At 42.0% G+C, this 111065-nt stretch overlaps 1 protein-coding gene across 1 annotated transcript; it reads right to left on the bottom strand.

Moving 5' to 3' along the window:
• Positions 1–29727: 29727 nt before the first annotated feature.
• lhx4 (LIM homeobox 4) lies at positions 29728–109677 on the bottom strand. Its single transcript, XM_063064876.1, has 6 exons — positions 109602–109677; positions 107369–107540; positions 43234–43436; positions 36350–36507; positions 34793–34964; positions 29728–30113 (listed from the first exon to the last, which is right to left on the bottom strand). Exons 1-6 carry the CDS (start codon positions 109675–109677, stop codon positions 29728–29730), a joined length of 1167 nt encoding a protein of 388 aa, XP_062920946.1.
• Positions 109678–111065: the final 1388 nt, after the last annotated feature.

Raw genomic sequence — 111065 nt, 5'->3', positions numbered from 1 at the left:
TCCACTAATAGTCATTGAAAACTACAACACAGCCCATCTAGTATCTGCCGAATCACGTAAACTGCCTAGTTCCATCAGTCTGCACCCAGCCATAGCCCTCCATACCCCTCCCATCCATGTACCTATCCAAACTTCTCTTAAGTGTAGAAATAGGAATCACGTCCCCCTCATGTTCCCCTTAAACTTTTCACCTTTCACCCTTAACACGACCTCTAGTTGTAGTCTCACCCAACCCTATTTTTAAAATGCTCCCTTGCATTTACCCTATCTATACACCTCATAATTTTGTATACCTCTTATCAAATCTCTCCTACATCTTCTACATTCTAGGGAATTAAGTTCTAACCTATTCAATCTTTCCTTGACACTCAGGTCCTCCAGTACCAGCAACATCCTTGTAAATTTTCTCCATACTCTTTCAATCTTATTTACATCTTTCCTGTAGGTAAGTGACCAAACCTGCACACAACACGTTTTTAAACTCCAAATTAGGCCTCACCAACATTTTGTACAACTTTAACATAATGACTCAACTCCTTTGATCTTTGAAAGCCAATTTGCCAAAAACTTTCTCTACGATCCTGTCTACCTGTGATGCCATGTTCAGTGAATGGACCTGTATTCCCAGATCCCTCTGGTCTACCATACTCCTCAGTGCCTCACTACTCCCTGTGTAAGACCTACCCTGGTTGGTCCTCCCAAAGTGCAACACATCACACTTGTCTGCATTAAATTTCATCTGCCATTTTTCAAACCATTTTTTCAGTGGTCCCAGATCCCTCTACAAGCTTTAATAGTCTTCCGCACTGTCCACTACACTCCCAATCTCAGTGTCATCTGCAAATTTTCTGATCCAGTTGACCACATTATCTTCCACATCATTGATATAGATGACAAATGAAACAGACCCAGCACCAATCACTGTCACTAGTCACAGGCTTCCGATCAGAGAGGCAGCCATTTACTACCACTCTGGCTTCTCCCTCAAAGACAGTGTCTAATCCAATTTACTGCTTCATCTTGAATGCCATGTCAATGAACCTTCTTGATGAACCTCCCTAGTGGGACCTTGTAAAAGGTCTTGCTGAAGTACATGATCAATATACACTGTCTTGCCTTCATCAATTTTCCTGGTAAATTTCTCAAAAAACTCTATAAGGTTGGTTAGACACTACCTACCACACACAAAAGCGTGTTGACTGTACCTCTTCCTAGAGATGCTGCCTGGCCTGCTGCGTTCACCAGCAACTTTGATGTGTGTTGCTTGAATTTCCAGCATCTGCAGAATTACTGTTGTTTGCGTGATACCATTTCCCTCACTATGTTGTACACTGGGTACTACGGGTTGGAATCATTCATTCATTCTGTGCTGTCTCGTATGATGTGGGCGATGATCAAGTTTCTATGACCATGATTGTTCTTGGCAAATTTTTCTGTAGAAGTAGTTTGCCATTTCCTTCTTCGGGGCAATGTCTTGAAAAGATGAGTAATATCAACCAATATCAATACTCTTCAGAGGTTGTCTGCCTGGTGTCAGTGGTCGCATAACCAGGACGTGATATGCACCAGCTACTCATATGACCATCCAGCACTTGCTCCCATGGTTTCACGTGGCCCTGATCAGGGGGCTAAGCAGGTGCTACACCTTGCCCAAGGGTGACCTGCAGGCTAGCGGAGGGAAGGAGCACCTTCCACCTCCTTTGGTAGAGAAGTATCTCCACTCCACCCACCCAAATGACTTCGGAATGGGAATACAATATAATTATAAATTATCACATACTATTAATATCCTCCAGTTAGCAATTTGTTCCCAATAAAACCAATATTAGCATCTTTGGGATGGGAGAGCCCCTTAATACAAGCTGCAAAGCATAAACAGCTTTCAATGTCCTCTGGATTTAAGTATAGCTGAACTGAGCAATTTTAGATTAATTTTAAATTGCTATAAATTTTAGCTCGGATGGGAAATTATAACCAGAAATTTGGAATTTAAATTGCCACTTAAAATGTACAATCTGTTATTGCTTTTCCATTTAACTAGGTAATTTACAAATCACTTAACTCTCATCTAAGAAAATTTTAGCTGTCCAAATAATGACTCTAAAAGTAATAAATGAAGATGAGTTCTCTTGGAGAAATTGTAATTCAAGAAAAAGTATTTCAGAGCACCACATGTTATCAAAGTTCTTTCTTGGTCTCCAACATACCTTCAGAATTACATGTAATATATATTAAAATAATTGTTGATATATTGCAGGGAGATAAGAATCCTTTCAACAGAGCCATATACCAGAGAAAGAGTTCACTTGGCATTTTATGCCTGTGCTAGCAGGCTAAAAAGTTCTTCCTTTACTCCACACTTTTCTCATAGTTGTACAAATTTGCTCAATGCATATTTAGAAGTTGCTAATAATTCTACTTGTACAGTAAAATCTTATTAGGCAAAGCGTTTCCAACAGTAACAATTTGCTTAACTGAAAAGAAACATTATCTTCCCAAGCAACACACACAAAATGCTGGTGGAACACAGCAGGTCAGGCAGCATCTATAGGAAGAGGTACAGTCGATGTTTCGCCCCTCCCACTTTCAAATCTCTTACTAGCTCTTCTTTCAGTTAGTCCTGCCGAAGGGTCTCAGCCCGAAACGTCGACTGTACCTCTTCCTAGAGATGCTGCTTGGCCTGCTGCGTTCTCCAGCAACTTTGATGTGGGTTGATTAAGGGATTGGAGCTATTTTGAAGCAAGAGGAAACCACACCAGGAAGAAGTCAGCGGAAACATGATGCAACTGAGGATGTTGTAATCTGGAGCAGAAAAACAGCTGGACGATCCTAATGGGTATAACAACATCTGTGGAGGACTTTTCCACCTCAGACATAGTTCGACCTGCTGCATTCTTCTTGCAGTTTATTTTTGGCAAGAAGACGTCCTTGTAGAGTAGATTAATACAGGAGTGGCAAGTGGTTTAAAATACAGACACCCCACCTCTCCCGGAAGTTCTGGGAGTCTCCCGCATATGAATAGTGGCTCCCTGATGCTCGCAAATTTATACAATATCACAGAAATCAATTTTTTTGAGAGCGAGCGAGCGATAGAAAGCAAGAGAGAGCGCTTGAGAGAAAGCAAGCGAGAGTGCAAGAGAGCGAGAGAGAGAAAGCGGGCGAGAGCGCGAGAGAGAAAGCAAGCGAGAGTGTGAGAGAGAGAGAATGCGAGAGAGAAAGCAAGCGAGAGTGGGAGAGCGACCATGAGAGAGAGAGAGAGAGCGCGAGCGAGAGAGAGAGAGAGCACCGTGGCAGAGTGTTCCCAAAAAAAGAAAATATAAAACATATGTCACCCCAGACTACACTGCAGTGTACCCCTGCCTAATAGTGGTCAAAAATAATGACAGTGTTGCTCGCTGCACTGTTTGCAACAGTGACTTTTCTATTGCCCATGGTGGGTTAGGACTGTAAAAGACATGTTGAGGTGAGTTTAACAGGTGTAATTTGTTCATTAGCATAGCTAACATTATTTAAACTAGCTGGCTGGCTGCTAAGGAGCTACTCTATTGCAGACATCCCACCTCTCCCGGAAGTTCCGGGAGTCTCCCACAAATTGATCGTGCTACCTCCCTGAAATGAGTTTTTGCAGGGTGGGATGTCTGAAAATACTAGGAAAAGTGGTGAGAAACAACAGTGTTTAGAATATCAATGACAATAAGATTAAGATTACATATTGAAATAAAATTGGAGAGCAATAGAAAGCTGAAGCAGATGCTTCAAACCAAAGTGATCTTTTTAAAAAATATCTGTTTAGATATTCTTTTTAATATCAATAAAATAAGCGAAATCTGGCAATTGGATTGAATGAATGAGTATGTAATTATTTAAGACAAAACTAGTGGTTTGCTTATTAGCAGATGTTTAATAATAGCAATAACAAAGCAGCTGAGAATCATAGTTTAATTGAGTAGAGTGTACTGGGTGCAAATGGAGTGAGCTGAGTAACATTATTAGCAAATAATTTTGTCAGACTAAAGCATAATAACATTCCAATGAACTGACTTTAAACACCATTTTTACCTAAAGATTTAACAAATGGGAAAAGAAGTGGTTAAGAGCTCTTGGTGTATATTGCATGGCAGAAGCTATTGGAATGGAGATGGAGATGGAAAATGTCTCCATGTGTAATTAAAATGTGTTTTTGGAGATCATTTTCCTATGATATGAGTATGATCTTTCAATTTTGTTTCACACATATCTTCGTGTCATTCCTGAATGGGATCATAGAGGCAATGAGAATCGGTGATGGATCATAGTCAGCTGAGTGCTTGTAGCCTCAAAGGTCAGAAGTCTTATGAAGGCCTTGTTGGGGCAGGGTAGAGTGAGTTCTATCCTGCATTTAACCTGCGATGCATTTGACCTGGGAGTGCTTCGGGCTGACACTGGATACTAAAAGAAGAAGGGTGAAAAAATCAATCTAAAATGCCATCCTTCACATTGATTTATATAAAATAAGATGGAAACTATATTATGTTTTGTTTTCAAATTAAATGAATTGATATATAGGAAATGGAATGCACATTTGGCCTGGGCCATTGTGTGATAAAGGATTTTTATCAGGATTGCTGATGCACTTAACTATCAAGTGATCTTCATTAAGTGACAAAAGAGACTAAACGCACTGGGCAATGGTCAAATGTTCTGAGGTATTACTATTCTAAATTATGTCCCAATGCAGTATGACAATAAATGGGTCCCAATATATTGATGACTAATACAATAAATCTACCTACTATGCAATCAAAAGACTAGATTTTGCAATTCATTCATTTTTTTTATTTAGCCAATTATTTATTGCACTGTTAATACATTGCCCTGACTGAATTGATTGGCAAGGTAGCAGGTGTAAAGCATTTTATGGCACCATTAGCAGACAGGAAATAGATTTTAAAAATGAAAAATTCCCCCATCAATCTGAAGTAAATGTACAGATTGACTCTAATTTAAAATTTGGAAACAACATGTTTACTGCACCTTGTAATAAACAGTGCTATTTTTGGCTGAAAAGGCACAGGGAAAGTGATTTCATTCAGAACCAAATTCAAATTCTGGGAAATAAAATAATTCTGATATATCAAAGTTTGTTTAAATTGAGTAGATACAAAGAATGCTCCCATTTATGAGAAAAACAAAATTGGAGCAGTCAATATCAGATAGTACGCAATCAAGAAACCAATTCATCCACGGAGCAGCTAGAATGCAGAACATGCCGTTGTTGAGGGGAATTTCATTGTCCTTTAGAAGAAGCTCAATAAGCAACTGAAATAGAAGGGAATTCATGATTGTACTAATACAGTAATTAGCAGAGACCTGGAATAAAGCACACTGCCAGTATAGGTTGCTTCAGCCATAATGACTTCTATCCTGACAAAGTCTCAGCATTCATATTCTCATTCTTATACTCAGTTGAATCCCCCAACTGCATTCCTTCACACAAGATCTCTTTAATCATCTAAATTTAACACCTTGTGCTTCCTCTAATTTCTTTAGTGCACTGTTGGCAGTTTGATGTTCAGTCAGATAAAAGCCCCAAGATCTGGAGTTGTCATCGCCCCCCCCCTCTACCCACAATCCCTTTGGTTTTCTTTCTTTAAGATATTCTTTATAACAAAACACTTCACTGTTCTTCAAAGGTGTTTATCACTTCTTTGGATCTGTTAGCCAATTATCTTACAATGAAGTTTTGATAGTTCCACAAGTTAAAAGTGCTTGGTAAAGGATATTTCTGATATATAAAAAAATAATTCTATCACCAAGGCATCCAATGCTCTCTGATTTATAAAATAATCAGCTACATTAAAAATATTGAGCTGGAAGAAATAAATGTTAATAAATATGAATCCCTACATTTTATAATCCTGAAAGAAAGATTGGTTTTGAACTCCTGAGTATTTGGTATTATATTTTGAACAAAAGATGATCCTGAAAAAGGGAGTTTCACTGACCTCCTGAGGCAGGGAAAAGGTAGCAAGGTGAAGGAACTAAGGTTGACATGAGATTTGGAACATTTTGTGAAAAGGAAGAAGGAAGAATACTTAAGGTTTAGGAAGCAAAAATCAGAGAGGGCTCTTAAGAGTTTTAAGATAGTCAGGAAGGAACTTAATAAGAGACTTTGGAGAGCTGGAAGGGAACATCAGAAGGTCTTAGTGATTAGGATTAAGGAAAACCCCAAAGCATTCCATATGTATGTGAAGAACAGGGGGATGATGAAAGGATCAATCAGGAATAGAAGAGGAAACATATACCTGGAGTCAAAGGAAGTTGGGAAGATCCTGAATGAGGGACCTAATACAGCAATAAGCTATCCTAGTGTTTATCAAAGTCAAAGTGAAAGTCAAAGTAAATTTACTAAGTACATATATATCACCATATACAATCATATCAAAAGTTCCAGTACATCCTCTTTCTTAACCTTGACATTTTCCAGCATATTAGTCTGTACTACGCTGACCTCACATTCATTAAGGCCCCGGTTACTATGAGAAGCACCAGAAGATATTGCTGCCCTTTTGGCAAAGACGTTTACAGGAGTAGTACCAGAAGACTGGAGGATGGCAAATGTTATTCCTTTCTTCAAGAAAGGTAATAGGGATAATGCTGGGAATTATACATTGATAAGTCTTATATTCGCGGTGGTGGGAAAGCTGCTGGAGAGGATTTTTAAAGACAGGGTTTATAAGAATTTGGAGAGGCATGGTCCGAATAGGGATAGCCAGCATGGCTTTCTGAGGAGCAGGTCATGCCTCATGAGCCTGACTGAGTTTTTGAGGAAGCGACAAAACAAATTGATGAAGGCAGAGCAGTGGATGTGGTGCATATGGATTTTAGAAGATGCTTGACAAAGTTCCCGTGGTTGGTTGGCTCAATCAGAATGTCAGGAGGAAATGGAAGAGTGTGTTAGTAAGTCTGCAGATGACACATAGATTGGTGGTGGTGTGGATAGTGTGGAATGTTTTTCATGTTACAATGGGACATTGACAGGATGCAGAATGCACTGAGAAGTGGCAGATGGATTTCATTCTGGGAAAGTGTGAAGTGATACAAACATGAAGGTAGAGCTAATCTTGAAGACAAAGTCAATGGCAAAATTCTTAGCTATGTGGAGGAACAGAGGTGTCTACATCCATAGATCCCTCAAAGTTGCTGCACAAGTTGATAGGATGGTTAGGAAGGCAAATGGTACGTTGGCTTTCATTAGTTGGGGGATTGAGTTCAAAGACTGCGAGGTAATTTTGCAGCTCTATAAAACTCTGGCTAGACCATACTTGGAATATTGTGTTCAGTTCTGGTCACCTCATTATAGGAAAGGCGTGGAAGCTTTAGAAATGGCGCAGAGGTAATTTACCAAGATGCGGCCTGGAATAGAGACCATAACTTATGTGGAAAAGTTGAACAAGCCAGAGCTCTTTTTTTGGATTGAAGGAGGATGAGAGGCAACTTGATAGAGGTGTATAAGAGGCATAGATTGAGTAGGTGGCCAGTGTGGCAGTAGCTAATTCCAGCGAACATACTTTTAAGGTGATTGGAGGAAAGTTCAGGAGGGATGTCAGGGGTAGGATTTTTTGCACACTGCTGTTGTATGTTCATGGAACAGACTGCTAGAGGTGGTAATAGAGACAGATACATTAGGGATTTTTAAGAGACTCTTTGGCACATGGATAAAAAAAAGTAGGATTATGTAGGAAGGAAGGATTAGATTGATCTTGGAATAGGTTAAAAAGTTGGCACGAAGCAATGTGCTGTGTTCTTCTATGTTTTATATCCTAATGAGAATATTTTTGGTGAATAACCCAATATGTAGTAAGATCATGAATGAGCAAGGGATTTTGTTATGTAGTAACTAACAGATACAGTGTTGTAGCTTCCTCTACTCAATAAAGGTAGCTTTTCTGGAATTCAACTACTTGACCTCTTTCAATATGAAATTATACTTTATTAGCAACAGTTAATAAATGAATAGCAATAGATATCTTTGCAGCTTACATCCGAGTTATCCTCTCTCTACCTCATAGCTGACGTTGCACAGAAATGAGAATGATACAGAAGAGCAATCTTGACCTGGAATTTCCATAACACTGTGTTGTAACTTTTAAGAAAGTACACTTGTTTCCTTGTGGCCAACAGAAGGAGTTGATCACAGTTCCATGAAGGATTCGGAATGCTCCTGATAATGGAAACAAAAAGAATGTAAGTGAAAGAAGAGCTAGTAAGGGATTTGAAAGTGGGAGGGGGAGGGGGAGATCCAAAATGATAGGAGAAGACAGGAGGGGGAGGGATGGAGCCAAGAGCTGGACAGTTGATTGGCAAAAGGGATATGAGAGGATCATGGGACAGGAAGCCTAGGGAAAAAGAAAGAGGGAGGGGTGAAGCCCAGAGGATGGGCAAGGAGTATAGAGAGAGGGATAGAGAGGGACAGAGGAGAAAAAGGAGAGAGAGAAAAAGAATATATATATATATATATATAAAATAAATAATGGATGGGGTACGAGGGGGAGGTGGGGCATTAGCGGAAGTTTGACAAGTCAATGTTCATGCCATCAGGTTGGAGGCTACCCAGATGGAATATAAGATGTTGTTCCTCCAACCTGAGTGTGGCTTCATCTTTATAGTAGAGGAGGCCGTGCATAGACATATCAGAATGGGAATGGGATGTGGAATTAAAATGTGTGGCCACTGGGAGATCCTGCTTTCTCTGGTGGACAGAGCGTAGGTGTTCAGCGAAACAATCTCCCAGTCTGCGTCGGGTCTCGTCAATATATAGAAGGCCGCATCGGGAGCACCGGACACAGTATATCACCCCAGCTGACTCACAGGTGAAGTGTCGCCTCACCTGGAAGGACTGACTGGGGCCCTGAATGGTGGTAAGGGAGGAAGTGTAAGGGCATGTGTAGCACTTGTTCCGCTTACAAGGGTAAGTGCCAGGAGGGAGATCGATGGGGAGGGCTGGGGGGGACGAATGGACAAGGGAGTTGTGTAGGGAGCGATCCCTGCAGAAAGCAGGGAGAGGGGGGGAGGGAAAGATGTGTTTAGTAGCGAGATCCCCCCCCCTCCCACTTTCAAATCTCTTACTAGCTCTTCTTTCAGTTAGTCCTGACGAAACGTCTCAGCCTGAAACGTCGACTGTACCTCTTCCTAGAGATGCTGCCTGGCCTGCAGCGTTTACCAGCAACTTTTATGTGTGTTTATTGAAATTCCAGCATCTGCAGATTTCCTCGTGTTTGCGGTTCCAATCCCTTAATTGTCTCTTTCATTCATACATATAATCTTCCTGCTTCATCCTAGGTGTTGCAAACTGTCCAGAGGTTACCATTCCTTGGAAGTCATTTAAAAATGACCTCAACATTTTAAACTGATCTGCAAGTCATTATTTCTATAATATACATTTTGCCAATCTTCTTTCTTGATACTGATGCCTTTCATTCTTCTACTATGGAGGAAGCATAACATTTAGTATTAAAATGACAAAGCCCATCATAAACACACAAGATTCTGTAAATTCTGGAATTCCACACACAAAATGCTGGAGACACAGCAGGTCAGGCAGCATCTATAAAAATGAACATTTCATGCTGGGACCCTTCATCAGGACTGGAAACAAGGGGGGAGCATGCCAGAATAAAAATGTGGGAAGACAAGCTATAAGGTGATAGGTGAAGCCAGGTGTGTGGGAAAGGTAAAGGGATGGAGAAGAAGGAATCTGATAGGAGAGTAGAGTGGACCATAGGAGAAAGGGAAGGAGGAGGGGACCCGGGTGCGGGGGGGGGCAGCAAATGGCAGGTGCGGAGAAGAGATAAGAGGCCAGAGTGGGGAATAGAAGGAGAGATAAGGGTCAAGGGAAAAGACAAAAAAAAAGAAAACAAACATATCAACGTTCATGCCATCAGGTTGGAGGCTATCTAGATGAAATATGAGGTGTCTCTCCTCCAACCTGAGGGTTGCTTCATTGTGGCAAAAGAGGAAGTCATGGATTGACATTTTGGAACAGGAATGAGGATAGAAATTAAAATGTTTAGCCACCGGGAAATTCTGTTTTTGGCAGATGGAGTTGAGGTGCTCTCCAAAATGGACCAATTTATGTCAGGTCTCACATTGTAGAGGAAGCCACATCAAATGAACCGGATACAGTAGGCAACCCCAAAAGATTTGCAGGTGAAGTGTTCCTTCACCTGGAAGGACTGTTTGGTGCCCTGAATGGAGTTGAGGGAGGAGATGAATAGGCAGGTGTAGCATTTCTCTTACTTGCAGGGATATATGCTAGGAGGGAGAGTATTGTGGAGGGATGACAGGACATGTGAACTACATAGGAAATTATCCTGACAGAGAACTGGGGGGAGGTAAAGATGTGTTTGGTGGTAGGATTCTGAGGAAGATGGCAGAAGTTGTGGAGAATGATGAGCTGGGTGTGAAGGCTCAAGGGATAATAGGTGAGTACGAGAGGAACTCTATCCCTGGTAAGGTGGTGGGAAGAGGGGTTGAGTGTGGATATCTGGGCAACGGAGGTGACATGGGTGAGAGCAGCATCAATGGTGGAGGAAGAGAACCTATTCTTTGAAGGAGGAGGATATTTCTGATATCTTGGTAAAGAAAGCCTCATCCTGGGAACAGATGTGGCAGAGATAAAGGGACTGAGAAAAGGGAAAAGCATTTTTACAGAGAAATAGGATGGGACATAGTCAAGATAGTTGTGGTAATCAGTAGGTTTATAAAAATCTGCCATCTGCAAATTTACTAATCAACCTATTTACATTTCAACAAACAGAATGCTGGAGGAACTCAGCAGGTCAGGGAGCATCAATAAATAGAATAATTGATGTTTCAGGCTGAGTCCCTTCATTAGGACTGGAACGGAAGGGGGCAGACACCAGAATATAAGGGAGGCTGGGTGAGGAGCACAAGCTACCTGGTGATAGTTGGGTCCTGGTAAGGGGAAAGGTGCGTGAACGGAGGAGGGGGGTTGAAAGGCAATGATATAAGAAGAAAGGAGATGAAAGGTGGAAATGGTAAAGGGCTGAAGAAGTTAGGAGATTATCTACATTCTTCTCCTAGTTACAAGCCCCTGGAGCTACAAGGTCTCATTTTTATTTTACATTCCCCAATTTCTCAGTTTCAGCAACAAACCTAGTAATCAGAAGACCATTAAAGGTGAGCCATGGATCAACCAAAGATATGATGAGCAGGAGACAGGCTCAAATTGAGAACGATGGAAGAAATGCATTTGATAACCAGCAGTCATGGGAGGAATTGAATTGTCGGCTTTGAGACAGTTATCTACTTTATACAAGGCAGGGTCTAAAAAGAGGACACTGGGAGTTCCAAGTTGTGGTGTATAATATCTTCATAAATTCTTTAGGACATGCTATACAATCAAAGAAGGGAACTGGTGGATATTGTGTTCTTGGATTTCCAGAAGGCATCAATAAAGTACCACATAAAAGACCTTATCCATACTGGGGATCTCCCATCCACTGCTACCAACCTTATAGTTCCCACACCCCTGCACTTCCTGTTTCTACCTCCTACCCAAGATCCACAAACCTGCCTGTCCAGGTAGACCCATTGCCTCAGCTTGCCCCTGCCCCACCGAACTTATTTCTGCATACCTTGACACTGTTTTATCCCCCCCCCCCGCTTGTTCAATCCCCTCTTACCTATATTCGTGACACTTCTCACGCTCTGAATCTTTTTAATGATTTTAAGTTCCCTGGCCCCCACTGCTTTAATTTCACCATGGATGTTCAGTCCCTATATACTTTCATCTCCCATCAGGAAGGTCTCAAAGCTCTCCATTTCTTTTTGGATTCCAGACCTAACCTGTTCCCCTCTACCACCATTCTCCTCCATCTAGTGGAATTAGTCCTTACTCTTAACAATTTCTCCTTTGGCTCCTCCCACTTCCTCCAAACTAAAGATGTAGCCATGGGCACCCGTATGGGTCCCAGCTATGTCTGCCTTTTCGTTGGCTTTGTGGCTTTTCAAGCCTATACTGGTATCTGTCCCTCTCTTTTCCTTTGCTACATTGACGACTGCACACATGCTGAGCTTGCTGACTTCATTAACTTTCCCTCCAACTTTCACCCTGCCCTCAAGTTTACCTGGTCCATTTCCGACACCTCCCTCCCCTTTCTTGATTTTTTTGTCTCGATCTCTGGAGGCAGCTTACCTACAGATGTCTACTATATACCTATGGACTCTCACAGCTACCTGTACTATTCCTCTTCCCACCCCACCTCTTGCAAAAATGCCATCCCCTTCTCGCAATTCCTCCGTCTCCGCCGCATCTGCTCTCAGGATGAGGCTTTTCATTCTAGGACAAAGGAGATGTCCTCCTTTTTTAAAGAAAGTGGCTTTCCTTCCTCCACCATCAACTCTGCTCTCAAATGCATCTCTCCCATTTCACACATATCTGCTCTCACTCCATCCTCCCACCACCCCACTAGGAATAGGGTTCCCCTTGTCCTAACCTACCACCCCACCAGTCTCTGGGTCCAACATATAATTCTCCATAACTTCCGCCACATCCAACGGGATCCCACCACTAAGCACATCTTTCCCTCCCTCCCCTCTCTGCTTTCTGCAGGGATCGCTCCCTACACGACTCCCTTGTCCATTTGTTCCCACCTCACCTCTCTTCCCACCGGTCTCCCTCCCAGCACTTATCCTTGTAAGCGGAACAAGTGCTACACATGCCCTCACACTTCCTCCCTTACCACCATTCAGGGCCCCAGACAGTCCTTCCAGGTGAGGCGACACTTCACCTGTGAGTTGACTGGTGTGATATACTGCATCCGGTTCTCCTGGTGCGGCCTTCTATATATTCACGAGACCTGACGCAGGCTGTGAGACCTTTTCGCTGAACACCCACGCTCTGTCCACCAGATCTCCCAGTGGCCACACATTTTAATTCCACGTCCCATTCCCATTTTGATGTGTCTATCCACGGCCTCCTCTACTGTAAAGATGAAGCCACACTCAGGTTTGAAGGAACAACACCTTGTATGCCGTCTGGGTAGCCTCCAACCTGATGGCATGAATATTGACTTCTCTAACTTCCGTTAATGCCCCTCCTCCCCTTCACATCCCATCCCTTATTTATTTATTTAATATATTTTTTAATATGATTTTTATTTTTTTCTGCCTTTCTTTTCTCTCTCTCTTTTTTTCTCCCTCTGTCCCTCTCACTTACTCCTTGCCCGTTCTCCACCCTCCGAGGTCCACTCCCCGCTTCTCTTTCTCCGCAGGCTTCCTGTCCCATGATCCTCTCCCTTCTCCAGCCTCGTATCCCTTTTGTCAATCAACTTTCCAGCTCTTAGATTCATCCTCCCCTCCTGATTTCTCCTATAATTTCGGATCTCCCCCTCCCCCTCCCACTTTCAAATCTCTTTCTAGCTCTTCTTTCAGTTAGTCCTGACGAAGGGTCCCGGCCCGAAACGTCGACTGTACCTCTTCCTAGAGATGCTGCCTGGCCTGCTGCGTTCACCAGCATTTTGTGTGTGTTGCTTGAATTTCCAGCATCTGCGGATTTCCTCGTGTCTGCGACAGAAAAGACTTATTCATAGAGAACAATACATGGCATGGGCTAATGTTTTAGCATGGATTTAGCATATTTTAGCATGATTTATTGATGAATAGATAGCAGAGAGTTGGCATAAATATTTGACAGTCAGGGGTCGGTGGGCCCGCAACTGTTCACCACTCACATTACCAATTTAGAAGTGTGTGCTGAGAGCACCATATCTAAGTTTGCTGATGAGACTAAATTGAGTGGAAAAACAAATTGTGCACAGGATGTGGAGAACCTGCAGAGAGATCTAGATAAATAAAATGAATGACCAAGGGTTCTGGTAAATGCGAGGTCAACCACTTTGTAAGGGAGAATAGAAGATAGAATTATTATTCAAATAGTGAAAGATTGCAGCATGCTGTTGTGCAGAAGGACTTGAAAGTGCTAGTGCATGAATTGCAAAAAGATGGTTTGCAGGTGCAACAAGTTGTCAAGACGGCAAATGGAAAGTTGCCATTCATTGCTAGAGGGATTGAATTTTGGGAGGTAAATGCTGCAACTGAGCTTGTGAGGTCACAGTGGAGTACTATCTTTCTACCTGAAGAAAGGTACACTGACTTTGGAGGCACTACAGAGGAGGCTCACGAGGTTTGATTCTGGAGATAAGGGAGTTAGCCTGTGAGGAGAGATTGAGCCACCTACAACGATACATGCTGGGATCCTGATGAATGAGAAGGGATCTTATAGAATTATATAAAATTATGAAAAGGATAGACAAGATAGAGGCAAGAAAGTTGTTTCCACTGATAGGTGAGACTAGAGCAAGCGGTCATAGCCACAAGATGTGGGGGAATGGATTTAGGACTGAGGTGGGGAGAAGCTGCTTTTCCCAGAAACTGGTGAATCTGTGGAATCCTCTGCCCAGGGAAGGAGTAGAGGCTATCTCATTAAATATATTTAAGAATTTTGAATAGCAGAGGAATTAAGGGTTATGGGGAAAAGACCGGTAAGTGGATTTGAATCTATGGCCAGATCAGCCATGACCTTATTGAACTCAATGCCTCACCTGTTAAAAACAAGCATGCCATATACCTTCTTAACCAGCCTACCAACCTGTATAACTATTTTCAGGGAGTCATACAATCATAGAACACTATAGCACAGAAAATGGCCCTTCGGCCAATCTAGTTTGTGCCGAACTATTAATTAGAGCAATGAACTTGGACTCTAAGATCCCTCTCCATGCCAACACTTTTAAAGGTCTTGTCCTTAACAGTGTACTGCCTCTTTACATTTGACCTACCAAGGTGCAACATGTCACATTTGTTCAGGTTAAACTCTATCTGCCACTTCTCTGCCCATATCTGTAACTGATCTATATCCCACTGTGTTCATTGACAGTCTTCTACACTATCTATAACTCTAACGATCTTGGTATCATCCCCTCATCTACATTTTCATCACGGTCAGCAGACATCCCAGTACAGATCACTGTTAAACACCACTAACCTTAACCCTTCAGCTAGAATAAGTCCCTTTGAACACTACCTGTTATGTTTGTTCTGAATAAAGATGGGTAAAACTAGGAACTGTAGCTCTTTATTATGTACACAAATAAACACACTACCCTCTGTCTTCTATGGGCAAACCAGTTCTGAATCCAAACTGCCAATTCACTATGGATCCTCTGCATCTTAATCTTCTGTTGGAGCCTCCCGTGGGAGACCTTGTCAAATGCCTCACTAAGACCCATGTAGACAACATCCATAGCTCTACCTTCATCAATCATCCTCGTCACCATTGATGACCTCGCCATCAATGTTGAGTAACACATTGATTGTGTTATTCAATCAAATTAGTAACACATGACTTGCACTGCACAAAGCTATGCTAGCATTCCCTAATTAGGCCATGGTTTTCCAAATGCTCATAAATCCTATATCTAAGAATTCTCTTCAGTAACTTCCCTACCACTGATGTGAGAATCTCTCATCTGTGGTTTCCAGGATTATCCGAGTTCCATTCTTGAATAATAGAACAACGTTAGCCACTTGTCAGTTCCCTAGGACCACACCTGAGGCCAAAGAGGGCATGAAGAAATTGGTAAAGTCTCTAGCAATCTCCTATTTCTTATGTTCTTTATGTACGCTTGAGATTATAGTTTATTTGCAACACAGAATATTGAATCTATTCACATTGAGTCTTCAAAATACTGATATTACATTGCGACAAATTAGACTTTCTACTTGATTCTTTTATCCAATGCATATCACAGTATGAATATGCATAGGCACACAAATAAAAGCAGGTCCGTGCTTAAAAATATACATCAGTGCACAAGCAGAAGACAGTGAACATCATTCAAGATTGTACCTGGGTCCAAGTGTACAGTATGATATGGTGACTTCATGCCAAGTCTGTTCCCTAAATAGCATGTTGACCAACTGAAATTAAAGTGCTTCTCCTCCTCTCCCCAACTTGTACTAGTGTTTCAGTACAATGATCTGTGCTGATAAAAGTTGGTTGAGCTAGAACGTAATTCTTTTCCTCCCTCAATCGAAGCTGCGTGACCTGAGGCGTATCTCCACACAAAGATCACATGCCCTTGGAGTCTGTTTTTATTTCTGATTTTCAGCCACTGCAGGATTTTGCTTTGCAATTTACTCAATGAACAGAATATGCAAAGAGCTGAAAAACAAACGATAGCAACTTCACCTAGTAAAAGCCGGGTCATTTTTCCAGACACAAATGCATTTGTGAATGATTTTTGTGGCCATTTGGAGGGGCTGGCTCTTAGCCAAAAACACTTGTAAATCTTTTAATCTGCTTTATTTTCCAAAAACCTGTCGAAACATCCCAGTAAATAATGTTTAAACATTGCTTTGATCCTTAACTAGAGATGGGTAAAGTGCTTGATGCATATTTGTTAAATATAGCAAAGCAAAAGCTGACACAATCCACTCATTGAAATCTCTTAATGCTGATGTATTAAATACTTTAAAATCTAGAAAATGAAATGATACTGCCTGTGGCAGCGCTATTTCTGTGCAAGTTCATGTGCCAAAGCTCTGCTAATTTTAAATGTGATTTATCTAAAATGTTCATTTTAAGCAAGAATATTTTGTATGCTGCATTTATTCCTTGATTTTCACATCTTCCAATGACCACCGTTTGGCATTAGTTATTGTAAAAGGTCAGCATTTCTGGCAAATATGTGTTTCTCTAATGCTGCCTTGCATCCACACTGGTTATGAGGGTCAAGTAACTAACAGACTCTTTAGCATAATGACCACATGCCTGTAGTTTCCCTTAGAATGGAACACAGCTTTCAAGCGTCAACACTCAATGATTATAATGCTAAGCCAATCGCTCAAGGACAGATCTGATTAAAATGTTTTTTTATATATGTACTTCAGTTTGCAGCTCACTTCAGCATAGGGTAACAAATGACAAAATATTTATTCCTTCAATTAATGCCAAGTAATGAGCAACCGCACTAATGAGAAACCCCAATTATCTCCTCATCGCCTCGAAGGCAATACTTTGGGCAGATCTTCCCCCACCAAGATCAGGAATTTCAACGCATCACTGCTGTGTCTACAACAGCAGGACATGTTCCTTATAGTCTGCAGTAACTGATCTACCACTAACCTCAACCACCAAGAGAGTCGACAGTAGCAATATCATCGGTGTAACACTCCACCAAAGTTTCAGGTCACCTGATACTGTCATGGCTCAGAACGTTTCTGCCACTGGTAAGACCAGGAGTTAGTGCCCATCCCAGCTGTTCTCAAGAAGACCAGAGATTCCTGCAATACCTGCGGCGCAGATACTCAGGAATTCAGGTATTTTGATTCAGTCAGTGATTGTGATGCATTCACAAGTCAGGTGGGTGGTGTGCGACATGCAGGGCCCACTATAAGTGATGGTGTACCTATAGGTGAGAACTGAAGTGCATCTTATGAATGGCACTGACGGGCAGTTTGGCTGTGCAGCAGTCAGTACTGCTGGCTGATGGTCCCAGAGTCCCAAATTTGATCCTGTTCTCTGTTGCTGTCTGTGTGAAGTTGGCATGGTCTCCATGTAACTGCATGGTTTTCCACCGGTACTTTGCCTCTCCTACACATCCCAAAGATTAGCTGGGAAATTAACTGGTGTCCGTAAAACCCCCATCAGTGTAGGTTGATGCCAAAAAGAGTTAAAGGGAAGTTGATGTGCAAGTGTGAGAGCAAAAAAAAAATTGCAGAGTGAGAGGAAAATTAGAGAGAATAGAGCAGCTGCAATTACTCCATGAGGAGCCAGTAGAGAAGTGATAGACTGAATGGACTGCTTCTGAGTTGCAGTGAGAATGACACACACAGTACACTAGTGGGGAAGGGAATGAAGCTTATGGTGGTGAATGGGGAGACAATCAAAGGAGGACCTGATTGACCTGGGTGGTGTTTTAGCTTTATTGAGATATATTGGAACTACATTCGCATGTCGTGCTGAACATGTGCCTTGAATATGGTGGAGAATTTTACAATGTCAACTGGTGAGTTCCACAGGATATCCAATCTCTGAGAAGGTCTTGTATCCAGAGTAATTGTGTGACTGATCTGTTTGGGCTCCCAGTCATCCAGCATTCCCTTGTTAGTGCATAGTCACATTCCTGGAATTCCCTCGCACCATCACAGAACTATAGAGCACACAGAAGAGAAACCAGTCATTTTGTAACTTTTGTGATGACCATGATGACCATCAATGCCAATTCCTTTTGCCTTCTTTGGGCCTATATCCTTCTATGCCCTTCCAATTCAGGTACATGCCCAGTACTTTTTAAAAAATTGAAATCATCATTCTATCACCTCCTTGGGCAGTTCATTCCAGAGAATTGCCACATGATGAAGGGTCTCGGCCCAGAATGCCGAATGCTTACTTATTTCCAGAGATGATGCCTGACCAGCTGAGTTCCTCCACAATGTTGCAGCAGAGTATTTTATTTAGTAACTTATCAGTCTGATCTAGGTTCTCATGATATCAATGCATTTGGGTGTGCTTAACAATTGCAAATTGCTTTTGTTGATTCCAAGATAAGGACCAGAACTTGCTGCCTACACTAACTGTGATTCTATGTAGCATGATCAGACTTAAAGATGTCCTCTTGGCTGCCCAAGCTGTCTGGATTCTAAATATTGATCCAAAACCCCCCATTAGCCAAGCCATGCCTACCAGCTATGTTACTGAGACTTGTGACGTAGAATCTTGGGGACCCTTGTTCACTTTTTCTGCTACAACTTATAACAAACAACTATTAACACAGAATGTATCAATCATAAGTGCATTTATATTATTTGCTGAAACCAGTGTAGTCACTCCCTTATACACAAATGTTATCTACCTGCACCAGTTCAGGAACAGGGTGCATTCTGTTAGTCTGTTTATTTAGTATATTTGGCATTTTTCCAGTAACCAAATCCACTTGTCTTTCTGCAGTTTGTCGTATTTTCAGGGTCCTTCTATATAACGTTGCACGAACACCATTAGTAAAGCACTCTGGTACAATACAGGTTCCATTTTGTTATATACAAAAATACCATTTTGATTCTACCAGTAAAATACATCTCCACACCCTATCAAGACCACATCAACCACTTTCTGACATTTTACATTAATCCTATAAAATTCTTCCCACATTCCCATCAACTTTTCCCACTCTCTACAACTCACAAACATACGAGATTGCTTTATTGTGGCCAATTAACTCGGCAACTTGCATGTCCTTGGGATGTGGAAGAAACTAAAACACCTGGAGGAAACCCGTACAGTCACAGGTAGAACATGCAAACTCCATACAGATAGCACCTGGTATCAGGATTGAACTGAGGTCTCTGGAGCTGGGAGGCAGTGATTTCATTACTTGTACCATTTGCCTGAAGCTAACTTGATATTCAGAAAAAAAATATTCGAAGCATTTAAAAAATCTCAAACACAAACATTCTTAATCATTTCAAAGTGGTTACAAATACAATTTGTTTTCAAAAGACGTATTGCTTTTTACAGCTGCCTTTATACATAAATGGGCTGACATTTTCCTGCACAGGTCTGACTAGGTTCAATAGGCAGATACCTGATGTAACTCTTAGGGAACTGCAGCAAACCTGGGCTCCACAATAACTCTAACACTGGACCACAAAACCACCAGCGAAAGGGTGGCCAGCAATTTTAGGACTATCATGTTGGAGGTCTACAATTTTATGAGAAAGTAAGGAACTTTGTCCCATGAAGTGGTGTCCAAGGTCAGAGGCCTTAGGTTTAGGATGAGGAAGAGATTTAGATGGGATCTGAGAATAAATCATTTCACCCAAAGTGTGGTTGAAATCTGAAACACAGTGCCTAGAGGATAGTGGAGGCAGGTACTCTCAGAATGTTTAAGAAGCATTTGGACATGGACTTGAATCTCCAAAACAGAGAAGGCTATTGAACAAGTTCCGGTGAAAGGTAATAGTATAGAGAGGCAGCTGGTGGTCAGTGGATGAGCTGAAGGGATTGTTTTTTGTGCAGCATAGTTCTCTGATTATATCTTTGGAAACATATAAGGGAAGATGTTAGCAGTTTGGTGCAATCCTACTAGCACTCCCTAGTAAATTCCAATCTGAGGAGCTGATCATTGCAGGATGCCTCCATAGCGCCAGAACCAAAGGGGTGACATCATGGTGGTATTGACACTCAAAGGTAACTAGAAACTCAAAATGAGTTTGTGAATGATGTCAAAGAGTTTGAACCAACAACATCAAAGCATCAGAGCAACAACTTAGAAACTTTTCAGTGGTCTGAAGCTAAATGAATCCCTCTTTTGAGAGCTTACCGTTATCAGGACAGGGTGAAACAAACAGAGCCGTCACTTTGGGAAAGTTTGTTGACGGTATTTAAAATACTTAAGGGAATTGGCTGGGATGGAGAATGTGGAGTTAGATAGCAACACTGTGTTATACTACAGTATTGAACAGGCAGGCACAGTAGGCTAGTCAGCATCCTTATGTCCTTTCCAGGAGTTCACATACTACGAGAAGCCTTGTCCTTCACTCCTTGAGCAGAAACCAAGTCCTCAGGCATCATCTCATATTTTTCAAGTCTGTTGATGCCCAGAAAGGTGCTAACTAGTGGTGTACCCTCTCACTGTGTGTGATGGCATGGTAGTCAGCACAATGCTTCACAGTACCAGCGATACAGGTTCAGTCCCTGCTGCTGCCTGTAAACAGATTGTACATTCTCCCCTGACCATGTGGGTTTCCTCTGGGTGCTCGGGTTTCCTCCCACAGTCCTAAGACGTACTGGTTGGTAGGTTAATTGGTTCATGTAACTTGTCCCAGGATTAGGCTAGGATTAATATCGGGAGTGGAGGGCAAGGTTGCTGGGCAGTTCGGCTTGAAGGGCCAGAAGGGCCTATTCCATTCTGTATGTCAATAAATAAAAACCACAATGTTGTGGGGTAGCATAGAGTGTTACTATCTTGACTCCCCTTACTCCCCTAACTTCATATTCTCCGTCTCAACCTAATAAATAAATCTGCTTACTAACGTTTCCTTCAAGCAAAACAAATGGATCAGCATTTCTGATGCAAACCATCAACTCTTGCCTAAGGGACCCATGGAAAGCAGTCACCTTTATATGATCTTCACATTACCAAGACACTTGGCCAGCTGTATTCACTCTGTACTTAGAACAATAATGCTGAAAGTAACTTTGTCACTTTAGAAATATAGTTCAACTCTTGCATGTGCTCACTCCGCTTTCCCAGCACCCTGCAAACCACAACCACCTCCCCCCTCCCCGCGCCCCCATGTTGATGAGTGACATGTTTAATGAAATGAGCTGTAGAGAACAAACAGTACTATAGGGAATAGTCTCTTAGATTACCTACTTTCGAAGAGCTGAACTTCAGATGTTTAGTATGACTTTTAGTCTGGCAGAGACTATTTATATGCTGCCAGTTCGCATTTAACTGCAATCTATCACTGCAGTGGTTTAAGAATAACACCTTAAATGCTCTCCCTGTTTAGTAATACCCGCTGAATCTAGAAGAATGTAGAATATAAGGATAAGTTAGAAAAATAATGTCGATTTTTAGTACATTGGGTGTTCCATCACACTTCGGGGGTGCAAGAGGGGGTGGATATGGAGTGAAGCTGGAATTTATATGCAGAGCAGAGAAACCTTTTTAAAATGGCCTACTGTTCTTACTTGATATTTGCCCATTAATGGCTGGAGCCTAGGGCCTCTTAGCTTTGTCAGCAGCAAAGGTTTTAAGAACATGATTGAGAAATAAAGTTTTTACTAAAATAGTATAAATACAACAGAAAAGTTTATGACTTGCACAATATTAAAAGATAAATCAATTCAAGATGATAGAAATTCTGTCGATATAATTATCGACAGTAAACACTTGGGTGTTCTTATCTGTGTTAAAATCAGCTTATTTAATGACTGTTTAACAATTTCATACTATCATTAAGCAGGAACTTCAATTCAACAGTACATTCTGATTTCCTGTGGATAATCAAAGAATGCACAAAGACAAAGATAAGGTAATGTGAAATGTTATTGACAACCCTCAGACTTAGAAAACACATTAAAAGTGGCATGTTTATCCAGCAGGCTGTTCAAAATGATGCAAGGACTCAAGTTGGGAACTGATAGTAGTTCATGACATAATAAGAAGAATCCCACAACCTATCTACATGTATCTATACGAAAAATCCCATTGTATTTGTTGCTGACTGAAGGAAATATCTAGCTGCTGGAACCAACTACAAACCATTACAATTGCACCCATAGAGCAGAGAATAATTGTCAAAATCATGCCTCAATGGCTATCTGTTTTAATACCAACTGGTAACGTGATCTGAAGGAAATATAAAAATTGACACGCCAACATATAAACCTTATTGAAGTTTATTTTATTAGATTTCTTCACAGATTTCATGCCAAGTTCATTGGAGGCATATACAAATTAAATCACCACTTTATTTTTGCAAAGACACATGGCAATAAATAGTTACAGAAAAACAAAATACGCAAACATTACTGCACTGTTAAGCTGTACAAAATTTACAAATGGTAATAATTTGAAACAATGACTACAAGACAGGTGACATGGTGCAGATTCAGGTACGCTAGAACCATCAAGATGGGCAGCTGTAGATATTTTCCAGTGCAGCCACGTGTCTGCAGGCAAAGACTCGAACCTCTATGTTTATCCTCACACTTAATTGTGAAAAAGTGCGAACAAGTCAACTAACAGATAATCAGAGTTATTGTGATTTATTTTCTTCAAAAGTGCACAAGATCAAAAAGTACCAGCGATCAAACTCTATCTGGTAGGAGTCCTGTTACTGTGGCAAGTACAATTTCCTTGGTGGTTTGATGTTGCATCAGTCATGTGATGAAAATGACAGAAGGAATAACATTGATATCACATCTTACACATCTCTCCAAAAGATAGCAAAACACCACAGTAAAATGCAGTGATTCTGGCAGGGTAATGAGTTGACCTATCTCAATTAATTGGTAAATCACTTAATAGAACTCTGCCCATGGGATATAGTTCTCCTTCAAAGGTCAAACACACATAAAAAAGTTAAGTAACCATTCCTAAATTTTCTTTCCAATTTAAGCATTTACTTTAGATTTGGTTGTTAGAATTTTATTTCAGGAAGTGCAGAGATATTCTTTATTCTAATAATGCTACTAGCTAATTGTCGGCCTAGATTCTTCAGGCTTTGCTATCTCATAATTTTTACCTGTGCCATAATAAGGCCAAATGGCCGGAGACAGAAGCTAAGGGAAAGCAATGCCTTTCATTTGCCTCCTCTTCTGTGTTAAATTATCTAGGATCACTTCAGCATCCACACATGTCTTTCCTCCAGTAACAGTGCATCAGCACATGTGATAAAACTATCTAGGTTATTTGGTGTACCAACTGAATCAGAGATTAATAAAGGTTTTCAATGATTACCAAGTTCCATTTTTCTCAACTACCAAACCCCTGCCATTTATAACAACCTATCTTATTATTCCCTATTTGACTGCAAAACTACTCAGTTACTGGTTGCAGATATTTTCTTAACCTTTGTCTGCATCCTTCAGGTCAGATGTTCCTCCACATGCAAATTTACAGAGCCATTGGTCAGTATATCAACCAGGAACCTACTAGAGAAAGTTTACTGTATTGGGGTGGAGGAAGGGGAGCATAATGATAGGTCCCAATCCTTGACTTGATGCATAGTTAGATTTATTCTCAGTTTAATGTGAATAAAACAGTAATAACATAGATAATGGTAGGAAAAACAAACACCCAGTGTTGTGATTTTTTTGCTGCTTCTGCTAAATAGGAGGTTGGCAGAAGCTCATCTGATTCATCAGTGCAATTCAAGGAAAGAAATGAGTCAACTTTAATCAATCCAGCCTATGTAAGATTTCAGAGGCACAAAAAATTGCAATTGTTGGCTCTTGAATATCTTTTAAAAATAGCCATGCAAGCCACTCACTCAATGGAAGGTTAACTAGAGATAAGCAGTAAAACCGTGCCTTTGCCAGCAGTCAATGAATAAGGTCTGCATTTTAAGCAGTTAGGAAGTAAGTAATTCAAGCAACCCAGATAGTTTTGATTGGAGTGCTTGTAATTTTTTTCACTTTGAGGTGATTATATGATTAAGCTTAGTTCTATTTAGATCTGATATCAGCCAGCTGTATGGCAAGAGGTCAAAGCAAAATTGTGCAGGTCCATTTTGATCAGGAGCACTGTGTTAAGCACCTTATTTTGCTTGGTCAAACTGTATACAGGACTGTGATAATGAGATGGGGACTCTCAGGGCCATTCACTGGTCTTCAGTATCAAGTAGGGTTTAATAGATGGAGATTCACAGTGCAAATCTAGAAAGTTAGAAATGAAAAAATGTACATATACTTCATATTTTAAGGTGGCCTTTAAAACACATGTCCATATCTTAAAAAAAGCTTTCAAATTATATAAAAAAACACTGAACGAATATCTCTGTTTCACAGCATTTCAGTAAATCAATTCATTAACAATTTGGTCCTGAACAATCCAAACAGTTTTTCAAGTAAATTTTGTTTGAAGAAATGGCTGCTGCTGACTTCGAGGGGTATTTTCTTTTCTGAATCTCTCTCTTAACCATTCTACATGATTCACACTCAACCACAAATGCTGAGCCCGACAGGGTAACCTAGATCTGCACTTTGTCAATTCTAAACATGACTATGTGCTTATCCATTGTCTTACAATTTCTTGACATATTTTCATTCTTTTAAAACTGGTAAGACTGTTTGAGCTGGTGTCCTACTTATTAATCCACCGCGTTGACCTTATATTTCCATTAAGTCTTTGCATGTTAAACCAAGGATTGGGGAATTAAATTCAGATGTAGGTGATGTAGATGTCCCCCACTAATCATTACCACCCACCCCCCATACAAGCTAAAACACTTTTGAGGGCAAAGCCACTCACCCCATCTAATACAGATGTTGAGTTCTTCAACTATTGAGAGGCTTCTAGCCTGTTTTAAGGCATGTCCAGTTTTTAGTGTTAATCAATACAAGCAGGGTATAATAACATATCTCCATTGTAGGTTGGGTCTCAGATTCTGCACTTGATCTTAACAGTCTGTGGAATCACCGAACATTTTGAACAAAACGACTAACTACGTATGATCAAATTCCTCATTTCTGTTCGAATTGTTTACTACATATTCAAATGGGAAATAAATGAAAGGGTATTTTGGACGGGAGTCCTCGAGCAGAATTTCAAAAGATTAACTTGCAGGTTGAGTCTGTGGTAAGGATGGGAAATGCAATGTTGGCATTCATTTCAAGAGGACTAGGATATAAAGGTAACAATGTAATGCTGAGGATTTATAAGACCTTGGTCGGACCACACTTGGAGTATTATGAACAGTTTTGGGCTCTTTATCTAAGAAAATATGTGCTGGTATTGGAGGATACTCACGAGAATGATTCCGGGAATGAAAGGCTTAACGTGTGTAGAACGTTTGGTGGCTCTGGGCCTGTACTCACTGGAGTTTAGAGGAATGAAGGGCGCTCTCATTGAAACCTGTTGAATATTGTAAGGCACTGGAAGTGCCTTAACAGATTTAGGACTGATGTAGGTCGTTCAAAGGTGTCACTAAGCAAATGGGAATATACAACCAGCCCGACAACTTGTGAATATGGAACTGAGTCACAAACTATGCAACGTCTCCTGCAATGCCCATCGCTAGAGGAACCCTATACTGTTGCAGATCATGCCGAATTCAACAACAAGGCACAAAAACGTGTCCAGTTCTGGCTGGGCCATGTATAGACTGTCCGTGGACACGATAAGAAGAAGATTGTAAGGCCTAGATAGAGTGAATATGGAGAGGACATTTCCTATAGTGGGGCAGTCTAGGACCAAAAGGGCAGAGACTCAGAACAGAGTGACATCCCTTTGGAACAGAAATGAGGTGGAATTTTTTTCGCTAACTGGTGGTGAATCTGTCGAACTCATTGCCACAGATGGTTGTGGAGGCAAAGTCATTGGTAGTATTTAAAGCAACACGCACAAAGTGCTGGAGGAACTCAGCAGGCCAGGCAGCATCTTTGGAAAAGAGTACAGTCGATGTTTCAGGCTGTTTCAGGTTTGTGGGTATATTTTCAGCAGAGATTGGTAAGTTCCTAATTAGTAAGCGCATCAAAGGTTCCAGGGAGAAGGCAGGAGAATGGGGTTGAGAGGGATAATAAATCAGCCACGATGGAATGGCAGAACAGACTCGATGGGCCGAACGTCATAATTCTGCTCCTTTGTCTTGTGGTCTTATGATCTTCATTTTCAATAACCACTATTTCCACATGAATGTTTATGATGTGACTGCTTCAACATACTATATTTGTGTTGAAATAAACAAAAAATCCCCCTGAGGGACTAGAAAGTGTGGAACAAAAGATCTAATGCTTAATATTGCTCTTCTGCTTAATGTGCTATTTCAATTTCCAGTTTAGCTCCAGTTACAGAGCAGTTACAATGACATAAGATTAAATGATGGCTATCAGTTTTCACATTCATTTTGCAAGACACATTGACCATGCCCTGCCCACACTAAGGCTTTCAGTAAACGATTATAAATCTTGAAGTACTTTTCCAAAACTCACCGGCATTAACGTCAGAGAAACCAGTGAAGAAAAAGTTCATTGACTAGATGCGAAGTCAAAGTGCATGAGTGCAGAGAGTGAACAGAAGTAAATAAAAGAAGCAAACTTCAAAGCGCGTGGACAACAACAAACGCAAATTCATTTCAGATCCAACGAGTATGGCTTTGAAGTGTCTGTCTGGGTGGTATCAATCCTGCTTTGATTACTGATTACTATTTATCTATTGATATTGCTAAAAGGTCATGATTCCCTCATTGTTACCATTACACATGGGCATTTATAAATCAGTATTGGGGCAGCAACAGAATTGCTGCCTGCAGATCTAGCCACCCAGGTTCAATCCTGACCTCCAAAATTGTCTTCATGGACTTCTGCCTGTGACTGTCTAGGTTTGCCCTGGGTGCTCCAGTATCTCCTTCATTCCAAGGACATGCAGTTTGGTAGGTTAATTAGCCATTGTAATCAGCTCTAGTGTGTACGTAAATGGTAGAATCTGGGGGTGGAGGGTGAGTTGCTGGGATTGTGGGAAGAATAAAATATGCTTAGTATAGGATTAGATTAATAGATCACTGTGTGTGGGTGTAAGGTAGTGGATTGACGACCGTCTCCAAGTTGCATTACTCCATTGTAACATGAGAAAGCAGATTGGCTGCCAATTGGCTTTAGATTTTATCTTTGTGATTCATCCTCAAATCAGTATTAGCAAAAACCTGTGAATCACCGAAACAAACCACATGTTCAAAAGCATCCTGGACGAGCAGCGTCTTCCTGCAGTCAGCTCTGTGTCATTTGTGCCTTTTGTGCTGGACAAAAATCAAATTTTTGACAAATTTCAATCTTAATTGCAGATGTTAATTCAGCTTCAGAAAAGCGAGCAGAGCATAAAAATTCCCTTCACTCATATTAAATCAAGGTAGAATGGGCCAGAATAACATTGTTTATTGCCATCATTTTAAGTTCCAATAAAACACTTCAAGAGGCCAAACCATTTGTCATAGTGCACCATCATGTAGAATTTCAGAGGACCAGATTGCTGTGTTAGGCTGGGGATCAAATATCTCATCATTTGTGTAGAATTTATAATGGGCTCCTGTGCACCAAATTACTACCTCTTGCCTCAGTACAACGCTTTCAAATGCAAAATCACTAAAATGTTCATCAATTGCCAGTCTTTTTCTGCTGAATACAGGATTAATTTCACATGTTGCTAACACAACTGAGAAATTACTTTGCAATATGTTTTGCTTAAACTGCTTTATGCTTCCAGTGAATTGTTGGATTATTGATTAAAAGGGATGTGGGTAGGATTTCCAAACTGGATTAAAAAAAATAATGGAACGCAGTGCAATTCCTGAAATAAGACATAGCTTTACAAAGCAAACTGGTTCATACCCGTCAGGATTTAACCAAAGTAAATGGGCAACTGACCTTTCACATTCATTCCACATCTTCTATACTTGTGAGGTTGCGTGTACCTTCATTACGAGTCGTATCAAAGCCAGTAGAAGATTGTCTTGGTATCACAATACATTTTTATATATCAGGGAAAAATTAAAAAACTGTTTCACAAAAAAAATAGACTTAGAAAGAAGTTCTGGAGTGCATTTGCCATCCTTTTCCCTAAAATAGCACATACGCAAAGGGAAAATTCTTCCAACAGCCCCACCTAGAATCAAGTTGCGTAAAATACAGTGTTTAATAAAGCTCTCGTTGTACCTGGAAAAAAATATATATGTATGCCACAGGACAAAAATGTGTGGCAAACTTGAACAGGGCTGACTCTTTCCACAAGTTTCAGACTTGACTGGCAAGGCTGAAGGGTATTGTATGGATTTAAGTAGGTGATTTTTCTGGAGCTGAGAGGCAACATGGAGACAGTTACTCAGTAGCAGGTTAAGAACTCAGTCTCCAGCCTGCTGTTTTATTTGAGGCTTATTTCTACAGTTGCTAATTATATGGGACTTGTTCAATTACCAGGACACCTATGCACAGTCATTTGAATTTGCCTGTGTTCACAATTAGAAGTTTACAAATCTCGAAATGTTCGTGGGAGAGTTCTAGATTCTGCTAGATGCTGAACATAGTATGTTTCAGCTATGACTCACAGGCTTAAATGTGCATCACTGGCTCTGTGTTTCTCTCACAGTTTCAACCTGGAGTAGAACCCATATCTAGTTAGCCTAATGTATTGGGCATGTGGAACCAAAGTTGACTCACTGGGCTGAATTGACCAGCTGCTGTTCCTACAACAATTGAAAGAGATCCTAAGGAGGTGTGAACTTGGCAAGAGTGGGAAGGTTAGAGTTCTTCTTACCTCCTTGTCAAGCCCTGCCCCTGCCACCCTTCTCCCCTCCACCCTCCACCCCAACCACAGTCGCAACGCCATCTGCATCTGGGCCACACACATTCAATGTCAATCCAATAACATTGGGATAGGAAAGAGAGGTTAGCCTCTGTATCACCACTTATGTCTTCAGTAACATAAATACCATGTTGAAGTCAGATATGTGTGGCAGAGCTTTTGTGTCTACTGCTTATTTTACAGTGGCGTTTATGGCCAACTCTACAGTTTGTCCCTTTGCTTGTAGGTTTGTAGATTTGAAGTTTAGCTATAGTGAAATGCACCCTCCAGTAAGCCCATCTCAAGTTTCATTGTCCCCTTTATGACTAGACCATTGCACAAGTGCCTCCTCCCTCACACACCTGCATGCTTCTATCACTTTGACATTTCAGCCAATGACACATCACCAAGTGGTCCTGTTGTCAATCGCAAGCACTGGCGTAGCAGGAAGGCCCATCAAGAAGGGTGCTTGTCTCAGACCCAATGGTTTTGGTCCATGAAACTCTGTGCTAAATTTGAGTTGAATTCACTGCCACAGGGTGAGGAAACCAAAGCTGTAAACACATACATCGCTTGCCTGCAGAAGTCCTGCAGTGTTTGAGGCTGCTCGCCCTCTTTCGGACATCTCCATTGCATCTCAGGCTAACCTCACGGCGCATTAAAACCGGTCCATGTCATCAAGCCAGGAGGCAGGACTTGTTGGAAAGTCTGGGTAACCAGCACTGCTACCTGTGGAGATATCAGACGTGGGACCTCCTGTCATCATTCTCAGGGCGTGGCCCATTCCCTGTCCTCCTTGTGCTATAAGTCCCAAGTTATTGTCAATATAACCGAGGTTGTTCATAAGTGGGGTGTGTGCGGGGGCAGAGGCTATGGACGATGGAGACTGGGGTATTCCATAGGGGCTGCTTGCTCTCAGGTCATGGTACTGCTGTCCTGTGACATCCACGGTGAAGGCCCCATTCAGTAACTGCCGGCCAGTCACGTCACTCACACCGCTATATATCCCATTGGCATGTCCTAGCTCAGAGAGTATCTGATCATCTGGAACAATGACAAGCAGAAAAATTAGAGTTGTTGTCAACAACATACCTGGGAAAAATAGTCTACCATGGAAGGCAATCAAATAATCTCTTTAATTTGTATCCCAGGGAATACAACCCGAATCTGCATAATCTTGCTTTTTTAAGATAACTCTTGCAATTAAGGTTTTATATTAAGGTATAATCACATCATATTTCTCTTAGGCCAATATGACTAAACTCTGCTGTCTAATATTGCTCGATGTAAACAGACTCGGATTCTTATTAGATTCAGATAAGTTTATTCTCATATACATCAGGGTGAAATAAAATTCCTTGCTTGCATGAAGCTTACAGAGTAAACAGTATACAGTACTGTGCAAAAATCTTAGGCACCCCCTAGTTATATATATGTACCTAAGACTTGTGCACAGTATTGTATTTAGTATAAAAAGGTGAAGGGGTGTAGCAAGAGCTGACAGATGATAGATGAATCCAGCTGAGTGATCTCCTCTCTCCCTCATCTGCTATCACTCCCTGGACCCAGCTATCACCTGTCAGCTCTTGCTCCAGCCCTTCCCTCTACCTTTTCCTCCCCTCTATCTATCCTCTCCTGCTTGACTGGGCTCAACAAAATGTCAACTCTCATTTCCCTCCACCGATGCTTCCTGATGAGTTCCTCTGGTGCCTTGGTGTCATGCGTATTTGTTCCTACAGATTTGTTTTCTGTCTGTTAACAAACTAACATTCCACATGAGTATAATACCCGGCAGAAAAAGCGCTCTAATTCTGTTTAGCAGTATCTCCTGTGGCACCTTACTAACAACACTACATTAAAGTGACTTGCATGATCAAATCTGCTAATTCAATTTCTGAATGGACATTGAAACTATGAACGCTACACTACTTCTTTATTTTTACTTTTGCACTGTTTATTTAGCTTAACTATTATATATATATATATACTTACAGTAATTTGTAGCTTTTTCCCTATTATGTATTACATTGTACTGCTGCTACAAAGACAACAAATGTCATGTGATTCTGATCATTACAAGTTCAAAGTATACCGATAAATTTGCAAAAACATTTCATAAATCCCAGATGACTCTGCCTAATCCTCTTATTATTTTCTGTGCCCTGGGACTGCGACCATAATTGTGGATTCCAGGAGGTTCCATAGTACTAATATCAAGCCAGTGGGTGGTGGGGTGGAGATACGTCTCTACCAAGGAGGTGTAAGGCGCTCTGCAGTCTCTCTGCTAGACTGCAGGTCACCCTTGGGCAAGGTATGTCACCAGCTTATCCTCTTGATCAGGGCCACATGAAAATATGGCAGCATGGTCTATAAACAGCTGGTGCATATCACAAGTCTTGGTAATGCAACCTCTGGTGGCAGGCAGACAACCTTTGAAGAGTATTAACAATGGCTGGAGTCAACCATCTTGTAAAGACACTACCCAGAAGAAGGCATTGACAAACCATTTCTGTAGAAAAATTTGCCAAGAGCAATCATGGTCATAAAACCATGATCATCTACATCATATGACATGGCACATGATGATGATGATGATGGTCTATGGTTCTATTTATTCTCTCTTAAACAATGGTGTTCTACTTCTGTCCCTGTCCTGGTACTTAACCAGTTTCTTAGCTAGGTCAATTCTGGATGTTTCTGTTAGAATAAAAGGCAAGACTAACAGGTTTAGGGAACCCTGGTTATCGTGGGATTTTGAGGCCCTGGTAAAGAAAAATTGGTTGGTATACATCAGGTATAGGGAGCTAGGATCAAATGAGGCACTTGAGGAGTAAGAAAAGTGCAAGAGAACACTTGAAGAGAGAAATCAAGAGTGCTAAAAGAGGTCATGTGGTTGCTCTGGCAGACAAGGTGAAAGAGATCCCAAGGGCTTTTATAACTATATTAAGAGCAAAAGGTTAGCAAGGAACAACATTGGTCCTTTTGAAGATTAGAGAGGATATTTGTGCATGGAGCTGAAAGACATAGGGGAGATTGTAAATTATTTTTTTCACATCTGCACTTACTTGGGAGATAACATGGACAGTGTAGAATTGAGGAAAAAAAGAGTAGTGAGGTCATGGATCATATCCAGTTGATGGAAGAGGAGACTGTCTTAAGGCAAATTAGAGTCGATAAATACCTAGGGCCTGACAAGGTGTTCTATCGGACATTGTGGGAAGCCAGTACAGAAATTGTAGGGGTCCTGGCAGAGATACTGAAAATGTCCTTAGCCATTGGTGAGGTGCTGGAGGACAGGAGTTTAAGAAAGGCTCTAAAAATAAGTCAGGACATTATAGTCCTGTGATCCTACATCAGTTGTGATACTGTATTATTGGAAGCTATTCTAATGGACAGGATACATAAATATTTGGATAGACAGGGCTTGATTAGGGATAGTCAACATAGTTTTGTACATGGAGGATCATGTCTAAAGAGATTTTTGGGGAGATTACTAAAGTTTATGAAGGCAGTGGACCTTGTCTACATGGACTATAGCAAGGCATTGACAAAGTCCCGCATGGGAGGCTGGCCTAAAAGGATATATCTCTTGGTAATTAGGATGAAGTAGCCATTTAGACCCAATATTGGCTTAGTGGGAGAAGCCAGAATTTGGTAGCAAATGGTTGTCTCTCTGAATGGAGGCCTGTGGCTCTTGGTGTGGTGCAGGGATCGGTGCTGAGTCCATCGTTGTCTATCATCTGTTAATGATTATATGGTAAACTGGATCAGCAAATTTGTGGATGACACCAAGATTGGGAGTATAGGGGTCAGCAAGGAAGCTTGCAGTGTGATCTTGACCAGCTGGGGAAAAGGGCTGAAATATGGCAGATGGAATTCAACACAGACAGTACAAGGTTTGCACTTTGGGAGGACAAGTGAGGCTAAGACTTAGTGAACTGTAGGACACTGAGGTGTGCAGAGAGATCTAGGAATAGAGATCAACAATTCCTTGAAATTAGCACCACAGGTAGATAGGGTCATAAGGAGAGCTTTTGGCACACTGACTTTTATAACTCAGGTCACCAAGTGCAGGAGTTGGGATGTTATGTTGAAGATGTACATGATGTTCATGAGGCTGAATTTACATTATTATGTGCAGCTATGGTCACCTACCTTCAAGAAAGATTTGAAAAAAAAGGAAAAAGTGCAGAGAAAATTCATAAGGATGGTGCCAGAACTTGAGGACCTGAGTTATAGGGAAAGATTTGAATTGGTTACGACCTTATTCCTTGGAGCACAGGAGATGAGGGGAGATATTATACTTTATACTTTACACTTTATTGTCACCAAACAATTGATACTAGAGTGTACAATCATCACAGCGATATTTGATTCTGCGCTTCGCACTCCCTGGAGTACAAATCGATGGTAAATATTAAAAACTTAAATTATAAATGATAAATAGAAAATAGAAAAGGGAAAGTAAGGTATGCAAAAAAACCGAGAGGCAGGTGCGGATATTTGGAGGGTACGGCCCAGATCCCAGTCAGGATCTGTTCAGCAGTCTTATCACAGTTGGAAAGAAGCTGTTCCCAAATCTGGCCATACGAGTCTTCAAGCTCCTGAGCCTTCTCCCGGAGGAAAGAGGGACGAAAAGTGTGTTGGCTGGATGGGTCGTGTCCTTGATTATCCTGGCAGCACTGCTCCGACAGCGTGCAGTGCAAAGTGAGTCCAAGGACGGAAGATTGATTTTGTGTGATGTGCTGCACTGTGTTCACAATCTTCTGCAGCTTCTTCCGGTCTTGGACAGGACAACTTCCATACCAGGTTGTGATGCACCCTAAAGATGCATACCAAAATTTTGAGGGCTGTAGATAGGGTGAATCCACACAGGCTTTTTCCCATTGGAGCGTGGTGCTCACGTGGAATGAGTTGCCAGCAGATGTGATAGATGTGGGTTCATTTGAAACAGATTGGATAGATACATGGGTGAGAAGGGTTGGAGAGATATGGTATTTATGTGGTAGATGGGACTAGGCAGACAATCAGGTTGGCATGGGCTAGACAGGCCAAATGGCCTGTTTCTGTGCTGAATTACTTTATGTCTCTCATTTTTTGGTCAATTTGTACTATATATTAAAGTGATGTAAATTAGTAGGAGAAAATATGCCTTTGTAAATCTGTGCTTCCAGTTTGCAGTGCAGACCGGTTTGTCAGATGTTTTTCATTGAGAATTGATGAGATGCTAACGCATATTCACTATAGATAATACACTAAAGACTGGAATGAATAAATGAGTTCTGGATACAGTGATCAAATAATCTAGTTCTTCATGCTAGGGGTGAGTTCCTTGAAACTCATTGCAGCCACTGCTCTCTGGCTAAAGGGAGCTCAAGCCATCACACAAATTGGAGGCAGTAGAAAGACTTTGGGTATCAAGAAGATAAACCAGTAGAGCCTGAAATTTTCCCTGGGCTGTGTGACACGGCTTCTATAGATTCTTACAGCCACCCAATGAACATCTGAGGATTTCTCAATGTAGTGGCAGGGATCTCATTGCAACAATTCTTCTATTGTTTGAAAAAGCCTTAATGCCATGATTAGTAAAAGCTGCAAAGAATAGCTCTGATGTCCAACTGAATACCTGAATAACTAACACTCTTTCTTGAAGGCTCATGTGCTAATTTCCTCAAGTGGTTACCAAGCTATTAAACTATGTTGACCATGTTTAGCTTACTCACCTCTGAAACTCAGCTCACTGTCACTGAGGCCTGCATCCTCCACTGAGCTCTCTTTCCCACTCTTTGTTCCACCACGGCTTCTTTTCACGTTCTTGTAGTACTGTCCCCATCGGTGTCTGCCAGCATCCTTCTTCAAGCGCTTCTCCTTAGCTCTTCTGTTCTGGAACCAAACCTGAAAGAAATTTGCAATTTCCATCTATAAATATTTGCTCAGTATCACCTGGCAAATGCTGGTGTTATGCTAGATAAGGTAATGTGGTCTATGTATGTCAAATCTTCATAGACTTTGCTATGAAAATTATTGAATACATTTATGATCAGTCAAATATCAGATAGACCACATTAGGGATCATGAATGCATTCAAACTGAATGATCAGTCAAACATAAAATGTACCTTATTAATATTCATGGCATTTCCTATTTTCAGCCCACACTCAAAACCATAGATGATAATGAGGACTTATTTGATTGGGAAATAAAATAAAAGTCTCAACCTATCATCCATCATTCTCTGAATTTCTTTATTACTGAAAAATCTTATTCCGAAGTGTGACAATGGGTTTCAGACATTGTGTTAACTGATACTGGTTAACCCGCTGAATGTTTATAATATTTACAGTTTTTATTGCAGATTTCCAGCATCTGCAGTTTAGGGTACAATGCAGTTCTTGTTTGGGGCCTAAAGTTTGATTGCGAATTCAGACATCAGATATTCAGTCCACATTGTAGTAATTTGCTGATTGAAAACACTTCACTACTTCCCAGCTGGCCATTAGATGGTTCTCCTCAAGTAAGCTGTAGAACCCAGGTTTTCATGTTTTTCTTACCTTGTACCCTCCTGTCCTTCAACATGTTAGGAGTGATCTGTAAGAGCCAGGCATTGCTGCTTTGGGGTAGAACTGTGCAGGTCATCTCCCCTTCCAGGACTTCATGGACTAAGCACTGGTTCTTCAGCAAGACAGCACATAGTCTTCAAGCTCCTAATTTGCTCTCCTTTCCTTTTGCATTAGCACAGGGCTACAACCTTGAACCCTTCTTCCTGGTATAGTGGGTGTGCATAATAAACACTATTGACCTTAGATGATATGGTCAGCTTTTATGAGACTGGATGCAATAGGTTCGCAGATATTTTCAATGACTTTTTTCCATAATTGCAAATTTGATTTATTTTACATAGTTGAAAAAAATCCAAAAATAGCAACTTTTTTCAGTGGACTGTATCATTATCCTATTCTGCCATGAAGCTTCCAAGCGACCTGCATCTTTATCCCATTCTGCCTTGAAGTTCCCACATTTTATGGGAGTGAAAGGATTTACTAATTTATCACACGACATTGTTTAGTCTCATTGCTGCCTTGATGATGTCGCCATATGACCTCACCATTTGCCAACATTGTGAGGTCATTGACCATTTCTTCTGCAAACAAGCAGCTGTAAACTGCTTTGACCACTAGTGAGGAAATGGTGTGAATACTAATGTGCTCTGCATAAGTGATGGTGGTGATCAAGCAAAACCAAGCAAGATGCATGCCCAGAAAAGTGGCTTCTCCACTTACCTGCACAACCCTCATGTCAAGCCCCGTCTCTGAAGAAAGCTGTTCCCGCACATGGCGAGCTGGCTTTGGAGAGGTTTTGTATGCATTTTTCAGTGTTTCCAATTGCTTAGCTGTAATTGTAGTCCGCGGTCTCTTTGCTCCAGCCTCTGCATCAGCATCTGTGTAAGACAACAGTTTTGGAGTAGATATTAAAATTACAAGCTCTAACGTGTGATAAAGTCAGTGCAAACAAAGTACATGTTTTATATTATAATGTATGTATAAGGACGTGCAAAGTCAAAGTATAAGTTGTCTCAACCAGTTTCTTGGAAAAGTAACAATTCAGTCCATGGGGCGAGGGGGATTTACCTCAGATGGTCCCGGAAAACTAGTATGGGGTTTACAAATGATATGGTCCTAGTGTTCAGGGTCCAATCATCAGCAAATACGGAATTCGAGGCCTAATCAATGATTGTCATGATCCTGGGATCGCAGGCCAGGGGTCGAGGGTCAATCAGAAGTTCGGAAATTGAGGTTCATTGGCCTGAGCCGAGTCTGTGAATCTCTGTGAGTCCACCGGGTAAGGTGAAGCCCAATGTCCACAGGCCCAACTCTGAGTCCCCTAGAGGCCTGTCCTGGAATTACAGGGCTGTGTAAGTGCATGGGTGAGAGGGAGGAAAAGGGCTTGGCTTGCTGTTGTTGTTCAGTTGCTCCTTATATTGTGTGTTGTTTTTCTGAGCATTGTGGGCATGTTATGTTGATGCCGTAATATGTGGCGTCACGCACACTCTCAGGTGTGTTGGTTGTTAAGGCAAACAATGCATTTCACTGTATGTTTCAATGCACACATAACAAATAAACTTGAATTTTGAATCTTGACAATTCATTTAGAATTTACATCCATTATAGGCAGCACATCAGCTTTGTGGTTTTCAGAATCAGAATCGGGTTTAGTATCACTGGCATACGTCGTGAAATGTGTTGCTTTCTCATTTAAATTATATCCACATCTAATCAGTGCCCCCATTTCTTCGCTGACTGGATGCATTGCCAGAGACTATAGTCATGCAACTAGCTATAGCAAGTTGTATATACATACTTAATCAACACACAAAGACATGCAAGAACTCAGAAGGTCAGGCAGCATCTATAAAGGTAAATGGATAGTCGATGTTTTGGTCTGACACTCTTCATCTGAACTTCTACAGTCCAGATGAAGGTTCCCGACCTGAAATATCGACTGCCTATTTCTACCTCCATAGATGCTGTCTGATCTGCTGAGTTTTGTGCCTTTCTCCAGATTCCAGCATCTGCACTCTCTAATGTCTGCAATGCTTAGGCTAACTTGCACAAACATAATGCTGAGATGCCAGTGGCTGGCAGTCATGCAGCAAGCGAAACTGTCTGAGGAAACACTAAAGAATGGCATATATCGAGGCAGGGAAGGCTGCTATATTTTTCAGATATGGTTCACAATATTCAAAGCAGGAGAAGAAAGGAGAGGTACTTTATACAAACCAGGAGGTCCTCCAGACACAGCCTCATGACGACCTAACAGCAATAGACAGTGCCAAGTATCAAGTCCCTTGGAACGGATCCACTCATGTGGTCAATGTTAGAGGTCTCATATTTAGATGTCATGTAACACCTACTGACACACTCCAACTTAACACGCCCCTTGCCACTCATTTAACACTTAGAACTTCTGACTTTCAAATATCCTGTTCCACATTGTCATAGACCTACACAGCTGCAAACTTCAAACACATGCTTAAACAGCCTGAAGAAACTGGAAGAGTATGATGTTTGCTGGACATATCAGTTTTCTGGCTGTGTGTTATTGCCATCAAACTTTTATGGCAAAGATATGTGGCAAGTGCTCCAGTGTTACAGGTCAGAGTTAAACCTGGGTCTCACAACTCATTCACAACAGAGGCTGAAGATACAGAGGTTGATTCAAAACAAGTATAATTGCAAAGAGAACATGACAGTGCCTCTGCTTTCTTAGGAGTCTGTAGAGATTTGGCATGACGTCAAAAATTTCGACAAACTTCATTAGATGTGTAGTGGAAAGTGTAGTGACTGAATGTATCACAGCCTGGTATGGAAAAACCAATGCCCTTCAATGGAAAATCCTATAAAAGGTAATGGATTCAGTCTAGTATATCACGAGCAAAACCCTCCCAACCACTGAGCCCACCTACATGAAACACTGTCGTAGGAAAGCAGCATCCATCAACACCGATTCTCACCACCCAGGCCATGCCCTTTTCTCGCTGCTACCATCAGACAGAAGGTACAAGAGCTTTAGGACTTGCCCCACCAGCTAACTACCCCTCAACCATCAGGCTCTTGAACAAAAGGGGAGAGCTATGCTCACTTACCAATCCATTGTTATGTTCCACAATCAACGATCTCATTTTAAGGACATTTTATCTTGTTATTTCATGGTTTTGTTATTATTACTATTTATGTATATTTGCCTTTGCAGAGTTTATCGTCTTCTGCACTCTGGATGATCTTTCATTGATCCTGTTATAGTTACTATTCTATAGAATTGATGAGTATGCCCACAAGAAAATGAATATCAGGGCTGTATGTGGTGACATGTCTGTACTCTGATAATAAAATTTATTCTACTTTTTATCTTTCCTTTTACTGTATCCATTTATTCTTTCTCTGTCTGGTACTCACCTTTCTAAGCAACTGATACACTGTTGTTGTATTGTCCGTGAGGTGCTGCCTGCTCTCCACTATACAACTGAGAGCAACAAAGGCAATTCCTTGGAGCTAAGTATTTAAGGTACCCCTTTATTCTTAAGATCTAGCCAATTCCCGACTCATAATCCCCTCAAAAGTTGGGTTCTGTGGGTTAGATTTTCTTTCCAAAAACACACATTTGATTTTATGTATTAAAGTGATGATGATTAGACGATTCTGAGGTAGGACTGGAATAATGTGCTCTATCACAATCTGTTGCACTTCTGTCAACACTGGTCATAGGATAGATTTAATGACCACATTCTGTTTTGAACAAATAAGTTAATGCAGAGGTGAAAATACCTTAGCAAAGCAAAATAAAAATTACTTGATATATAAGCTGCTTTACTGAATTTTTAAAAGAATATACAATTGTGCTCATGAACACTTACTTCACATCTACAATTCTATACTTTAGACTGTATTGACGAGAGATAATGAAAATTTATCATATTTCTGCCCAGATTAAAGACTTGGTGCTATAAATGGTCAAATCCAAATTAAAGTTAAAAATTGGAGATTTCCTTTAGGAATTAATGTATTTGGATGGAGTGTGGAACCTCAGGATAGACTGGTGGCTTTGGATCTATGGATGTTAAGACTTTCTACCTCAGGGGATTTCATAGCTCCAGATGTTGTGGACTAACTGATAGACAGTAAGTGTTATCATTTAATATCATATATAAAAATGCATTTCCTTTGTATAATGGAACTTCAAGGAAGGCAGTAGTCGGTGTAGATGAATTTTGATTCTATTATCTTACAATTCATGTTTCTTGATGGCTTACTAAGCCTTCAATTTAAGCAAATGATATTATTTCAGGACAAGGAAAACATTCAAGAGTCTAATGTGGAACTCATGGTGGGGCAATTGCTGCTGAAAATGGTCTGGTTATTTGCAGGCACCTGATTTTATACTTCAGACATGTCTGCATTCAATCTGTCAGTAGCCTGAAAGAATTGTAAATGGACTAGCCTGTAAGTAAAGGCATTTGACAGCCCAATGCTAAGTCTGAATTATTTCTATAACTTCCATATGCTTTTCATCTGCTAACACTTGTTAACCAATACAGATAGTTCGGTCCTGTGCTTCATTTGCATATGAAAGGAAATTGAGTCATTCACTGATCAATAAAGTATCCCTAAATTGATCAGTGAAGTTTAACTATTAGTGGATCAATCAAATGTTTTCAGAGCTAGTGTTGAATTCCTAATAAAATTTGGCACTGTGCTATGGAGTGGTTAGATTTTATTCTCTCTCTCTCTCTCTCTCTTTCCTGCCCCTTTGTAAATTGACAAAAACGTAATTCCAAGACTTCAGTTCCAATGCAACTAATGCCCAGTTGGTGTTATACTCTGGTAGGACGTCCGGCGCTGCCCTCATAGGTTCAAATATTCAGTGCCGCTCTCTTGCATGAGTGAAGGAGTTAATTCATTACAAGGCTGACAGAAAGGATTGCTGGGTAACCATAAATTGTGGCATCCTTGCCATCTGATTGATTGGCTCAGGTGATGTAATGCACATTTGTATTTGGTGTTGTGATATTACTCAGTGCACAACACCTGCTCCGGGGACCTATTAATAACTATCTGCACAACAGGTTATTAGTAATTGTCATTAATCTCATTAATATTAGTCGATCAGTGGACTACAGGTCAGCGAAAGACATTAGATGTGAACATTTCAGTAACAAGGCTGTGACTGGAGAAGCATGATGTATAAAAATGACCAGAACAATCAACCCATCTGCATCTCATTCTTGTCATGCTGACAGAATTTCACTTAGCTTTTGTAGTTCCTTTGCTTCCCTTCTTTAAAGCCTGACAACAGGGTGATCTGTGTGCAGACCTCTCCTCTGCCCACAGTCACCTCCACTATGCAAACAGCCAGCAGCTTCTGGATGGAGCCCTGTTCAATTAAAGGAGCAGCACAGTTGCCACTGCAAATTTCCAAATTGGCTCCTGCACTGTATGAAAAGGCAGCATAGAGGTTCTGTCTGTAGAACTGATGTTTCCAGCAAACCAAGTTCAATTCTGACCTTTGGGAGGTGAGACTAGAACTAGGGGACATTGCCTCAAGATTCAGGGGAAGAGATTTAGGACAGAGATGAGGAGAAACTATTTTTCCCAGAGAGTGGTGAATCTGTGGAATTCTCTGCCCAGGGAAGCAGTTGAGGCTTCTTCGCTAAATATATTTAAGATACAGTTAGATAGGTTTTTACATAGTAAGAGAATTAAGGGTTATGGGGAAAAGGCAGGTAGATGGAGCTGAGTTTACAGACAGATCAGCCATGATCTTATTGAATGGTGGGGCGGGCTCGATGGGCCGGGTGGTCTACTCCTGCTCCTATTTCTTATGTTCTTATGTTTACGTTCTCTGGTGCTATCTGTGTGGAGTTTGCACGTTTTCCCATGTGTGCTTCCTCTGGGAGCTATAGTTTCCTCTGACATCCCAAAAGCAGGTTAATTGGCACTGTAAACTTCTTCTTGGGAGATTTAATCTTGTGAGATTGGATATGAATGTGGGGAGGCTAAATTCAGCTCGGATAGGATTAGTTTAAATGCAAGGTTAATGGTCACATGGACTTGATGGGTTGAAGAGCCTGTAGCTGTGCTACATCTGTCTATGTCTTGAAAAGAAAGAATATGCAATTGAACCCCTGAGCTGGTCTCCGTGTTCAGTTAGATCATGTGATTCCTAATCCTATGCGACTATCTTGGTTCTATCTCTTGATATCCTTGCTTACAAGATCATTTCAAATCTGCTTCTCTTTACCCTCAGCATCTTTTCAAGGAGAACCTCAGGTTTTCAGCCACTTTTCAGGAGCATTCCTGAGCTGCCTGGTTCAAGGATGAATGTTTTGCCTACTGTGTAGACTCTCGGTCACTGAGGGCTGAATCGCTGAGATGAACCTGTCGGTTTGTATAAGCACAGCGATAATTATGATCAGAACATACTTAGTGGAAGATCACAGCGGGTGTGGTACAGGTCAACGATATGCCACATCCCTGTTAAAGTAAATGCATGGAGGCTTCTAAATTTCTAAAGGTTTTTACAAGACAATTTAATGTAAAATGTTTTTAAACATTTAAATCTTAGAGCATGTAGAACCAATCACAAGGAAGGCATGCCAGCATCTTTACTTTCTAAGAAGGTTAAGGAGGTTTGGCAAGTGACCACACACTGATAAATTTCTACAGATGTACTGTTGAAGGTATGCTCACCGGTTGCATCATTGTCTGATATGGCAATTTACATGTGCAGGAACGTAAGTTGCTGAGAGTAGTGGACTTAGCACATCATGGACACATCCGTTCTCCGTCTTCGGTATATCTACACGAGGCACTGCCTCAAAGAAGCCACATCAAATATCAAAGGTTCTCACCATGCCATCTTCTCACAGCAACCATCAGGCAGGAAGTGCAGAAGCCTGAATTCTCTCATCACCAGGTTCAGGGACTTCCCCTTCCCTTCAAACAATTGGCTCTTGAACCAAGGCACACAACCTTACTCGGTATAGCAAATCTATAACCTCCTTGATCACTTTACACGATGATGGACCTTTGTTGTTCTAATTGTGTTCTTTCTTGTAAAAGAAATTGTAGATAATTTGTGTTTAATTCCCATTTTTCTTGTTAATGCTGCTTGTCTGTTGCTATGTGCCAGTGATGCTGCTGCAAGTAAGATTTCTATCTATCTATCTATCTATTTATTTGTTGAGATACAGCACAGAGTAGGCCTTTCCAGTCCGTTGAGCCATGCTGCCTAGCAACCCCTGATTTAACCCTGGCCTAATTACGGAACAATTTACAATGACAAATTATACCAACCAGTACGTCTCTGGAAAGTGGGAGAAACCAGAGCACCCTGAGGAAACCCACGCAGTCACGGGGAGGATGTACAAACATCTTACAGGCAGCGGCGGGAATTGAACCTAGGTCACTGGTACTGTATGCTAACTACTACGCTATTGCACTGCCCTGTTTTAGTGTGCTCACATGTAACTGTGTACATGACAATCCTCAATGTCAACTTTGACTTTGAGTAGAAAAATTCTGTTGATAAGCCAAGTTAAACAGTACACCATAGTGGATAATGAAGGTGCGATGTAATCGTCGCCTCACCTTGTGAGCAAAGTGCTTACCATTCTGTTTGGCTGTCTCATAGTCCTCCTTGCACACCAGCCGGCTGTCTTCCATCAGATAGAACTCATCGCCAGTGGCCAGCTGCCGGTTACACATGATGCAGGAGAAGCAGTGAAGGTGGTAGACAAAGTCCTGTGCTTTCCTCACCACCTGGGTCGGGGGGATGCCCTGCTGACAGGCCGCACATTTTGTCCCAAATCGTCTGCAACGAATGAGAGTGCAACAGAGTGACAAGGCACATTTACTTTACAGGGTTACTCAACATGAACACAACATTGTTCCTTTGCTCCACGATAGGCAAAGGCAGAATTACTTGTGGCTCTCTAAAACTCTGCAAGTTCCGGAAGACACACGACAGTATGTCCTCTCCAAAGGGGTGGGAGTTTTAAATCGGCCAGGGTGGGCAGACGGGGATCTCATGCTAATTCACTTCCTCTGTTCGCAGTATAACGTTAGCCGAGGCTACAGACTTGTATGTTTAGAGAGGGACTGAGCCCTTAACCCATTGACCCAAAGATAAAGAGGCTGTATAGCAAGCTGCCACTGACACCATTTAACGCCAAACAGCAGAATTGAAGCTTAATGGGGGCAGGTGAATGAATCAAGCAGGTGCCATCAGAACTTGAAGAACTATCACTGAATGCAAGCCATCCCTTCTTTTAATGCAGGATGTTTTTGGCTGCATGCCATCCACAAATGTGTTTACTCATCACATCATCGTTCCAAGTTTGAAAGATTATTATAATATTCCTGAGTGAATGGCTTAAGGTTGACTGATGAGAAGGCTATCCATAATGAAGAAACAGTGCAGCACGTTATAAATTTCAGCACTCTAGGGCCAAGTTCCTAGCCTCACTGAAAGATCCACATTCAAGCGAATCCATCATCGATGACAAAACTCGTTTACCGGCTGCATTTTTGCATTGCCCTCAAGAGGCATTGCGCTTGTGTCAGCTGTGACTAAGTGGACAGAAATCTCACCAGTGGCACAAGGCCGTGGATTCGAGGGCTGCTATAGAACTACATCTGCCTGTCTTTCCAGTGCCGAATGAAGGGATGGCTGCACCATCAGAGGTGTGATCTTTCTCATGCAAGACAGAACTGGGAACTTATTCATGCACTCGGAGTGCAAGGAGACACGAGTTTCTGATGGAGTTAAGGGTTCAGGCATTCACCTGGATAACTGGACGAATGCTCTCCTTCAGCCTGTTAAAAACACTGGGCAAGACAGCAACGAAGTGGGTGTGAACTCGAAAACAAAAACCCTGTGTCTTACTCACTGCCTGCTAAAGCTATTTATTTCAGCCGAGATACATATTTCATTTTTAATTTTTTAAAATTTATTGAGATACAGCAGAGAATAGGCCTTTCTGGCACTTTGAGCAGTGACGTCCAGTAATCTCTCAATTTAACCCAAGCCTAATCATGGGACAACGTACAATGACCAATTAACCTACCAACTGGTTTGTCTATGGATTGTAGAAGGAAACCGGAGCACTCGGAGGAAACTCATGCAGTCATGGGGAAATCCTGCAAACTCCTTACAGACAGCAGTGGGAATTGAACCTGGGTCGCCTCTTATGCTAACCACCATACTACTGTGCCATTCTTCCCTCTTTGTCCTATCGCAATAATTAGCACCATCGAGAGATTCCAATCAAAGCAGTTGACATGCCATGGAGTCATTGTCAGAAAGAAATACAACATGGAAACAGGCCCATCAGTACACCAAGCCATTTCTGTACTGATCTGACCCTAACCCATTTCATTCTCCCCACTTTCTTATCATCAAATCTCAACACGCCAAATTTGACCACTCGCTGACTGGGGGCAAATTACAGCAACAAATAAAACAACTAAGCCACACATTTTTGGCAGGTGGGGGGAAATTGGAGCACCTGTAGGAAACTCACCTGTCACAGGGCCGATGTGCCATCTCCACATGGGCGGTACCTGAGGTAAGAATCCAACATGGACTGCTGGAGCTGTAAGGAAGGGCTTCTACTGGGTTACCACTGTGCCACTTCAGGTGGAATTATGCAATTTCAAGCACCACAGTACTTTAGCTTTTAAAATGCATTCCCCCCCACCCCCCAACTTTAGGATACAACAAATAGAAATCAGTTCGGTATTTCAGGATTTTTTGTTCCAAAATTCTTTTCAAATTATTGAGAGTCAAAAGAGGAAAATTAGCACCGCTAAGGAAAGTAATAATGAACTTTTACAGAGGGAGAGATAATTCAATCACTGATACCACATGGTTAATATAGTGGCGGCAGCTAACAGTAAATGTTAAAGTTGGGCAGATTCAGACACAGGGTTGCCATAGGAGCCAATACCTGTGCCACTCAGTGATCGTGTCGAGACCTCATCCATTGGGACCATTTCCAATGACACTGGGAATGCTCCCCTCTACCATGCCCATCACCAGGACAGCCAAGTAACCTGCCCTGCACCAAACTGCATGGGTGGCTTTTCTCAGAGGGGTTGAGGCGAGAGATCCCTCCAACCCATTGAATATAAAAGTTCCCAGCTCCTCAGGGGCAATGTTCGTCAAGGAAGCTGCTCAGTGCAATATGGTAGCACGGTGGTTAGCTCAACGCTTTACAGTGCCAGCGACCTGGGTTCAATTCCCACTGCTGCTTGTAAGGACTCTGTACGTTCTCCCTGTGAGTGCGTGGGTTTCCTCCAGGAGCTCTGGTTTCCTCCCACACTCCAAAGACATACTGATTGGTAGGTTAATTGGTCATTGTAAATTGTTCCCTGTTTTGGCTAGGGTTAAACCAGGGTTATTGGGCAACGTGTCTCAAAAGACCAGAAAGGCCTATTCTGTGCTGTATCCCCAATAAATAAATAATCTAAATGGAGCAATTGACTCAATCTCAGACCATTATCCCAATAAGCTCAGGACCCCCTTTTTACCCTCCCCACCCCGTTCCCAGACAGGGTACCATTCCAGTGGCACATCTTACTGGGAGGAGTGCCACAGATCCAACACGGAACTTTCTATATGTTGAGTTTCCTTCTGAGTTTGGGAACCTTAAATATTCGATGTTCTCAGCGTATTCAGCAGGAGCCTGGACGAGTAAGGATTCAACATATTTATCATTACTATGGCGATAGACAACCACTCCATTTCCTGACAACCTGAATAGTTAGAACATTTTTATTCTATTCTTCCTTTGAAAATGCCCAATGTGCCGGTTATTAGCGGCGGGGTATGGAGAACATATTGACACTGTCTTATTCCTGGAGTGCAGTCTCAGAACCCTCTTTACCACACGCTCTGATCATACACTTGTTAAGCTCGGGCCATGCCCAGACTGAGGCCTTCTTTGCTCTGTCTCAACCAATTAGTTCAATTCTACACACGGGACCGCATCACTCATTGTTAGCACATGACATTTCGTTTTTAACATCAGCAATCTTTGTCGACATTTATAGCAAGGTCATGGGTAAGTACTAATCTCTGTCAAAATGGAGTTGTCTTTTCTAAATTATTTTGAACATATTTCCACCAGGGACTGGATTGAGATTGCCTAACGCAATTTTCCATTGTATTGCTTCAGATAGTGGAGGGCAGAGAGACCAGGGCTCCACAAACACAGACATAAATGTGTGTGATACAAGACCAGAAGGACACAAAGTTCTTACCCACACAACAGTACATCCTGCTGTATTGGTTTTCTGGATCACTGATAATGCAGACTACAGGACTAAAGAAAAATCTACATCATGTTTCAGGAAAACTTTGGGGAAATTCTTGCTAATATCTATAAAGGATAGCTCTGATCCCTGTCCAAGTCCTCTTTTAAATTTTGGTTTGAGTCAGAATTTTTTCATGTTTCTTCATATATATACTTCCACCAGAAGATACAAATTTTGTGACATATTAGTGACGAAAAACCTGATTCTGATATGTGCCTGTATTGTGGATTTAGAGTGGGAAGGGGGCAAAGAGAGGGGAATCATGGTTGGGAAAAGGGGAGGGAATAGGAAACATCAGGGAGACATTCCGTAATGATCAATATACCAATTGTTTGGAATCAAATGTCCTTGCCTGGTGTCTCAGGGCTGAATGTGTCTGCACTCGTGCGAACCCTCCTGACTCTTCTGTGCCACCTGTCCCACACACCTCCCATGGAACCCCAACCTCACTATTCCCAACATCCTTTACTCCCACCAGATTTTCAAACCTGCTCTCTGCTGCACATTGGCAAATACAGTACTGCACTGAAGTCTTAGGCTCCTTAGCTACATACATGTCCTAAGGCGTTTGAACCGGTCTGTATGAGTTGGACTGGGGCTGAGAGGATCCTGATCGAGCAATGCAAAATTACGAGAGACAGAGATAAACCCTAAAAAACTTTTCCCCATGGCCGAAATGTTTAATACTGGAAGGCGTGGGTTTAAAGTGCAGAGTATAAGGTTTGGGAAGAGTTGTGACAGAACCTTTTCATGTGCACGATGGATGGATTATGGAACACACTGCCTGAGTCAGTGACGGAGGCAGGTATTCCCACTACATTTAAGAAATATTTTAATTTTATTAATTTAATTTAATTATCTATCTATATGCGTATCGATGTATGTATATATGCATTTATTTTTTAAATTTATTGATACCTCGGAATGGGCCTTTTCAGCCCTTCGAGCCACGCCACCCAGCAACTCCTGATTTAATCCTAGCCTAATCATGGGATAAATTACAATGACCAATTAACCAGCCAGCCAGTACATCTTTGGATTGTGGGAAGAAACCGGAGCAACAGGAGGAAACAGGGAGAATGTACAAACCACTTAAAGGCAGTAGAGGGAATTGAACCCGAGTCGATTGTCCTGTAAAGTGTTGTGGTAACCACAATGCTACTGTGTCATCCCTCATTTTGTCAAAAATTTGAATCACCAAGGCTTAGGCAGCTATGGACCAAGTGCTTGTAAATGGGAGTAATATATGGTGAGTATGGACAAGGTGTGCTGAAGTTGCTGAAGATAGACTAACTCCGTGACTCTTAAAGCATTAAGACTTGATTAAACTTTCATAGAAGCATTGCATTCTGTTACCTTAACCTTATCCTAACTTGTTTATCTCATGGCAAAATACACTTCCACCACCATCTAATCTTCTACTGACACAAACCAGCCAATCGTTAATTTCACCAGTCCAATCACTGTCCATTGCAAATATGATTGATGATTAACATCAGGACCAGGGCTACTAAGGTCAGTTCCAGCATCTCACCACAGATGGAGCCTGGAGTTTTCCTGGATTCAGTGCGCTTGGCAGAACAGAACACAGAAGGAAGAGATTTATTTTGTTATAGAACCCAGATAGCTGTCACTGCACTGTAGACTTTGACTAATTACCTTGAGTCAAATCCTGATCTGAATGTTTGCTGGGGCATTCCAGGGGACGGTTTATCATCTATACCGGATTCAGCTTAATCCTCCAAAGGTTAGAGGAGGTGAAAGCAAGTCAGCATGGGCTGGGATGGTGTATCAAAATGAATGTGACCATCACTAACCCCTACCGCACTGGTGATCCACTTGTACTGGTAACAAATTTAAATTATGTTCATCATTAAATATTTGCTGTGTTTTACATGGGAAAGATTCCTTTCACCAGAACAGGACACAAACCACTCAACATTCTAATTCACTTTCAGAATCACCAGTCCCACCCTCCCCAAAGCAAAGTACTGCAGATACTAGAAATCTGAAATTAAAAAAACACAGAGGCTGCTGGAAATGTTTGGCAGTTAGATAGCATCTGTGGATAAAGAAAGGTCATTGAATCTTTTCCTCTCTGTTCAGAGATGCTGCCTGCCCTATAGTGTACAGTATCTCTAGCATTTTCTGATTTCAGTCTTGCTGTCAGATAGAAAAGCAACTGACACAACAAGAATTACCCACACGCCATGCAGAGTATCTCAGGAAAAAGCGCAGACAAAAATATTGCAGCAGTAGGTGACATTAATGCAGCATACAGCCCTTCTCTGCCAAAGAAACAAGTGAAAAATTGCTATTAATGTAGGAAAGCTGGCACGGACTTGCAGACTGCAGGTTGCTTTTGCCTCATTAGTGCTGAGCTGCTCAGGCAGTGCAGTGAAAAAACAAGTAAGTCCCAGGGAGCAAGCTTTTTTATTTCACTGGCTCCGAGGAAGAGCCACATTTGAATGTATCAGCTTATCTTGACTGAAAGATGCAAAGATTCATTTTCTGTCAATGCTTTGGAAATGAATCTGGTTAGATGTCTGCCGTGCTGAGGGCCCAAAGTGGGAAATATCCTTGTTATAGATCATGAAAAATTGGATTCAATAGATGTTTGAATTATTTCTGTGGGGAGATTACAGGGTCAGGCAAAAGTTAAACTGGTGGGTACCTATGAAAAGGAAAAGCTTGTTGGTTCCAATGGCCCTTAATCATTGTTCCTCAATATTCCCAGAGGTTACATATGATATTCCTATGAAGGAATAGACAGCCCAAGTTCATGGAGAGGAGTTTACAGAGAAAAGTGAAAATCCTGAAACACCAAACAGGTCAGGCAATATCTGTGGAGATGGAAGCTGAATAAATTTTTAGACTCAGTTCTGATGCAAGGTCATTGATCCAAAATGCTTACTGTTCCCATTTCCATAGACGTTGCTTTGTAGGCTTTCCATCACTTTTGTCTTTATTTCAGATTTTCAGCATCTGTACACTTTCGCTTTTCAATTGTAAATGAGAAAGTACTTCTTACCAACATTGTGCCAACTCATAGGTTGGAGGTGATTCACAGATATCAGTCTATTGCTTAAAGGGGGAAAAAAAACTACACCAACATCTCTCAGCAAAAGCAGTGGCATTTTATTTAGAAAGAGCAGTTAGTATGAGATAGTGCAAAGCACATGTAAACACCACAGCTATGTGTATCCAGCATGACTGACAAAGTTTTCTCCACTCTCATCATGTGAAATTTTGTGTCAAATGCAAACACTCACCTACCACACCACAGCACTCCCCCACCCCCCACCTCAAATTGCAATTAAATACAGAAACATGAGAACGGATATTGAGGGAGAAGAGGGTAGTCTTCTGATTGAATACTATGCACTCTATATGACCTTTTAATTGTCCCATTGATTTAGCGATTAAATCCATCTCAACAGAAACAAATATTTACATAGCGCCTTAAACTTAGTAAAGTGTCTCAGTATGCCTTACATGAATGATAAAACAACAGGATTTGAAAACAAGCCACCACAAAGTGATCATGCAGGTATTGGTCAAGATGGTTGGTTGCAAAAAGCACTCAAGAGTAGGAGAGAGGAACAGAAAGGCTTAGATGCAAATTTCAGAGCTTAAGAGCTGGACAGATGGAGGCCCTTATGAAAATTCAAAGAAAATCAACCATATTAATCAGGAAGACTATAGGCTTCATTTTTATTCTGTGCTAACTTCAATGCTTTTAACCAGGGGGGTTGCGAGCCTCACAACTTTTTTTGGGTAGTTGCGAGGAGAGAGTGATGGACAGGCAAGGGGTAGAGGTAGTGATTGATAGTGAGCTTAGGGAAGGTAATTGACAGGTGAGGTTAGGGAAAATAATTGAGAAGTGAGTGGTAGGCATAGGGAGTGAGGTGATAATAATCAGTCAAATCTCATTCCTGATTTTCATCGATTCTGTTATGGTCATTATTCTATTATAGATTTATTGAGTATTCCTGCAAGAAAATACATCACTTTTGTTGTGATGATATATATGTACTTTGATAATACATATGCTTTGAACTTTGATAATATCATAAATACTGGATGAATAACCTGCTCTCCTTTCCGACCTACATAAAAGGAACGTCTGGCTTATGTAGACTTTATAGCAAGAATAAGACCATAAGACCATAAGTTATAGGAGCAGAATTAGGCCACTCAGCTAATCTTTAATACATCCACATCTTCTGCAGACGTTGAATTTTAAACTGACCCTTATAGTATAACTCAAATGTTACTTTTATCCCTTGGTTCTTTTTTATCTTCCTCCTTCCCAGCCACCTTTTCACATACTCTCAATCCCTCAGACAACAGACCATCAGAGTAAACTATTGGGCTAACTATTTCTGGCAACAGTCAACCTTGCATTTAGATGGTTATATGAGTAAGCATAGTATCTTAACTTTGTTGGACAGCCACTAATACTAATTACTGTATTCTTAAAGTAGTTCAACTGCTACTCATTTTTTTTTCTTTCCACTCTAACATGTAAGTGATCCTAATATTCTACATTCATTCTATTTCACAGATCTACTGTTTATACAAAAGTCAATGAAGCATGCATCAGAAACCCCCAGATGCATTCACTTGAAAATTTACTAAACTGGTTTCCCATATTAACCATAATTCCCGAATGGGAATAAAACAGCCTTGCTCTTAATCCCTTCATAGGAAAGAATTGTTCATGTCATCCCAATCTTAGTGGCTTTAGAGGAAAGCATTGTATAAACAACCTTAGTCTCAGTCTTTTCAGAAGGAAGTCTTGTGCACATGGCCCCTAATCTCAATCAGTACAGAAGAAATATTCTCACAAACCACATCTAATGCAATTTCCTTTAGGAGTCACCGTATTTCTCAGATCAGTCCTTCAGAGCACATATTTATATCAGGGATGGATAATAAGTGATAGTTTTCTGTGAAGACCACATGAATATAGAAAGGAAAAAAATAACCTGCTGGAACAATTCAATGGGTCAAGTAGCATTTGTGGAGGAAAACGGTCCAGGGCTGGGTGGGGGTGGTGGGGGTGCCTTTTTGCCAAGCTCAACTTTCCAACAGCAGTTGGCCCTTCTAGAGGTCAAAAAGTTGATTTTGAGTGAGTTGAACTTCCAACCAATATTTCTTTTTCAATTTATTGTTGTAAATGGGATCCAATCTTCAGTTCTTGATATAAATTGCAAGTAGCAATCTGTGAAATTAAAAGACACCGTCTACAGAACATAGACTGCTGGCCCATAGCATAGGGTTAATTGCTTGGGAGATGCAGTGTAAAACAATGGGGTTATGCTAATTGGTCTGTATCAAACCAGATAACACTGGCTAAGATATTTAGTTCACGGAAGCTTGCAGACCAGATCGATACTATCATTTATCAATAGCTGACCTATCAATAGTAGGAAGCTTTGTGTGCTTAGAGAGCCAACTTCACAACAATAATTTTGGGTGTGTGCAGTATCTGTCAGGGAATGTAGAGGAGACCTGACCTAAAAGCAGAACAGCGGAGATGATTTAGCAATAAACGATAACACTCCATGACAGGCCGCAAAACAAGGGAGAACAGATACTAAACACCACAGACTACAAGGTAACTGAAGGCCAGAACCAACTTGTTGAGACTGACTGTTTCAATGGAGGAACAAGGGTTGTGGATGCGAGCTGGGTTTAAATAGGCTGCAGGTGATGAGTTGGAAAGGAGTGGCAAGTTACTCCTGTTAGCTGAGTGGAGACTCGGAGGTGCCTGCACACGCAAGCCTCACAGGCTCCCTCCTCCTACAGCCAGTACCCAATCGCCCAGGGTGATCTGGATGGGTCCAGTGGAACTCCTCAATGAGAGATGGATCTAAAATAAAATTTGACGGCACCTATGACCTCTCCTCTGGGTAATACCCTTTCCCTACTGCATATCCCATCCACGGTGATGTGAGGCAATCAACTAGCGAACTGTGAACATAACACCACCTACCACCATCCGAGGTTCTGGAGGTGTAGGCTCAGGTGAGTTGAATGGTCCAAAGGCAATGGGCTTGAGGCAGGAGGTATGATCCTGAGGGACGGCAGGTGACTGGATTGATGTGATGGGTAGTCTGAAAGGGATCAGTGAACCAGCATGAGAGCCGGTGGGAGTTGGTGCACAAGGGCAGATCTCTAGTGGACAACCAGACATGGCTCCCGAGCCAGATTTGCCTGGCTTGGTGCTGCCAGCAAGGCTGGCTGCGAGATGGCCTTCTGTGCCCTCTTCCAAGCATTCTAGCAGTGGCAAACCAGGGCCCTCATGGATGGACCATCCACCGTTGGCTCCTCTATGGAGAACAACAGGGATTGGTAGCCATGATACATTTCAAAGGCTGACATACCCACAGCAGAGGAGATGTATAGACTGTGCGACAGCTTGGCCCAGGGCGGATACTTCTTCCATGTGGAACGGTAAGAGATGGCAAAGCATCACAGGAACTTCTCCACTTGCTGATTGGCTCTTTCTGACTGACCATTGGTCTACAGATGATAGCCAGAGGACAGAGGAAGCAGAAGGCTCACCAGAAGTGGGAGATGAATTTTCAGACACAATATCCTGAGGGAAACTGTGGAGGCGAACTAGCTGTTGGAAAACCAGATCTCAGTGGCTGATGGAGTTTGGGAAGGCAACGAAGTTGCCTCCTTGGAGAACTAGTCCGTCACTGTTATGATCACTGTGCCCTCATTGGAAGGTGGCAAAATCCCTGAAGAAGTTCATGAAAATATGGGACCACAGGTGATGAGGGACTGGTAGGGGCTGCAAAAACTCAAAGGGCCACTGTTGGAGGAAATGGACTGGGTACAGTGAAGGCATGCAGCAACAAACTGATGTACGTACATCAGTGATCATGGTGGGCCACCAGCAGCAGTGTCACAGAAAATCCAGATTCCATCGTGCACCGAGGTGGCTGGAGAGGGGTGAGTCCATTGGAGTATCACAGAGCCCATGGCTGCTGGCATGTACATGCTGTTGTCAGGTGTGTCGGCCGGAGTAGGCTTATGTTGTAGGGGCTGGTGGATCTGGTTCTCAAGGTCCCAGATGATTGCGGCAAGGATCTGCAAAGATGGAATGATGATCTGAAGGTCATTCTCCATTTCAACTGGGTTGAACTGTTGTGACAGGGCATCCACCTTAGTGTCCTTGAATTCAGATCGTGAGGAGATGGTGAAGTTGAATTGCTCAAAGAAAAGAGCTCAGCGAGCCTGATGTGGGTTGAATTAGCATATCTGTTGAACAGATATGAGGTTCTGGTGGTCAGTCCAGATCAGGAAAGGTTTGGTTTCTCGCATCAGCTCCTTGTCTCCTACTTCATAATGGCATTGTGTAGAGTTGAATGTACACGAGAAGAAGGCACAAGGGTGTGTCCTTCCATCGTGTCCTTACTAGGAAAGGATGGCCCTGGCACCTATGTCAAATACATGCACCGCTACCACAAAAGATCCAGAGTGGTTCAGATGGCAGAGTATGTGAGCGGTGGTGAAGACTCTCTTGAGCTCCTCGAAAGTGCAGTCCACAGCAGCAGACCAGGTAATCCGTGAGATAGGTGATGCACTGAGGGAGGTATGAGGAGCAGTGATTTGGCTATGGTTCCTATTGAAATGACAGTAGAAGGTGAAGCCCAAAAAGTGCCATTCAACGATGTCACACATTTTCCCTAGGTCCACAGTTAGGCCTTGGGGTGCAAGAACGTAACCCAGGAAGGAAATGGCCAGGGTGTGGATGGAACTGGCATTTCTATAACTTGCAGTACCGTTGATTTTCGAGGAGATGCTGAAGAATGAACACGTGTGACAGTCATGGTCCTGGGGGTCCTTGGAGAAGATGAGGATGTCATCAAGGTATGCAAACATGTACCTATGTAGCAGGTCTTAGAGGAGCTCGTTAATGGGGTCCTGGAAAATGGCTCGACAGTTTCACCATAGCCCACCTGTGTCAGTGTGTTCACTGGAGTCGATGCATCTTTCTTTTTGACAAAGAAGAATCCTGCTCCGGCTGAGGACTGAGATGGTTGAATGAAGCCATGTTGTAGTGCTTTGGTGATGTAGTCATTATGACTTGGGTCTTAGAAGAAGAGAGGAGAAGAAACAATCATGGGGAGGGGTGGTGAGGGAGATCAGAAAGAGTGAGTTAGGCTATGGTGCTGGAATGAGGGACTGAGGGGAGTTTACAAGTTAGAAGGCCCCTCATCTCTCCCTGGTGGTGTTGTTTGCCGGACACAGTGGATATTTGATGTGTGGGTGATCAACTGCTCCTCAGTAACCACAAAAGATGGTAATGGGTCAGCAGCACTCCTACATTCCAGCTGCACTCTGCCGTGAGGGTCTGGAATTCCACCGTGTAATCCAACACCAAGTGTGAGCTTTGACACATGCTAAGATTCCAATTCATTGCCTCTTTCCACTTCCCAGATGCTCAAAAGCCCGATGCATCTCAGAAGTGAATTCCTCATATTTATTGCAAATGGTGGTTTTATTGTCCCAGTTAGCACGGCCAGTGTCAACGTTCACTCAGTCAAGAGGGAGGCAATCTTGGCTTGGTTTGTAGAGTACAGAGATGGCTGGAGCTTGTAGTGCAGACACATTGGGACACAAAGTTGCAGCTTTGGGTTGGGGATGCATCGAAGTGTTCAGGCACTGGAATCGGGTTCCGTGGGAGGAGGGTGACTGGTGCTGGGTTGCTGTATTGAGACAAGAGTGACAAGCAGATTGTCAACAGTTTCCTGCTGCTTCTGGATTGTGTGCTCGTGTTGACGGCAACTTTTAGGCAAACAAACTTTTCTGGATCAATCGGTGGTTCATCTATCCTGCTAGGGAATGTAGCAGAGGCTTGACCGAATAGGAGAGTAGTGGAGATGATTCAGCAATGAACAATAACATTAATAATAGATTGTAAAAATCACAAGCCATGAGGGGCTTCAAAATGAGAGAGAGTAGATACCAAACAACACAGGCAACAAAGTAACTGAAGGCTAGGAGCAACTGGTTGAGGCTGACTGGCTCAATGGGTGAACAAGGACTATATGAGAGCTGGGTTTAAATTGGCTGCAGGTGATGAGTTGGAAACAAGTGGGACATGAGTCCTTAGCTTGGTGGAGACTGGGAAGTGCCTGCCTGTGCAAGCTTGACAATATCTGTCCCCAGAAGCTTTTAGATCATCTCTGTGAAAAGGTCCCTGAAAAAATCACATATGTGTGAAGTCACACAAGTGGCAAAAAATGGTATAAATGATTGGATTGAGTTGTTCCGTGATCTTGGTGATCTACTTGCAAACATTTCCTCACCATCCGAGGAGGCATCATCAGTGTGCTATTAATTGTGGTGTGTTCTCCAAATACTTGGTCTTTATATAACCATCAGCTGATTGGTCATCATTACAGAAACTCAATTGTGACGTAGACCTCGATCCTATTTATGAGCCAATGCGGGCCAAATTCCAGACCACAACACCTGCAACCAATCAGCAATGAGATTTCCTCTCCACATCACAATTGAGTTTCTGTAACGATGACCAATCAGTCAACTGATGAGTATATAAATGCCAAGCATTCAGAGGACACACCACCGTTAACAGAGCTTTGATGCTGTCTCCTCGTACGGTGATGAAACATTTGCAAGTAACTGTCAAGATCGGCAAACAACTCAACCCAACATCAATCATACAAACTGCACATTTTCAGAATTATTTCCAAAAGTATACATGTAATCGAGCAATCAGGCTTGTTTGGAATGGTCAAGGAAAATCAAGGTGATTGACAGAAAATCAGGGTGCATTCCTCTGCCTTCGATTTCTGCAACAGATGACTTGTTCATTTGTAACTCATTGGTACCCTTTTAGCTTATAGGAATTGTATCTGTGTTTTGAAAATACTTTATGTTTTAGAAATCATTTGTAATTGAGAAATCTTTTATAAGATAGAAAACTTCTGTGAGTTTTTAATGAGTTTTAATACATTTATGTAAATTTAAGTGTGAATAATTAAAAATAAATAAAAACTGTGTTTAATGTACTTTGATAGCTAGAAGTATCTCCTCCTTGGTAGGGAGGGGATACCCACTGCTCCACCGTGGTTATTGGTAGCTAAACTCACTGTGCAGGATCAACAGGGAAGTAACCTAGCCTTTGAAGTGTAGATGGCTGCAGTGTAACCTCTCCTTAGTGAGAATACTCATGGCCATTTATATCCAATAGAGCTTACGATCTTCGCTTGAGTTTAGAACTTCACGGTCAGTAAACCCAATTCCATCACAGTTTAAGACCTTGCATCAAAAACCTGAGTTCTTCCAGTGGCATCTGTGGTTTCTTGTGTCTCCATGAATATATGAAATATGTTCTGATAGCCTGGTTGATCAAATATGTTGTAACTTCTTCATTTATCGTTGAAACATTCTGGAACTTTGTTTGGATCTTGCAACTATTTGTGTCCATAAACTGGCTCAGTTTGTTTTATCCCATCACAATTCCCCTCTCACTAAGAAACATGATTTTTTTAACAATGCCAGTAAGTCAAGGTAGTGTGTTAACACTTTAACCATTCAGCTCAGCCTGTCCTGAACCAAGGACAAACAACAATACAAAATAACACCATTCATTGCCATGTAGAATTACTACTTCAATATTCCACTAAGGTCAGTGTATAGTCATAGGGGTAATCTGATTAAAATAAGAACTGCTAAGTGGAGAAAAGAAGATGCTTTATAATAGATTAGATAAAATGGAACAGACAATAAGCCCTAATGGAGGAATTTGCAAAATCATCAAGAAGTGGGCTTTAGGAGCCTTTCAAAGGAACGGAAGTTTGATGAAGGATAGATTTCAAAGGAGTGGAACCAAAGAACATTTAAGGTCTTCTATTAGTGGTGGGACAGAGAGATGAAATCAAAGGGTGAGTATCCGGCGGTACTGTTGGAGAAGGTGACCTGAATTGAAGTCAGCATGAGGGACTCAATGAGTAAGACAACTTCTGTCAGTCAACTTTCGTTTCAAATCAAGGGTGTTTGATATCTGAAAGTTTAACATTCCATAATTCACCATTGAGTCACTGGCTGCATCTACAAGTAATTAAAATATGTTTTTACCAATAAACCCAATTTCTGCAATATTCATACTTTCAGATGTGCCACATACTAATCATTCCACTGGAGATCAGATCCATTTCCAGCTGTGCGAAGATTAAGAGTTTTTGAGAGAGGGAGAAGAGGGGCTGCAAATCAGAAGCAACATGAGAGATAATTATTCGACATACCCTGAAAAGAATGGTATTAAATGCAAAGGAATAATGGGACTGTTTGTGCAAAGCAGAACAACATTTAGAAGGATGATGCCTTCTACATTATAATAGTAATATACACTAAAGCACTTTGGAAGTTCTGAAAGTTAGGAGGTCCCATATTAATGCAAATCCTTTATTTAAATACTGTTGGGTTTACCGTAAGTTTGAGAAGGACAAATGATGCTAATATATTACATTTACTTCCTAATTTTGAACACGTATTACAAGAGGACAGAATCAGCATGATTTAAGCATAAATTAAAAATAATAGAATATACAAGGGTGTTGAGGAGAAGATCTCTCAGATGAAGAAACAAAGAAGACAAAATCTGCAGATGCTGGAAATCCAAGCAACACGCCAAGATGCTGAAGGAACTCAGCAGGCCAGGCAACTGTGGAAAAGAATACTGTACGATCGACGTTTCAGTCCAAGATCCTTCAGCAGGACTGAAGGATCTGCTGATGGGTCTCAGCCAGAAACATCAACTTACTCCTGCTGAAGGGTCTCGGCCCGGAATGTCGACTGTACTTTTTTCCACAGATGCTGCCTAGCCTGCTGAGTTCTTCCAGCACTTTGTGTGTGTTTCTCAGGTGAAGAAAGTTAGATACCTTCAATGGGCACCTTGATTAGGTGTGGGTCCTCTTGTTTGAGAGAGAATGCCTGATCTAAAGGAGCTACTGTGAATGGAACATGGGGAGGAAAAATAATTGTCCTTAGGAGTTAGTTGGGAAAAGGTGAGTGGCACGTATAGGTCTCAGAGATGGTTATTCTTAGAGCAGAGGTTTTTGGAGTAAACCTGTAGCAATAAGGGTTGAAGTGAAATTAGTATGTGGAACATCCTTATGGTTAAGACTTAAAGGTTTTTAAGGACTGACCATACATCCTTTAGTTGGTGCGTGGCCAAGTGGTTAAGGCATCGGTCTAGTGATCTGAAGGTTGCTAGTTCGAGCCTCAGCTGAGGCAGTGTGTTGTGTCCTTGAGCAAGGCACTTAACCACACATTGCTCTGTGACGACACCGGTACCAAGCTGTATCGGCCCTAGTGCCCTTCCCTTGGACAACATCGGGGGCATGGAGAGGGGAGACTTGCAGCATGGGCAACTGCTGGTCTTCCATACAACCTTGCCCAGGCCTGCACCCTGGAAACCTTTCAAGGCACAAATCCATGGTCTCACGAGACTAACGGATGCCAAAATACATCCTTGATTGTTCAGCTGTATCTACATGCAAATCAAATTGTGCTTTCTGTGTCTTTGATGAATTGACAAAATAGGATGCTGAATCTTACACTACAGTGATTCTAAGCAAAAAATAACAATTCTTCTATTTGGCTCGTCCATTCACTAACACTCCCAACCAAATCAATCCTTGACCACAAACATAAAAAGAACACACTGACTTTTTAAAATTCCTCTACACCATATATTAGTAAAATAGATACCAGCTTCCTTAAGCTTGACAAATTCAGCACAGACACTTCTGCTTAATTTTGTACAGTCTACTTTACGTCTTCAGAATCAAAATCTGTCAGAACCAGATTCAATGAAGTGTTCAAATAATGCTGAGAGAACGGTTTTTATTCTTGATTTGGAATGCTTTTGGCTTCAAAAAAATTGCTCTCCATTCAACCATAGCATAATATTCAGGAATAACAATCTGATGTAGGAACTCAGTGGGTCAGGCAGCATCATTTGAGGTAAGGAAATAGTTGATATTTTGGGTCAAAAATCTGTATTAGGGCTTTGACCTGAAATACTGGCATAGTCGCATAGTGGTTAGCACCATGCTTTACAGTACCAGCATCCCAGGTTCAATTCCCGCTACGGTCCGCAAGGAGGTTGTACATCCTCCCCATGACTCCATGGAATTCTTCTGGGAGCTCTGGTTTCCTTCCACAGTCCAAAGACATACCGGTTGGTAGGTTAATTGGTCATTGTAGATTGTCACATGATTCAGCAAGGGTTAAATTGTGTGTTGCTGGGCTTTGCAGCTTCAAGGGCCGGAAGAGCCTACTCTGAGCTGTATCTCAATAAATAAATAACTAATCATTTTGATCCTCAGCTAATCACACCATTTCTTCTATCATTCTCCTACCTTATTTGTACTCCGCCCCATCTCATTTGATGCCAAGATCCTCATCCAGACTCTTCCATTTTGAACCCTCCGTAATTATGAAATCATCCCAAACCACCAACACTTTCAAAAAGTCCCTTTCTCATGATCCGATTGAAGTTGCTTGAGTGCTTAGGTTCCCAGTTCAGTGCCATTACAACTTTAAATTTCCAACCCTTGCTTGCAAATAGTTTTATTTATATTCTGTCGTCTGTCACGCCAGATTGCGATAATTGAAACTTCTCATATTCTTAAAAGTTTTCATACACCTTCTATTGGCTCTACCTTCAATTGTTCTAGCACTAACCTTTGGATGATCTGTGAAAACCATCTCTTTCCTCACAAGATGCTCCTTGAAATATAATGTAAAAGACACTTGCTTCCATTTATTGGATCATGACACCTATTCTTTGATTGTACTTCTGTAAAGAACCTTATGAACGATATTAAAAGGATGTTGTATCAATCCAATCTATTCCTACACGAAAAATTGTTCTCTCAATCTTGTGAAAGCTGGCAACAAAGATTTTTATTTAGTATATTGATGAATGATCCTACTGTATGTTTATCTCCAACCACAGCTTTAGAGTAACTTCACCTACTTTTTTGTCCATCCTTCTCTGGAGTAGTTGTGGAATTAAGATGTTGAATAATGGGGAGAAAAATGAGAAGAATGGTGAGCCTACTGGCAAAAAAATAGTTAAAGTAGAGTAGGGTTTAATAGCAGCAGTTCTGGAAGAAAGTAGGAAGTGATATTCAACTGACATTGATGCTAGGACTTTTATTTTGTAGGATTTTGTCAATAAAACATGTGCTTAACAAAAGCTGCAGTCCTTTACTTCCATTGCCAACAAAACAAACGCAGTTGCTTTACACTGACATCATTATGCCAGACACCGTCTCTTAAAGTGAACACAATGACTCAAAGATGGTGATTATGAATTATGTAGAACAGTTTCTATTATGAACAATGTGTGTCATCTGTCACCAGTTAAATTACTCCACAGTTTAACGTTTACCCCACAGTTTAACATTTACACAATCAACTAGGATCTTGGAATTGGAAACATAGTATCAAAATCTGTGGATGACACAAATTGTTGATGGATGTGAGGTGGTGAGTAAAGTTCATCTGAGTGAAAATGTATAGAACAAGAATCTACATAGAATATAAATTCCAAGATGTAATGTGACACTTTAGGTAGAAAGAATATCAGAAGCCACAGACTCGCGGGAAAGCAAGAATGTAAATTGACAAGAAACAGAATTATAGATGTCGAATCACAAATCATTTTAAGTAACAATATAGTTTAACCATTTAAGGCATCTGTTAGTCTTGCGAGACCATGGATCTGCGCCTGGAAAGTCTTCACTCTCCAGGGCGCAGGCCTGGGCAAGGTTGTATGGAAGACCAGCAGTTGCCCATACTGCAGGTCTCCCCTCTCCACGACACCAATGTTGTCCAAGGGAAGGGCATTAGGACCCATACAGCTTGGCACCAGTGTTGTCGCAGAGCAATGTGTGATTAAGTGCCTTGCTCAAGGACACAACGCATGCTGCCTCGGATGGGGCTCGAATTCACGACCTTCAGGTCGCTCGTCCAATACCTTAACCACTTGGCCACATGCCCACACATAGTTGAACCAGGCCTCAAATATGCAAGTAGAGTGAAGAGTTCATATCAAGATGAATAGAATTCAAAAATAGTCATGTAAAACCAATAAAAAACTTTGATTAGACCCCACCTATAATGCTGTGCATTGTCCCTTATATTACAAATTTTTTAAAATATACAATGATTGGAAAAGGGTAGAATAAATATCTTACAGCTTGATACCAAAACTGGGGAAAGACTGGAAGGACTCAATGGGCTGTGACATTTTTTCCTGGTATGATTGAGAGGCAACTTGTAAAAGGTCCCTAAAATTATGAAGAAATTTTATGTAGAGATATTACTCCTACTTGCGGCACAAGTCCAGAATCAGAGGCTATAAATATTGTTGGCCATTAATAAATCGAGGAGAAACTACTATACTTGGTGAATATTGAGGATCTGGAATCTGCTATTGTAAGATATACTTTGGGAAAAATCAGATAAGTATAAGAAATAGAAAGGAGTAGAAGATTGGCTCAAAGTACATGGTGAAGGATGGCAGGAAGATGTTTTTGTACACTGTAGACAGTTGTTAGTGGTTGGATGACCTGTTCCTTTCCTTTTTAATTGCATGCAATGGCATTTTATATGAGATTGCTTCAATTAGTTTATCTTATACTCCTTTCCTCCAACATTTCCGTCCAATGGTATGAAGTTAAGTTTAGCAGATGTGGGAGGGTAGAGTTGGATAGCCATTAGAAACGGATGTCCCCATACCCAGGACCTGAGTGACATTGCTGCCATATCTTCTTGTTTGGAGTACACCTGCCCCGTTCGCCACAATCGTCACTGTGCCCTCCAGAAATGGTTGTCTCTCCATCAATCTGGATACAAATCAACAGGCTACCCTCAACTAGTTTAGACTGCGAGCCAACACAGTTTGCTAGGGCATGGCCGTTGTCACGCATGAGCAACTACATCGACCCATGAGTGAGAGTTGTGACAGCAAAGTGGGCCAATGATTATGGACTTTCAGGGATGTAGCATGTTCCTAGTCAGAGGCAAGATCCCTTCTGCTTAACACTACACCCCATAGCATAATGTATTCATGTACTATAGGGACAATGAGTTTTACATGATACCGTTAATGAATTGTAGGGACATATATTGCTCCATGATAGAACGTACTAATTTACCATGAGCCTGCATTCCAGTTTACAGTATATCAATGCGTTAAAGGGGCATTACATTCTCTAACATAGTATGCACTGATGTCTGAGAATATTGAGTATATCATGGCAGAGTGCCTGCATGTTCATTGGAGTTGTTGAATGAAGTGCAGTATCATATTATTAAAGTAATTCCTAACACCCCATATTTATGAACAATTTAAACATCAAACACAACACATAATAAAGATGCAAACAACGGGAATTCTGCAGATGCTGGAAATTCAAGCAACACACATCAAAGTTGCTGGTGAACGCAGCAGGCCAGGCAGCATCTCTAGGAAGAGGAACAGTCGACATTTCAGGCCGAGACCCTTCGTCAGGACTAACTGAAGGAAGAGTGAGTAAGGGATTTGAAAGTTGGAGGGGGAGGGGGAGATCCAAAATGATAGGAGAAGACAGGAGGGGGACGGATGGAGCCAAGAGCTGGACAGGTGATAGGCAAAAGGGATACGAGAGGATCATGGGACAGGAGGTCTGGGAAGAAAGACAAGGGGGGGGGACCCAGAGGATGGGCAAGAGGTATATTCAGAGGGACAGAGGGAGAAAAAGGAGGGTGAGAGAAAGAATGTGTGTATAAAAATAAGTAACAGATGGGGTACGAGGGGGAGGTGGGGCATTAGCGGAAGTTAGAGAAGTCGATGTTCATGCCATCAGGTTGGAGCCTTCCTTACTCACTCTTCCTTCAGTTAGTCCTGACGAAGGGTCTCGGCCTGAAACGTCGACTGCACTTCTTCCTAGAGATGCTGCCTGGCCTGCTACATAATAAAGATATTTCAGTACGTTTATTACATAATGTGGGATGTTGTGTCATGAGGACCTAGCGCATAGCTGACTTAGCACACGTGATCGCAGGCAGCCCAGGCTCTGACTAGCTTAGCAAATCCTGGCGATGATTTCTTTATCCAAAGAGCCATCACTGGAAATGACACTGGTGAGGTATTTAAATTCCTTCTCTACCCTCTTTTAGTAGCTAAGTATGTTGGTGATCTGCCGATTTCAATGATGATGATTGTGTTTGTGCAGCTCATCTGATGTGCATTCGGAGGTGACAGTCGAGGCCAGTTCTTGAACATGAGAAGGGAATTGCCCTGATTCTGTAGGCACAGCTATTGCTGCTGCTTTCCTCTTCTGTCGGGAGGTCTCCAGGTTCGTGTGACGCCTATCTTCTAAGTTGCTGTGAGCAAGTTTAACCAAGGCACACCAACCAGTTCCTTCTTGTGTCCTATGTTCCAAATGCCAGGGAGCAAACCCACTATAACCAATACTGGCTTTCACATAGTCTTTTTACCTCTTACAGGGTCTACCATAATCTCTGCTTCCCTGTGATAGCTGACCATAGAGTAACTGTTTAGGAAGTCTTGCGTACTCCTGCATAGAACAAGTCCAGTCCAACAAAGATGAGTTTTCATGATCACCTCTTCAATTCTGGTAGTCTTTGCCCTATTGAGGACTTCCAGGTTTGTGATACAGTCATGCCAGCAGACACCCATAATAGATCTCAGGCTGTGCATGCGGAAACACTCCAGCAGCTTGAGTTGCCTTTTACATACGTTCCATGTTTCACAACCACACAGGAAGCTACTCAGGACAACAACTTGTACAAGTTGATTTTAGTGGCCACCTGGATATTGTACTGACTTAGCACATGTGATCGCAGGTGACCCAGGCCCTGACTAGCCTTGCAAATCCTGGTGTTGAGTTCTTTCTGCAAGTAGCCAGCACTGAAGATGACACTGGCAAGGTATTTAAATAGCTTTACTACCTCTCAGTGTTGTGCCTTTGATGGTGATGGAAGACAGCATAGCAGTGGGTTCAGGAGCAGGCTGAAATCTGGTTAGTCCTGACTGATGGTGAGGCCAGATAGAGGTGAGACTTCTGTGAACATGACAATAACCATTTGCAGATCAGACACCATGTGGACCATTGGAGTGCTTCAAGGATGACTCTTGTAACCTTTTTTGGATTTTAGGCAATGCAGATCAAACAATGATCCACCAAGTCTGCACTGTAATACACCCCATATCAAACGACCCTGACCACGTCATTGAGCACATATGTGAAAAAAGAGGTTGAACAGCACACACCCTTGCTTCATGCCATTTAGAATATTGATTGCTTTTGAGGCTTCCCATTTAAGAGAACAAGGGCAGTCATAGCATCATGGAAAAGACGAGTAAGAATGATGAACTTGCGTGGGCATCCCAACCTTGACAAGATTGGCCAAAGCACTTCTCTGTTAACCATGGTTAAATCTGTGAAGACAACGTATAGATTCAGGTTCTGCTCAGTACACCTTTCTTGAACCTGATGGGCAATGCACATCATATCACCTACCAGCCACGACTAGGAGTTGAGGATGCCATCGTCTACCTGCTGAACCGTGTCTATGCCCACCTGGACAAGCCAGTGAGCACTGTGAGGGTCATGTTTTTTGACTTCCCCAGTGCGTTCAATACCATCCGCCCTGTTCTGCTGGGGGAGAAGCTGACAGCGATGCAGGTGGATGTTTTCCTGGTGTCATGGATTCTTGATTACCTGACTGGCAGACACAGTACATGTGCTTGCAACACTGTGTGTCCGACAGAGTGATCAGCAGCACTGGGGCTCCACAGGGGACTGTCTTGTCTCCCTTTCTCTTCACCATTTACACCTCGGACTTCAACTACTACACAGTGTCTTGTCATCTTCAGAAGTTTTCTGATGACTCTGCCATAGTTGGATGCATCAGCAAGGGAGATGAGGCTGAGTACAGGGCTACGGTAGGAAACTTTGTCACATGGTGTGAGCAGAATTATCTGCAGCTTAGCGTGAAAAAGACTAAGGAGCTGGTGGTAGAACTGAGGAGAGCTAAGGTACCGGTGACTCCTGTTTCTATCCAGGGGGGTCAGTGTAGACATGGTGGAGGATTACAATTACCTGGGGATACGAATTGACAATAAACTGGACTGGTCAAAGAACACTGAGGCTGTCTACAAGAAGGGTCAGAGTCGTCTCTATTTCCTGAGGAGACTGAGGTCCTTTAACATCTGCCGGACGATGCTGAGGATGTTCTACGAGTCTGTGGTGGCCAGTGCGATCATGTTTGCTGTTGTGTGCTGGGGCAGCAGGCTGAGGGTAGCAGACACCAACAGAATCAATAAACTCATTTGTAAGGCCAGTGATGTTGTGGGGATGGAACTGGACTCTCTGACGGTGGTATCTGAAAAGAGGATGCTGTCCAAGTTGCATGCCACCTTGGACAATGTCTCCCATCCACTACATAATGTACTGGTTGGGCACAGGAGTACATTCAGCCAGAGACTCATTCCACCGAGATGCAACACAGAGCGTCACAGGAAGTCATTCCTGCCTGTGGCCATCAAACTTTACAACTCCTCCCTTGGAGGGTCAGACACCCTGAGCCAATAGGCTGGTCCTGAACTTATTTCCTGGCATAATTTACATATTACTATTTAACTATTTATGGTTTTATTACTATTTAATTATTTATGGTGCAACTGTAACGAAAACCAATTTCCCCCGGGATCAATAAAGTATGACTATGACTACAACTATCGATGGTTGTTCCAGGGCAGAATCCACACTGTGCCTTGGGCGGGTTCTTCTCTGACATTGTGGCGGTTAAGTGGTTGAGAATGATACAGACTAGGATCTTCGCTTCGATAGACTGCAGTGAGATGCCGCAGTAGTTACCACTGTCAGCTTTGCTGCTTTTGTTCTTGAAAAGAAGCACGTTCAAAGCACCTCTGAATTCATTGGGCACATTTTCATCTTCCCAGATGCTCATCAGAACGAAAGGCCATTATTGCAACTGGACCCATTGAGTTGAAGATCTCGGCAGGGATTCTGTTCTTCCCTGAGGCTTTTCCAGAAATTAAGCAAACAATGGTTTGTTTGACCTCAACCCTTGTAGGAGGGTGGCCGAGGCTTTCGACAGTGGGTTCCTGGGGGATCTGATCAGGTGCAGCCTGGTCTCTGTAGAGGGCCTGTTGAACAAGTTGCTGGAAGTGCTCTCTCTACCTGTTGTTGATGCTCTTTTTCTCTCGGAGCAGGCCTGGACCATCTGCTGACAGAAGGGGTGTGGTGGATGGCTTCTGTGGTATATAGACTTCTTTGATGGCACCGAAGAGCATCTTAAAGTTTTTAGTGTCAGCATAGCACTGGATTTCCTCAGCCAGTCTCTTCCACCTTTCAGTTTGCGTTCTGCTTAGAGCAATCTGAAGATGTTTAAAGTGATTACGTTTCAGGCTGGAAGAACCATCGTTCTGCTATGCGAAAAATGCCTTCTGCTTCTCTTCTAGTATCCTGGCATTTTGTAAGACAGTAGAAAAATAAGATGCACCTGATAGCAGAATATATTGATATATTGTGGAGTTTTGAATACATCTACTGTATATTGCTTTAGAGCTAATATACTAGCAGGCATGGCTATGTAGTTGCAATGCTGCTTTCAATCTGGCAATGTGAATGTGTCCAGGAATGTCCTGTCTGAAAGAGCTGGACAAATCCTATTTGCCAATTTATGCCCCATCAGCCTAACATCAATCAGTAAAGTGATGAGGATTGCCATCAAGTAGTACTTAGTCTCCAAATCTTAATCAGTAATGTGTAGTTTGTGTTTTATCGGAATGATTCCACTCCTGACCTCATTACAGCCTTGGCCAAACCTTGATCATAGAAGCTGAATTTTAGCGAATGCCCTTGACATCAAGGTAACGTTCCTTTGTGGTATCAAGAAGTTGGTAAAATTAAGGTAAATGGAATTATATGGGAAGCTCTTTATCAGCTGAAGTCACTCCTTAGAGAAGTAAGATATAGTTAGAGGCATGTCATCTTAGCCCCAAAGTATCACTGGAGGAATTCCTCTTGGGATTGACCATCCTCACCTGCTTGATTGATAACTATCCTGTAAAAATCCAGAAATGAAACATTGCAGAAGAGCATGCAGTAATCAGTTTTATTCACAACGCATCTGTAATGAAGCATCCTTGCTTGAACACAGAAAGACGTGGACATAATTTAGGCTTGGGCTGGTAGTTGGAAAGACGCAAGTTCCAAACAATGATCATCTTCCACAAAGAGAAATATCAAAATCGCTATATTGATATTCAATACATTGTCATTACCCCATCTCACCTTCTCTCCACCACTTCATTATTGTGGTCTACCATGGACCAAAGACTTAACTGGACTAGTTATCAAATGTATCTCAGACACTTAGTCTTCTTCTTCTTCATGTGCCCTGCGCGTTGTATGCTTGGGCGATCACGGCTCTCCACATCAAACGATCCCTCGCAGCCTCAATGATATCTCGCACACTTAGATCCGTTAGATCTTTCACAGTGTCCATTTATTTTCTTCTTTGCCTTCCTCTTCCATATTTCCCAGCCACATGGCCTTGTAATGTAAGGCATCTCTGATGACATGGCCCAGGAATTTAAGTTTCCTCTCATTTAATGTTCTCATTAAAGATCTTTTTGTACAGGCACGTTGGAGTACTGTCTCATTAGTTACCCTTTTTATATATGATATTTTCAGCATTCTTTTAAGAAACACATTTCTGTTGCTTCTAAGTTTCTTTGGAGTTCTGGTGTTACAGTCCATGTTTCGGAAGCATACAGCAAAATTGACCAGATGTAACATTTTAGTAGCTTAAGCCTTGTTGTCATAGAAATGTGTCTGTTGGTAAAAATGGGTTTCATTTTTTGGAAGTTGGTTTCGGCAATGGCAATTCTTCTTTTTATTTCTACTTTACTTCTAGTATCTTGTGATATAAAGCTACCAAGGTAATAAAAGCTGGTCTTTTGTTCAATCTCTTGGTTACCAATGCACAATTGGCAGTTGGGAGAGACACTTAGTATGCTATAATAAATCACTGAAATGAGTCCCCAATGCCTTCCACTTCCCAAAATATAGAAGTCAGGGCTGTGATGAAATACTTAATTTAACTTGATGAGAACTTGGTTAACAACATTCAAGAAATGTTATGCAATTGAAGGCAAAGCAGCCTGCCTGAGTGTTGACATGTCATCTATACTCCTTACACTACTATTACAGTATGTGCCATCTACAAGATTGTGACAGAACAGTTTGGCAATGCTAATTCTCCCGCTAACCTTGCCCCCTTGCCCAGTTAGTCAGTCCTTTTCATTCTGTCCCTGGTCTAGTTTCCCCAGTAGTTCACACACTTTGCCCTCCCATTCCGCAGTTTTTGTAGTTCACCATTTCCACACCCCAATAGTAAATCTATCGCTAGTTTGGCTAATCAAAACAATCCCTTCAGTTAATGTGCTCTACTGGTTTATAACTCATAAAAATAAGGATTCTAAACACAGGCATTCCAAACTGTGTCATTTATTTTCACTCACACAATTATATCAGTTTGTAGACAGCAGGATGGCCCCAAAGACCCAAGGGACAGTTTGGGGCATCCTAAAATAATGTCTGGGTTAGTGGGAACAGGCACACTACACCCTACACAGGCAGATTTAAACTCTCAGTTTGGCTTTGCTGAGGAGTGTGGAGGTTGGATTTGATGGTTGGTGAATAGTTATACTGGAAAGTTAATGACAAAATGTGTTGTGGAAAAAGCCTCTGTATATTTGCAAATTTTTGTACATGTTTGTTTTCACTTGTCTATTTGTAAATAATTTTTTACTTCACAACTTTTGGGCAGCCTTTGCTCTTTTTTTCCCCACCTAGCACTAAATGAAACCCTTTGCACTAATGTGCTTTTGTGGCTTGCCATCTGCTTTTTTCACCAACTGGTGACCCTCGTTCGCACGCTTATCCACTCCTGAGAGCGAGGTGTGACAAAAATGCAGTGAAATCATTCACTAAAGCTTCTTAGAGGCACCTCAAATCTCTATCAGCTATAAGAACAGGGACAGATGTCAGAAGGGAACACTTTCAGTTCTGAGGTGCCCTCCACATCACCAATTAATTAGAACTCTCAATATATTGCAGTTTCCTCTTTCTCACTGGACAATATAATCTCTGACCCCCCCCCCAATCCATTGTGGGAGGGAGTTCTTTCAGCAAGTGGATGGTGACAATTTGCAAAGGTTTCTCATCACTGTCTTCTCAAGAATGAGCTCTAAGAGTCTGTATTAAGTACATCTCATGAAAGAACAATTAAAAAATATATTATATATTCTCATGAAAGGTAGGGAGGATATTTAGTCCACTGTCTTTGCCAATGTTCGGAGCAATCCCATCAGTCCCATCCCTTGCTTATTTCTCCATAAGCTATTCTCTCATGAGTCCATCGATTCTCCCCAGATCTCGTGTCACTCACCTCCATTCTAATTAAATTACCAATCAGCTCATCTTTGGGATATGGAGGAAAGCACGCACAGTCGCAGGGAAAACATGCAAACTCCACGCAGAGAAAGCATAGGCTGTTGGGGTACATGCTGCTCCACGTATGAGATAATAAACAGCTGACTAATAGTTTGGCATAAGAGGATAGCAGGGGGCATGCTAAGGCTGCACAGGCAAAAAGGTTTAGGCAGAAAATTCCAGCATTCAGTGAGGAATTGATTAAATCTGTGGATACACAACAGCTAGGAATGGAGATGGGCAATATTTTACATGGTTGTAGTGCAGGAGAGCAGCTAATAGATAGGATGGGTTTTGTTTGTTGAGGAATGTGAAATTAAAGCGGGGAATTTAAAAATTCTTTCATTGGCCTGCTGGGAGCTAAAATGCCTCATTAAGCACCGAGGAGTGAAAAGAACATTGCATGAGCTTGGATAAGGGAGTTGAATTTTATGGAGGGTGGGGCAGAGACAGAGCTGAGGTTTCAACACAGGGTGGTGCCAGCTGATGTGACAGAGACGACAGAAAGTGCTGCTGGTAGTGGAGCAGAGGATGGCTCAGTGCTGTGGCCAGTTAACCCACGGTGTCGGTGAGCTAGGTTCAATCCTGACCTCAAGTACTGTCTATGTGGAGTTTGCATGTTCTTCCTGTAACTGAACAGATTCCTCCCACATCCCAAAACAGGTAGATTGACAGATTAACTGGCCACTGTAAATTATCTCTAGTGTGTAGTTAAGTGATAGAACCTAAAATAAAGTCAGTTTAGTGTACATTTAGTATTAATGGATGGTCGATGGTCTGTGTAGACTTGGTTGGAAGGACCTGTTTCAATACTATGATTCTATGACTCTACAGCATGATCAGAAACCACTAACATCAAGTGCCCTCCAATTAAAAAGTTCAAAAGTTCAAAGTAAATTTGTATCGAAGTATGTACTGTATGTATATGTCACCATATACAACCCTGAGATTCATCTTCCTGTGGGCCTACTCAGCAAACTTATAGAATATTAACTATAACAAGAGCAATGAATGATCAGCCAGCTGTGCAAATGCAAATATAAATAAATAGCAATAACAAGATTATGAGATAATGAAATTAAAAAACCTTAGAAGTGAGATCATTAGTTGTGGGAACATTTCACTGTTGGGGCAAGGGAGTGTAGTTATCCCCTTTTATTCAAGAGCCTATGGTTGAGGGGTAGTAACTGTTCTTGAACTGTCTGGTGTGAGTCCTAAGGCTCCTGTACCTTCTACCTGATGGCAGCAGGAAGAAAAAAGTATGACCTGGGTAGTGGGGATCTCTGATGATTGTTGCTACTTTCCTACAACAGTATTTTATGTAGATGTAGTCAATGGTTGGGAGTGCTCTACTTGTGATAGACCGGACTGAATCCACTACCTTTTGTAGGATTTTTCATTCAAAAGCATTGATATTTCCATACCAGACTGTGATGCAACCAATCAATATACTCTCCACTACACATCTATTGAATTTTGTCGCAAACAACAGGAATTCTGCAGATGCTGGAAATTCAAGCAACACACATAAAAGTTGCTGGTGAACGCAGCAGGCCAGGCAGCATCTCTAGGAAGAGGTGCAGTCGACGTTTCAGGCTGAGACCCTTCGTCAGGACTAACTGAAGGAAGAGTGTGTAAGGGATTTGAAAGTTGGAGGGGGAGGGGGAGATCCAAAATGATAGGAGAAGACAGGAGGGGGAGGGATGGAGCCAAGAGCTGGACAGGTGATAGGCAAAAGGGATACGAGAGGACCATGGGACAGGAGGTCTGGGAAGAAAGACAAGGGGGGGGGGAACCCAGAGGATGGGCAAGGGGTATATTCAGGGGGACAGAGGGAGAAAAAGGAGAGTGAGAGAAAGAATGTGTGTATAAAAGTGCTACACATGCCCTTACACTTCCTCCCTTACCACCATTCAGGGCCCCAAACAGTCCTTCCAGGTGAGGCAACACTTCACCTGTGAGTCGACTGGGTTGATATACTGCGTCCGGTGCTCCCGGTGTGGCCTTTTATATATTGGCGAGACCCCACACAGACTGGGAGACCGCTTTGCTGAACATCTACGCTCTGTCCGCCAGAGAAAGCAGGATCTCCCAGTGGCCACACATTCTAATTCCACATTCCATTCCCATTCTGACATGTCTATCCACGGCCTCCTCTACCGTAAAGATGAAGCCACACTCAAGTTGGAGGAACAACACCTTATATTCCGTCTAGGTAGCCTCCAACCTGATGGCATGAACATCGACTTCTCTAACTTCTGCTGATGCCCCACCTCCCCCCGTACCCCATCTGTTACTTATTTTTATATACACATTCTTTCTCTCACTCTCCTTTTTCTCCCTCTGTGCCTCTGAATATACCCCTTGCCCATCCTCTGGGTTCCCCCCCCCTGTCTTTCTTCCCGGACCTCCTGTCCCATGATCCTCTCGTATCCCTTTTGCCAATCACCTGTCCAGCTCTTGGCTCCATCCCTCCCCCTCCTGTCTTCTCCTATCATTTTGGATCTCCCCCTCCCCCTCCAACTTTCAAATCCCTTACTCACTCTTCCTTCAGTTAGTCCTGACGAAGGGTCTCGCCTGAAACGTCGACTGTACCTCTTCCTAGAGATGCTGCCTGGCCTGCTGCGTTCACCAGCAACTTTGATGTGTGTTTATTGAATTTTGTCAATGTTTTGGATGTGATGCCAAATCTCCATAGATTCCTAAGGAAGTTAAGGCACTGCCGTGCTTTCTCTGTAATTGCACTTAAGTGCTGGGTCCAGAATAGGTCCTCTGAAATAGTAACACTCAGGAATCTATGGTTGCTATCACTCTCCACCTCATCCTCTGATGAGGAGTGTCTCATAGACCTCTGGTTTCCCTCTCCTGGTCTATAATTAGTTTCTTGGTCTGGCTGACATTGAGCGAAAGGTTGTTGTTATGACACCACTCAGCCAGGTTTTCAATCTCTGTCCTGTATGCTGATTCATCACCACCATTGATTTGGCCCATGACAGTGGGGTCATCAGCAAACCTGAAAATGGCATTGTTGCTGTACTTTGCCACACAGTCAAAGGTGTAAAGCAAGTAGAGCAGGGGGCTAAGCACACAGCTCTGTGGTGCACCTGTTAGAAGCTTCTAACATCATGTCTTACAATTAACAATTATTTAGAGATCTACATGACAACTTCCTAACCCTAACTCTCTACTGTAAAGATGAAGCGACACTCAAGTTGGAGGAAAAACACCTTATATTCCATCTGGGTAGCCTCCAACCTGATGGCATGAACATTGACTTCTCTAACTTCCGCTAATGACCCACCTCCCCCTCGTACCCCATCCGTTATTTATATACACACATTCTTTCTCTCACTCTCCATTTTCTCCCTCTGTCCCTCTCACTATACCCCTTGCTCATCCTCTGGGCTTCCCCCCCCCCACCTCTTTTCTTTCTCCCTGGGCTTCCTGTCCCATGATCCTCTCATATCTCCTTTGCCAATCACCTGTCCAGCTCTTGGCTCCATCCATCCCCCTCCTGTCTTCTCCTATCATTTCGGATCTCCCCCTCCCCCGCCCATTTTCAAATCTCTTACTCACTCTTCCTTCAGTTAGTCCTGACAAAGGGTCTCGGCCTGAAACGTCAACTGTACCTCCTTCTAGAGATGCTGTCTGGCCTGCTGCATTCACCAGCAACTTTGATGTGTGTTGCTGAGCCTAACCCTGCTACCTTGCAGTTAGACAACACAGAAAAAAGCTGAGGCACATATATTGAAAAAAATAATTCTAACTCTAGCAGTCATCAATTGTTCAGAAAATAATGCTTTTGTTGATAACAGAATTTCAGAAACCTAGTCTGGGTGAAGAGGTTGCCACAATAAGATTTATTCAAGTAGTAAATGGCTCTCAAAAAGAAATGGCAACATTTATTTGTATGTTGACTATTGTGTGTCCTTCAAGATGTTCTAAAGCTCTGTACATCCACAGCACTCACTGCTGTGTGATAGGAAACATCAAGATGAATCCTACAAACTGAAGTGTGAGAAAGTGGGTCTCACTTGTGTTTTTCAAGGTACAAATTTGACCAGGAGTACCTCAATAACTCTCTTGCACTTCTTCAAAATAGTGCTGTGGAATCTTCCTTTACCACTTCAGATGCCGAAAGGGGCAGGCCTCATTTACCACCTCTTGTCATCAACCAGTGCAATAGTCACTCTGATGACAGTGTCAGTGGAGATATTTCCAACTCAAGCCCTGTCTCTCAGAGGGCACCATGTTTCTGCATGTGTTATGTGCCCGCCTCCTGCTGACAGGACACCTCATATTTGAGATTTGTCTGCAAATCTCTGGATGTTCAGCTCAAGGAATTTGCTCAGTTATGGCAAACTCCTTCAATTATGCCGATTACTGGCAACAACAAAGTGCTATAAAATCATTTCAAAGAAAAGTATGCTGTTAAGCAAATTGAAAGCACCAGTCATAACTCCCTGCGTGTTAACTAAAGAAACCTGATAGAAATCTAAGCAGCAACAAGACTGTTGATAGACACCAGCATTTGTGTGAGACTAATATCAGTTTCCAGAAATTCTTATAGTACTTAGACACCATAGCTATGTATGTATATTATATATATATATATATATATGTGTGTGTGTGTGTGTGTGTGTGTGTGTGTGTGTGTAAGACTTTTGCACATACTGTATTTGTCAATGTAGAGCAGAAGGCAGGCAGGATCAAAGGATGTTGGGAATGGTGAGGGTGGAGCAATGCAGGAGGGGTATGGGAATTGTGGCAGAGAAGGAGCACCAGGCGTGGGTGGTGTGGTACGGGTGGAGACACATCTAGCTTTGAGACACCAGGCAAGGTCACTTGATTTCAGACAACTGGTTTATTGATCATTACAGATTGTCCCTTTGGAGTTTCCCACACCCTCCCCTCTCTCTACTCCTCTTCCCAACTATGATTCCCTCTCCCTGTCCCCTTCCCAATCTCAGTCCACAACAGACACCCAGGCATATATATGTGTGTGTGTGTGTGTGTGTGTGTGTGTGTGTGTGTGTGTGTGTGTGTATGTATATATATATATACACACACAGTGTACATAGGAGTTTTGCACAGAATTGTGTGTGTGATTAAAACAAAACAGGTTTCGTGTCTGTGGCTCTCAGAAATGATTTGAATTGTCAGTCTGACCCTCCCTGCAGGGGCTGTCCCTCATTCTGCTATAGGCACACCAAGCTCTCCGTGTCACTGTATATTAATGTACAATCAAGACATTGATTGTTCTGGGACATGCTTTGTTAAAGTACTTTTGGGACTATGAGCTTGCACATAAGAGTAAATTAATTTACTCCAGAGACATTAAGCATTAAATGACCACAGTATATTACTATAGTTTAAGGACATTGAGGACTCTATGGTGCAGTATATTAATATGCTATACTGATGTTGTGCATTGAATATGATGACATCAGTCATTCCAAGACATGGTATATTGATGCATTATATGATTATCAAACACATTGTGCCATGATATAACCAAATCATTGGCCATTGCCTGCTTGACGCTTCATTATACAAATGAACCCATGATTGTGTGGCTAGGCATAGCTTAAGTACCATCTATAAATTTGCTGACTATACAACTATTGTTGGTAGAATCTCTGGTGGTGATGAGAGGTCGTACAGGAGTGAGATATGTCAACTTGTGGAGTGGTGTTGCAGCAACAACCTGGCACTCAACATCAGTAAGACGAAAGAGCTGATTGTGGACTTCAGGAAGTGTAAGATGAAGGAACACATACCAATCCTCATAGAGGGATCAGAAGTGGAGAGAGTGAGCAGCTTCAAGTTCCTGGGTAACACTTTCGTACTGAATAAACTCAGCAGGTCGGGCAGCATCAGTTAGAAATGATGAGTCGATGTTTCGGGCCGGAACCCTTCGTCAGGACTGAAGAGTGAAAGAATTTGAAGGGGAAGGATTTGAAGAATGCTTGTAGCTTCAGTTGAAAGTCCAGTAATTTGAAAGACAAGGGGTGGGGGAGAGGTACCATTGACGCCATAGTCCTGAAAACAATGGGTAGTAGAAGAAGGAGGCGGAACCATGAGGGAGCTGGGGGAGGGGGTGGAGTGAAATAGGGATAGAGGAAGGGAGAGGGAGGGAATTACCGGAAGTTGGAGAATTCTATGTTCATACCAAGGGGTTGGAGACTACCTAGACGGTATATGAGGTGTTGCTCCTCCAACCTGAGTTTAGCCTCATCATGGCAGTAGAGGAGGCCATGTATGGGCATATCTGAATGGGAATGGGAAGCAGAGTTGAAGTGGGTGGCTACCGGGAGATCCTGTCTGTTGTGGCGGATGGAGTGGAGGTGCTCGACGAAGCGGTCCCCCAATCTACATCCGGTTTCACCGATGTAGAGGAGGCCGCACCGGGAGCAACGGATGCAATAGATGATCCCAACAGACTCACAAGTGAAGTGTTGCCTCACCTGGAAGGACTGTTTGGGGCCCCAAATGATTGCAAGAGATGAGATGTAGGGACAGGTGCAGCACTTACGCTTACAGGGATAAGTGCCAGGTTGGAGATCAGTGGGGATGGACGTGCGGAAAGGGAACATCAGTGGGGATGGACGAGCGGATAAGGCCTCACAAGTTCCTGGGTGTCAAGATCTCTGAGGATCTAACCTGATCCCAACATATCGCTGCAGTTATAAAGAAGGCAAGACAGTGGCTATACTTCATTAGGAGTTTGAAGAGATTTGGCATGTCAACAAATACATTAAAAACTTCTATAGTTGTACCGTGGAGAGCATTCTGACAGGCTGCATCACTGTCTGGTGTGGGGGAGGGCTACTGCACAGGACCAAAAGAAGCTGCAAAGGGTTGTAAACTTAGTCGGCTCCATCTTGGGTACTAGCCTGCAAAGTACCCAGGACATCTTCAAGGAGCGGTGTCTCAGAAAGGCAGCGTCCATTATCAAGGACTTCCAGCAACCAGGGCATGCCCTTTTCTCACTGTTACCATCAGGTAGGAGGTACAGAAGCCTGAAGGCACACACTCAGCGATTCAGGAACAGCTTCTTCCCTTCTGAAATGCCATCCGATTTCTAAATGGACATTGAACCCTTGGACACTACCTCACTTTTTTAATAAACGGCATTTCTGTTTTTTGCACAATTTTTAATCTATTCAATATACATATACCATAATTGATTTACTTATCCATTTATTATTATTAATTTTATTTTTTTTCTTCTATTTATGTATTGCATTGAACTGCTGCTGCTAAGTTAACAAATTTCATGTCACATGCCGGTGACAATGAACCTGATTCTGAGATATTGACTTCTCCTCTGCATAGCAGGTTAGTTACATCAAGCAATGCAGTGTAGAAATATTCACACTACTACTACATTACATAAACACAGTATAGTGCATTCCATTGCTATGGAAAGTACAATGTGATCACTGCCTACACTGTATATTGGTGAACTATAGTGACAGTGAGCATTTTTTCACCCTACATCTCTGTACCACGTGGAACAGACGAGCATCTCAACGTGACACACTAACGTGTGTGAAAGCATTACATGGTAGAGTCTAAATATATACTAAAGAGATTTCGACATCAGTGGGGCACTTCTTTCTGGTATAAAGGCATAATCATATCGCATAGAAATGGTCTCTTCAGTTAACTCGTCCATGTCAGCTGTGTTAGGCTCCTCTACCCGTGTTTGCCCCATAGCCATCTAACCAGCTCCTATTCCTGTACTTATTCAGATTGCTTTTAAATGTTGCTAATACACCCGCCTTATTCCTTGACCTGGCAGCTCATTCCAAAAATACACCATCGTTTGCATGAAGAAGCCTCCCCTGAAGCCCCTTTTAAATCTCTCTTCTCTGATCTTAAACCCAGTGCTCCTCTCGTATTTAGCATTTGTTCCCTGGAGAAAAGACCATGTACTTTCATGTGTTTATATCCCTCAAGATCTTATACACCTCTTCCAAGTTACTCCTACATTCCAGAAAATGACTTCCTAGTCTGCTCATGCCTAAAAGTGATCAAAATTTATGGGTTTTTTTCCTTTCTATTAGTTTGATTTGATTTAGAATTATTTAACGGGGGTTGCCACTCCGCATGCTTGTTGCTATCATAGCTGATGGAAGCCCAGGCCCCTTTGGAACTGACACTTACCCGTGGCAATTATCAGGGAAAGAGAAAATTGACACATCCAATTTTTGAGTAGCCTTTTTTAAGCTCAGTGACAAGTGTTGTTCTTTCTCTGCTGACTGACTTTTAATCCAGAGATTTTTAGAATCAGATCTCCTGTATTTTAATTAACAGTGTCTGCTCCATCAAAGAAGGCTGTTATTCTTGCCTAGTTTCAGTTGCACAATATCATGTAGTTTCACCATTCATTATGAGCAATATTTAAAGCAAAACAAAGTACTGGAGGAACTCAGCAAAGTTAGGCAGCATTTATGGAGGGAAATAAACAGTCACCAAGATGCTTCATCAGGACTGAAAAGGAAGTGGGGGGGAGCCATAGTAAGAAGGTGGGGGGTAGGGAAGGAGTACAAGCTGGCAGGTGATAGGTGAGACCAGGTGAGGAGGAAAAGGTGTTGGGTGGTGAGGTCGTCGATCTATAAATCAACATCAAACACTTTATGTTAATATTCAAAGTGATGTTTAGAAGTCAGGGCACTAGATAGTATTACAGTATACAATAGTGTATGAAACATTAAATGAAATAAACTTCTGCAGTTTCATTGACCATTCCATTATGGAGTTGTGCATTGAGTCCTGCACCATGGTATGATAACAAATAATGTTGTGATAGTGAAGCTGCCAGAGCTCAGTTTGTTAATGTAGTTTTTGAAGGTTTCATGGTACATATATTACTGTATGGATTTTTACACTGAACAGCATCTAAAGGAAAATGATGACTAACGCTTTATAAGAACAAATTCCACTTGATGTCATGGTTTATTACTGTTACATAGGGATAGGGACTGATTCACGGCAAAGGTTATTAACATACCTTTGAGTCAATACATCAATGTACTATATGGAGATTATGCATTTCATGAATGAATAATAATATACTATGGGAATATTGAGAATTCCCTGCTAAAATACATGAATGTACATTATGGGCATTAGTTATTTAGTTGTATACTTACATTAATTGGTCTTTGTTCATCTCTGACCTATGAGGCTCTCAGTTGGTTGGGGTCAGCCATGGATATTGAGTCCTAGTTGTCTACATGATATGCAAGCCAGGGAAATACAATGTGGAGAGCACCACTGTTGCCCCTGCAGCAGACTCCTCCCCACGCAGCTGATTAATCCAAAGGATGACAGAGATTGGTACAGTTACGTGCCAGTGGCATCGCAGGGTTTGCCAGTCAGCGTTCACCTCAACGTAGGACTGACTTAGGGACTCTAGCTCCAGATATTTCCTCTGGGTTTACGCCCAAAGTCTTCCCCATGAGTAGGTATATCCGCAAGGTAGTGGAGGTTTGAGATCAAAGATTTTCTTCTCCTAGATGTTGAGGGTAGATATAGGACCAATAGAAAATGATGCTGAAGATATTGTAATGAGAGACGCAGAGATGGCAGAGAAACTGAATGTGTATTTTGCATCAATCTTCACAGTTGAAGACAACTGCAGTATACCGGACATTCAAGAGTGTCAGGGAAGTGAAGTATGTGCAGTGAAAATTACGATTGTGAAGGTGCTCAGGAAGCTTAATGCTCTGGGGGTGGAAAAATCTCCTGGACCTTATGGAATGCACCCTCGGGTTAATTGCGGAGGCATTAACAATGATCTTTCAAGAATCGATAGATTCTGGCATTGTACCGGATGACTGGAAAATTGCAAACATTACACCGCTATTTAAGAAGGGTGGGAGGCAGCAGAAAGGAAACTATAGGCTAGTTAACCTGACATCAGTGGTTGGGAAATTGTTGGAATTGATTGTTAGGGATGAGATTATGGAGGCACATGACAAGACAGGCCCAAGCCAGCATGGTTTCCTGAAAGGAGAATCCTGTCTGACTAAGCTACTGCAATTTTTTGAGGAAATTACAAGCAGGGTAGACAAAGGAGCTGTAGTCGATATGGTGTACTTGGATTTTCAAAAGGCCTTTGACAAGGTGCCACACATGAGGCTACTTACAGGGAAGTTACTAGCATGGGTGGAGCATTTGCATCAGAAACAGAGAGTGGGAATAAAGGGATCCCATTCTGGCTGGCTGCCAGTTACCAGAGGAGTTCCACAGGGGTCAGTGTTGGGACCATTGCTTTTTACGATGTATGCCAATGATTTGAACTATGGGATTAATGGATTAGTGGCTAAATTTGTCAATGATACAAAGATAAGTGGAAAAGCGGGTAGTGTTGAGGAAACAGAGAGCCTGCAGAAAGGCTTAGATAGTTTAGGGGAATGGGCAAAGAAGTGGCAAATGAAATACAATGTTAAAAAGTATATGGTCATGCACTTTAGTGGAAGAAATAAAGGGGCAGACTATTATTTAGATGGGGAGAGAATTCAAAATGCAGAGATGCAAAGGGACTTGGGAGTCCTTGTGCTGGGTACCCTAAAGGTTAACCTCCAGGTTGAGCTGGTGATGAAGAAGGTGAATGCAATGTTGGCATTCGTTTCTAGAGGTATAGAATATAAGAGCAGGGATGCGATATTGAGGCTCTATAAAGTACTCATGAGACTACACTTGGAGTATTGTGTACAGTTTTGGGCTCCTTATTTTAGAAAGGATATACTGGCATTGGAGAGAGTTCAGATAAGATTCGCAAGAATGATTCCAGGAACAGAAGGTTTACTGCATGAGGAATATCTGGCAGCTCTTGGGCTGTATTTCCTGGAGTTCAGGAGAATGAGGGGGGAATCTCATAGAAGCATTAAAAGGCCTGAACAGATTAGATATAGCAAAGTTATTTCCCATGGTAGGGTAGTCTAGGACAAGAGGGCACGACTTTAGTATTGAAGGACGTCCATTTAGAACAGAGATGTTTAGAAATTACTTTAGTCAGAGGGTGGTAAATCTGTGGAATTTGCTGCCACGAGCGGCCATGGAGGCCAAGTCATTGGGTGCATTTAAGGCAGAGATAGATAGGTTCTTGATTAGCATCAAAGGCTTTGGGGAGAAGGCAGAGGAGCTGGAGATGACTGGAAGAATTGGATCAGCCTTGATTGAATGGCAGAGCAGACTTGATGAGCCGAATGGCCTGTTTCTGCTCCTATATCTTATGTTCTTATGGACTTGGACCCCAAGATCCTTCTGATCCTCCACGATGCCAAGAGTCTTACCGTTAATACTATATTCTGCCATCATACTTGACCTACCAAAATGAGCCACATCACACTTACTTGGGTTGAACTCCATCTGCTATTTCTCAGCCCAGTTATGTATTCTATTGATATCCCACTGTAAACTCTGACAGCCCTCCACACTATCCACAACATTTCCACCAGCAAATTTACTAACTCCTCCCTCCAATTCCTCATCCAGGTCATTTATAAAAATCATGAAGAGAAGGGGTCCCAGAACAGATTCCTGAGGCACATCACTGGCCACTAAGATCCATTCAGATCATAACCCATCTACAAGCATTCTTTGCCTTCTGTGTGCAAGCCAATTCTGGATCCACAAAGCAAGGTCTGCTTGGATCCCATGCCTCCTTACTTTCTCAATAAGCCTGGCATGGGGTACCTTATCAAAAGCCTTGCTGAAATCCATATACACTACATCTACTGCTCTACCTTCATCAATGTGTTTAGTCACATCCTCAAAAAATTCAATTAGGCTCGCAAAGCACGACCTGCCTTTGACAAAGCCATGCTGACTATTCTTAATCATATTATGCCTCTCCAAATGTTCATAAATCCTGCCTCTCAGGATCTCCTCCATCAACTTACCAAACACTGAAGTATGACTCACTGGTCTATAATTTCCTGGGTTATCTCTACTCCCTTTCTTGAATAAGGGAACAACATCTGCAACCCTCCAATCCTCTGGAACAACTCCCATCCCCATAGATGAAGCAAAAATCATTGCCAGAGGCTCAGCAGTCTCCTCCCTCAACTCCCACAGTATCCTGGGGTATATCTCATCTGGTCCCGGTGACCTATCCAACTTGAAGTGTTCCAAAAGCTCCGGCACATCCTCTTTCTTAATGTTTATATGCTCAAGCTTTTCAGTCCACTATAAGTCATTCCTACACTCGCCAAGGTCCTTTTCTGTAGTGAATACTGCAGCAAAGTATTCATTAAGTACCTCCACTATCCCCTCCGGTTCCATACACACTTTTTCACTGTCACACTTGATTGGTCCTATTCTCTCACGTCTTATCCTCTTGCTCTTCTCATACTTGTAGAATACCTTGGGATTTTCCTTAATCCTGCTCACCAAGACCTTCTCATGGCCCCTTTTGGCTCTCCTAATTTCATTCTTAAGCTCCTTCCTGCTAGCCTTATAATTTTCTAGATCTCTATCATTACCCAGTGAACCTTTCGTAAGCTTTTCTCTTCTTCTTGACTAGATTTTCAACAGCCTTTGTACACCATGGTTCTTGTACCCTACCATCCTTTCCCTGTCTCATTGGAATGTGCCTATGCAGAACGCAACACAAATATCCCCTGAACATTTGCAACATTTTTGCCATACATTTCCCTGAGAACATCTGTTCCCAATTTATGCTTCCAAGTCCGTGCCTGATGTCTTCATATTTCCTCTTACTCCAATTAAACAATTTCCTAACTTGTCTGTTCCTGTGCCCCTCTCCAGTGTTATGGTAAAGGAGATAGAATTGTGACTACTATCTCCAAAATGCTCTCCCATTGAGAGACCTGACACCTGACTAGGTTCATTTCCCAATACCAGATCATGTACAGCCTCTCCTCATGTAGGCTTATCTACATATTGTGTCAGGAAATCTTCCTGAACACATCTAACAAACTCCACCCAATCTAAACCCCTTGCTCTGGGGAGATGTCAATCAATATTGGGGAAATTAAAATCTCCCACCACTACAACCCTCTTATTATTGCGCCATTTCAGAATCTGTCTCCTTATCTGTTCCTTGATGTTCTTGTTACAATTGGTGGTCTACAAAAAACACTCAGTAGAATTATTGACCCCTTCCTGTTTTTAACGTCCACCCACAGAAACTCAATAGAGAGTCCCTCCATAACTTCCTCCTCTTCTGCAGCCGTGACACTATCTCTGATCAGCAGTGCAACGCCCACACCTTTTTTGCCTCCCTCCCTTTCCTTTTGGAAACATCTAAAGCCTGGCACTCTAAGTAACCATTTATGCCCCTGAGCCATCCAAGTCTCTGTAATGGCCACAACATCATAGCTCCAAGTATCGATCTATGCTCTAAGCTCATCCGCTTTGTTCATGATACTCCTTACATTAAAATAGACACATCTCAAACCATCAATCTGAGCGCATCCATTCTCTATCCTCCCTCTCACACTGTCTACAAGCATTCTCTATTTGTGAGCCAACCACCCCTTCCTCTATCTCTTCAGTTCAGTCCCCACCCCCAGCAATTCTACTTTAAACTCTCCCCAATCACCTTTGCAAACCTCCCTGCCAGGATATTTGTCCCCCTCGGATTCAAGTGCAACCCGTCCTTTTTGTACAGGTCACACCTGCCCTAAAAGAGGTCCCAGTGATTCAGAAATCTGAATCCCTGCCCCCTGCTCCAATCCCTCAGCCACATACTTATCCTTCACCTCACTCTATTCCTACACTCACTGCCGCGTGGCACAGGCAGTAATCTCGAGATTACTACCCTTGTGGTCCTGCTTCTCAGCTAACTCCCTATAGTCTGTTTTTAGGACTTCCTCCCCTTTCCTACCTATGTCATTGGTACTTCTGGCTGTTCACCTTCCCACTTCAGGATATCGTGGACGCGATCAGAAACATCCTGGACCCTGGCTCCTGGGAGGCAATCTACCATCCGTCCACAGAATCACCTTTCTGACCCCCTAACTATAGAGTCTCCTTTCACTGCTGCCATCCTCTTCCTTTCCCTACCCTTCTGAGCCACAGGGCCAGACTCTGTGCCAGAGGCACAGCCACTGTTGCTTCTCCCAGGTCAGCTCCCCCCCCCGCCAACAGTACTCAAACGGGAGTACTTATTGTTAAGGGGGACAGCCACAGGGGTACTCTCTAGTATGAGACTCTTTCCCTCTCCTGACTGTTCCTACTTGTCTGTCTCCCGAGGCCCCAGTGTGACTACTTGCATATAGCTCCTCTCCACCTTCTCCTCACTCTCCCTGACCAGACGAAGATCATCGAGCTGCACCTCTAGTTCCCTAAGGTGGTCCCTAAGGAGCTGCAGCTTGACGCAGCTGGCGCAGATGTGGTTGTCCGGGAGGCTGGGAGTTTCCTGGACAGCCCACATCTGACATCCAGTACAGAACACCGGCCTTGCAGACATACTTCCTATTCATATTATTCACAAGTAACTTAGCTCGCCTCAACCCATTGAGCCAAACCCCTCCTCCTCTGACATCCACTCCATAAAGCTGTCTTCTTTTCACATTCTTCCAGCCGGTCTAACTCGCTGACATCCACACGCCTGCGCAGTCGTGCCTCGATCAAACCGCTGAAGAAAAAATACTCCACAAGCCACTCCAGGACAGAGTGGGTATGCAGCTGGGCTTAGTTGTGTTGTACCTTGGCTAGTGTCATTGTTGTTTGGGATCCAAAATACTCTGCAGTTCACGATTGGAGTCAGCTCAGGATGATATCAAAGTACAGCTGAGTCACACTGTGGTGCATCAGGCAACAGTACCCACTCACCGGTTCAGTACTGACCTCGGATGCAGAGTGTGCGGTGTTTGCATCTCCTCCCCGTGACCACGTTTTTTCCCACATTCTCTGATTTCATCCCACATCCCAGACATGTACCCTTAAGTTAATTGACCATAGTACATGTGTGTGATAGGATAATGGGGAGTTGATGAACATGTAAGATAGAATAAGTTACAGGGAATAAATGGGGGAAATAGGACATAGGTGAATGTTTTGAAAAGTAGCATAGACTTGATGGGATGAATAACTTCTTTGATGTAAGGAAAATACAAGAAATATGAGAATTGATCCAGTTGCTGTTTTGGTGAAGGCTGTAAACTGCTGAACATATAGGTTATGATGTCACTGCGAATGCAAAACTAACTTAATACTTCTGCTACCACTTTACTCCAGCAAACACTACCCAAATTTCTGGACCTTCCAGCAGGATTATTTCAAGAAGTTTTATTGGTTATTTTATAGGTTATTTGCTCATTCATTTCCTCTGGCTGTTAATGCAATTCTGTATTTGGCTGATATTTTCCATAGTTGCTCTGGATTCAGGATTCAAGTTTGTTCATTGTCAGTCATCAGTATACAAGTGTAAAGGAGAACAAGACTCCAAATCTGATGCAGCATAGAAAACACAATAAGCATAAAGAATACAATAAAAACACAGTAGACCTAAATACATAAGGTTATCTTAAATACATTGACTGATTATATGTACATAAAGTGACACTAGGTACAGCAGTATTTGTACATAAGCTGACTCTTACAGGAAATGGTAAGGTAGTGTTGGTGGGGAGTGTACTATAAGGATATAGAATACTTCATTTTGCACTCTATTAACTGAATTAGTATAGAAATATTGGTTCAAGAAGGCGACTCAACTCAATACCGCCTTCTCAAAGGCAAATATTGATGATCAATGAATGTCTGTCTTCCTGGCAATGCCCAGGTCTTGTTAAAAGTGTAGTGCTTAGCACAACACATCACAGTACCAGCGACCCCAGTTCAATACCCGCCCCTGTCTGCAAGGAATTTGTACCTTCTCCCCATGACTGCGTGAGTTTCCTCCAGGTGCTCTGGTTTCCTCCCCCAGTCCTAAGACGTACCGGTTGGTGGGTTAATTGGTCATTGTAAATTATCCCATTATTCCGCTCGGGCTACTGGGCAGCATGGCTGGAAGGGCTTATTCTGCACTGTATCTCAATAAAGAAATAAAAAGCTGGATTACCTGGAGTTGACCTGTACATGACAGAGCAAGCAAACACCACACCTGAGGTTGGTACTAAACCCAAAATCTTAGGTGCTAAGGCAGTAGATCTGCTTACTGTGCTCTTGTGGCCTAAACCTTTTTCCAAAGCCCAAGGACTCATGTGCTAAACACTTTGTTAGCCTACTCCACTGCTTCCTGTGATCCTGGGCCTCTTTAGTTTTAAACCCCTTTATTAAGAATTATCCCCTCTTGCATATTGTTTCTTATCATTTTTCAAATAAATTTTCATTCATCATAGATCTGCTCATTCCCACCAGCATGGTTATATCTCCTTGAAGTCTATAACCATCAGTAAATGTGAAAATTGGCCTGTATTTCCAAGTGCAAATTGTTGTTTTAAAACAAAAATATATAGTCTTAATCTTAACCAATGTAAACTGGTTTATTATTGTCACGTGTACTGAGGTGCAGTGAAAAACTGTCTTGCATGGTATCCATAAAGATTGCTTCAATCACATCAGTGTATTGAGGTAGTATAAGGGAAAAGCAATAATCAAATGCAGAATAGTGTTGCAGTTACAGAGAAAGTGCAGGCATACAATAAGCTGCAAGACCACAATGACACTACTGGGGATCCGGATTCCCCCTGCATTCCAAAGATGTACCATTTGGTAGATTCATTGGTCACTGTAAATTGTCCTGTGATTAGGCTAGGGTTCAGTCAGGGGTTGTTGGGCACTATGTCTGAAAGGGCTGGGAGGGCCTAGTTCAGGCTGTACCTGAATAAATAAGTATATAGCCTTCATGTCCCAATATATTTGTGTACAATATGAACATCGGGCACCGCATGACTTTTGGAACATTGGTCATTCCATGACAAAAATATATTAATATACTACTGGAACATCGATTACTTAGTGTTGAGGTACAGTGAAGGATTATAGGGATATCAAACTCTCCGTCACAGTACAGCAATGTACTTACAAGGACATTATGCATTCTGTGACAGCATATACAGACTGAACATTCTATCACAGAGGATATTAATATACCTAAAGGTGATTGGGTATTCCACTGCGCAAGGTATTATAATTCAATACGAATGCCAAAGATTATAGAGTACAATTTGGGCATAATTTCATATTACTTAGTGTTAATGTACTTTAGAAAATACAAGCCTTCTATGATCCAGAAAATGTTAATGTTCCAGAAAGAAGCTGAGCCTTCCAAAACTCCAGGTTTTGGGGTTATAGATATTGGGACTTCTTAGCTCAAATTACTGCTGTGGTATTTTATATAATTTAAGTTGTGTCTTCTGTGTATTGAGTATTTCTAGAGTTTATTAAAATATGTAACCTAAATGGCACAAATATTAGTGTACTATATGAATATTAAATGCTCTATGAATCAATATACTAATGAACTTTCAGGAAGAGTTAAGTTCCGTGATATAAGATATTAATGTGCCAAGCAATACATTGCTTATTCTATGGGTAGTGTTTTGTAATGCAGAATAAGGATGTGGATCACTCTATTACATAGTATTACCCAGCATTGGGATGCATCTATGTATGGTATATCAGTGTACTATAGAGATATACTGTAGCATACTTCATGTTGCACTATATTAACTGCACTACCCATCAAGAAGATGACTCAGTACCACCTTCTCAAAGGCAAGTATTGACGAGCAATAAATGCATGTCTTCCTGGCAATGGCCATGTCCCTTAAAAAGGAACACAGACATTTTATTGGCACACTACATTAATGCACAATAGAGATATCAAATGCTGCATCAGAGCCCAGTTTCACAACCATCTGCAGCCTGCACCTCCAAAACACAGTGATCTTCCAACTCTGGTGCAAGCGTGACAAGGCTAGAACCACAGAAAATCACAATATATTGGTGTTCAACGTGAATTCATGTGTGCTGTATATTTATAAAGTACAGGAATCATAAGTAATGTACAGAGGAAATAATAAAATGCACTGAAAATGATGGGCATTCCATGGAACGGTGCATTACCATACTATATGGATATTGAATTTGCATATCACAGTATACGATTGCACTGTTGGGAGATCATAATATATTGTGATCTGACATGTGCACCAAGTATTCCACAGAAGGGTAAATTGACATAGTACACAATCATTAAATATACCATTAGGACATTAATTGCTCCCTGACATGATCTGAACTGGAAGTTCGTTGTCATCTTCTAGAGTATAGACTCTAGGCTCACTGAGCAGCCTTTGACACAGTCACTTATTGAGAACACAATTATGCAGCATGCAACTGCAGTGAATCGAGCGCACCAAGTCACAATGGCATAATGCATTGCCAGGACATTGACTGTGGTACAGCATTCAGCATTCTGTGAGCTGGGTCATTTCTATGTTTCTATGTTTCTATTATGAAGCATAAGGAAGATGTGCACCTCATGACCTTCATTATTCTTTGATGTACATTAACTTTCCATAGTAGGGCAAATTAACATAAAATAGGAATATAAAACAAACACAGTACTAAAATTAACATCACATGCCACAATAATGTACTACCAGGACACTGAATAGTATGTATAACAGTATGCAGGACACATTATGCCACAATATATTTATGCATTATAGGAATGCTGATTGCTCCATGATATGGTATTTTGATGTAATATATGAACCTTGAATATTCTAATACACTGTGTATTAATTGTGATTCAAGGGTACATTGCACTAAATATTAATATCCAACAGGGACATAAAGCACTCTTTGGCATATAAATTAGCATTCAATAGGGAAAATGAGTGTTTCATTGCACAATATATTAATATACCACATTGACATTGGATATTCAACAGCAAAGAATACTAACGTACTATCTAAGCAAAGATTACTTAATGACAGTGTATTTTCTGGCCTATTGGGTCATTCAGCACAACATTTTATAACGTACTAGAAACAATAGAGCATGGAAGCTGCAGCATTTTGTTCCTCAAACCTGTTCAACCATCCAGTGCAATTTGAATGATCTCACACCTAACTCAACTTGGGCCCATATCCTCTTATTTATTTTGATTAATAAAATTTATCTGTCTAAGATTTTAAAATTACTGATTGAAATTGCATTAATATTTGTTTGTGGAAGAGAATTCCAAACTTCTATGGCAACTTTGATGTGCAAATGTTTTCTAATTTCATTTAAGAAAGACTTTGCACTAATTATTAATATTTACACATTTGTCAAAGACCCCTTGATCACAGAAATCGATGTCCTCATCCAACTGCATTAGTTCTACTTAATCTCCATTCAAATCACACTAATAATTTAATAATTTAGTTTTATCCATTTACTCAATCTATTGATATCTCTGTAATGTTAAAATTCTAATTACAGTAGTCACAATGTCACCTGTCTTTTGGTCACTTGGATATGTGACTTTCCATTGCACCATCTAATTCATTTATAAGTATAATTGATATTTACAGCCCCAACACTGCCTTGTAGGATACCATTAGTCACACATGACCAACTTAGCTACATGCCCATTATCCCTTCTCTGTCTCTTACTCAGCCTGTTTTGTAACCAGATTAATAAATTACCTTTATTCTGTGAATTTTATCTGGAACTCTCTTATGAGGGCAATTATTAAGTGCCTTCTGGAAGACCACACAAACACCATCTGGTGACATGCTTCTAAATGATTGTTATGTGGAATATTCTGTGACATTTTACTAACACTTTACATGCAGAGTATCTTAACATACAATGGAATTCATAAGCAATCCTTGCAGCAGTATATTCAAATACTTTTGAGATGCTGAGCACGGCATTTTATGACACCCATGATGAGCTTCCTGATAGATGTCCAGTAAGAGTCTAGAACGCTCTATGCTGGTTTGCTAAAGTGATATAGAAATCCAGAGTACTTCAAGGACTTCAATATGGACACAGACCAAGGGATGACACAGTTCGTTAATGGATCATAGGTACACTTCTGTGAAATAATAGTCTAGAAATTCTATGGTATAACTCATTTATGCACGACGAGAAAGAATTTAATCAAAAAGATGATCACTAAAGAAGATTAAGTGCATTATTTTATTTTTCTATTGAGATACAGCACGGAATAGGCCCGTCCAGCAACCCCTGATTTAACCCTACCCTAACCACGGGACAACTTACAATGACCAATTAATCTACCAACTGTTACATCTTTGGTCTGTGGGAGGAAACCAGAGCACCCATAGGAAGCCCATGCAGTCATGGGGAGAACGTACAATCTCCTTACAGGCAGTCGTGTGAATTAAACGCTGATACTGTAAAGCATTATGCTAACCACTATGCCATTGTGCCACACTGCAACTGAATGTTTGATCTACAGAACTGTATGCACGGCAGTCTTCTGGGTCAGTACCATAACACCAGAATGGTGCCCAGTACTCAGCTGTCAGATACGAATACTGGAGGAGGCTTCAGTCAGTTGGTGAAATCCCACTCTAGCAGTAAAGAGCTGTCGCGACCTGGAGAGTTGCTAATGTGCCTCATATTAGCTCTTTCTTTAACTGTTCTTGCTTGGTGATTTCCTTCATACAACCCCTACCAACACCCACAGCACAACTCCCTCATCAGTCCTTGCCCGTCAACCCAAAGCACATGTTGCCTTTGTTACCCCAACATGATCAACTTTTCAGATCTAGCTCTTCCCACCCTGAACTTACTCGTCATCAACATTAACCCCCAAATACCACACAAACACTTGATGTCATGGTTGAACCTGGGTTTCCGCCGCTGTGAGGCGATGGCTGTACTAGCAATGCCACTGTGCCGTACAAGGACTCTCAGAGATTCACCACTCTGCACGAAGAAGTCCCTACAGAGCTCAGTCTTAAGTGATTGTCCCCTAAACTTCATTGTATGTTGCCTCACGAGATCCTTCCATTAGAGGAAACGATTCTGCACAAACTCTGTCTTTCCCCCCGAAAGATCTTATATATTTCAATAAGATTATCACCCATTCTTCTAAATTCCAAATAATGCAACTCAGACTTCTTTAGAGATAAGGCAGCCCTCCCACCCCAGAAATTATCCCAGTGAATCTCTTTCGGACTGCCTCCAATGTCAGTGCATCCCTTCTTAAATAAGGAGACCAAGACTGTGTCTCATCAATACCCTGTAAAATTGCAACAATATTTCCCTATTTCTGAACGAGAAATATGAGGGCAGCTCAGATCCCATGGCACAGCATATTGTTTAGAATAGTGCACAGTACACTTGGGATATTGAATACTCAATGTCATGGTGCTTTAATGTACTATCAAAATATTGACTGATCCACGATGCATTACACCATAGGGACCCCAACCCTTCCATGACAAAGATTATTAATGTACTAAAGGGATATCATGCATCCCATGCCAATCTATCTTAATGTATTATAGGAACATTGAATGCCATGTCACAATAGATGAACATACTATAAATATTCCATAGCACTGTAAATTAGTACATAATAGCCTTTGACCATTCCATGAGGGTATATAAATGCAGTATAGGAGCATCAGGCACTCATGACACAGTACTCAATGTGCGTTCCTTGGGCTGAAGTAATATTGTATATTCCTGACCATGAAGTAATACAGTATATCCCTGACCATGAAGTAATACTGAATATCCCTGCTAAAAGTGGAGAATATGGAATTGAGAATTCAGTATCTCTACATTATAGCAATACACCATGCCATGGAATATTCAACACTCCTCCATGTGTTACTACACTATAACATGTAACATCGAATACTCTTGCGGCAGTGGGAACACTCAGAAGTCCTGTTTAAACTATAGATGGAAACCACCCCCCTCACCTCACTGTCAACCCACTTGCCCCACATTCCAACTCCTGCATTGGAAGGGTCCAGTCCTGCTGAAGGGTTTTGGCCCAAAACGTCAACTGTACTTTTTTCCATAGATACTGCCTGGCCTGCTGAGTTCCTCCGGCATTTTGTGAGAGTTGCTCGGATTTCCAGTATTTGCAGGTTTTCTCTTGTTTGTAGTTTTCTGAGGAGCATGTCTTCCCTCATGAGCATGATTGAATTTTTCAAAGCGTTGACAAAACAAATCGATGAGGGTAGACTGGTGATTGTGGTGCATATGGATTTTGACAATGTTTCCCATGGTAAGCTCATCCAGAAAGTTATGATGCATAGGATCCATGGAAAGCTGACTGCGCAAGATTTGGAATTGGCTTGCCTACAGAAGGCAGAGGTGGGTAGTAGATGGAGCATATTCTGGCTGGAGTTCTGTAACTAGCGGTGTTCAGCAGCGTTCTATTCTGGGACCTCTGCTCTTTGTAATTTTTATACATTACTTGGATGAGGAAGTAGAAGGGTGGGTTAGAAAGTTGGTCGATGATAGAAAGTTTGATAGTGTGAATACAGTAAAAGGTTGCGTAGTTTACAACAAGATATTGATAGGATGTTGAGCTGGGCTGAGAAGTGTTCGATGAAGTTCAATACGGAAAAGTGTGAAGTGATATTCTTTGGAAGATTGAACTTGGATGTGTAATACAGGGTTAATAGCAGGACTCTTTGCCGTGTAGAGGAACAGAGGGATCTTGGGGTCCAAGTCCATAGATTCCTCAAAGTTACCATGCAAGTTGATCAGGTGGTTAAGGAGACACGTGTTGTGTTGGTCTTCACTAATCGTGAAGCTGAGTTCAAGAGCCACAAGGTAATGTTGCAGTTCAGTTCTGGACATCTCTTTGTTGTAAGGATGTGGAATTAGATTTCGTGTGGATGAGATTTACAAAGATATTGCCTGGAAAGGGCTTTGACTTTATTTTTGAGTGGTCCAGTGCAAAATGAATTGTCTTAGTAACCTCAAACAATAAAATAAAAATTGTAATTGTGCTCATATTCCTCAATGGACTCGAGCTATCTTTGTGATTACCACTGATCAAATAGCCTCAGGTCTCAGCAATCTGTCATTCTTGTTTCTTGTGCATATAACTGTTTTCCTTCACTGATGAATATACAACCCATTTAAAAAGCAGTACAGTTAAATCACACTGTTAAGTTTACTCAAGAAAAGTTATTTTTGGATGAGCAAGAAGTGAAGAGCCCAGAAAAAGGAGCCGCTGAAAGACTGGGCAGGTCAATTCCTGTTCAGTTTCGAATGCTCCTGTTTTTCTAATCACTCCGGGTGTTGTTAGCCAAATGGGTCGAGCTGATGAGATAAACTCGAGAGAGTAGGGAGAAGCAAGGAGAGGGGAAAGGCAATGGGAAGAGAGATGGAAGAGAGCAATGAGAGGCAGAGAGGGGAGAGGGGGTGAGGAGGCTGGAAGTGGAAAAGGTGTGCGGAGTCAGAGAGAAGGAAGTAGGAGGAGCAAGGAAAGAAGGGAAAACAAGTGAGTGAGAATCAGCTATGAGAGATGAGATATAGAGGATGAGAGGATGGAAATGAAAGTGGAGGAGAAAATGGAGAGATTGGAGAGATAAACTGGGGTGAGAAAAGGGATGAGGAAGAGTGGGCAAGGGAGAGGCAATGAGTGATGCAGTGTGAAAAAGCGAAATGGAGGGAGAAATGAAGAAAGAGACGATAAGGCATTGGACATAGAGTGACAGTGGTCATTGGGTATGAAAGATGCTGAGTGGTCTTGATACAGTGAATATGGAGACGACGCTTCCTCTTGTATGAATATCTAGAACTTGGGTCACTGTACAAAAATAATACAGAGACCAGGCCAATTATTTTTCTCAATGTGCACCTTAGCCATCTGGAATTCTCTTTCTCAAAGGACAGTGGAAGTAGAGTCATTAAGAATTTTTAAGACAGTTGGATTGATGTTAAGCAAGCTAGTGAAAGGTTGTTGTGGGCTGATGGAAATGTGGAGTTGAAATTATAATCAGATCAGCCATTATTTTACTGAATAACAATACAGATTGCAGAGACCGACTGCCCTTTTCCTGCACCCAACTTGTACATTTGTGTGCCAGTGGAAGAGCCCAGATATATCCATATATGTTGTAAGAACATCAAACATTGCACCCCAAAAGATATTGAAACACAGTCAGAAATTACTACACTCAATGAAAGAATACATTTATATACTTCATAACATTCTATTGTCCTGCGCTCTAATACATGGCAGTGACATCATGACTGTAAAGCCACCCTGAAAGATAGCAGTGTGCTACATGTACATCTACTGTGACACACTACCATAAAGAACTAAAATATTACATGTACAGATCACTGCTAACAATACTTAGCCAAAATGTCCAAATATGTAAAATCAGGTTTCTGTGTATGGAATGATCAAAATTTATACAAATCCAAGGCTAAGAATTATGGAAGCAGAAATCTAATTACACACTTCTTAAAATAGACTCAGTGGCCACTTTATTAAGTACACCTATATACCTGCTTATTAATTCAAATACTGTATCTAATCAGCCAGCCAATCATGTGGCAGCAACTCAATGTATAAAAGCATGCAGACAAGGTCGAGAGGTTCAGTTGTTGTTCAGTCCAAACATCAGACTGGAGAAGAAATATGGCCAAAATGACCTACAGCATGGCATGATTGTTGGTGCCAAACAGGGTGGTTTGAGCATTGCAGAAAGTGCTGATCTCCTGGGATTTACAGAGAATGGAGCAAAAAACAAACAAACAAAACAAAACACGCAGTGAGTGGCAGTTTTGTGGGCAAAAAAAAGCCTTGTTTATGAGAGAGGTCAAAGGGGTGTGGCCAGACTGGTTCCAGGAGAAAGAAAGGTGACAACAAATCAAATAACCACATGTTACAACAGTGGTGTGCAGAAGATCACATAACACATTGAACCTTAAAGTGGATGGGCTACAGCAGCAGAAGACCACAGACAGACACTCGGTGGCCATTTTACCAGGTATCTAACAATGTGATCACTGAGTGTATGTACCGATACGTTACACATGGCCTGTTTTAAGATTTACAAATGTATACTAACTTATTAAAACATGTTGTTCCTCATGTTGCAACACACACACAATGCTGGAGGATCAGAGAGTGTCTGTGGAAGAAGATTGGCAATTGAGTTTCGAGTTGAAGCTCTTCACCTGCTGGAGACCAATCTCTACCCATCGGCCTGACCCATAGAGTTTCTTCAGGGTCCTGTGCATGGCTCCAGGTTCCCAGATATTCAGTCCCTTGTGTCTCTATTTTGCTCATTTTATTGCTTATCCTGTGGACAACTGGGTGACAAGGACAGAGGGACGGCTACAACTGTAGTCACGTAAAACAAACAGGTTAATCAATGAGGTAAGAAGACTGAGATAACCAGGTTAAGATTTGATTTGTTCAAAACCGGTGTGGGATATATTAAAAAAAAACAAAGAGAGTGGAAGAAAGGCTGGATTACAGAGAAGACAGAGCAGAAAATTAAAATAATTACATTTAAACGTTGACATGTGTTCAACAACTCATGTTACTGTCCACCGACTTTGTATTGTCAGTGTTGCGAAAGAATCCAATTGTCCTAACATTAATAACTCACATCAATGAAGACAGAACAGCACATAATCTCAGTCATAAAACTCCACATTGGGCACCACTCTGTGCAAGAATTCACATGATTTAACTGCAGCAATACCAATTCTTAAATTGCGCACTTCCTGTGCTGCTTCCTTGAAGAATTACTCCAATCCATAATGCGCACTAGTTTGGTTACAGCAACTGTGCCGTCTCAGCAGTTCACTTAGCTGTTTGTTGGGCAATCTTAAGCACTGACAGATTCACAACATGCTGGCTATAGGATTAAATTTAGCTCAAGTCGAAGGTTAACAATAAAATTATAGTGAGTAAATACAGGCATAGGAGTTAAATTGATTACAATGAAAGGCAAGCACAAACCTCTCGATTACTTGTGTGTACTACATACAATACAGGTTGGGAAACTGCAACACCTTGTATACTTAAATATAATAAAATATCCAAAGCTCTTCACAAGGGTAATTACAAAACAAAGTTGACTTTAAGATATAAAGATTTATCAGAGCAAGTGTGCCTGCATTAAAGAGGTGGAGCAGAAGTAATTTTAAAAAAGTTGAGGGGTTTGGAAATATTGTAAAGGATGGGAAGGGAATTCACGAACTTGGGACCTATATAGCTAAAGGCAGAATGGTGGACCAAAAAAAAAATCAGGGATATGCAAGTACGGTCAGAATGCTGGCACAGGACAGAGAGTGATCTTCCCAAGCTGTTGTTATTCCACACTAGGAGCCTTGAGAAGATCCTCCATATTTTCGGGCCAAGAAAGATTTCCAACCACGCCTCACGCCTTCAGTGTCATCAAGATGACATGGCCGCATGAGGAAATATGTGAAGAGGCCAACTGCATCATCAAGACAGCACTTCATTGATTGGTGGAGGAAATGTGAGAGACCAAAGACGGTAAAGGCAGAATGAGAAAGCTGAACTACACCTGGGGCACAATCGAGAAGATGGCAAAGGACAGACAGAGATGGAGGACCTTCTTTGCTTCCCTAAATGCCAGCAGTGTAATGGGCATTAAGTACATATGCAAATAGGGAACAGGGTGGCATCAGGCATTCAGATTGAGAAACACAGGTTCTGTTCCTGGGTTATGGCTATCAGCCTCAAACAACACAGGAGGCCTGTTGTACACATAGGTTCAGTTCCAAAACCTGAGTAATAACAATGGGGAAGATCCAAACAAAAGCTCCTTCAAGAAACAGGATTTTTAAAATGTAATATAATGCTTCTTTGGAAGGACCACTGCATCTCACAACATGATGAACGAAGGCATGGTTAACAGAAATTCATGCCTTCTGGGAGCAGGAGAATCAGGCCACGCCGCTTGTGCAAACTACTCTTAATTCATTGTCAAGGCATTGAAATTTTCTACCAATTTGAAATTTAGTGGAAGAAAATGTTTTATCTAACCCACTTTTAAAAAATTATATAGTTTTTGAATCTATGTTTTGCTGTTTGCTGTGGAAAGTGGCCAGTGAGTGAGTGGGCCAGTGAAGGAATGGAGCTTTGAGGCTTTGACTCGAGAGATTCTGGCAGTTTTGGCAGTTGGTCTGTGCAATCAACTCAATCAAGATTTGAATAGATCAGCAGAAAGCCGTTGATTAGACAATCAAGATTTGAATAGCTCAGACTCAGCAGAAAGCAGCTGATTGGGCAGTTGAGGTCAGGTGACTAAGCATTTTGAAAAGCTCAAACAGATAAATAGAGGGATAGCTCAAGCGAAGTGGCCAGTGAAGGAGTGGAGCTTTGAGGCTTTGATGAGAAGAGGCGGTGGACAAGCTAGCTCGCAGTTAGCCTTTACAATGCCTCCTGAGACGGTGATGTGCCTCTCATGTGAGATGTGGCAGTCTTGGGGGAATGTCCCTCTCCCGCAGAGTCACATCTGCCAGAAGTGCATACGGCTGGGCGATCTGGAAGACCATGTAAGGAATCTGGAGCAGCAGCTGGATGACCTTCGACTCATAAGGGAGAATGAGGCAGTCATAGATGAGAGCTACAGGGAGGTAGTCACATCTAGGCTGTCGGAAGCAGGTCGTTGGTGACAGTCAGGGGAGGGAAAGCGAAGGTGAGCAGACAGGTAGTGCAGAGCACCCCTGTAGCCATTCCCCTGAATAATAAATTTACTGTCCTGGATACTGTTGGCAGGGACGACTGACCAGGTGTGAGCCACGGTGGCAGGGCCTCCAGCACTGAGTCTGACCCGGTGGTGCAGAAGGGTGGGACAGAGAAGAGGAGAGCTGTCGTCATTGGAGACTCTACAGTCAGGGGAGCAGACAGGAGATTTTGTGGAGGTGAAAAGGACACCTGCATGGTTTGTTGCCTCCTGGGTGCCAGGGTCTGGGATGTCTCTGACCGGGTGCATGACATCCTGGTACGAGAGGGAAAGCAGCCAGAAGTCATGATACATGTTGTACCAATGACATAGGCAGGAAGAGGGATGAGGTCCTGAAGTGTGAGTTTTGGGAACTAGGCAGAAGGCTGAAGAACAGGACCTTGAGTGGCGTTCTCAGGATTGCTGCCAGTGCTACGTGACAGTGATGGTAAGAATTGTAGGAGATGGCAGTTGAATGCGTGGCTGAGGAGTTGGTGCAGGGGGCAGGGTTTTAGATTTTTGGATCATTGGGATCTCTTCTGGGGAAGGTGGGACCTGTACAGATTGGATGGGTTGCACATGAACTCGAGGGGGAGCAATATCCTTGCAGGTAGGTTTGCTAGCATGGTTCGGGAGGGTTTAAATAATTTGCAAGGGGGATGGGGTCCAGAGCAATAGAGCAGTGAAAGAAGTGCATGGAGTAAAGCCAGATCTAACATATAGAGAGGCTTTGAGGAAAGAGAAGCAGAGTAAACAGTGTAAATGTAGTAAGGTAGAAGGGCTGAAATGTGTGTACCTCAGTGCAAGAAGCATCAGGAACAAAGGTGATGAACTGAGAGCTTGGATACATACATGGAATTATGATGTAGTGGCCATTACAGAGACTTGGCTGGCACCAGGGCAGGAATGGATTCTCAATATTCCTGGATTTCAGTGCCCTAAAAGGGATAGAGAGTGGGGGAAAAGGGGAGGAGGGGTGGCATTACTGGTCAGGGATACTATTACAGCTACAGAAAGGGTGGGTAATGTAGCAGGATCCTCTTTTGAGTCAGTATGGGTGGAAGTCAGGAACAGGAAGGGAGCAGTTTCTCTATTGGGGGTATTCTATAGGCCCCCTGGTAGCAGCAGACATGCAGAGAGCAGATAGGGAGGCAGATATTGGAAAGGTGCAAAAATAACAGGGTTGATATCGTGGGTGACTTTAACTTCCCTAATATTGATTGGCACCTGATTAGTTCCAAGGGTTTAGATAGGGCAGAGTTTGTTAAGTGTGTCCAGGATGGATTCCTGTCAAAATATGTAGACAGGCCGACTAGGGGGAATGCTATGCTAGATCTAGTACTAGGTAATGAACTGGGTCAGGTCACAGATCACTCAGTGGGTGAGCATCTGGGGAACAGTGACCACTGCTCCCTGGCCTTTAGCATTTATCATGGAAAAGGATAGAGTCAGAGAGGACAGGAAAATTTTTAATTGGGGAAGGGCAAATTGAGGCTATAAGGCTAGAACTTGTGGGTGTGAATTGGGATGATGTTTTTGCAGGGAAATGTACTATGGACATGTGGTCGATGTTTAGAGATCTCTTGCAGGATGTTAGGGATAAATTTGTCCCGGTGAGGAAGATAAAGAACGGTAGGGTGAAGGAACCATGGGTGACAAGTGAGGTAGAAAATCTAGTCGGGGGAAGAAGGCAGCATACATGAGGTTTAGGAAGCAAGGATCAGATGGGTCTATTGAGGAATATAGGGAAGCAAGAAAGGAGCTTAAGAAGGGGCTGAGAAGAGCAAGAAGGGGGCATGAGAAGGCCTTGGCGAGTAGGGTAAAGGAAAACTCCAAGGCATTCTTCAATTATGTGAAGAAAAAAAGGATGATGAGAGTGAAGGTAGGACCGATCAGAGATAAAGGTGGGAAGATGTGCCTGGAGGCTGTGGAAGTGAGCGAGGTCCTCAATGAATACTTCTCTTCGGTATTCACCAATGAGAGGGAACTTGATGATGGTGAAGACAATATGAGTGAGGTTGATGTTCTGGAGCATGTTGGTATTAAGGGAGAGGAGGTGTTGGAGTTGTTAAAATACATTAGGATGGATAAGTCCCCGGGGCCTGACAGAATATTCCCCAGGCTGCTCCACGAGGTGAGGGAAGAGATTGCTGAGCCTCTGGCTAGGATCTTTATGTCCTTGTTGTCCACGGGAATGGTACCGGAGGATTGGAGGGAGGCGAATGTTGTCCCCTTGTTCAAAAAAGGTAGTAGGGATAGTCCGGGTAATTATAGACCAGTGAGCCTTATGTCTGTGGTGGGAAAGCTATTGGAGAAGATTCTTAGAGATAGGATCTATGGGCATTTAGAGAATCATGGTCTGATCAGGGATAGTCAGCATGGCTTTGTGAGGGGCAGATCGTGTCTAACAAGCCTGATAGAGTTCTTTGAGGAGGTGACCAGGCATATAGATGAGGGTAGTGCAGTGGATGTGATCTGTATGGAGTTTAGTAAGGCATTTGACAATATCAGAAGCACAACTGGAGTGAGGATTCAGGAGTCGCATCACCTAGGGTGGTAATAAATAGCTCCTCTGAACAGTTGCTCATCATTTATTGTGCAAGTCTGGTCATGGCCCAAATAGACTGTAACTAAGCAAATTAGCATAAAAACATAGAGAACTTAGCACATCAAATCAAGCTATTAGAACCTTAAACACCAACAGCTACCTTCCATAAATGGTTGTGATTCAATTAAACTGTTCCCCTCAACCTATTTTTTAGGACTGTACCCTGAAGAACAGCCTTAGAAGTAGTCAGCCATTTAGGTACAGTATAAGGTGAGAAGGAACTTCAATCAGAAAGGTTATAAATCTTTAGTTTTCTACTTTGGGTGGTTGTGACTGCTCAGTTACTGGGTATATTCAAAACTGCAATTGAAGGACCAAAAAAAAACAGACATGGGAATAAAGCAGGAATTCCACCTTGGGGTATAGGCAGTTAGATGGGTCCTTTTGGAATGGAAGATCATGCTTGAGAAAACACACGACCAGATCTGGCTCCTGTTTCTCAATCCTGTCATTCCCCCTTTCCAACATAATTTTGATTTCCCACACATCTTCTGTCTGAACCCTCGAAGAGTATATCTCATTTTCACAGGTATCCTTGTAATGAGCTTGCTTCCACACTCTATTCTAAATTTGCATTTGATCTCATACATGTCACCCCTTGCCTTAGCCCCCATCATTATTAAAAACAGTCTGATTATATCTCATCTTGGATAAATTCAAAGCCATGCATTATGTCTCAAAAATAACATGCCAATTTTCCAGTATTTCACTATATGTTCATCTTGGTCAGTCTACTTTATGGTATCTCCAAAACATACGTATCCTGCTTACACTGTGCCATCCAATACTCTTCAAAACTTGTTAGCTGGTCATACAAATGTTGTATATAGGATCATCACTGCCTGTTCTATATCAGGAACAAAAACTTGCATCCCACAAACTTAATTACAGCTTTCAAAATCCTATGAAATGCTGCCCCAGATACATTCATTGGCCACTTTATTAGGTACCTCCTGTACGAAATAATATGGTCAGTGTGCATGTTGGTAGCCTTCTGCTGCTGTAACCCATCCACGTCAAGGTTCTAGGTGTTTGCATTCAGAGATGCTCTTCTACACACCAATGTGGTAGCAGGTGGTTATTTGAATTGCTATCACTTTCCTGTCAGCTTAGTCTCTGAGCTCTCCTACTAACAAGTTGTTTGTGCCTTGTTCAATGGATGCTATTTTTTTTTTGCATTTTGCACCATTTTCTGTAAATTCCATAGTCTGTTGAGTGTGAAAATCCCTAGAGATCAGCAATTTCTGTGATACTCAAACCACCTCCTCTGGCACCAACAAGCATTTTACAGCAACAGTCACTTAGATCACATTTCTTGTTTGTCTGAACAACAACTGAACTTCTTGACACGTATACATGCTTGTATGCATTGGGTTGCTGTCACATGATTGGCTGATTAGATATTTGTACTAACAAGCAGGTGTAAAGGTGTACCTAATAATGTGGCCACTCCACACTCCTGATTCTATTTAAACCAAAATACATCAACTCAAACTCAATGAGAATGAGTTTGAGCTACCAACTTTACATTCCCTCCAAACCCAGTCACAACTCTTATTAAAACATCTTGATAGTTTACTTTTAGTTTCAAACGCTATGTCCTGCTTTGGGGGAGATTAGCTCTGATACCGCACTCTCAGAGCCCGAAAGTAGAAAAAGTACATGTGACTCAGAAATCCTGCATGCAACTTTGTCTGAAGCCAGATACTTAGCAAAAAACAGGACCAGTATTTACTTAACCACACATGTTGATCTAACTGTTTTACAACTATCTGCATTAAACAAAAACAAAGCAAATGCTCTTCCATCTGAAACTCGCCTTTCCACAAATGCGGCCGACTTGCCGAGTAATTTCTATATTTGATTCAGATGTGCAGCATCTGTAGTCTTTTTTAAAATGTTTGTATTCCCGCATTTATTTTTATAAAGAGACATATTCACAGTCTCATCATTTCCCCAAAATAAATGATTCACTGGACAAAAACAAAAGCACTGGACTTCGGGGCCTTTGCAATGTTTCCTCTCCGCCCAGGCACTTCCACATTATCATCACAACGAATACGTCATTTGTTTAACTCATCTCTGCGTGGTTTCGATTAGTCGCTGTTCACTTGCCCCCGGACTCAGGTTGAGCCCTAAGCCCTGATTTCCAGGTAAAGTGCTGTGTTGAGCTGCACGTGAACGCGCAGCCAGCAGCAAAGAGACGACGCAGAGTTTAAGGAAAGGGTACTCGACTCCGACAGCGTAGATTTCGAGCCACAGCCGCGGTGTAATCCGAGCTGGTGAAAGGGCGAGAGTAGTGGACTAGGTTCCCAAGAAAATATCTGAAATAAGTAAGAATCCAGGTGCGATTCCACTCTGGCCTTCATTCCAGATCGTTTCTTGCACTGTTATATCCCGTAAATTCAGCAACAGCACCACACACACACACACGATCTGTATTCAGCCTTTGCTATTTTGAAGTGTTTATATGAAAGAAGGTCCTGCGACACTGAAGAACTGGTGTGAAGAAAAACAAGTTATCATTCTCCAACTTGGGAAGGAACACATAAAAATAAATGGACCAGTTGTTTTCAAGATCGTTAAAGCAAAGGTATTTATTATCAGTTCACTTAAATGGCATGCAGTATTTCCTGAGCTTTGCTAGGAGATATTTGTGAAGAGCAGCGATGCTCTCGATAGCGGTTCAACGACCGACGAGTGTCGTATCGGTCAGACCAACTGCGGTAAATAGAACCCACATTCTCAGTGCACACGCTCGTTGGTCTTGTATCTGTAGAGGAGCTTGGAAATTCACATCCACGAGGCTTATTTAAAATGAGGAAGACGCTCAATTTTTTCACTGTTATTTTTAAATGTGTTTCGAATGATTACGTGTTCAATTTTTCTGAGGAGTTTCAGGATTCAACGGGAAGCCGCTCTCGGCCCGGGGAGATAGCTGGTGTTCCGATTCTGAATAGGATGGCGAGATCAGGGCGGCTTGGCGAAAGGAATTTTATTTACAGGAAGGACCAATAGAGTTTGGAAGCGAGTTCAGAAGAAATTTGGCTGAGCACAAGTGTGAATAACAAAATATGTTCACGTGAAACTCAACCTTAGAAACAACCATTTTACACTGAACCCCAGTAACACTACAATCCAACACGGTTCACCCATCTAATCTTGCCCACAGTTCACGCCTCTCGTGCGGCTCACATGTTATCCACTTTGCATTGTACCTCCACATTTACCAGTCATCCTCTTTCATTTCAAAGTCTCATCCTAACTGGGAATCTATGCTAGAAGGGACATTCAGTAGAGTTAGTGGTGTTTCATTTGACGGAAATACGGGTTTTTCAATCACTCTAACCAGATAATATCTGATTGTCAAACCTTCATATCTGCCGGGCTTCGCGTGCCTGCTGTCAATTCAACAAAGTCACAGCTTGTTTGATTTTCTCTCTCAGGTTCTTTTGAATCCATTATCAGTTACAAGCAGTTGAAACTCGGCAGAAAAATAACATGAATATAAATTCGTTTTATTTTATCGTCCGAGATACAAGCATTAGATTTACTTTTGTTCCGATTTATTAAAAAAATCATGAGTGTGGTTATGCTATTTGGTTCAGAGGAGAAATGTCGGGCGGCAGGTCTCCTGACTTCAGTGCGGAACGAACTATATATAATTCTGGTTGGAAATTAGCGAATAAAGGCACAATTTGAATTTAAAAAGTACAGTATATAGTAGTTACTTCAGATTGCAACCTCTATATTTTCGTTCGCTGAGCAGTTAAACGCAAGGCTTTTAGTTCTTCATGTTAAATTAAACAAAATGTTTCTAGTATCTAATCGCGTCAAGCGGGTGTGCCATTTCTGCTAACACAAGATTTGACCGTGAAAGCCAATTAAAACTCAAACTCAGATCGTTTAACATTCCAATTGTAAACAATGATCTGACACCACGACCTATTAAAGATGCGTGCAATTTAGCGGTCAGGTAAAGTGAAATAATGTAATTCTCTGTGCTAGTTTAACAATAGTTGCAAAACACCCAGGTTTACCACAGCTTGCCAAATTTAATAATCATTTCGATTTTAAAACATTCCAAGTTAAACTCTGTAATGCAACATTCCGAATTACAGAGCAGTCCTGTTTCAAACCCGTTAACGGTCTGTAAAGAAACCGCAAAATCTGCATAAATACCGACAATGACTTAAACAAAGGTTTGACAATGTAAACAACAGGGATTCTGCCGATGCTGGAAATTCAATGTACCGACTTCTCTTCCGTTCATTTTAAGTGGAAAGAAGGGTCTATGAATCGCCCTATTTACGGGTAAACTGCATATGTTAATTTACAACGCGCTGCTTGTAAAACATGTACTTATTTTACATGCACAGTATTGCGCACAATCTCAACCAGAGGTCGGCATTTTGGGCTTCGATGAGTGTGAACAGATGTTGTTTCACGAGGTGATTAAAGGCTCGGATTTTCGGTGTAATACGGTGGCAAACACGCAGAAGTTAATCTTCAGTATTTGGGTCAACATAAAGCATTGGAGAACGAAAGAGGAGAGAGACAGAGAGAGGACAAAAAAAGAGAACTCCAGAACGGCTAGTGCAACTTCACTTGTAAAAAGCAAACCCAGCAATCACAGAATTTTATAAATGGTTGCATTAACTGCAAATTGAAGGAATGTGATTGTACTCAGCAATTCCTAACATAGGGGTCCCGCTGTAAAAATCACCACGCTTCTTAAGCATCTGCTAACATTTTTTTTTCGTTCGTTTTTTCGGATCTTCGATGCCACGAACGCCTTTCCTTTATTAACATTGGACGCTTTGTTTCTTCCACACACTCACAATGTCCGATATGTTTCCTTATTTTATAAACAGATCGCCTAAATACAGCTAGCTGCATTTGAAGACAGAAATCTAAACTATAATGTAATCTTTATATCTATATACATTACTATATCGACGTGTATATCTGTTACTTTCTGCGTGTTTACTTTATTGCAATATCACTTACAGTAAAGCCCGTGTCCAGCACAATGAACTGTTGTATTCTAGCAGAAATGTTAATTCAGTTCTAGATATGTGGCCATGCACGAAGTAACTTCTGCCAAGGCTAAAACATTAACAGGCAGCCTGCGACCATTATCTCTCAAGCACTCTGCCCGGTTTCGGTGCTTCCTCGCTAAGGATAAAGGCGGCAGGCTTGCAAATCTACTACAGTCTTTATTTACGGGAGGTTAATTGTGCCACAAAGACAAATATATCTACTGTTTGGCCCGGCAGTGTCCCTCCAGCAACAGCCAACATTAGAGAAGGCCCAGAGGAGGACGAGGGACCCCAGACTCAACCGATTACTCCCTTAAACTAATGGTTGATTGCACTAAATTCTAGGCACAGAATATTTACACAATTGTCTTCATAATATTTGTACGACTGGTCTGGAAATATTAACACAAAGCATCTCATAACAATTTGTAATGTAACAAACAGAATCTCCGCCTCAAGAAGTGCCAGTTGCTCTCTCTTTGTGGCTCCCCAGCATGCTAACTCCAGTCTTAACTACTCACAAATCTTGCTCATACCACGGAAGAAGAGAGCCCTTCTTTCGCTCTGACAGGTCATATTCCGCCCCCTTTGTTGTGGGTTGTTTAACCAAACCCGCCCCTCCTTAACTATCCCATCTAACACCATTCTTGATGTTTTGTTTCGGGTTTTCCAACTGAACGAATTTACACGAAGCAGAATGTCGCCCACACACACACATCACTGTTACTGATTATAATTGCAAACTGGTGCGATTTGCCCCAGGAACAACTACGCTGCTTTGATCCGAAGCATGCTTGCAACAGGGCTCCTCACTATAAACACAAGGATCAATATCTATTTTGGCATTTTTAAAATATTCAAATAGTGATTCAAATTTAGAACAGCAGAATTTCTAAGGGATGAAGACCATTTGTTTCTGTCGGCGCACGTATGCTGCCTGACCCGCTGAATTTTCCCGACATTTTCTACTCTTTAAAACAATTCCTCGCACCGTCTTTACAACCGGCGCTAACACTGGACAAGTCGTATGAAACCACGCCGCTGCAATCAAAGTAAGGGCGTGTTTGAAACAAGATTGGTGCGTGGGTTTGAAAGGACAATCATCCATATTTCTAAGTAGCGACTAACGAGTCAATGGGGTGGGTATGGTGGCAGGAATATCAGGTATCACGACGAGTGCCCCTGGGCATCACTACCATAAATGAACAATAATAACTTTGCCTGATCCAGCAATAATGTAGATTATTTAAGCCAGGACGTTGTCTGTTAAAATCGCACTGTTTGTTTTGTTATTAATCACGAACTCCGTAACCCGCGGTGCTTTAGGGCATGGAAAGTGCCATGTATGAAAGTGGGCATGACTTGTTTCTCCTGAAGGAGGAGGGCACGGACAATCCCGCGGCTGTGGCGGAGGCGGACACTGCTGTTTATTACATTGGTTTCTCCACCCCCTTCCCCCAAACTATGCAGGACTGAAACCATTCCTTCCCCTACCCATTTGTAAACCCAAGTGTGACTCACTTGAAGAAGTCTTCCTTGCAATAGACGTTCCCAGCCCTGGAGAAGCACTTGTCGGCCAGCTGGACTTGACAGTCGGCACATTTCAGGCACTTGCTGTGCCAAGATCGGTCCAGCACCTTCAGGATGAACTTATCCAGTATGTGCTGATTGCAGCCGGCACACAGCGGGATCTCTACAAAGGAGAGGGAGAGAATTCAACAAGCCGAAAGAGATTCAGAAGCTGTGGGAGTGGGATGAATCTAATGCCGGATCGGGGAGAAAACAAGTGGGAATGCATAAACCTAAAGCACTCAGGTGTAAAGATGCCTTAGCGTAAAATAATAAACGTTTTTGCAAGAAGACCACAGTCAACCAAATAGACCGTAAAATAGCTATATAGATTTTCAAGCGAAATTTCTGTATTCAATGGTTACAATTAAAAAGCTGGTCTGAACTATAGAATAAAGGTATACTTGGCTTCTGATTTAAGAAAGTCAGCGAACGGACAGAATAATGTTGGCGTGGAAGTACAATAATATCGAGACTATGTTCAACCCTCTGAAATACTTCGCTGTTGCAATTTCTAATTTAAGTATTTTAATTATAAACTTACAGCAATTAAACATACAGTGCAGCATGTTATATATAAAATGCTTTCAAATATACAGAGCAAAGGACATGAAGTTTCAATGAGAAATAAAAAGAGGAAAAAATGCAGGATATGCCTCCATTAATCCTGAACGCGAGAATAAAGGTGTTTACAATGTCCGGTAGTTCATTCCTAACTCCCCCACACTTAAGTAGAGTGTCAATCAGGTATAAATTGTCCTGGACTTCAACAGCTATTGTGTTCCCATAATTTTAAAATAACAAGGGGTGAGATTGTCCTAAACGATGTAAATCGGTAGTAGGATCAACGCTATGAATGGGAAGTATTTGATGGCTTTGTATCAATGTATTCATTCTGTGCACGGCCAGCGCCAGGGATATCGTTTCGGAAGAACATGCGTTAACCGAAATAAATGCTTTGAGATTTCACATACTGTTTTCAGCGTTTCAAAACGGAACTGGTTATACATTTCTCAAATGGACGAGTGTCCAGAGCTTTGAATAAGTTTAACCTAACACCAAATCTGTTCCATTTTGTTGACATGGGACCGGTGCCGCTGAGAGTTGTCAACTGCGTTGACATAAACAAAAACACATTGCTGCCTTGCCCTGCTCATTGCGAGGGAGCAACGTTGCCTTTTCAGTGGAATGGATGAGCTTCAGTAGCAAATAGTAAATACCTATTTTCATCCACTAGGTACCTGTAATTGAAAACCCAACCAGCTGATACCCCTGCAACACTGCAGTGAGATTTTGTTTTACCTATTCCTTAAAAATGATAAGAGTCCTCCTATAATGGTAGATTTTCTCAAGGATGTCCGTTTTCAGATGGGGAATAGCTCATGACATTCCGAAGATATGAGAAAGGCCTAAGTGATACAATATTACATCTGAGATGGCCTACAGATAAAACAGTTCAGACAATTTACTCGTGCTGTACCAGTATCTGGATCCGACAGGCTCGGCACCTCGCCATTCCTTTTAAATCTCCTGCCCCGATCACTGACTGTTGGCTGCTTGTTAAACATATTTCTTTGCCGACTCCATTAGCGGCTTCAGCAGAAATGACGCTTTTTTTTTTGCGGCGTTGCCTGACTGAACTTGGCTCCGACTTGACTGCACAGTGCGGAGAGCGCAGCCTCGTAAGTATATCTTAATTGCACTACCTTAATGCTGCAACATTATCGGTCCAACACGAGCGCTGTCAGTCCTATCGCTGGAAGTCGTACTTAATAACAGGTGATTTATGCGGTCGGAAGCCACAGTTAAATAAACCATACTACCTCTCACCCTTTTCAGCATTCTCAATATAAAGTTGTAACTCACGCCCTTTCACTGCACAGATCAGTATCACGTTTCCCGTCAATAATAGACATCATGACCAATCGTTTGGGCCTTATTAGCACCGCAGTCTAGAAATACATTAAGGTTGCCTGTTTTGCGGTTCGTCGCTCGTCATTTTTCCCTCTGGTATATCCTTCTACTAGCCTCTCTTCCCCACTCGCCCCGTCCCCACCAAATCCGTGCACCCACCCTGGCCCAGTACCAACTCTCCTGCTCGCTTGGTTCTGGAATGTGTGGAACTGACAGGTAGGACGGTGGCGAAGTGGAGGGAGAAAGCGTCCTTGTTTGAAAGGTTCCTTACGTTGCACTGTGACTCCCAACAGCTCCTGAACTCCTTTCCCAGGACTCTCTGTGGCGACCGCCGCACTTTGCATCATTCTCAAACCGAAATTCTCCCCTCCCCCAACAGAGAACAGAAAAAATACATACAATAAAATAAATGTACACAATATAACTCCGGCCCGTGTTGCACGCCGATCCGTGTAGATATTAATAAATATATCTACTGCCTCGGTCGCTGGGGCTGATGCGGGATTCCCTACTCACTGACACATCCAAGATCGCTATCATACAGTCAGTCCAACACTTCATGACATCACCGACTCCCACCTGCCAATCAGGCACTGAGGATGCCCCCTCTGGAGGCGCGACTTTGCCATAAGCGGAAATAATTGGGCTTCGATGGGCGGGATCTCCATAAATAGGTGCGTCATTATAATCAATGCACCACCTCGGGTTCCTTTCACTCAGTGGAACTAATTAAAGCCGCAGTATACTTCGACGCACCATACGATTCCACTCCCGAATTTTGGCACAGAAAGCATGGCCCTATATTTATGGTTGTGGCAAGAGCAGGTAGCAGACCCGCGCCCATCATCCAATGTTTGTACCGTGTAGAATCGAGTTTTATGTTCTGAATACTGTCAGTCTGATCTTACGCCACTTTTTCCCCCTGGTTTTAACAGTCACTGGACTAACCAAATAGTTAAGTTCCACCAGCCTAGAAGGCAGCAGCACTGCCGATCCAATTGTGGCAGAAATATCTATGACAGTGATCTCTTTCCTTATTCCTATGGTTTACTTCCGTGGTATCGACATTTGACTGTCGCGTCTTCTTCCACTCCAGGCCGTTCACGTGTACTCCTTGTTTGTCCACTCTTGGCCAAGTTAGCCCTGAGATACCTTCTTCACATTTTCCAGATTCTCCACCTTTCCAACAGCCGTAAAGTTCTGCACCGTGCTGCCTCTGTCATGCTTAATTGAATGTTTTAATGTTTCTTTTGTTCTTTAATGATCCAGTTGTGAAACATCTTTGGAGATGTCACTGCTTAGGGTTGTTGTTGGTCCGAAGGCATGAGCTCCACTTTCATAAGCACCGTGATTGTATTAATCTCTATCCGGATCTGCTGCACCTCTCTTGTCCATCCAAGTTTCACAATATACAAGCTCCCGGCACGTTGCCTATGCCCTTGCCATCAAGTCTGGCTCGCAGCTCAATGTCTCAGCTAGAACCTCATTGAAGGCCTAACACTCTGTTGATCACAATCTGGTCCTATAGATACATGTATAATCTTGAAGAAGGGTCTCGGCCCAAAACGTCTGCTATCTGTTCATTTCCATGGCTGCTGCCTGACCTGCTGAGTTCCTCCAGCATTTTGTATATGTTGCTAAAGATACATAATCGGTTCATTGCTGGGAACTTGTAGAGACTCTGGGTTACAAATGCACAGTTGCTTGAAATTGGCGCACAGGTAGACATGGTGGT

Source organism: Mobula hypostoma, chromosome 12 (genome assembly GCF_963921235.1).
Source record: "Mobula hypostoma chromosome 12, sMobHyp1.1, whole genome shotgun sequence".
Classification (NCBI taxonomy): Eukaryota; Metazoa; Chordata; class Chondrichthyes; order Myliobatiformes; family Myliobatidae; genus Mobula; species Mobula hypostoma.
The sequence above is the reverse complement of the archived record's forward strand: the minus strand, read 5'-3'. Positions and strand labels throughout refer to the sequence as shown.

What these genes read in the sequence shown, in the direction of transcription:
- lhx4 (XM_063064876.1), bottom strand. Translation starts at nt 109,677, where the DNA reads ATGATGCAAAGTGCGGCGGTCGCCACAGAGAGTCCTGGGAAAGGAGTT. An exon ending in TTGACATGAGGGTTGTGCAG is followed by an intron (nt 34,965 to 36,349) that starts GTAAGTGGAGAA and finishes AATTTCTTTCAG; the next exon opens with GTTTGGTTCCAGAACAGAAG. An exon ending in CAGTGAGCTGAGTTTCAGAG is followed by an intron (nt 30,114 to 34,792) that starts GTGAGTAAGCTA and finishes TCATTGTTCCAG; the next exon opens with ATGATCAGATACTCTCTGAG.